The sequence below is a fragment of the Budorcas taxicolor genome, chromosome 22 (assembly GCF_023091745.1).
Source record: "Budorcas taxicolor isolate Tak-1 chromosome 22, Takin1.1, whole genome shotgun sequence".
Classification (NCBI taxonomy): domain Eukaryota; kingdom Metazoa; phylum Chordata; class Mammalia; order Artiodactyla; family Bovidae; genus Budorcas; species Budorcas taxicolor.
In genome coordinates this window covers 50729372-50872515 of record NC_068931.1, presented here as the reverse complement: position 1 = coordinate 50872515, position 143144 = coordinate 50729372, and the positions used below count along the sequence as shown (strand labels likewise).

Sequence of the window (143144 nt, the reverse complement as noted above, 5' to 3'; positions counted from 1 at the left end):
TTTTTTCCATACTTTTTGGAAGCCCTAAAGTTAATTTTCAAGTAGATAAAAATCGACAATTCTTCATTCCTATTTCCTTTAAAATTTCCAATTAACTAATTTAAAAATCTCCTTGATTTCAGAAACACATATACGGAGGAGTGTGAGTCTCCCTCTATTTACCCTCTGGCTACAAAGTTCCCACGTTTCAGAGCACGTCTCCTGAATGTGCCCTGGGGCTTCCACATTTGGAACCACTCCTGGTTGACAAAACCTATATTGATGGCAGTTGTAAAGTCGTCGTGGATTAGAGACACCCTGCTCTGTTCTACATTCAGCAAGTGGTGCTGCTTTTGAGTTTTGCGTCTTTAAGATGGAAGAGGATTGAAGCCTGGATGTGGAGGGAGGAAGGAGGAAACACAGATTACAGAGAGCATTAGCTGAGATCTTCCAAGAAAGACAGGCATTCCCATTCAGTATTCTGAATTTGCTGGCCTGAACTATATTAGCAAAATTAAACTGCACTATATAGTCACCGCATGAAGACAAACGTCTCCTCCGGCAGGCCCTTGGTGTACGGCAACAGCAAGAAGAGGGAAGGACTACTCTTGAGGCCAGTGATTGGGCACATTCAGGATGGATTTCACAAAAGCTCAGGTGGGATCAGTACCGAAATAATTGTGATAGATCAAATGCCACTGGATAGAGCGAATGCCATTAGTAAAAACTATGCCAAGGGTGACAGCCCACTAACTCCTCCAGGACATCGTCTCTTTTTTTAAACTTTTTATTTTATATTGGAGTACAGCTGATTAATAATGTGACAGTTTCAGGTGGACAGCAAAGGGACTCAGCCGTACATATGCATGTATCCGTTATTCCCCAAACTCCCCTCCCATTCAGGCTGCCGTATAACATTCAGCAGAGTTCCCTCTGCTATACAGTAGGTCTACGTTTGCTATCCACTTTAAACATAGCACATGAAGGGCACCATCTTGAGAAGCACTGTAGCTCGTGTGCTTAGATGACCATCTGTGCGTGTGTGTGGTGTTTCCTACAATGAGGGAGTGGTGTGCCTTAGCAATACATAGAAAACGCTGCTTGTAAAATTGGCTGCATCCAATTCTATTCCACAACACATTATATCATCACCAGGAAAGAGAAGATCTTGCAATTGTTGCCCAATTTGAAGAGGGTCACCAGGGTGATTCTTTATTAGAAGCCATTCAGTAGTAGCCCCTAGACCTTCACCCAGTAGCCATCTCTTACACCATAAATAGAAAGCCTATTTTGTCCTAACCAATTTACTCCCTCCCTGCCACACAGAGGAAATTAGTGCTGAACAAAATGTTCATTTACTTAATCTGTTGTTGCATTTATTTAGCTGCTAGAAAAAAAAACATTTTTTTCTTTTCTAGCAAGCTAACTTCTTACAATTGCTTTATTGCTTCTGTAGAATTAAATTCAAGTGCTGGGAATGCCTTAGATCAATGTTTGCTTTCGTTAAAGCAAAAAGAAACCCTAAAAATGTGCTGAAGATTGTAAAGAATCAGATAAATAAAGGAGTCATTTGCTAAAACTCTGGTTTACAGGACTGACTGTTTGGGTTTCTCCCTAAATCCTTAGGAGAAGGCAATGGTACCCCACTCCAGTACTCTTGCCTGGAAAATCCCATGGATAGAGGAGCCTGGAAGGCTGCAGTCCATGGGGTCGCTGAGGGTCTGGCATGACTGAGCGACTTCACTTTCACTTTTCACTTTCATGCATTGGAGAAGCAAATGGCAACCTACTCCAGTGTTCTTGCCTGGAGAATCCCAGGGACGGGGGAGCCTGGTGGGCTGCCATCTATGGGGTTGCACAGAGTCAGATCCGACTGAAGTGACTTAGCAGCAGCTAAATCCTTATGTTGAAACTTAGTTCCCAGTGTGATGGTATTTGGAGGTGTGGCCTTTGCGAGGTGACTGGGTTAAGAGAGCAGAGCCCTCAGGAAAGGGGTTGGTGCGCTTATGAAGGAGAGCTCAGAGAGAACTTGCTTCTGTGTGAAAACACAAAAAGAAGACAGCCAGCCATCTGCCAACCAGGAGGCCAGCCCTCACCAGCCGCTGCTGCTGCTGGCACCTTGGGCTTCACTGCCTCCTGTGAACTGTGAGAACTGTGAGAAGTACAGGTGTCTGTCGTTAAGCCACCTGGTCAGTGGCATCTGTTATAGCAGCCTGAGTGGACTAAGACACACACCTGTGGAAAGCAGTGCGCTGGGTCCCGAAGGTCTGCAGTGAGGTCTGCAGAGACTGGAACACAAGCCTTGCTTTCCATGAGCACCTGACCCCAGGTTGCGGAGAGAGTTTCCTAGGTGATAATTTGGATACAAATGGGCTGCTGTTAGTCTTGTAATAACCTATAATGAAAAAAAATCTGAAAAAGAATATTCTTTCTCAGATTCTCTCTCGATATATTTACTATACATACACTATATATATCGTCGTGTCCAACTCTCTGCGACCCTGTGGACTGTAGCCCACCAGGCTTCTCCATCCATGGGATTCTCCAGGCGAGAATACTGGAGTGGGTTGCCATGCCCTCCTCCAGGGGATCTTCCCAACCCAGGGACTGAACCTGTCTCCCGTCTTCTGTCTCCTGCATTGGCAGTTTGGATTCTTTACCACTAGCACCCCCTGGAAAGCCCATATATACAGTGCAGAACTCAGATCTCGCAAGCTGCGGCATGGCCAAAATAAAAAAGAACCCCAAACAAACAAAACCCTATACTTCAATTAAAAATAATTTTTTTTTCAGGGAAAATGAAAGACTTATTACTTACAACAAGGCTGAAGCTGGGAAAGATTGAAGGCAAAAAGAGAAGGGGGTGGCAGAACATGAGATGGTTAGATAGCATCATCGACCCAATGGACATGAATGTGAACAAACTCCAGGAGATGGTCAAGGACAGGCAAGCGTGGCGTGCTGCAGTCCACGGGGGCACAGAGAGTCAGACACGACTGAGTGACTGAACAACAACAAGTAAGGAGAAGACCAGGGGTCTCTCCCAAGGCAGTGTCTCCAAAACAATTAAAATTATTTTTTTAAAAGTTGGCTGGTGATAAAGGCCATTGCAGGAATGCAAATGAGTGGGGAGAAACTGACCAGGCTCTTAGGCCTGGGAAGGACGTTCAAGGTGGGGTTTGAACAAGGCCTGGAAGAAGTGGTTAAACAAAGGATGGTTACTGGGAGGGTAACCTGGGCGTGACAAACAGACACCGAGTGTAGATGCTTGGGGGGAGTGACTGAGATAAGCATGAGTGTGTCAGTGAACAGAGAGAAGGGCAGCAGACAGGAGGAAAAGGCCACGTAGGGAGCTCAGGCAGCCAGGGGATGCCCTCTGCCTTCGCTCACCCCTGGGAGTGAGCGGCTCCTAGAATTTTGTCCTACTGTGTATGTTGGCCTTACTTCAGTCCTGGCCCGAAATGCACAGGAAAAAACATCCACACGGGCGTTGGATGAAAGAGCCTGTAGCCTGCCAGCCTGTGACCTCTTAGCGGGTGGGGATCATGTCTGTTTATTTATATATTTATCTTCATCTTCCCTATACCCTCGTGTTAAGCAGACAGTCTGGCACGGAGGAGACTCTCAATAAATGTTTATTGAATGAACAAATATTTGTTTAATGACACAGTCGGGGGACACACAGGGCAAACGTGGTCAGCAAATAAATAGTGGGCTCTAAATAATGTCTCCAAACAGAAATTCAGCAAAGTAGAAAGAGTATTTGTTACATTAATGGGTTGAGGGAAGGCCTTGCCCTGGAGTTCAGTATTCAAAACTTACTTTCCAATGTGTAGAATGTGTGTAACTTGTAATCAAAATTGAGGTCTGATACCCTTAACCCCGGAACAAATGCGTGATTCACGATACAAAACTCCAAAGTAGAAAAATGTTCTGTAAAAATTATTGCATTCAGTGTGCTCTTCTCCTACATCCCGGAGAGACTTTTAAAAGAAATACAAATAGTTCTTTCTTAAAAAAAGAAAAAGAAATGTCACTTCATTGTTAGAGTTGAGGTTGCTATGTTACTTAATGATATTCAATGTCACTTCTGCTCACCCAAGAACAATCATTCTTTTCCTTCTCTTTTTCTTTTTGGAATTATGTATCCGAAGCCTAAATAAATATTCATTTGGGAAGAGTGAACTCAGCACAAAATTTGTAATAATGAATTCAGTTTGTTTTTTTTTTCCTTCTAGCAAAGTTTTAAATTCAGGAACAAATAGAGAGGAACAATTAGGATTCTCTTTTTTCCAGAGATCAAAGGGAGAAAGACAGCTCATCTGATTCTTCTACGCCTACTTTGTACTATAAAGTGAAATGACATACAGTTATCGGCTTTCTACCAGGTCCCTCGGTTTTAAATGACAGGCAACTCAGGAAGCACTGAAGTTACACCCAACAAGAACTGAATTAATAAAGCGAGATTAATGATGCTCTTGTTCTATGATTAAAGGTCTTTGTGGTCTAACAGATACATGAGTTTAGTCTCTGTTTTCAGAGGCATGAAGTGAGAGGTGAAAATGCCCTAAGAGGTGCAGAGGGTTCTGTCTTCCCTTTCCTCCGCCAGCTTCCTACCCACGCCCACTCCTCAGCCCCGCTGCTACAAGAGACAACGCAAATCACTGGAGGCGGAGGGGTACATCTATGCCCTTGACAAAGATAACCGGGGTGGAATGCTGAATTTTATCAAAAAACATTTACCACGTGAAGCAAATCCGTTAAGTAGATTGAATATGCCAAATTTAGATGGAGTTTGCATACTAGCTAAATCTTCGTGCTGGGCTTTGTTCTCTTTTTTACTATGTATTTCTCAAGTGACCTTAAATATTTATAAATTGAACTTCTTTTACTAAAAAAAATCTAACAACAATATTTACAAACTAAAAAAACCCGTAGTTTATTTTTTACATGTATTCTATGGGAGGATGTGCACAGCAATTAAAAAAAGTTTCTTAGATATTTTTATGCTCAAAAGCGCAAGAATTAAAAAAGATCTGTAAGGACTTCCCTGGTGGTCCAGTGATGAAGACTCCAGCGCCCAGTGCTGGGGGCTCCGGTCGCATCCCTGGTCAGGGAGTGAGGACTCACGGGCTGCAGCTGAGGATCCCATGTATGCAACTAAGACCCAGTGTAGCCAAATAAATAAACAAACTTTTTAAAAAAATAAATAAAAAATTTAAAGGACCTATAACTTTCTGTTCTGATTACCCCTGTTGATTTTTTTTAAATTGAAAGCAATAAATACATTTGGTAAGAAAAATTCAAACTACACATAAAGGTATACATTTGAACTAAAAGCTTCCTTCTTCCCCCAGTTACTCTCATCCAAAGAGACTCTGATTAATGATTTCTTGAGTGTCTTGGAAGAAAAAAAGGGCTATATCAGATTTCTTTTAAAAATTTTATAACATTGAGTTATAATATATTCTCCTCTGAACCTTGCTTTTTTTTACTTAGTAATATATCTTGAAGAGCAGAGACATTGAAAAGCAGAGGCATTACTTTGCCAACAAAGGTCCGTCTAGTCAAGGCTATGTCTTTTCCACTGGTCATGTATGGATGTGAGAGTTGGACTGTGAAGAAAGCTGAGCGCCAAAGAATTGATGCTTTTGAACTGTGGTGTTGGAGAAGACTCTTGAGAGTCCCTTGGACTGCAAGGAGATCCAACCAGTCCATTCTGAAGGAGATCAGCCATGGGATTTCTTTGGAAGGAATAATGCTGAAGCTGAAACTCCAGTACTTTGGCCACCTCATGAGAAGAGTTGACTCATTGGAAAAGACTGTGATGCTGGGAGGGATTGAGGGCAGGAGGAGAAGGGGACGACAGAGGATGAGATGGCTGGATGGCATCACGGACTCGATGGACGTGAGTCTGAGTGAACTCTGGGAGTTGGTGATGGACAGGGAGGCCTGGCGTGCTGCGATTCATGGGGTCACAAAGGGTCAGACATGACTGAGTGACTGAACTGAACTGAACTGATATCCTGAACATTTCTTTATATCAGCACATTTAGATCTACAGTGGCCAGGACTTGAAAAGGTCAGTTTTCATTCCAATTCCAAAGAAAGGCAATGCCAAAGAATGCTCAAACTACTGCACAATTGCTCATCTCACACGCTAGCAAAGTAATGCTCAAAATTCTCCAAGCCAGACTTCAACACTACGTGAACCGTGAACTTCCAGATGTTCAAGATGGTTTTAGTAAAGGCAGAGGAACCAGAGATCAAATTGCCAACATCCGCTGGATCATGGAAAAAGTGAGAGTTCCAGAAAAACATCTATATCTGCTTTATTGACTGTGCCAAAGCCTTTGACTGTGTGGATCACCACAAACTGTGGAAAATTCTTAAAGAGATGAGAATACTGGGCCACCTGACCTGCTTCTTGAGAAATCTGTATGCAGGTCAGGAAGCAACAGTTAGAAGTGGACATGGAACAACAGATTGGTTCCAAATAGGAAAAGGAGTATGTCAAGGCTGTATATTATCACTCTGCTTATTTAACTTATATGTAGAGTACATCATGAGTAACACTGGGTTGAATGAAGCACAAGCTGGAATCAAGATTGCTGGGAGAGGTATCAATCACCTTAGATATGCAGATGACACCACCCTTATGGCAGAAAGTGAAGAAGAACTAAAGAGCCTCTTGATGAAGGTGAAAGAGGAGAGTGAAAAAGTTGACTTAAAGCTCAACATTCAGAAAATGAAGATCATGGCATCCAGTCTCATCACTTCATGGCAAATAGATGGGGAAACAATGGAAACAATGACAGACTTTATTTGGGGGGGCTCCAGAATCACTGCAGATGGTGATTGCAGCCATGAAATTAAAAGACGCTTACTCCTTGTAAGAAAAGTTATGATCAACTTAGACAGCATATTAAAAAGCAGAGACATTACTTTGCCAACAAAGGTCTGGCTAGTCAAGGCTATGGTTTTTCCAGTAGTCACATATGGATGTGAAAGTTGGACTATATCAAAAGCTGATCACCGAAGAATTGATTCTTTTGAACTGTGGTGCTGGAGAAGAGTCTTGAGAGTCCCTTGGACTGCAAGGAGATACAATCAGTCCATCCTAAAGGAAATCAGTCCTGAATATTCATTGGAAGGACTGGTACTGAAGCTGAAACTCCAATACTTTGGCCACCTCACACATAGAACTGACTCATTGGAAAAGACCTTGATGCTGGGAAAGATTGAAGGTGGGAGGAGAAGGGGACGACAGAGGATGAGATGGTTGGATGGCATCGCCGACTCAATGCACATGAGTTTGAGTAAACTCCAAGAGTTGGTGATAGACAGGGAGGCCTGGTATGCTGCAGTCCATGGGGTTGCAAAGGCTCAGACACAACTGATCGACTGAACTGAACTGATAAATCTCTTTTTTTCCCCGTAAGGTTTCCTAGAATTCCATTATATGAACGTGCCCCAAATTTTTATTTAAACTGTTCCCTACTGATGGACATCGCAACAGTCCTTTTGTTATTACAAAAACAATTTCTATCAACACTTTTTAACATACATCCTGATGTTGTCCTTCGCATGTATTTATAAGATAAGCAGGGTTAATGTGAGCTTCCCAGGTGGCACTAGTGGTAAGGATCCAAGGATCAGGAAGATCCCCTGGAGGAGGGCATAGCAACCCACTTCAGTATTCTTGCCTGGAGAATCCCCATGGACAGAGGAACCTGACAGGCTACAGTCCATGCAATCACAAAGAGTTGGACACGACTGAAGCCACTGAGCATGCATTCAGGCAAGGGTAACGTATACAGCTGTATAGCTTGTACTCTACACAAAGTGATTCCTTTGTATGGTCACCAATCACTTTGTAGACATCATAACTTTAGTTTTTTAATTTTTCATTTTATTTAAAATTTTTTTATTGGCATATAGTTGATTTACAATGTTGTGTTAGTTTCAGGTGGATGTCACAACTGTAAATACTTATTATTATAATTTTCTGGCAGATAAACATAAAACGACTTGAGGAAGAAATTCTTTTTTTCTAATTTACAAAAAATCATCTCTTCCCTGGGTGAACAACGATCAACAGAATTGCTAAATCAAAGGGCACATGGGGGCTTCCCTGGTGGCTCAGTGGGAAAGAATCTGCCTGCCAGTACAGGAAACAGGGGTTTGATCCCTGGTCTGGGAAGAATCTCCCATGCCTCGGAGCAACTAAGACTGTGGGCCATAACAGCTGAGCCTGCACTCTAGAGGCCGTGAGCTGCAACTACTGAAGCCTGCGTGCCCTAGGGCCCGTGCTCCGCAACAAGAGAAGCCACAGCAATGAGAAGCCCATGGACCGCTAACTAGGGAGTAGCCCCTGCTCCCCACAACTAGAGAAGGCCCGAGTGCAGCAGTGAAGACCCAGCACAGCCAAAAAAAAAGCAGGGCACATGGACTTTTAGTCGATATTGTCAACTTTCCCTCCCAAACTTAAGAGCTACCAAAAAAAAAAAAAATCCTAAGGGGTGAAACTGGGTGATTTGCTCGTTACCTCCTTTTCCCTTCCTTCCAGAGGACCATCTAATGTATCGTTTCTCAAAGGAGCAGAGACCAGCAGGAAAGAGAAGCAGCCGCTCTAGAACCTAAAGCCTACAGACTTGATTCCTAAACAGATGTGTGTTGATCAGATTGACTTCTTTTGTTCTTTTCTGGAGGGATTAAATGAACAATATCAGGAAAGGTGCAGGAATACTGTGATGGAGCTATGGTGGGAGGTCGGTGTTGTGGGATCAAAGATGGAGTTGTTGAAATGCATCTGTTGCGGCCTATTACAAACAGCGCTCTACTGCTGTCATTTTCTCCAGTCTCTCAAGGAAGGGTCAACCATCCCGGTCATAGCCTGCATCTCTTTCTTTCTGCCTTTTTTTTTTTTTTTTTTTAAATTTTTGACCCCATCCCATGACACGCGGGCTCTTCATTCCCCTGACCAGTATCACCAGTATTGAACTTGCAGTGGCAGGCAGAGTCTTAACCCCTGGGCTGCCGGGAAAGTCCCGCAGCCTAGGTTTTCTAATCCAGCCCACCTTATAGAGCACTTCTTCCCTGATGGCTCAGACGGTAAAGTGTCTGTCTACAATGTGGGAGACCTGGGTTCGAGCCCTGGGTTGGGAAGATGCCCTGGAGAAGGGAGCGGCAATCCACTCCAGGCCTATTGCCTGGAAAATCCCACGGACAGAGGAGCCTGGTAGGCTACAGGCCATGGGGTCGCAAAGAGTCGGACATGACTGAGCGACTTCACTTTCTTTCTGAATGTGGATGTATTGTTCTGATGGTCAAACTGTGACTGAGGTCTCTCTCTTTGTCATCAAATGCCTACACACTTGTCAGTTGGGAATTCTACCAGATTCTACTGTAAATGCAACATTGAAGGGAAAGTAAACACAATCCGAAAACCAAGTCATTGAGGAGGAAGGAGCCTGTGAAGCAATGCCCACAGCAAACTGAAGACAAGGACAAGAGAGGTGGGGAGGGGAGGAGAGACCGAGGTGGGGAAGGTCAAGGGTGAGAGGAGGGAAGACCTCAGAGAGTGGGAACGGCCTGTAGAGGTGAGTGGCCGAACCCTCCAACAGCTGTGCCTGCTCAAAGCAGGAGAGGTAGCCCAGTCCCACCAACCAACTTGGGGTCTTGCCAGCCCCTCAGCCTCCCTGCTGTCGAAGAGGCCTGAGAATGATCCCCTTCCTAGGACTGCGGGAGACTACACGGCAAAGAGCATGAGAACGCCTGAGGATGCAAAGAGCGGGGAGAGTGTGACCTGTGGTCCTGCTGGTGGGCTTGATCTGACTCTCGCGCTATCTATTGTTTCAATTCTCTGCCACAGTGAGGCTCCTGGGGCTCTCTCCCGAGGCCCTTGCAGAAACAGGAAACAAACACAAAAATTTTCAAAGTTTGCAAAATAGCATGGCCTGTAATGAATCTCTAGCAACTATCAGGGACAGATAGCCTAAAAAGGCCTTATTATGCATTTCCCACCCGTGATAAAATGCCAATCTGCCCTATGTTTCATCTTCAAGGACAAAAATGCAACTGACGGCCAGCCCGAGCTTGTTTAAAAGACTGCGATGTTCCTGGGAGTAATCACTTCGTCTTTCACCAGATGAGTTCCGAGGAGGAGGCCTCATCACCCAGCTCAGGTAAGACAGCACGGAATATTTTCTGGATTCAACCGATTCTATTCAACACTGTTGCTACAACACAGTTCACTGGTTGCTATAGATTGAACCATTTGGGCTGGGAAATGTTAACATATTTTTATGGTTATTTTTGCAAGTAGTAGGGGTTTTGGTGATGCTGTGGGGGTACTGGTGATGGTGTAGGTAATTAATGTCTCACATAGGAAAGATGTTTAAACTTGAACTTCTTAAAAAAGAAAAAAGAAGAATCAGCCTGCTAATGCAGAAGACTCAGGTTCAATCGCTGGGTCTGGAAGATCCCCTAAAGAAGGAAATGGCAACCCGCTCCAGTATTCTTGCCTGGGAAATCCCATGCATAGACACAGGAGTCTGTCCATGGGGTCATAAACAAACAAACAAAAACTTGAACTTCTTTTTTTACTTTTATTTGCACTTACTTTATGCTGAATTTATTCCTGCGCCATAAGGTTTTGCTTCTTCAGTTTCTTCTGGGGCATCGTTTTCCTCTGTGCAGCCATCTGCCCTTTTTCAGTAAGGCTCACTGAACAGTGGTAGCAGTTCGTGGGGGTTAATCCAACCATGAGTTCTGTAAACCCAGAGGCATACTCTGGGGCTTTGCTCACCTGGATGAGCTCAATGCCCAGTGAGAAGTGACATCAGATTAGTTCAGGATCGCTCTCTGCATGTTAAAGCGTTTGCGGCAAACACGCAGCACTCTTTAGGGTCCACCAACCCTGTGCCAGCCCTCTCGGCCTGGGCGTTCAGCCACTGGGACAACGGAGGGGCACACATTGCTTCTGCAAAGTGACATCTTTCAGAGACTTGCCAGCTTTTCAGATACACACACTTCAATGGTCCGGGCAGTGAACATGAAGATTTGAACCTCTCGATTTGCATGACTTTGTGGCTTTTCTGGGTTGGGTAGCAAACTGTTTCCTGAGATCATCTCAGGCTACTTAACAGAAAAGTTGGAACATATTCTTGCTTTCAGTATTGACAATGACTGTCAAGTGATATAGTCAGGAAAACAGACCGCAGGGCAGCCAGATGGCGGGCTGCACAAGGAAACAGCTGAGAGCAGCTTCTTGCTCATAGTTGGTAGAACTGGAGAGACTTTGCAGGTAGGCTCCTGCCTCCCTATGCCTGAGGGTATTTGAAGAGGGATATACCCTGTGCTTCTCCTTGTGCTGTCTATTGTATTCAAAGATTTGAAATGAAAAGACTGTTGCTTTTATATTAAAATAAACCAGATATGTAGGAGAAAGTGAAAAGTGAAAATCGCTCACTTGTGTCCAACACTTTGTGACCTCATGGACTCCACTGTCCGTGGAATTCTCTAGGCCAGTATACTAGAGTGGGTAGCCTTTCCCTTCTCCAGGGGATCTTCCCAACCCAGGGATCAAACCCAGGTCGCCCACATTGTGGGCAGATTCTTTACCAGCTGAGCCACAAGGGAAGCCACTGGGAGGCACATGGTGGAGGGTGATGGTTGAGAAGAGTTTCCCAAGGGATTACTGCTTGTGGTGGCAGCTCTGGGCTTCCACGGGTGCGGGGTGGGGGTGGGGGGGTCTTGTGGAAGAGTCTGGGGAGCACAAGGTTCCCTGACTCATCCAGCGTCCTCCAGCTGGGACCCCGCACCCTGGAGCACCTTAGCCTTTCTTCTGTGCCTTTCCCTGCTAAACTGCTTCCTGTAAGCCCAGGTGCTGAGGTGCATTCCTTTACGAAGGCTAGCCTGAGGGAACTGCTCTTTGTCACCTCCTCTCCTGGGCCCTCAACGACATCTACAGACACAGAAGACCCTGTCTTCCCTCTGCCCTTTACGGTCTCCAGAGGGCACAGTGCCACCTGGGAGCACTCTGCCTTGTTGAAACTAGGAGCTCCATAAGCAACTGAAGAGCAAGGAAAAAATGAACGAGGAACTGGCATTCCTAATTTGTGGCTGAGCAGGCAGCTGATTAGATTTCTTTTTAGAAGTGAAAATCAAGGGAGAGTTTGGCCTCACCTGGAGGTATTTCTTGTAAGATGAGAGGGAAGAAACTCAAAACTCGCCATCCCTTTTAGGCAAGTTTCCTGCTGAGACCACACACAAGTACAGAAGGAGGGTCTTCTGAACATCCTGACCCTAAAGAGGAAACCGTGTTGATCGCTGCCAGGCATTTGTCCTCATGTGCCAAGTCTAAGTCGGCAGTGAATTGCTGACCAATTTAGTTCTGCCTGTTGTTTTCATCAGTTAACAGCAGACTCAGTAATTACCCTCTTTGATTTTTCCAGAGGCATCAGCCCCTGAACTTCCTACAATAAGGAAATATTAATTGAGAGAGTGAACATAGAGTTGTTAAACAATAAAATGAAATAATTACAGTATGTGAAGGATGCTGTGTCATAAGTACATTAACTCTGTTGCAATCGAATTATCAAAGAGGCTTCTCATTCCCAGAAGAGCTGCGCTGTGTCCCCAGGCCATGTTAGGTGAACCTTTGTTCCTTGGGCCTTATGTCCCGGTCTGGATGCTTCCTAGCTTTGTGCTGTGTCTGGCACTTTCTGGGGTCATTAGCTGTGTCCGGGACTCTCTGGGGTCATTAGCTGTGTCCATGCTCTTTGCGGGAAGTATTGAATGGAGCAGAATTTGGATCAGCAAGGCTCCTGAGTACCAATTCTGGTTGTGCCCAGATTTTCTCTGTGACTTGATTGAAGCCAAACAGGGAAACTTGTCTGCCCTTTTGTTTTCCCGTTTGGCAAATGAGGAACACATTAGTTCTCTGCCAAATGTCTCAACACCTGAATACAAAGAAACTTTAGACCTGAGGGGTTATTAATAGTCTATCTGTTGTATTTCTGTCCATGGGGGTTGGGGGGGGCAGGTATATTTCAGTCCTGAGTCACCCATGAGACTTGGCAGAGAATCCTGACACTTGCTGCATAGATTTTATTTCTTCAGCTGCTTCTGTGGCCGGGTTTAATTTTATCTGCTTTTTGGTCATCCTAAGCACTGCATAGATTAGTTAAGTGCAAGGATATGACCTCCCCAATCTTATTCCCACTCTTGGCAGATAATCCAACTCTGGTCTTCCTGAGAAGAGAGAGGCTGACTTGGATGAATTTAACTTGCTCATTCTTCTCATTTTCACGTTGATGTATCTCCATCTCTGCGGTTGTCTCCCAGTTTCAGATAAAAAAATGAGGAGTGGGGATCAGAGGGGTCCGCTCTCCACCCCCCCCAAGCTAACTCTCTTGCCTGTCCCCTTGATCCCTTCCTTCAGCAGCTCCTATCTTACTATTCACTGCTTGCACCACCTACCTCTTAAGTCTCCTTTGCAACTGTTTTGAAACACTTCCAAGCTGTATTCTATTTTAAAATCACACAGCAACACCGGAGTGCCTTTCTTGACCTTGCTGTCTCCTCTCGTCTCTTTATTGCCTTCCTTTTGCAGTAAGATGCCTGCATTCTCTCTCTCCACATAGTTCCCCAGCTCTGTAGTCTAGCTTCTTTCCCCTGTTGAAATTGCATTTTCAGAGGTCACCTGGGTGCCCGTGTATGCCCAAAGAGGGTTTTATTTTAGCCTCATTCTTATTTTCTCAAGGCATCCGTTTTCTCTCCCTCTGCTTTGTCTTCCAAACTTCCACTCTGATATACTTCAGTTTACATTTGTCCACCTGTCTCCCAGTTAGATCTCCCAAACTTGCCCACTGCCCAGTTATCGTGGCTAACCGTCGAAGTTCTGACATGAGCCCACCTGTGGTTGAATTATAACTCTGCCACTAATTAACCATGTGACCTTGAGCAAGGTCATCTCTGTGCCTCAATTTCCCCATTATGAAAATGAGGATCATAACTAAGAGTACTAACCTAAGAATCAAACAAGATAGCCTACGCACCATCTACCCCAATGTTTGGCACTCAGAAATATTCAATAAATATTACCTATTAGCATAACCATAAGCTCCTAGACCTTAAAAAAAAAATAGAACTCTTTCCTTTTTCTCACACATTGCCCAAGTTACCCAACACACACCCAGACAGTCAATAACTATCAACAAACAGATTTATGCACTTGGGTGGAGAGTCCAGGGAAGAAAGAATGATGAAAGGGAGGCTCTTTAATTGCTCGAGTACTTTTTATACACAGGCTTTTTTGTTTGGCTTGGTTTTCCCAATAAATCATTTACATTATTGAAAGTTCAAATCAGTCCTTTCAGGACCTGTTTGCTGGGCAGGAAGGGGCATCAACGGTCAACGCTCCGGCTGGTGGTGCAGCAATCAGTCACAATGAAGCCGCTTGGCCGGGAACACAGTGTCCCGTCCTGAGATTGAAAACTGCTCCAACTGGGTTAGGGAGGGAAGCGCCGCAGCGGCGGCCGTGAGCGGGGGCTCCCTGGAACCGGTCCACTGAGTGATGCCGCCATCTAGTGACCGCCCTCGGGATCGCGGCTGGGCAGGGCCCTCTCCGCGCAGGCGAAGGAGCCTCAGAATTGCAGTCCTCTCTTTAGAAACTGGGGGTGGGACTCGGAGTGAGAAGCGAATAAGGGGCGAACACAGCACAGAGAGGTGGGAAAACACCTCATCCCAGTCTGGGGAAGGAAAGGGTACAAGGGGGCTTGTGTCCACAGAGGTCGGTCCCCTCCCCCACTTCAATCCCATCTAAACTTTGATTTGTTTTGGTTTTCCTCGTACGAGTCTCACTTTCCAGCACTCTGCGCTGACCCGTTATCCTGAACAGACCCTGCTTCTCGTTTCCTTTCTTCTATGTTAGGAATTCAGGGCTGGGAAAATTGAGCCGAGTCATCCCATCTGGCGGCTACCCCGGGAACGGCAGCTCTGCGCGGTGACCCGGGCTCCGGCCGCACCTGCCGCATCGCCACGTGACCGCAGGTAAGGGCCGGCTGCGGGCTGGGACCACCTGGGCGGCGGCTGGAAGAGGCCACCGTGTGCTTGCATCCCCAGACCTTTCTGAAATGTCACTTGGGTCACCGTATCAGAGAGTTGATACTCCCCAAAACGGTAGTAGGCGATTTGATGAAGACTTTTTTCTTTTCTTTTCACCAACTATGCCAATCTATCTATAACCAATAGATTATAGATGATTATATTAAGATCATTGTATTAAGAGCTTTAGATGGGGGTGGGGCTGAAAAGATACTGATGCTTCAAACTCAAGTGTCCCTGTGGTGTGTCCTTACCTGACCAGCACTCAGAACATCGTCTAGGAGCTGGATGCAGGCTTAGAACACAGTCATGGGAAGTGTAGTTTTGGTGTCTTAAACTCCTCTCTGCTAGGAGCTATTTTACTTTGAATTGTTTATGGTCTTCCCCGGTGGCTTAGTGGTCAAGAATCCACCCGCCATGCAGGAGGTTCAGGAGACGCAGGTTCGATCCCTGGGTGGGGAAGATCCTCTGGAGGAGGAAATAGCAACCCATTCCAGTACCCTTTCCTGGAGAATCCCATTAACAGAGGAGCCTGGCGGGCTATAGTCCATAGGGTTGCAAAGTCCGACATGACTGAAGTGACTAAGCCTGCACACATAGACATAGGTTGTTTATATTACTCTAAACCTCAGTTTCGCCTCTAAAATGGGCGTAAGTAAACCTGTCAAGATTATTGTAAAGGTTAAATGAAATAAAACAAAGGCTTCTTATTTGAGAGATTGGGAAAGGATTTTAGAGAGCTTATGGTTGAAGGAGTGAATTATTGATATAAAACATGACATCAAATATTTTACCTTAAAAGGTAGAATTTCCCAGTTTTTAATGTGGGGCCATGGCCTTTTCTTTGAACATAGAATCCTCCAGGGGGTGTTTTTTGAGCTTTTTTGCATAAGCCACATGCATAACACTGCATCTGTGAGGTCTAGGTTGGGTTTCTTTCAATGTAGTGAGAACTTGAAGACATCTGGGAAGACTCAGGTAAAACCACTTTCTGTACTAACATCCCAATTCCAGTAAATCACTCCAGATTATTAACACTGTTTTCAAACTTCTGTCCACCCACACAAATCTTAATTGGACAGCTTTTTTTTTTTTTAGCCGCTTCCCCATTGTTGAAACCTCCCAAAATATTCCCTTTTGCTTTCACAGAAACAACTCCCTTTCTCATATTTCATCAGTTTCTATCATAGTTAAAATTCACAGTTACAGTAACAAGTACAGCTGTTATAAACTGATTCTTGGTAAGCATATGAGGACTAACGCAGCAGAAATTAACAGTGAGTACGATGAGCCGCAAGCACTGGTAGGTACCATTCACAGAGGGCCTGCAGAATGTGGTTAACCTGGCAGGCTGGTTCAGTAGAGGTCAACTAAACAGCCTCACCTGCAGTGTATACAAAGTGCTAACTATAGTGCCTAGCATAATAAGTGTCCAGTAGTGGTAGCTACTAATATTATTGTTATCATTAATAACTTCACTGTTGGAAGGATTGTTGCAAACCTAACAGTTTCTTTCCCTCATTTAACAGATAAGAATTTTGGTCTTCATAATATAGCTTTTAGTTTTAGTGAGTTAAAAGATTATTGATTATAAACCTAACATTTTCAGTCAGAAGGAATTAAACTTCCAAAGGCATTTGGGAGTCAGCCTAAAAGGCAAAATTCATCTAAGTCACCCCAAATCCATGACTGTTCAGGAAAACCAGGTAAGAACACAACAGGGCCATGAAGACAAGCTTCAGGGTCGCTGTGATGGTGAAACTGTCCCCATCGGGGGCAGGTCATCAGCACAGAGGGAAGGACTTTCCAGAGAGGGAAGAATTTGTTGAAGAACATGCACAGGGGTGAACAAAACTGCAAGCAGAGCCTGGCCTTAGGCTTAAGGCGTCCAGGTGTCCTCCGGGCTGAGCGGACTCAGTCATGCTAGACCAGGCATCAAGTCACCCAGCAGAAGAGCCCAACTCATAGCGAAGAACGGCTGTTTGGGGGCCAGTGAGCTTATGGGTGGGGTTATGGACACCTAAGTCTTCAAATCCATACACTGTTTCTTCACAGTTTGTTTATAACATTCCTCTTGGAGATCCTGTCTTGCAGCAGGTGGAGTTAATCCTTTTGTTTGATTGGTTTGGGTTGAAAGGACTTAATTTTCGGGGAGGAGGAGGGAGGCAGGCAGCGAGGCAGGTGGGTGGAGGCAAGCCTTTGAGAGGCCACAAGCTTGGGAGACAAAACTCAGGTGAAGGGCCCAGCAGCCTCAAAGTAATTTTTAGATTTGTTGTATATTTTAAAGCAAACCTTTAATTTAAGAATAGTATCGAAGAGTGTGCCCAAATCATAGCCTGTACAACTTGGCCTGATTTTAATTTTATTTTGAAAGAGAAATTCAGTGTACAGCCTTAGGTGAGTGGAGTTTGCCACTTCTGGAGGTGGTTAATTTCCTCCTGAATATTCTGGAGGTTCTATGCCAGCAGTGTGGTCCCGTCACCAGGCATCCTGTAAATGCCATCAGGCCCTCCACTCCCTGGGACTCGGATCCTGTAATTATGGAGCGGGCCTGGCACTTCTAACAAGCACTCTGGGGCATTCCGACATAGGAGGCCCAGCCAACACGGTGAGAAATGCTTTGCTTTCCCAGCCCCAAAGATGAAGATGAGCCCTGATACCTCGAGACTGTATGCAGGTCAGGAAGCAACAGTTAGAACTGGACATGGAACAACAGACTGGTTCCAAATAGGAAAAGGAGTACGTCAAGGCTGTATATTGTCACCTTGTTTATTTAACTTATATGCAGAGTACATCATGAGAAACGCTGGACTGGAAGAAACACAAGCTGGAATCAAGATTGCCGGGAGAAATATCAATAACCTCAGATATGCAGATGACACCATCCTTACGGCAGAAAGTGAAGAGGAGCTAAAAAGCCTCTTGATGAAAGTGAAAGAGGAGAGTGAAACAGTTGGCTTAAAGCTCAACATTCAGAAAACGAAAATCATGGCATCCAGTCCCATTACTTCATGGGAAATAGATGGGGAAACAGTGGAAACAGTGTCAGACTTTATTTTTTGGGGCTCCAAAATCACTACAGATGGTGATTGCACCCATGAAATTAAAAGACGCTTACTCCTTCGAAGAAAACTTATGACCAACCTAGACAGTATATTCAAAAGCAGAGACATTACTTTGCCCACTAAGGTCCGTCTAGTCAAGGCTATGGTTTTTCCTGTGGTCATGTATGGATGTGAGAGTTGGACTGTGAAGAAGGCTGAGCGCTGAAGAATTGAAGCGTTTGAACTGTGGTGTTGGAGAAGACTCTTGAGAGTCCCTTGGACTGCAAGGAGATCCAACCAGTCCATTTGAAGGAGATCAACCCCGGGATTTCTTTGGAAGGAATGATGCTAAAGCTGAAGCTCCAGTCCTTTGGACACCTCATGCGAAGAGTTGACTCATTGGAAAAGACTCTGATGCTGGGAGGGATTGAGGGCAGGAGGAGAAGGGGACGACAGAGGATGAGATGGCTGGATGGCATCACAGACTCGATGGACGTGAGTCTGAGTGAACTCTGGGAGTTGGTGATGGACAGGGAGGCCTGGCGTGCTGCGATTCATGAGGTCACAAAGAGTCGGACACGACTGAGCGACTGAACTGAACTGAACTGAACCTCGAGACTAAACGAGATCACAGTTTTTCTCTTGTGCTGGGGAGGTGGGCATTGGTGAGCTACTGCGGGGCCCTGTGTTTTTCTAAACACAACTGAATCCTCCAAGCAGGGTGCTCAACCTCACGTACTTTGCTCTGCTTGAGAGCCTTCCATGGCCTTAAATTCTATTAGATGTGACTCTTAAGACATGACAAGGCTGGGACTTCCCTGGTGGTCCAGTGGCTACGAGTCTGCCTTCCAGTGCAGGGGAAATGGGTTCGATCCCTGGTCCGGGAGAATCCCACATACCATGGGGCAACTAAGCCTGTGTGCCACAACTATTGAGCTTGTGCGCTGTGCTCTAAAGCCTGGGAATCAAAACTACTGAAGCCCATGCACCCTAGGGCCCTCAAGCCACAACTGGAGAGTAGGCTCTGCTCGCTGCAACTGGAGAAAACCTGCCTGCAACAACAAAGACCCAGTGTAGCCAGAAATAAATAAAAAATAAAATTTTTAAAAAGAGGTGAGGCCTTTCCCTCCTGAGGCCTGGAGAAGCGGCCTGGGTGGTTAAAGCCCTCGGCTGTGCTGTGCTAATCCTGCAGGAGAGGCCAGAATGGAGACCTGGGAAGCGGGTTGGCTTTCCTTCCTTCAGGCATGATGGGGAGAAGCTTCAGGCATGATTTTCTTATGCTGCAGATCAGGGACACCAGCTGTTTATTACTGAGGCCTGTGCCCTCCTTGGGGAGTGACCATCAAGGGAACTTTCTTCTTCTAAGCTCTGCATACCCACGGCTCAGCGCCCGTCAGCTCTGATCCAGAGCATTCAGCCTGAGGAGTGGCAGGTTCCTTTGATACAAAGGGTTGTGTCCAGAAATTCCCCAGAAAGGAGCAATCAAGCGTGTTTGGGGTTTTTTTTTTTTTTTTGCCTCAGTGTAAAGTTTTAAATCCCTTCATTCTGGAAGGGGATGACATAGTAATACTGTGGTTTCTTTTTTTAAAAGGCCCTGGATCTCAAAGTGTGGTGGTGCCTGGACTGGGAACATTCCAGCATCGCTTGAGAGCTCGTTACAAATGCAGACTGATGGGTCCTGTTTCAGGCGTACAGCATCGGAACCCTGGGGGCGGGCTCTGGGAATCTGTGTTTTAACAGATTCTCCAGGTGATTCGGATGTGCACTTGGGTGTGAGAACCACTGGCTCAGTGCGAACTGTATGGGAACACCTTTATTCAAGCAACAAAAACCATCTTGCTAGAGGACTTCCCTGCTGGTCCAGTGGTTAAGACTCCACTCTTCCAATGCAAGGGGTGTGGGTTTGATCCCTGGTCGGGGAACTAAGATCCCACATGCCACATTGTAGTAAAAAAAAAAAAATCTTGCTAGTTGGTGGGAGTGCAGTGTTCTGGGGGGTTTGGGGGTCCCTCATTGTTGTGGTGAGGGGAGGTGTGCTGTCCAGGGATGAAGAAGCAACAGAGACAGGGGTTACAGGGTGAAGAGGTGTTTTCGTGGGTCTCCTGAGTGTCTTCTGACTAAGAGAGCATTTCTGAAACCGGCTTGGGTTGGGCAAAGATGATGAAGAAGCCAAATCCCCGTGTACCTCCAGGTCATAGAGTCAAATTTTCCGAAGCACGGCTGTTTAACAGGACTGGGTTCTAGCAGTCACCTGCATTAAATAAATTCAAAACTCCAGCAAAATCAGCAGGGCCAACTTGTCCTGGCTTGCCCAGGACTTTTCGGCTCTTAGCTCTGAAAGTCACATGTCCCAGGAGACCCATCAGGGCCAAGCCCCAGTGTGATTATTTTTGCACACCACCAATCTATTCTCCAGCTCCTCGGTGGGCACTGACTGGGCGCCCCACAATGCACTTCCATTTAGTTCAGTTCAGTTCAACTCAGACACTATCTACGTGGAGACAGCATCAGATCCTGCAGGTTAAGGGCTCAGGCCCCATACTTCAGAGGCCAATCCCAAGTCCAGGTTGTCACCAGCACATGTGGCCAGCCAGCTGTAGACTGAAGGTTCCCACAGCCCACTCCTTGGGTTCGATTAATTTGCTAGAGCAGCTCATAAAACTCAGAGGAACATTTTACTTCCTAAATAATGGGTTTATTATAAAAGGATATAACTAAGAAAGAGCCAGATGGAAGAGATGCACAGGGCAACACGTGGAGAAAGGGCAAGGAGCTTCCCTGCTTCTCCAAGTACACAACCCGCCCCAAAGCTCCTTGTGGTCACCGATCTGGAAGCTCTCCATCCTTTGGGGGGTTTTGTGGAGGCCTCTTTACCTACACACAGTTGATCAAATCATTCACCCTTGGTTACTGAACTCAATCTCTAGCCCTTCTCTCCTCACAAGAGAAGAAGAGGTGAAACTGAAAATTCCAGCCCTCTGATCACTGGATTGTTTCCCCTGACAACCAGCCCCACCTTCAGATGACTTAGGACCACCTCATTAGCATAAGAGAAGTTGCTTTTATGGTTCCAATCACTTGGGGAATTCCAAGGGTTTTAGGACCTCTGTGCCAGGAATGGGGACAAGACCAAATATATGTTTCTTCTTATTAATCACAATATCACCAGGGCAAAACAAGATGTTTGGCTACTAGTCTATTCAGTAACTGCATATTGGAATTACTTGGTGAGTTTTAAAAAAATACTGGTTCCCAGGCCCGCCTCCAGAGGTGATGGTAGACTTGGTCTGGGGTGTAGACAGGGAGTTAAATGTTTCAAAGTTCCTTAGGTGATTCCAACATAAGTAGGGTTGAGAACCACTGTAGCTACATACCTGTCATTTCTTCTACTAAAAATTTTTTAAAAAACCAAAACAAAGGTTAATGGTTTTGGCGAAGCTAAACCCCTACTGCACACTATACACAAAAATTGACTCAAAATGGATGAACAGCCTAAGAGTTAAAACCATAAAAATCTTAGAAAACATAGGGGTAAATATTTGTGACTAGATTTGATAGTGAATTCTTAGATATAACACTGAAAGCCTGAACAACAATGAAAACAACAAAAATGGATAGACTTTGTTAAAACTAAAAACTACTGTGCATAAAAAACATTGTCAAGGAAATAAAAAGTGTACTGAGTGGGAAAAAGTATTTGTGAATCAAATGTCCAATAAGGGTTTGTGCTGTGCCAAGTCGCTTCAGTCGTGTGTGACACTATGACCCCAGGGACTGTAGCCCCACCAGGCTTCTCTGTCCATGGGATTCTCCAGGCAAGAATACTGGAGGGGGTTGCCATGCCCTTCACTAGAGGATCTTCCCAACCCAGGGATCAAACCCACGTTTCTTAGGTCTCCTACTTTGGCGGGCAGGTTCTTTATCACTAGCACCATCTGGAAAGCCCTTGATCAGTTCAGTTCAGTCGCTCAGTCGTGTCCAACTCTTTGCGACCCCATGAATCGCAGCACACCAGGCCTCCCTGTCCATCACTAACTCCCAGAGTTCACTCAGACTCACGTCCATCAAGTCCGTGATGCCATCCAGCCATCTCATCCTCTGTCGTCCCCTTCTCCTCCTGCCCTCAATCCCTCCCAGCATCAGAGTCTTTTCCAATGAGTCAACTCTTCTCATGAGGTGTCCAAAGGACTGGAGCTTCAGCTTTAGCATCATTCCTTCCAAAGAAATCCCAGGGTTGATCTCCTTCAGAATGGACTAGTTGGATCTCCTTGCAGTCCAAGGGACTCTCAAGAGTCTTCTCCAACACCACAGTTCAAACGCATCAATTCTTCGGCGCTCAGCCTTCTTCACAGTCCAACTCTCACATCCATACATGACCAAGCCCTTGATAAGGGTCTAGTATCCAGAGTATGTGCCCCCCGCCCCGCCGGTGGCTCAGATGGTAAAGAATCCGCCTGCAATGTGGGAGACCGGGGTTCGATCCCTGGGTTGCACAGATCCCCTGGAGGAGGACATGGCAATCCACTCCAGTATGCTTGCCTGGAGAATCCCCATGGACAGAGGCGCCTGGCAGGTTACAGTTCATGGGGTCACAAAGAGTCAGACACGACTGAGCCACTAAGCACACACACACACATCCAGAATGTGTGAAGAACTCTACAAGTGAAAAACAAAAAGAAAGACCAGTGCGCCAGACCCTACTGTCCATGGGGTTCTCCAGGCAAGAATACTGGAGTAGGTTGCCATTTCCTTCTCCGGGGGATCTCCCCGACCCAGGAGTCAAACCCGGGTCTCCCACATTGCTGGTAGATTCTTTATCAATTGAGCTATGAGGGAAGCCCATAATGACTCAGCAATTCCACCCCTAGGTATATACCCAAAGAATTGAAAGCAAACATTCAAACACTTGCACACCATTGCTCATAGAAGCGCTATTCGAAGTACCCAGAAGGTGAAGGCAACCCACTGTCCATCAAAAGATGAATGGCTAAGCAAATGTGGCCTATCCATATCATGAAATATTACCTAGATATGAACAGGAATGAAGTACGAGTATGTGCAACAACGTGGAGAAACCTCAAAAATATCATGCCAAGAGAAAGAAGCTGGACCCAAAAGGCCCCAGTATTGTTTGATTCCATTTATATTAAATATCCAGAATAGGTAAACTTGTAGAGTCAGTAATCCAATTAATGGCTGCCAGGCGGTCAGGGAGGGCAGAATGGTAATTTCTCAATGAGTATGGGATTTTCTTTGATGAAAGCATTTTGGGTTAGGACCAGATAAAGGTGGTGGTTGTACAATGTTATTAAAATAGTTAATTGTATGTTACATGGATTTCATCTAAAAAAAAATCAATGGTTCACTCATATACAAATTAAAACTAAATTAAATTCAATTACATAATTAAGCTAATCAAATTTAATTTAATATTACAATTAAAACTAAACTCTCTAGTCAGTCCTTCATGGCTGGCCTTTAACTACTTCCTGTTGCCATATCTTCTACCACTTCCCTGTTTTAATTGTTATTATCGCCTCTCCCATGTAACTTAGGACATGGAATCGCACTGGAGTCTCGACATGCGCGGCGTGCGCAGCATGCTTCAGCCTCTCCTTTAAAGCCCTCTCACGTGCAGTGGGGCGTCTCTACCAGCACTTCCAAAGCACAGTCTTATCTCCTGTAGCTTCCAACTTTGCATCCTTGCCCTCAAAGCGCAGTACTCGGGATTGGCAGCCTTGATATTACCTGGGAGCTTATAAGAAAGGCAGGAAACCCCATGCCAGACCCACTGAGTCCGAATCTGCATTATAACAAGTTCCTCTGATAACTCACGTCTGAGAAGCACTGGTTTACACCAGTGGGCCTCAAACCATGTTGCAGATCAGAATCACTTGGCAAGCTGTATTTATTTACAATGTATTGGGTTGGCCAAAAAGTTCGGGTTTTTGGCCAACTCGATATACTTTAATAATATATAGATGTGATAAAATTGCAAGCTGTATATAAACAAAGAAGAACAAAGAGCTTGGCTTACCACCAGGTTCTTCAAGGAATAAGCCCTAACCCACTGCAGGCTCTGACTGAGGGTGCACTCCCAGAGGTGGTATCTCATCGTGGTTTTGATCTGTATTTCCCTGAGGATTTGTGATGCCGGTGTTGCTCTTTATCTTCTGATGTGACTGGTCCATCTCCTTGGTGACAGCTTCCCCAGGACAAACCTTAAGGATGCTGCTTCTTTATAGCCCTACCCTGGTGCAGGGCTTTGAGTGTCTGTGCTCATATGATGATTTGTTCTTTTTTTAGTTCCATGGACCAAACACCAAGAAGAATGCTGGGCCAGCCCCCTTCCAGCCCCACCACCCAGCCCAAGAAGAAAAGCACATCAGTGATGTCTTTCTTTTCCAAGGTCTGAGACAAATTATTATGAGCAAATGGCCTGTCTCAGCAGCCAGTTTGTGATACGTGTGCTTGTGGGTTCCTTCCATTCCTTCTACTGAGGTGCCTCTTCTGAAAAAAAGTTTGATGGCAGCTCTTAACACGAATGAAATGTTTATAGGATAACAAGAAGATGAGTTGGGAAGCATTTAGCTTGCTGTGAACTGAATGATAATAATATAGAATGAACTGCAGTGAATATTCAGAAATACTGATGAGTCTTGGTAATCACACAAACACCAAATAGGGCTGTGGGTCTCGTCTCCAGCCCCATCCCACACCCTCTACTAAGGATAATTAGGATCTTGTCTGGATCTTGTCTGGATCTTGCCTGAATCTTGCATTGTCTTGGTTCTGACTCCAACATGTTGCCACATTCTGTGATGCCCAGGACAACACGCCCTTCTTGGTGTCAGGGCTCAAAGCTCTAATATCCCGTCTCTTGCCCTACAGTTACAGTTTAGACCTTGAAGTCCACATTTGTGCATCAGTCACATAGTACTTCCCAATATGCATTATTTATATATTTCTTTTCCTAATCTTCATTGCTCAGATGCTCACATTCTGGGGTAGGACACCTTTCAGGTGCCCTGAAATGCTTGTCGATGTGCTTTGCTAATTGTGTCAAAGGTTCTTGAGAGGTTGAGTGAAATGAACACTGAGAATTGACCCTGGGATTTAGTCATCCTGGGGACAGAGAGTCGGGGAGGGGGTATGGGTGCCATCAGCCTGATGGGAGAAGGTTCAAGAGAGAACGCAGCAGCTGGAGAAAGTGAGTATAGACATGTTTTTCAAGGTTTAGCTATAAGGTGGAGCAGAAAAACAAGGAAGGGCTATAGAAGGAAGAAGGTCAAGGAAACCCTTCTTTGGGACTTGGGGAACACAGGTTCCCCTGTCCTGTTGAAGAGATTGAGCTTCTCAGATCGCATGAACGCTCCTAAAGCCCCGTTGTCTCAGTTTTGTCACAGCCACAGCTGCCCAGGCACCCCTCTCTGTAATCCCCCCAAACCTACCTCAGCATAAGCTCTGCATCATTTTTCTCCACCCCTTTTTCTCTTCCTCCATTCTTTTTCCCAATATGTAGATTAAACAATATATTCCCAGCAAAAGCCAGGTGTCTTTAGGTGGAGAAAGAAGGAGTCAAATCGAGCAGCAAAACAGGTTTTTCTTACAGGAAGGGATTAGGGTTGGTGATGGGTAGGGTGTCACACTGAACACTCCCAAATCAATGTATTTTTGACCCACCACCTAGGTCTCTTGGAATCTGAGGCTCCAGAAGCAGGAACCTCTGAAGAATGTGTTTTTCATCTTGGCAGAGACAGCCCGGGACCCCAGTGTTAAAAAGCGTCATATGGTGATGAGAGGCCTGGGAACCATGGCCTGTGAGACCCCGGACAAGGTAGGAAGGGCAGGGGGCGCTCGGCCAGCCCTCGTGGCCTGGAGTCCCCAGGCCTGGGGGTCCACTGCTGTGCAAAGGATTTCCATGGCCTGGCCTTCATATCTCGCCGTTTCCCTGGGGCAGGAGTCCAGGTACAGTTCAGCTGGGTCCTCTGCCCAGGGGCCCGCAAGGCTGCCAGCAAGGTGTGGGCCAGACTGCATTCCTTTCTGAAGCTTAGGGTCATCTTCCAAGCTTGGGAGCCGTTGGAAGAATTCTGTTCTTTCCGGTGGTAGCACTAACGTCCCTCTTTCCTTGCCGACTGGCCATCCCCAGCTCCTGGAGGCCGCCCTCACACAGCACAGCAGCTTTAGTTCTTCACGGTCAGCAGGAGAGCGTCTCCCGCTCCTGTCTGCCACGGGATCTAAGGGAACCATGGGAATGACATCCATCACCACCGTGACGTTTGAGAGGTCAGAAGCTCTCAAAGTCACTGGCTCCTTCCACCCTCGAGGGCAGGAGACTTACAGAGGCTCATGTGACTCTGTTGGGGTCAGCTCGGGGTCAGCTCAGGTTCAACATTGCTCAGTATCATCAGCCTTGGGATACAGAACCGCAGGCAAGGTTAACACACGGCTGGACATCACCCTCCGGTGAATTTAGTTTTTCTAAGAATTTATGTTTAGTACAAGAATTTAATTTTTCTAAGAATTTATGTTTGTTTAGGAAAAGATGTTTTCCCCACTTCTTCCTTCAGCATCTGTCCACTTCAGTGACCATTTCGTCTCATCCCCTGTCAAAGTCCCCAGTAGGCCGCAGGTCCCTAGGTCACCCAGCCCACCACTCTCCTTAACGTGTCCTCCCCAGCCTCACCCACCCACAGGCCAGGTTGCAGACTGTTCTCTCCATTCTTCCAAGACCGAGCTGGGTTCTTGGGTCAGGTTAGCGAAAGCGTTTGTTATTTTGCCGAGAGTTATTGCATCTTGTGCTGAAGAAAGCCATGACCTCTTAGTCCAAGCCCCAGGTTATTGGATGATTAGAAGTGGAGTTGCTTTCCAACCCATGCGGAGTGACTGCTGTGCTGCTAATGCTTTCCAAACCTTGCTAACAGGTGAGAAAGTATAAGAAGATTATCCTAGACCTGCTGGTGCACGGTCTGTATGACCCGGTGAGTTCGGAAGTCATCCATGAAAGCATGAAAACCCTGACCATCATCCTGGACAAGATGCGGGGGAAAGCCCTGGGCTCCTTCTTCATAGACATCACCCTTCAGACCCGGACTCTGCTCGATGACGTAAGTGACATGACGCGGGAAAATTCCAGGTTCTTAAAGTCAATTGTGAGCCCTGGGCGACGCGTTGCTCAGGAAACAAGGCCGCTGTTATTCGCTAGTTATTAAGAAATTGTGGCTCAGCTGGTAAAGAATCTGCCTGCCATGCTGGAGACCTGGGTTCAACCCCTGGGTTGGGAAGATCCCCTGGAGAAGGGAAAGGCTACTCACTCCAGTATTCCAGCCTGGAGAATTCCATGGACTGTATAGTCCGTGGGATTGCAAAGAGTCAGACATTTCACTTTCAACTTTCTTGTTGAGAGACTGGTACTGTGCTGGGGGTTACAGAAGCTATATAAAGATGTGCAGGATTCCATCACCACCCCTCAAGGAGTGTTCATCGTAATAGACCCGTTGCATATATACACACTTAACGATGATGATGCCCACGTGTGTTCAATGGTTTCTTACAAATGTGATGATCAGCGTAGTCCATGTTTAGTGAGCTCTTACTGTGTGCAGGCATGTCTCCAGGCAGTTTACATGGATTGTCTCACCTTCACGATAACCCGGTGAGGCAGGCGCTATTATCTTCACTTTATAGAGGAGGAAACCAAGGCCTCGAAAGGTTAGGTAACTTGCCCAGGGATCATGGAGTGAGTCAGTGGGTATGAAACTAGGCCCTCTGCCCAGAGCCTGCACTTTTTTTTTTTCTGTTAAAAAAAAATTTTTTTTTTAGTTGAATTCTGTTTTTATTGAGGTATAGTTGATTTACAATACTAGTTTCAGGTACACAGCATAGTGATTCAGTATTTTTATAGTTCATACTCCATTAAAAGTTGCTACAAGATAATGGTTGTAATTCTTGGTACAATATATCCTTGTTGCTTATCTATTTTATTATTTTAATTTTTAAAATTGATTTTTAATTGGCAGATACTTGCTTTACAATCAGGGCCTGCCCTCTTAACTGCTGGGTGACAAGGCAGGCTGAACAAAAAGTACATGGACACAGAATGTGAGGGCTCAGGAGGTGATCAGTTAGCTTACTGTAGTTACACACACACACACACACACACACACACACACACACAGAGCTGATCAGTTAGCTTACCGTAGTTCACACGCACACAGAGCTGATCAGTTAGCTTACCGTAGTTACACACACACACACAGAGCTGATCAGTTAGCTTACCGTAGTTACACACACACACACACACACACAGAGCTGATCAGTTAGCTTATCGTAGTTACACATACACACACACACACACAGCTGATCAGTTAGCCTACTGTAGTTCACACACACACAGCTGATAAGTTAGCTTATCATAGTTACACACACACATACACATACTCTCACACACACAGCTGATCAGTTAGCTTACTGTGGTTACACACACACACAGCTGATCAGTTAGCTTACCATAGTTACACATACACACACACACACAGACACACACACAGCTGATCAGTTAGTTTACCATAGTTCACACACACACACAGCTGATCAGTTAGCAGTTCTCACACACACACACACACACACTCACACACACACACACACACACACTTGCAAGACCTGTAGAGCAGGGAGCAGACCTTGCATTTACTCAGAGAGCATCTTGCATGATCCGCACACCTGATTCCTCAGGAGTAACCCGTGGGAGCCGGGTGCCTGCACCCCACAGGAGGAAGAGAAACCCGCAAAGTATGGAGCTTGAAGCTTATGAGTAGCTGCTGGGACATTTCCCTCCCCTCCTGCTCAGGGAGACAGAGAGGCCTGTGCTCGATGTGAACCAGGGCTCTCTGGGGTGGGGAGGAAGGTCTCCGCTCCACCTCCCTGGAGTATTATGCAGGTATCTCCAGGGAGGTGTCTCTACGTCTCTCTGGAGGTGCCATCTTAATCGCCAGGGCTTGTTTGCCAAGCTATCTTGAGGGGTGGGGGCAGGGGGACCTCTGTTCTAGAATTCCAGGCATGAGAGTCCCTGAAAGGACTCAGGGAAGAAGGGAGGGATTTTTTTAAATAGGACCGGGGATTGGGGCATCAATCCTAATTTATCAGGTCTTGGGAACGTCATTGAACACATGTAGGCATCAGTGTCATCAGTGTGTATATACTCACGGCTCCATTACAGTGAATCCTCCTGGCTGGGGCGGGTGGAGGGTGGGCAGGTGATGGAATCCTATGTGTGTGTACACGGTGGTCAAAGATGGGTCTTGAAAGAGGGAGGATTCTTTGTGCACATCAGCAACCACGGTTCCAGCAAACTGGATTTCCTCCAGAAGAGAGGAGCAGTTAGGCGTTAAGGTCGTGTGTGCGGGGCGGGGGTGGCTGGTGGAGGGGGCGGCGCAGGAGGAGGAGGAGCTGGGAAGGACGTAGATTTCGAGGAGGAGTAGCCGGGGAGGACGAGGACTTCGAGGGGGAGTAGCTCGGGAGGATGAGGACTTCGACCAGGAGGAGCCGGGGAGGACGAGGACTTCGAGGGCCTCGAGGGCCTCAGGGGAAACTCCTGAGTCCCCTTTCCAAGCGCATTTGCTTCGAGGGTACTGCTGCAGACCCTTCCGTGGGGATGTTGTGTAATACATAAAACAAACGCTTAAGGACACCGAATCTGAGAGGTGAAAAATGGAATTCCAAGAAGTTTCTGGCCCCATGTTTCTTGGTTAATGGACTATGAGCTCTTTTTATCAGGTCCATATTGTGACTAAGGAGACCGAGGCTGCAGGGGTCAAGGAACTTGCCCCAGGTCTGGCTTTAATGAGTAAAGAGGTAACCCATTTCCTCATGCAATCATTTTTTAAAGCCAGGTAGACTGTGATTTTTGATCAGAGAGCCCTTGTCAAGGTGAAACCTGGGGATACTTGTGCGGAGCTCTTTCTGACAGTTTGTAACTCTGTCTGAGCATTCTTCCCTGCCTGCCTGTGCTATGTCCCCTTCAGATGACTATCAGACTCCCGGGGGGACAGACAGCCCCTTACCCACCTCTGTGCGTCTCATAGCATTAGGGTAGTGCTTCAGATAGAGTCAGGACTCAGTGAGCGCTGCTGCTACTGCTAAGTCACTTCAGTCGTGTCTGACTCAGTGCGACCCCATAGATGGCAGCCCACCAGGCTTCCCCATCCCTGGGATCTAGCTGACTTGAATTAAACACACACACACTGGGAGAACAGTGGAGAAAGTGCAACACTAAGGCAATTTCTGTGTGTGTCACACATGCTAAACATTGTTTCACAGGAGATCAGTGGTGTCCAGTCTTGCTGAATGTCTGCGGCCCCCCAGTTCTAGGTGAGGAGGCCCGTCCCAGTCCGGTTCCCTCTGGTTCACCTGGAGCTGGTGAGGATCAGGAAACACTGATATAAAAATTCCTTTACCATGAGTCAGGAGACTGGGTTACCACTCTGGTTCTCTGTTCCCTCATCCTGTGATTCTGGGCAAATCCCTGCTGTCTCCCAACCTGGGCAGGGAAATGCTTGGACTAGACAGCTCCCTGGGGAGACAGAGAAAGGCCTGAAGCTGCTGACCTGCAGTCAGGGACACACCAGGCAATCATATCAGAGCTGGAGAGCTGGCAGGATGTCAGGAAAGAACCAATGATTTCTGCTGCATATGGGAGAATTCAGACCAAAGTAGAGAGAGATGGCCTGGCAAAAATGCTGGGAGTGGTAACAAGGAGTGGGTCAAATGAATTATGACACAGCACCATCACCCCACCCCCCGCCCCGCCCAAAACCTCTGTTTGGATTGACATGGGAAAGAGCTCCCAGAGAGACTGATGAAAAATCAAGGTGCCTAACAGTGGAATGGTCCATGTCCATTTGTGTAAAAATGTGGGAAAGGGCTATATAATAGTATATATATTTTATTTTTTCCTTCTTAATTTTCTGAAGGGCTACATACAAAATATATGACTTTGTGGAGAGGGAACTTTGGTGGCAGGTGGAGAAGTGTAGGAAGGAGACTTACTTTTTTTTTTTTTTTTAATAAACCCTTTTGGTTTATTTTGAATTGATCAAACCTGGGTCTCCTGCATTGCAGGCAGATTCTTTACCATCTGAGCCACCAGGGAAGCCCATAATACTTGGTTATTTTGAATTTTGAACCCTGTAAACATCGTCAATCTCCAAAACATTAAATAATGAAGAAAAAATCTGGGGAGCTGGGAGTAGCCACAATGATGCCCGTGTCTGCTGGATGAGAGCCTCAGTGCAGACTCAGGGGGTCTCCTCTCCATCCCCCAGCCCAGCCAGCGAGTGCTGAGATGGGAGGTCAGGGCCCACCTGGAACGTGCAGGGAACAGGGCCGCGCTGTCCTGTGATGCAGCTCTTTGTGGTACTGACTGGGGTTTGTTGTTCTGTTCACGGGGGACCCACAGGAGAATGACAGCCTGAGATACTCGGCCTTTGTCTTGTTTGGGCAACTGGCTGCCCTTGCTGGACGGAAGTGGAGGAGATTCTTCACCCGTCAGGTGAAGCAGACTCAGGACTCCCTCCTGACCCACTTACAGGACAGGAATCCTCAGGTGGCCAAGGTAAGTTTGAGCCTCTCTGGGCAACCGCCTGGAACTGCGGTACTGTCTGTGAAGGCAGCAGGGAGGCAGCCCTGCTGAGTCGGGATGCCACGCCCTTCGCTGCAGCCAGTTCCGTCGTGGAAGCTCAGAGGAGCATCCGTGTGAGTCCTGGAGAAAGTGCCTCTCTGATGGCTACCTGATTCCTCTCTGAGCAGGAGTGTTCTTTTCCACCTGCTCCTGCCCTGCCTGCCTGGTTCCGGCCCCTGTCAATACCAGATACAATCAGGTTAATAGAGAGGGGGCAGGGAGGGGCTGGCTGACTCTCTGGGGCAGCAGCTCTTCTCAGAGGAGATTTGTTCATGCCCAGCTAGATTTTGTCACCGCACCTGGTTCAGATTTCCCACCTGGTTCAGATTTGGCTTCTTAGCTTCCTATGAAAAGTGAGAAGGGTGTTAATCGCTCAGTTGTGTGGGACTCTTTGTGACCCCAGGCTCCTCTGTCCAAGAGATTCTCCAGGCAAGAATATTGGAGTGGGTAGCCTTTCCCTTCTCCAGGGGATCTTCCCAACCCAGGGATTGAACCCGAGTCTTCTGCATTGCAGGCTGATTCTTTACTGTCTGAGCCACGAAACTTTTGTTTCATTGTTGGAGAAAATGTGTCCTAATGGGATTGGCTGGACCTCAGGGCTGATTTAGAGCAAGTGAGAGTTTCAAAACCATCAGGAGCAAGTGAAAGTGAAAGTCGCTCAATTGTGTCTGACTTTTTGTCGGACCCCATAGACTACACAGTCCACGGAATTCTCCAGACCAGAATACTGGAGTGGGTAGCCTATCCCTTCTCCAGGGGATCTTCCCAACCCAGGGATCGAGCCCAGGTCTCCCGCATTGCGGGTGGATTCTTTACCAACTGAGCTATCAGGGAAGCCCAGCAAAGGGTTCACTGATCTTCTTTAAGGCGGTGCATGAGTCAGGGAGAGGGAGAGAGAGAGATTGAGACTGAATTTAGGAATCTAGCACGACTTTTTAAAAGTTTTTTTTTTTAACTTTTTAGTTTGTGTTAGGGTATCGCCGATTAACAAACAACGTTGTGATGGTTTCAGGTGAACAGCGAAGGGACTCAGCCATACACATACGTGTATTTCTTCTCCTCCAAACTCCCCTCCCATCCAGGCTGCCGCATAACATGGAGCAGAGTTCCCTGGGCTCTGCAGTAGGTCCTTGTTGGTTACCCATTTAAATATAGCAACCCAGCACTACTTTTGATGAGACAGGAAGGGTTGTGGTAAACTCTAGCTTTGCCCTTCCCTGCAGGCCCAAGTTATAGACATGGTCATTGCATAAGCATAAATCTTCTCAAAGCTATGTGCCATCCTGGATGAGAGGAATCTGGGGGAGAATGCATACATGTATATGCATGGCTGAGTCCCTTCTCCGTTCATTTGAAACTATCACAACATTGTTCATCAGTCACCCCCCAATACAAAATAAAAAGCTTAAAGTTTGAAAAAATAAAAAACATAAGCAGAAATCCTTTAAGATTCAAATTTTCAAACTTTCTGGAAGTGATGTTCACACTCTCAGTGGTCCCCAGATCACAGATCGGTGCATTCCTCTTCCTTGCTTGGGATTATAAAACTCTCTCACGTTTGTGACCATAAGGTAGTAATATTATTTCTCTCAGGCCTGCAAAACAACTTTTCGAGCCTGTTCTCTGTATCTGAGACAAAGCAAGGACTACAGCTTCCAGAATGAGGAGGATCAAAGGCACTCTAAACTCTGCCGGCAGCTGGTGAGTGAGCGAGGGCAGGAGACATTCTTCCAGTCCCTGCGCAGTCGATGCCGGTGTTAAGGCGGAAGGTGGTCGGCACACCAGGGAGTTGCCCCCATAAGACAACTGTAATTGACCCACAACGCAATGTAAATGGCAAAACGCCCAGAGGACTGTGCACAAAATGCATTGGCAGTTCCTGTTTAGATCTGTGTGTGTGTGTGTTTATCAGGTCGCTTAAGTTGTGTCCAACCCCTTGTGACCCTATGGACTGTAGCCTGCCAGGCTCCTCTATCCATGGGATCCTCCAGGCAAGAGCACTGGAGTGGGCTGCCATGCCCGCCTCCCAGGGACCGTCCTGACCCAGGGATGGAGCCCGCGTTGCATCTCCTGCAGTGGCAGGCGGGTTCTTTACCACTGGCACCACCTGTCTTAGAACTCTGGGTGAATGCCAGTGATGATGCCTTCTCCTCTGAGAACCTGAAAGTTGTTTATCCTCAAGCTCAGCCTTTGATGACGTCTACTCGTTCTAGAGTCGAGGAGGTTTACTGGATCCTTCCCTCATGTGTCCCTTTGCCAATTTCTTTCAGAGCCACTACCATCCTGAGCTCCTGCAGTTCTTCTATGCAAATAAAATCCTGTAGACACAGAGCGGCAGGGAGGTGGGTCCAGTGAGCGCATGGCTGGGGGCTGATAGTCCCCCTCTTTTAACCCTTCGGATGCTCTGTTGCCTCTGGTGATTGCGATAGAAAATGGGATGTTGGGAGAGCAATTGATAGCAAACTTAAGACTGTGGAATTGTATAGTTGCATCGAAAGTAAATTCTAAATAGCGAATGTCTCATTTTCTTCCACACAAGTTTGACGATAAGGTTCGTCCTTTCTTTAAAACATTTAAAGTATATGTGGATTCGGTGCTTCTTTCTCAGCATTTTTCTTCTTAAGGATATCTCTGTCACTAACCTTTCTTTTTAATTTTTAAGGTTTAGGAGAATATTACCTGAAGTTTTTTGTTTTTTTAAAAAAATCTGCTATTGAGCCTTTGCCATTTGCTATTAATACCTTTTTCTGGTGAGACCTATTTAGAGTTGGCCAAGGTACCAAAAAGTTAGTGTGAAGGGCAGTGTCTAGCTGCTCATCATTGTCAACAGCCAGTGTCTCCAAGATATTCCAAACAAGAGTTAATAAAGAGAAAAAAATCGATGAAGCCTGTGTTGAAAAACCTCGAGCTAATGGTAATGTGTGGAATATTAATAATGAATAATGTGTATTGCGCATGTTTATAGTTCACTGGGTACTAAGCACTTTGCAAGTATTATTTAATATTCACAACAAGCTGTGAGAAAGATACTATTAGTACCCTCATTTTATAGGTAAGAAAACTAAACTGAAAGTCACTCTCTTTGCAACCCCATGGACTATAGCCTGCCAGGCTCCTCTGTTCATGGAATTTTCCATGCCAGAATACTGGAGTGGGTAGCCGTTTCCTTCTCTAGGAGATCTTCCCAATCTGGGGACCCAACCCAGGTCTCCCGCATTGCAGGTGGACTTTTACCATCTGAGCCACCAGGGAAGCCCAAGAAAACTAAGGCACAGGGAAATTAACTTGCCCCAGATTACCCAGTAATTAATCGAAGCAGAATTCAAACCCTGACTACGAGAGCCGATGTTCAGTCAGCACACTGCCTTGTTATAGAATAACTGATGGATGGTTAGAAATGTAAAAAAATAAAACTAATTTTAAAAAACCGTCACTGCTGCTCTTCTGTTTGACTCAGTTAACTTTTGGTTTGGTGTGTACTAAGTGTACATTTTTATTAATCATCTCTTGGCTACTATGTCAGTTTTTTGGTGATCAATCCTGGTTATAAGTGGGGTCACATTAATCTTATAATGAGTTTAATTTCACAGTCCCTCTTATAAAAATCCTATAAATCTTATAAAAAGCAAAAAGTCTTATAAATCTTATAAGAAGGAAAATCTCACAGTCCCTCCCACCTTCCCTCCAGCCAAATGACTTCTCAGTCTTCTCCTGGAAATCCTGGTATTTACTGCTGATCTTGGCGTTTGGGCCATACCTGGACCGACTATGTCCAGCCTTGAAACGGGAAAACACAGAAGGCCACAGATGCTGCAGAGGGATCGCAATGCCAGTCTGAGCACCAGGGGCTCAGTTTTCTGTCCTAGCTCTCCAAAGACAGGACCACATAACACAGTCAAGGGGGTGCAATGTGTCCTGGGAGAGACAGGCTGTGGGAGGGGGCAGAAGGGGCGGCTGGAGCCAGGCACCAGTGGGCTTTCTTTCTTCCTGTCTTGACGCTGGGATACTTGACAGCAGGAGCTCTAGGCAGTCTTCCAGACTTGGGACTGAGCTGGTGAGATGATTCTGAGCTGAGCCCTCTTCCTTCTCAGATGGTGGCCTCTTCGAAACTTAGCTGCAAGGTTGGTTCAGAATCTACTGCGGTTCTAGTCAGTGATCAGTGCGTGAGAAATGACTGCATTCAAACAGGTGGGGGTGGAGGGGAGCAGGCAGGTCACCCACCCGGAAGCACAAACATCTGTGCACTTAAGGCCCCTCGGTTGATTAAAGTTGTGGAAGATGCTGTGGAATGCCTGTAAGATTTGTGGTATATCGTTACTTTGGTGTCCTCCAGTGAATCGGGCCTCCTGTCCTTGGGTGACTCTCTGCCCTCAGATCGGGGCTGGCTTTGGGACCTGCTGTAACCACTAGCTGGCAGGGCCACGTGCAGGTTCTAGCTATGCTTTAAGAGCCCCAGCAGCTTCCTGGTTTGCAGTGTGGGTGGAGCCAGCTGCCGCATCAACTGCCGGACTACCAGGAAGGAAGAAGAATGGTTGAAGTCTCCGTTTTGGAAGGAAGACCAAGGTAACTACATGGAGATGCCATGTGGAGGAGAACTGAGGACCCCTATTATGGGGCTCCCCCTCTCAAGAAGGTTGTTCTCTTGCTCTTCGGATATGTCCTGCTTGGCCAGTCCCTGCTTCACTCACATGACTATACAATCCTCTTAATTATAAGGCTTAATTATTCCCTGGTAACTGATGAGGCCACCTGACACCAATTCCCCCCTATAAATGGTAGCCACCTCCTTCCTGGAGTGGAGGAGGGGGCTGCTGGCATGTCCCACCTGCCCTCTGCTGCACACGGTGAGTTGTTGCTCCAGGAGCCTTTGTGTAAGATCCCCAGTCTAAGAAACTGTCAATGTCCCATTGCCATCTCTCAGGTCTTTCTATGCTGTCTCTGGCCTCAAAGCTGGGCAACTGCAAAGCTCACAGGCTTTCAGGGTGCAGGCCACACCAGCCCATGGTGAGTTCTGAGACCCAGACGTATGACACAAGTTGGCTGTTCTAGCCAGACCCTGTTGATCAAGCTACCTCAGCTAGCACCACATGGAAAAGAGATAAGCTGTGTCCATCAAGACCATCCCAAACTGCAGAATTATGAGTAAGAAATCAAGAGAGTGGGGTTTCCCGGGTGGTTGTAGTGGTAAAAAAAAACCCATCTACCAAGGCAGGAGATGTAAGTGAGATGAGTTTGATCCCTGGGTCAGGAAGATCTCCTGGAGGAGGGCATGGCAACCCACACCAGCCTTCTTGCCTGGAGAATCCCATGGGCAGAGGAGCCTGGCAGGCTACAGTCCATGGGGTTGTGAAGAGTCAGATATGACTGAATCAGTTTAGTATGCAATCAAGTGAGTGTTGTTCTTAGTGACTAACTTTTGGGACAGCTTGTCACTCAGCAAAAAAAAGAAAAATTCTTGTCACTAGTGTTGCATTTTGGCTGGTTTTGTTCTGCTCTAGAAAAGTTGTCTTTGAGTTTAAACTATCTTTCTAGAAAGTTAAATCATCATGGAATTCCGTGGTGAGAGCGAGAACCCATGAGTTATTTCTCTGTCTCTATCTGATGGTGTCTATGATAAGGAAACAGGCTTCCCTTGTGGTTCAGCTGGTAAAGAATCCATCCACCTGCAATGCAGAAGACCTGGGTTCGATCCCTGGGCTGGGAAGATCCCCTGGAGAAGGGAAAGGCTGCCCACTCCAGTATTCTGGCCTGGAGAATTCCATGGATGAGTCCATGGGGTCGCAAAGAGTCGGACACGAATGAGCGACTTTCACTTCACTTCACATCATGATAAGGAAACATTTGGTGAATGACGGAGTAGTTCCAGGCTAGTGGGAATGGAGTCCAAACTCTGCCATCCCGGGCTCGCAGCCAGGGGCTTGCGCGCTTCCTTTCCAGCCTCTTCTGTTCCTCTCTCTGCTTCTGCTCAGTTTGGCTCCTCTCTTCCCTGCAGGCTGCCTGGTCTCTAGGGCTCCCTGCCTTTGCCCCGTCTGTTCTTCCTGCTTCGGATCCCCTCCCCCACTCACCCGGGCACACTCACATGCACACCCATGCACGTCTCACGTGTGTCTCTTGTCCGTACTCCAGGACCTGAGTCAGATGCCTGATCCCCTCTCTCAGGGGAGAATTCCCCTCTCTGAATGCCCAGGGCATTCCAGCCACCTTAGGCCACGTAACATGTTTTACCTCATTGAAAACTTTTTTAACCCATAGGTCTGAAACTGCTAAAGGCCACACCCTACCTTGCATATTTCTATGTCTCCAGCGCGGTACTGTGCTCAGGTGCTTCAGTCGTGCCTGACTCTTTGAGACCCCATGGACTGTAGCCCTCCAGGCTCCTCTGCCCATGGGATTCTCCAGGCAAGAACACTAGAGTGGGATGCCATGCCCTTCTCCAGGGGATCTTCCCTGACCCAGGGGCTGAACCTGCAACTTCTGTGTCTCCCGTATTACAGGCAGATTGTTTACCACTGAGCCATCGGGGAAACCCTTTTATCTCCTGTATGACCTCATAGGTGCTCAGTAAATGATTAGAAAATGAATGTGGGCTGTGGGGAGGAAGAGCCTGAAAGTCATCTGAAGTTCTCACTCCTTGGGAGGAGCCTGTTTTGACAAATGAAAGTGATCCTTTCTCTCCTTATAACCCATCTACAGGTTACTTTTATGCTTATGTATTTAAACTTTTTCTTTCCCCAGGCAGTGCCTGTTAATCGGAATGCCAGCCTACGGCCATGATTTGACATTTCTTACTTTTAAACCCTAGACATAGAACTGTTGAATGAATGAGAGCGAAAGGAAAGTTCAAGCGCTGCCAGGCTAAGCCGTCGGGGTGAGGATGGGCATGAAGCTTGGCCCCTGCTTTAGGTCACTCATGAGACGGGGTTTTCTTAAAGGGAGAGGAGAAGGGAGAGAAAAAGACTCAGAAGGAAGTTGAAGACCTAATAAGTGTGGTCAGTACTGGTCATCGGTGTGAACCGAATCCTGGGGAGTAATTGAGAGAATGCTTCACACACTAGAGTGTGTTTTGTTAAAAGAAATGGCAGCCAGTAGGAGAGCCAGCAGATAGTGCTATAAACCAGACAGACATGTATTGGTGCTTTTCTGCGTTTTCCAAGTTTTCTGCAGTAAGCCTATATTACTTTTATAATCATAAAACACATACCAAAATAGTCTTTTAAGGTAAAAATTAAATGCCTATCAGTGTAGAAAGTGATATGCTTTGAAAAGCCTGGGATGGCCATTGTTCACTCTCAGTAAATATGTGTTTACCTTTGTTCTTTGGTGGCATTTTTGTTTTAACTTGTGGATGACATAACCTGTTGATAAGTGAAACTGCTTATGGTTGACTATCGGTGTATTTATATTACAGAATTTACATTCTTCCAGTCTGACCTTAGTATAGTAAGTGTTTTCTGTATTTATGTATGTGTTAAATATTCTTAGAAAAAACTTGGGTCCTAGATAAAGCCAATACATCCCAATTTACTGAGGAGAGATGGTTTGGTATTCAAGGCTCCTATTATTTACCAAGTTAAGCACAGACCTCTAAGCCTGACACATAAAATTCTTCACAGACACCAACCTCTAATTTCCCTTGGCACTTCTTAAATTCCTACCTCCTGAATGTTTCATCCTGCATGTCCTTGCTTCCACCTACCATTCTCTGGGTCAATTCCAGCTGCCCTTCTTCCGAGGGAGGGCAGAGCAGTTGGGAGAATGGGGCCTGGAATTAGGCCCCACAAATGTGAATCTGGCTCAGCCACTCACCCGCGTGACCCTGTAAGTCAGTGCACCACACCTCAGTGTGCAGATCTCTAAAATGGAAACGATAGCACAGAGTTGCTGTTCTACAAGGATTCAGTTAGACAACAGGGAGCACTTCACCCCGTGCTTGGCTCATAGATGGTGCCCTGCAAACACCAGTTAATTTTGCTCCTCACCAGCAACCCACTCTCCAGATATTGTTCCTTCTCTTCCTGGAGGCACCCAGGTGTTCAGCGAGGTCCATTCCGGCCTGCAGCGTGGGGATGTGAGTCTGATCCTGATCCTCCCCAGTGAATGACTGGAATCCCTGGACCAGCTGTGCACCGTGCCCCTCAGCAGGCACCCAAGTCTAACTCTGAGCCTTGGCCTAACAAAGATGGCTGAGTTTATAGAATTGCAAATGCTGGTGCCTCAACAAAGCCTGAATCTGTCACCTTGTAGGCGTTGAAATGGCTTAATGCATTTTAATAAGGAAGAATCATAACTGAATAAGAATAACAAGTTGTTCTTTCCCGCTGGGTCCTTGCTGTGAACACTCAGAGCAGGAGCCAGGCCTTTTCTTGCTCCGGGAATGGCTTCAAGGGCTCTGTTCATTCCATCCTAACATTCCCAACAGCACCGTTAATCATTCTGCGTGAATCTTTGGGGTGATATCATGTTAATAATTAACGCCTCACCTTCTGTTTCCAAATGCAACTGCCGTGATCATGTTCCTTCCAAGCTAATGAGTTTCCTGCAGCGCTTTGCAAATGTTAACCAGGAAATGGCCCGAATGTCTCCCTTCAAGAAGAAATGTTTTTCAGAAGTGTAGATCAGAGAGTTAAAATTGTTTGCTAAGCCTTGCTAGTAGAGACACAGGGCTCTGCCATCGCAAAATATGTGGACAGAAGTCTAAAGCTTTCCACGTGCTCACTCGCACCGACTACGTTGGCAGATACAGCCTCCCTGGAGAAGGGGAGAAGCTTGACTCCCTAGTGTGACATTGTGTGCGCTGGAAGGACACAGGACTCGGCATCTGAAGACCCACACCCTGTCACCTACTGGCTGGCTACCTTCAGCAAGTCGTATAACCTCTCGGAGCCTCAGTTCCTTCACCTGTGAAGTGGGAGAGAAACTCGCCACACAAGATATTCTGATGATCAGATGAAGCAGTCTGTAAATTGCGAGTTGTTATTCCAAGATGAGGTGTTATTTACATATCACGCAGTATTGTAGCCTATTTATCCAAGGGAAAGTGATGGAAAGAATGCACTACAGTATTAACACAGGCTTCTATTTAAAAGGAACAGTCAATATACAAAAATCTTAAAAACAGTAAAATTAGCTATGGTACATGGTTTTACATCAAGATGCTTGCCAGATAACACGTCCCCCTGTTACTCTGTGAAATAGGATTCCGTTTACAAGTTTAACGTGGATCTATTTTGTACAATTTAGTTACACCCAAACCTTTTCTCTATGATAGGAAGAGCTGTGTTCAGAAATCATGGCACTTTTCTTTTAGATCCCTCGAATATTGGGATCAAGTTTAACTCAAAACAGTTATGACTCTGTTAGGGAAAAATAAAAGTTGCAATCTGTTTGGATTTAGAGCTGTTAGAGTGGCAGTTTATTTTTTTAGACCCTCGTAAGCCTGAGAAGAACAATCCAAGGAATTGGAGATTTTCTGACCAGCAGGAAAATCAACACCATGTGCAGAATGCTGGATTAAATTAATTCACTAGTGAGCTCATTTTACAACCATAGCAAACAAATTCAATTCCCTAAACAGAATTTTATGACTTAAGGGAACAAATCCAATTTCCTGTATTAAACACAGTGTACTTGTTTAGATGGTTAACTGGTTTTATTTGTAAGTGTTGTTTCTTATTAATGCTCAGTAAAGAAAGGATATTATCTTGCCAATGGAATATACACAGTAAGTCTGTTTACAGTCAGTCCTCGGTTTATTGAGCTTCACTGTATTGCCTTTCCCACATACTGCATGTTTTACAAATCGAAGGTCTGTGGCAAGCCTGCGTCGAGCACGCTAGGGGTGCCGTTTTTCCATCAGCGTCTGCTCACGTTTTGTCCCTGTGTCACACGTTGGTAATTCTTGCAATATTTCAGACTTTGGCATGATTCTATTTGTTAAGGTGATCTGTGATTGGTGATCTTTGATGTTACTTTTGTAATTGTTTTGGGGGCCACAAACATGCCCATGTAAGAAAGCAGACCTAATCCATAAATGTTGTGTGTGTTCTGACCGCTCCATCATCCAGCTGTCCCCTCATCTTTCCCTCTAGTTGGGCCTCTCTGTGCCCTGAGATGCAACAACATTGAAATTAGGTCAGTTAATAACCCTACAGTGGCTGCTCAGTGTTCAAGTGAAAGGAAGAGAAGCCCATCTCTCATTTTAAGCCTAGTCATTTCTAACTTTTGTTTTAATGAGGAAGGCATGTCAAAAGCAGGGCATCTCAAATGGCACTAGTGGCAAAGAACCCGCCCACCAGTGCAGAAGACTTAAGAGATGAAGTTTCGATCCCTGGGTTGGGAAGATCCCCTGCAGGAGGGCCTGGCAACCCACTCCAGTATTCTTGCCTGGAGAATCCCCATGGACAGAGGAGCCTGGCAAGTTACAGTCCATGGATTGCAAAGAGTCAGCCACGACTGAAGCGACTTAGCACGCACGCACATGCACGCATGTCAAAAGCGCAGACAGGCCAAAATCTAGACCTCTTGTGCCAAGCAGTCAGTGAGCGAGCGAACCACAGGAGAGTGAAAGAGCCTGCTGCTGACATAGAGAAAGCTTTAGTGGTCTGGGTGAGAGGTCAAACCAGTCCCAGCATTCCTTTAATCCAAGGCCAAATCCAGAGCAAGGCCCTTATCTCTCAGTTCTAAGAAGTCTGAGAGAGGAGAGAAAGCCGAGAGAGAAGAAAAGCTAGAAGCCAGGAGAGGTTGGTCAATGAGGTTTAAGGAAAGAAGCCATTTCCATTATGTCAAAGTACAAGGTGAAGCAACAAGTGCTGACGTAGAAGCCACAGCAAATTATCCAGAAAATCCAGGTGAGATAGTTAATGGGAGGAAGTAACTGCAGAGGCGGTGGAAATAGCAAGAGAGCTAGGACTAGAAGTGGAGCCTGAAGATGTGACTGAATTGCTGCAACCTCGTGATAAAACTTTAATGGAGGAGAGGTGGCGTCTTACAGATGGGTAAATAAAGAGGTTTCTCGAGATGGAAGCGACTCCTGGTGAAGATACTGTGAAGACTGCTGCAATGGCAGCAAAAGTTTAGTAAAAGTAAAGGGAAAGTCGCTCCGTCGTGTCCAACTCTTTGTGACCCCATGGACTATAGAGTCCATGGAATTCTCCAGGCTAGAATACTGGAGTGGGTAGCCGTTCCCTTCTCCAGGGGATCTTCCTGACCCAGGAATTGAACAGGGGTCTCCTCATTGCAGGCGTATTCTTTACCAACTGAGGCATCAGGGAAGCCAAGGATTTAGACTATTCCCTAATCTTAGTTGATACAGCAGTGGCAAAGTTTGAGAGAATTGACTCTGCTTTTAAAGAAGTTCTACTGTGGGTAAAATGCTTTCAAGCAGCATTGTATGCTACAGAGAAATAATTCATGAATGGAAGAGGCAATTAGTGTGGCAAACTCTATTGTCTTATTTTAAGCAATTGCCGTCGCCGCCCCAAGGAACCACCACCTTGATCAGTCAGCAGTCATCAATATCAAGCCAAGAATTCCACCAGCAAAAAGATTATGACCCACTGAAGGCTCAGATGATGGTTAGCATTTTTTAGGAATAAAGTATTTTAAAATTAAGTGATGTACGTTGTACGTTGCTTTTTGACAAGTGCTATTGCACGCTTAATAAACTACAGTATAATGGAAACATAACTTCCATACGAACTGGGAAACAAAAAAAAATCATGTGACTTACTTTATTACAGTATTTGCTTGATTGCAGTGGTTTAGACCTGCAATATAACATTTGCTTACTTGGATCTGTGTTGATTTCTAGACTTAACTATGGATGAACCTCCTTGCGCTACTTTTCCCAAGAAAAGTGATGGCTGGCCTAGCATTTTGGACGTCACAAGGCTTTTTATTAAATATGATTTAAACTTACATGTTAATAAATGAAGTCTGCCTGAGGGATCAAAGCCTGTAACTTCTGGTTTCCCTTGTATTGATGCAAAGCTGTTCCCAACTGCCTCCCAGGAAGGCATGTCTCAGACTGTAGCATGGGGAGGTGATGGAGGGGGAATGTGGGTTTATACCTCTTCTAAGGAAGCGTCCAGATCTAACCCTGTGTGCTTCTAAGTATTCCTAGAGTTGGAGCCTGTGGTGTGGCAGGTGGCCTAAGTCCACGGAAGTGGACTGAACCTCAGGGTTTTTTCACTTACAGTGTTTTTTAGAAAGAGCTTTCCTGGTAGCTCAGATGGTAAAGAATCTGCCTGCAATGAAGGCGACTCACATTTGATCCCTGGGCTGGGAAGATCCCCTGGAGAAGGGAATGGTAACCCACTCCAGTGTTCTTGCCTGGAGAATCCCATGGACAGACGAGCCTGGAGGGCTGCAGTCCGTCGGGTTGCGAAGAGCTGGACACGACTTGGCAGCTAACACTTTCACTTTCACTTAGTAAGAGCAGTGAATGGTGATCTCTCAGGAAGTGAAGGCACCAATGAGTTTTCCTCCACGAGTGGGCATGAAACAGCCACCCCAAATGGAAACCCAACTGGCAGCTGCCTTGTCTTTTTCCCGCTCGCTCCTCCCTTCTTCTCTCTCTGACCCTCCCCTGGCTCCCCTGGGCTGAATAAATGCATTTTCTGTGCTGCGTGATGTTTTGCATGAAGATGTGTTGGACAAAATACAAGGGGCTCACTGGAAGTTTCTGGCTGGGTTGGGATTTGCCTGCTGGGTGTGTGGGGTGAGGGGGTGGAAATAATTTCTGGCCTCAAAACTCAATTACTGGGACTTCCCCTGCCACGGGGGTGGGGTGGGGTTGGGGTTGGGGTTGGGGTTTGATCCCTGTGATTCCTGGCTGGAGAACTGAGATCCAGGTTGCTGTACGAACAAAGAAGAAAAGAGACAAACTGCCCCCGCCTACCCGCCAGCTCTGCCTGCCCTGTGGCGAACAGAGCCACCCCCCAAGGGCCCAGCAGGCCCTTTTCCTTGTTTTTTTGAGCACAGCCCTTTCACTTCTGGGTCAGCTCCCTGAGTGACCACTTGATACTCAGTTTGGGCTTCCTACTCTTCTGCTGGTTTATTCACTGTTACTGCAGGTTTGAAGGTTGCCTGGAGATACCCCAGTGCCCCAGTCTGCCCTGGAGATCTCCAAGTACCCCACTCTGCCCTGCCCTCTCTAGGACTATTTAACAGCACAAGCTGAACTAACCACACAGAATCTACAGGGAAGGCAAGCGTGGTCCGTTAGGACTGCTGTCTACCCACCTCCTGTCATTAGGCTGCTATTTCTCACCAAATTTAAGCCTATTCCTTTAATGGTATAACTTCCAGAACTCACTAGGGCATTGTGTGTGTGTGTGTGTGTGTGTGTACAAGATATATGTTTGGGTAACTGCAGAGAGAGAAACTTTCCCAAATATACACTACTTATGGAAGAACCTGTATTTCAAAGAGTGCTGGAAAACTCAGTGGAGTTGCTTTAAAACCACCTCCATCCACTGTAGCAAATAGCCCAATCTAACCGGGCTTGCATTTTTCTCTTCTTTCTTTTTTTTTTTTCCCCCTGAGGCCCTCAGGATATGACAGCCAACTTTTGGGCTCTAAGGGTAAATCCCTTCTCCCATCCATCATTACATTCTTAAGAGTTCAGGGCTCTTGGAGACCAACCAGGACCTTGGCACTTCTTGGAGAAGACTTCTATATTAAGAACTGCTGATCTTTCCCTGGGACCCCATTGGGAAGTGCTGCCTGCAGGATTCTGCCCACGTGGCTGGCCTGGAATGAGCTAAGGTCTTCGTCTTGGCTGCATGGAACATTCCTGGGAAGAGAGGCGCTCTGAGTGGGTAACAGCTAACAGTGATGTCAGGCAGAGGCAGCCTAGCTGGATGGAGTGGAGGCAGGTATGAGGCCCTCCTCATTTCTCTCTGTAGCCTCGCGAGACCCCTTCTCACCTCCTCTTCTGAAAGTCATCACCAGGGGCCCTCAGCTCTGGGTGTAATACCCTTTGCAGCCCCAAAGCCTGCTATCTTAGACCACGGGTCCAGGCACAGAACTTCTGGGGGGAAGTTCTCTGGGGGGAACTTCTGCTCAGATGCAGGTGGCAGGAGCCCCAGGTGAACATCCCTTCTTGGCCTGGCCCTGACTTTTTTTTTCTGCTGCAATTGATAATCAATAATTCCATATTCTATTTCATAAGGGCCCTATTCCTGTGCATTAATCCACGTGCCTCTCTTAGCTGTCAGGGCTGTTTGGGGCCATGCAGGGCTAAGGTCCTCGTCAGGGCTGCATGAATCTGTCAGAGGTTCCCACAGCCTCACCCCTCATTCTGTATAAGGACAGTACAAGAAACTGCATGTCTGCCCTGTAACCTCCCTCCCTAAGTAGGATTATGCTAGAATCTAGACTATCATAGCTAAGTGTGGAAATGGTCATTATCACTATTTTTTTTTTCTGAAACTCAGCTTTCTCTTCTTAAATATTAATAGCAGTATTTCCTATCTTGTTTCCAGCAACTGGTGGGGACAGCGCCCTCTGCAGGTCAATGCTGCAGCTGGGGGCAGTCTGCATGATGGGTTCCCAGCGTCACCGTCAGGGTGGGCTCTGTCAAAGGGTTTCCTGGGTGTTGAGCAGTCACTCAGGGTGTTGCTTAAGATGGTCTGTTCCTGAACATTCTGAACGAGTTGGTCAGAGGTGGGACATGCGAGGCTGGGAGCACCTTGGGTGAATCTGATGTGCAGCCTGGTTTGGGAATAGCGCTCCACCTGGCTGAACATTGAAATCACTTGAAGGGTCTTAAAAACCTAGGTGCCTAGTTGTACCGCAGACCTATGACGTCAGACTTTCTAGGGCTATGACCCAGGTATCAGTAATTTTTTAAAAAGTCCTCTGCTGCTTTCAAAGGTAGAATATTGATGAAGGCACTTCCCTGGTGGTCCAGTGGTTAGTTAAGACTCAACGCTTTCAATGCAGGGGTTGTAGGTTCAGTCCCTGGTTGGGGAAGTAAGACTCCCACATGCTTGATGGCAGAAAAGAAAGAAAGAGGAAAGGAAGGAGGGAAGGAGAAAAGAAACGAAGAAAGAAAAAATATTGATAAAGACCTTATGCAAAGTGTAAGAAGCCGAAGGACAAATTCTATTAGGTTGGTACAAAAGTAATTGTGATTTCAGATCGTGAATTTCAAATCATTTTTTAACTAGACTCAAACACATCTTTATGAATCAAAATAGGAACCATTACAATTAACACATTTTTGCCAATGAGAAATAAGTGTGTTTATTCCTGTAATGTAAAAATCCATGCTTTGAGAACTCTTGGAAAGCATTTTCTGCCTCCTGCTGTTTGTGGAAGCATCTTCCCTGCAAAAGTTTGTCTAGATAGATGCTTGAAGAAGTGGTAGTCAGTTGGTGAGAAGTCACGTAAATGTGACGGATGAGGCGAAACCTCATAGGCCCATTTGTTCAACTTTTGAAGTATTGGTTGTGCGACATGCTGTCGGGCTTTGTCATGGAGAAGAATTGGGCCTTCTCTGTTGACTAATGCCGGCTGCAGGCATTGCAGTTTTCGGTGGAGCTCATCAATTTGTTGAGCATACTTCTCAGATGTAGTGGTTTCGCCAGTATTCAGAAAGCTGTAGTGGATCAGACGGGCAGCAGACCACCAGACAGTGACCTGACCTTTTTTTTTTTGGTGTAAGTGTGGCTTTGGCAAGTGCTTTGGAGCTTCTTCTTGGTCCACCAACTGAGCTGGTCATCACCAGTTGTCATAGAAAATCCACTTTTTGTCACATGTCACACTCTAAATGAGAAATGGTTTATTGTTGTTGCATAGAATAAGAGAAGATGACACTTCAAAACGATGATCTTTTTGATTTTCAGTCAGTTCATGAGGCACCCGCTTATTTTCATCTTTCCAATTTGCTTCAAATGCTGAATGACCGTAGAATGGTTGATGTTGAGTTCTACGGCAACTTCTCGTGCAGTTGTAAGAGGGTCAGCGTCGATGATTGCTCTGAATTGGTTGTTGTCCACTTCTGATGGCTGGCCTGCGTTCCTCGTCTTCAAAGCTCTCATCTCCTTTGAAAACTTGTTCAACCACTACTACGCTGTATGTTCATTGGCAGTTCCTGGGCCAGGTTGTTGATGTTGGGAGTTGTCCCCGCTGCTGTATGACCCATTTTGAATTGGAATAAAAAAAGTAGCTTGAATTTGCTTTTTGTCAATATAATTTCTGTAGTCTAAAATAAATACAAAAAACAGTAAGAAGTCATTAGCAAAAAAACATAGTGAGAAATGCTGATTAAAATGATGTGTAACATAACCACATTTGTTTAAGAATGAATTCCAATATTAAATGGCAGTGTTCAACAATGCAAAACTGCAATTACTTTTATACCAATATATCATGTTATATATTATATATATATTACCAGATATAAACCTAATAAACCATTTCATTTGAAATTGAGGCACCTAGAATAGTCACATTCCTAGGGGTTGCCAGGCTCTGGGGAAGAGGGAAATGGAGAGTTAGTGTTTAATGCATATGAAGTTTCTGTTTGGGAAAATGAAAATATCCTGATGATGGATGGTGGTGATATTTCTCAACAATGTGAATAAACTTAAGAATACACCTACAATGCAGGAGATCCGGGTTCAGTTCCTGGGCTGGAACGATCCCCTGGAGGAGGGCATGGCAACCCACTCCAGTATTCTTGCCTGGGGAGAATCCCATGGAGAGAGGAGCCTGGTGGGCTACAGTTCGTGTGGTCACAAGGAGTCAGACACGACTGAGCGACTAAGCACAGCACACTACTGAAGCGTTCATGTAAAATGGCTTAAATGGTAAGTTTAATTATATAGATGAAGGTCGTGCTGCCTTCACGACCCTGGTTTCTCAGCTTCCCTAACACCTCGAGGAATGGAGCGAGTGCAAACTGCGGTCCCTTTCAGCCAGCGGGTGAGACTCACCTTCATCAGAGGGAGAAAAGCAAAGGCGCTCAGTGACCAGAGGAGGGCGCCAACGCCCTGCCTTTCTTCCGCTCAGAGTCCTCCAGGGAAAAGGGTGGTGCAGGATTTCCAGGGCATACCGGGAGCTCTCAGGGCTGGAAAGGCTTTTCTTCTGCTGCTGCAGGGGGAGGTGGGAGGGGAAGGTACCTACCATGCTTCACCACAAAGGCAGAAAGTTTCGTTTCCAGCCCTTCGATAGAGTTTGTTGAAGCCTTTTGTGCTTGGTTGGCAACTGCGTAAGGATTAGCCTACCTTGTTACCTGAAGACTGCAGGTGCACGTCTGGGCTTTGGAGATGATCCTGCCCTGCGGCTCGCCTTGGCTGGGGGCTGCCCCGACAGAAGCACCTCCCCCTGTTTCCTGGGACTGGCTAATTCCCCTCACTCCATGCCAGCTCCTTCTCCATATGTTTTTTGGTTTGTTTCACTTTTTAAATTTTTTTGGTGATGATACTTCTGTAATAGAAATCTCACTATTTAAATAATTTTAAGTATACTATTCAATGGCATATTGAATATGAAGTATATTCACTGTCTCACATTCATCACCACTCTACAGTTCCAGAGCTTTCTTATCACCCCAAAGGAAAACCCTGTACCCTATAAACACTTCTACTTCTCACCCCGCCTCCCCGCCCCCACCCCAAATCCTTGCACTCTACTTTCTAGGTATTTCTTATAAATGCAGTTGTACAATATATGATCTTTTGAATCTGTCTTCTTTTGTTTAGTGTTTTAAGGTTCATCCCAGTTTAGTGTTGTTATGATACTGTGAAATGAACGGTTGTCAAGTGGAGCTCAGGATGCTGGTCGTGAATCCCCCAGTTCAACAAACCACGCGAGAAACTGAAATAGAGGCGTGCATACTCACAGGTCCTGGTGGAAGTGCATGGCATGCCTCAAGGGGCCACGTGGGCAGGTCAAGACACAGACATAGAGAGGCAGGACCTGGGGCATGTGGCTTTGTGGGCACATGCCTCCCACCTTTGGGACACATGCTTTGTGGGTGGAGCACTTATTGTTTTGTTTTGCCATGGAAGGGTTTTACTATTGCGTGTCATCTTTCCTGAATTCCTTCTTGTTTTCAATTTTATTTTAATTGAAGTGTAGTTAATTTGCAATATTATATTGGTGTCAAGTGTAGAACATAGTGATTCAATGTTTTTAGAGATTATACGAGATTTAAAGTCATTCTAAAACATTGGCTGAATTCCCTGTGTTGTACAATATGTTCTTGGAGCTTATTTATTTTACAGATGTAGTTTGTACTTGTGAATACTCTGCCTTTATCTTGCCCTTCCCCACTGGTAGCCACTAGTTTGTTCTCAATATCTGTGAGTCTGTTTCTGTTTTGTGGTGTTCACTTATCTGTTTCATTTTTCGGAATCTACATATAAATGATAATATATGGTATTTACCTTTCTCTGTCTGGCTTTTCTCCCAAGCATAATATCCTCTACATCCATGCATGTTGTTGCAAATGTCAGAATTTCATTATTTTTATGGCTGAGTAATAGTCCATTGTATACGTGTGTGTATGTATATATGTATACATATACTCACTAAAGGCTTCCCTGGTGGCTCAGCAATGAAGAATCCACCTGCCAGTGCAGGAGACACGGGTTTGATCGCTGGCTCAGGAAGATCCCCTGGATAAGAAAATGGCAAGCCACTCCAGTATTCTTGCCTGGGAAAACCCATGGACAGAGGAGCCTGGTGGGCTACAGTCCATGGGTTCACAAAAGCATAGGACAGGACTTAGCAACTGAACAAATGAATGAATACAGTGTTTGCCAAAGATCCACTCATTTTCTATAAGGGGTTTTAACTATTCATTGTAAGGATCAGACTTCTCAGTTTTTACTTACTTTTCATCTGGAAATTCCTTATGCAACTGGGAAAGTGGGTGCCCGTCGGATGATTGTTCTTTGAGAAGTTGACCTCCTGTCACTTGTATGACCTTGGAGGTCATGACTGTTAAGCTAGATAAAGTCAGAGAGATCTGAAGAATTCAATCAGATGGCATTTTGTTGCATTCAAATGGATTTGTGGATTGTAGGGAGACTATGGCAAGAATTCATGAAACAAAAAGGTACATAGTCACAGGCCATCAAGCGGCTGCCAGTGACTTAGGAACATGATTGTTCAAACTCAAGAATGAGGAAAGGTGTGATGAATTCAAGCAACTTAGCCAGTAGGATCGTCCTGTTAGACTGTGGTGAAGGCAATCATTAGCATCACTCTACTAATAAATGCGCGTTACACATAGACATATCCCTTCAGCTAGGTGTCCAATAATAAGAAAAATAGTTCAGGCCTTTCCTATGAGGTGAGTTCATCTGAGCCAGACAAGTGCTGTCATAGTGAATTAATTTGTCACCAGGATTGTTAGGAAAGAGCAACCTCCTCTGACAAGTGTAGCTTACACCTCCAAGTGAACAAACACCATTTTCTACAGTAAACATCCTCTCAAATGTAGTTACAAAAAACAAACATATTAGTCTTAAGATTATAAGTCAAAATCCTTGGAAATACAAGAATAAAACTTTTAATATGACAGCAAATATCTTTGCACTTTCTAACAAACTAGACAGAATTTCAACTCTGATGACAAGATACAGAATGTGAACAGAATAAGCTTATGTTATTTGTTCACAGGTGTGTAAATATTCACTACTATTTCCTGTTCTACCTAATAAGATTTAACGGCTACCCCAGGACTTATGTCTAGAGAGCACCTGTATCAACAATCTCCCATTTTCTCAGGATTCTTTAACAACGGCTGATTCTTGGGGATCTGCTTCCTCTCCCGTTTTCTAGCTGAAGCTGAATGAAAGGATACGTAGGTTATGATCTCTGTTTCCATAATCCCATTCAGAAGGCGTGGGCTTTTAGACTCACACTGGCACAATGACTATGGAAGATAACTCAGTTTCTTCACATCCTGGAGACCTACAGTTTCTGTTCTTACTTCCTGCCAGAATCTCTGGTCAGTTTGCAAAATGGTCAGCTGAAGGGGAACCTCAAAGTTTTCTTGGAAACCCTCTAGATGATTAGAATTACTTACTTGTTCCCTCCGTGGGTGTTATAAATTGAATTGAAAGATAAATTGAAGCTCTAATTTCCAGTATCTCAGAATGTAATCTTGAATTTCCCTGCTGGTCCTGTGGTTAAGACTTTGAGCTCAATACAGGGGGGCCCTGGGTTCGATCCCTGTCGGGGAAAAAGATCCGCAATGCCACTAAGAGCCCTCATTGTCACAGCAAAGATTCTGAGCGCTGCAACTAAGACCCAGCATAGTCAAAAAAAAAAAAAAAAAAAAAAGAATGTGATCTTATTTGGGAAAAGGGTCTTTGCAGCTTTATCCAAGTTAAGATAAGGTCATTAGGGTGGGCCCTAATTCTGTGAGTGGTATCCTTATAGAAAGGGGAAAATTGGACTCAGACACACACAGAGGGAAGACAATGTGAAGAAATATGGAGAGAACGCCATATGAAAATGGAGGCAGAGTGGACCTGACCGACGAAGCTGTAAGCTGAAGGACTCTAAGGATTGCCCCGCCCCGCCGTTGGAAGCTGGGACAGGTAAGGACGCATTCTACCCAGAGGCTCACAGGGAGGACAGTCCTGAAATCCCCTTAATCTCAGACTTCCAGCCTCCAGAACTATGAGAGAATAAATTTCAGTGGTTTTAAGCCACCCAGTTAGTGAAACCTTTAACCTGGGAGTGACTTAGAATTGACAACAGAGATTATGAGGCAAACCAAATCCATGGTGTCACTATTGTGTGAAGTCTGGTAATAATTTGTACGTACCGGTATTTGTCTTAGCCCGCACACCCCCATCCCACCCACCACCTCACCCCAGGAAGCAGAGCTGCTGTGATGGGATTTGGGCAGGTAATTTGTTTTCATAAGGAAAGCCAGGGAATAGGAGTAACACAATAGAACAGGGTGCATCAGATGGTAAAGAATCTGCCTGCAACACAGGAGATTCGGGTTCGATCCCTGGGTCAGGGCAGATCCCCTGGAGGAGGGCATGGCAACCCACTGCAGTATTCTTGCCTGGAGAATCCCAGGGACAGGGGTGCCTGATGGGCTGCAGTCCTTGGGGTCACAAAGAGTCAGACATGACAGCGACTTCCACTCACTCGCTCTCAACTGAGTTGGTCATTGCAGTGGGTCACTGAGGCCCCATCCTTCCAGCACCTCTGAGGAACCGTGTGGAATACACCAGAGAATGGTCTGCTCAAGGGACAGTAGGGGAGACCACAGGAAGAAACCAATGCTTCTGGATTCTCCTGCATGACCTCAACTCCCTTACGTTTCCGGGTCTGTGCGTGTGTTCAGGAATAGCGGCTCACAGGGGGTCCTTGGCCTTGGAACTGAGAAGCAAGACAAGGGTGAAAAGGGACTGCAGGTAGAGATGCTGTCAGGCCTCGTCTGTGCAAAGCTGGGCCCCAGCAGTGACTAGTGCAAAGGACCTGGAGAATTCGGCTTATTAGAGGAATGTGCATTCATCTAGATTTTAAGCTGAAATGTCCAAGAGAGCTTTAGTCTTTAAACAGCATAGAATATGTAGAAGAGTTTAATCATCATCTTGATAAATTTTATTAGATTTGTAAGAATTTCTTAGGTACTTGGAAAAGTTGTTCAGTTTGCCAGCCATTGACTTACTTTAAAAAGAAAATTGAGTGTGCTGGCTTTATCAGTACAGCTAAAAATATTTAAAGGAATTCAATTAAATTATGAAAGCCTTAAAATCATTTGTGAAAATTTGAAAGATTTAAAAATATAACTTACTTCTAAATTGAACTTAAAAACTTAAAGAAAACCAAGGCTTTGAATGATTCGAGTATTAACTTTAAATACCGAAGTAGCTCCTGAATGTTCTTTTCTGTACAAAAGAGCCACTCCTAAAGACTAAAAAAAATCATGATTACATTTTTCCACCCTATGGAAATCATCATTCTTTTCTACACTGTTGTTCATCTGAAAAGTGAGTTCTTCAAACATGGGATCAAATAGAACATATCCATGTAATTTGCAACTTAGCTTTTGTTTTCTGTTGGGGTTTTCTGGTTGCAAGCAACAGAAAGCAATTTTGGCAAAGCAAAGGGGATTTACTGGAAGGGTTCTGGGGAGTGCAGAGAATCAGTGAAAAAGCTGGGATGTGGTCTCTGAAATGGATCAGCATCAGGTTTGATTGGTAATCTAAGCAGGGTGAGTGGACTCTGTCCCAGGCAGATTCAGTTGCAGGTATCAGACACTGCTCTGGCTTTCATCTACAGAAAAAAAAAAAAGGATTTAATGCTGGGGGCAGCGTGCTTCCAAGATCCGTGGACAGGCCAGAGGAGTGGGCTGTAGATCACCATCAGAAGCCTTGCCTGCCAAGGGAGCGCTAATTTCACCACTGCCAGGACTCGGAGGGTCCTCTGAGCTGTCCCTTCTCCCCCGTAGCCTCGAGCCTCCCAAGTTCCCTGCAGCTCTCTCCTGCTGCTGGGATGACTGGTGCTCAAGCCACTTTCTCCCACCTTGCCCTGGAGAGTCATCCTCAGCACCTGGGGCCAGACCAGTGTGGCCAGTGTCCTTAGTGCAGGCCCGGCTTTGCCAGGATTGATTCACTGCTGCAGAACAACTCTGTTGACACTGTAGGATGTAAAGCAATGACCATGTGATGTCACGGAAACTGGCCGGCGATGCAGACGGGCACAGGGGACAGGCCCTCCTCGGCTCTGTGGTGCCTGGGGAGACGTCCGTGGCTGGGCTCTGGAGGCCAGAAGTCTTCTTGGCTCACCTACCAGGTGTCTCTCTGAAGCATGGGCGTGGTGGGCACTGCCGTCCAGAGCTCGCCACGTGGTTTCTCGGGGATATCATCTTAGGAGAGTGGGATTTCACGCATGGAAGCTCAGTTCTCCAAGGACACAGGTTCCAATGAGCAGAATGGAAGTCCAAGGTCAAGGTGCCACAGGTTGGGTGTCTGGTGAGAACCCACTTCCTCACAGATGGCCATCTTGTCACTGTAACTACACAGCTGGAGGGGCAAGGGGGCTTTCTTAAACCCCTCTACTAGGAACACTGAAACCACTCATGGCTCCACTCTCATGAACGTATCACCTCCCAAAGGCCCCACCTCCTAATACCATCACCTTGGGGGTTAAAATTTCAACATGAATTTTGAGGAGGGGCACAAACCTCCAGCCTATAGCACCCACCTTCCCCAAGGCCTCCCCCCATTACAGGCTACCCTCAAACCTTTGGGCCACCTGGGTGGGCCTCCAACCTTGGAGACCCAATTTCATAGCCCAGTCCAGCCATGAGCAGTTATGGAGCTGTGGACAGAGCACTAAAGCCCCCCATCCTTGGAATTTTCATCTGGAGGTTTCCTCCCTCCCGGGCTGTGTGGGGTCAGACGTGAAGGTCCTCTGCAAGCTTAAGACGGCTCAATAGGGAGGCATAGGTGCTTTTAGTTGAGGGGCTGTAGTATTTCATTTTCCCTGCTCTTGGCCCCAATCTCTGGGATATAGTAGATCCTGACTCTATGCTCATTAATTGAGGGAATAAGTGAAATGATTTAACGTTGTCCTGGTTTTGCAGGCCAGGAAACAGACACTGAAGGAGGAGAGGTCTGACCTGAGCTGAGGGACAGGTGATGCTCCAGATGGACACTTGCTTATCACCTATTATCTCCACCTCCAGATGTCTGCTGCTTTTATTGTCTGGCTTCCCTCCTAGCTCAGTTGGTAAAGCATCCACGTGCAATGCAGGAGACCCCAGTTTGACTCCTGGGTCAGGAAGATCTGCTGCAGAAGGGACAGGCTACCCACTCCAGTATTCCTGGGCTTCCCTTGTGGCTTAGCTGGTAAAGAACCCGCCTGCAATGTGGGAGTCCTGGGTTCGCTCCCTGGGTTGGGAAGATCCCCTGGAGGAGGGAAAGGCTACCCACTCAGGTATTCTGGCCTGGAGAATTCCAAGGACTGTATAGTCCATGGGGTCGCAAGGAGTCGGAATGACTGAGCGACTTTTATTTTCACGTTTATTGTCTGGGTTGGTTGGAACAATGAGGCTCGATGATCATATTCAAACCTCAGCTGCAAGAGCACTGAGGCTTCCTAAACTCAGCATCTCTTTCTCCTCAACTCAGCCGGTTCCTTCTCACTTCATTTCTTCCCTGATTCTGATGGATGTTGGCTCCAGGTGCCAGGTCTGCTGGGCTTCCCAGGTGGCGCTAGTGGTAAAGAATCTGCCTGTCAGTGCAGGAACCGTGAGACCTGGGTTCGATCCCTGGGTTGGGAAGATCCTCTGGAGGAGGGCATGGCAACCCACTCCAGTATTCTTGCCTGGAGAATCCCATGGACAGAGGAGCCTGGCAGTTTATGGTCCATGGGGTCGCACAGAGTCAGACATGACTGGAGCAACTTAACCCGCATGCACATGCATGCCAGGTCTGCGAGCCAGGCTTTTGGAGGCAGAGAGGACATTCCTGGGCAAATCGTGCAGAGAAAAGCAGAGACCCACCTCCTGGGCGTGAGAGGAGATTGCTGTGGATGCCTCTTGCCGGGGTCACCTTCCGAGGGCAGCAGAGACTCCGTCCCGCCTCTTTCTCGTGTCTTCTAGTTTCCCTGCTTGGTGCAGGTGTTCCGCATGTATCCAGATAGATGTCTGTTCTCAGCCTCCAGAGGGCTGGTTGTGAACCAAGGGGGCTTGTGGAAAGAGGGCTGTTAGAGATACCGATCAGAACAAATAGCTTTTGGGGGGAAATACACAAAGACCAAGCTGAGTAACATTCTCATTCATATGAAAACAAGCCCCTGGGTGGCTGATGCCAGATGAGATAAGTGGAAAACATGACGTCATTATCTCTCCTTGGCGCCCCATGCCCTCCCTCTCCTCTGCGTCTCTTTCCGTCGCCTCTTGTGGCCTCCTTCCTTCTCCCACTCTTTTAATCTCGGGGTAAATTCCCGTCCTTGCTCTCTCTTCACCTCTCTTGGGGGCATCTTATCTCCTTCTTCAGGGCCCTTCTGACAAGACCCATGTGGACTATTTCCTTTCCTTTCAGATAAACTCCTCCGTAACAGGGAGGTACCAGCGACTGATAGTATGAAATCTGTTGATTTCCGACTTCCGAGGGTGCTAAATTGGCCTTTTGACAGATGACAAACATCTCGGAGCCTCCTCCCCAGAGGAGAAGGGGTCTCTGACAGTGGAACTTCCTTCCCTACCCTAGGAATGGGGGTTGCTTTCTGTGTTTGGGTTTATTTTGGAGTCCTTGCCATGCTATAGTCCTATAGACCCTGCTCACGAGGCTGGCAAATTCACGCTTCAGCTGAGTAGAAGCATTTGGGGAGGTGGGAAAGGAAGGGACGCTTCCTTCTGGCTAACTCTCTGTGGGGCTGCCCACCGCCCCTTTCGCCTGGAGCAGGTGGTCAGCAGACCCCGGACAGGAGCCCGGTTCTGTCTGTTCCTTTGCCTTGGCTCGGTCCAGTCAGATCTCATTTGCCTCTCCTCCAGGCCTTCGCAGCAGCTGCTGGCTGCTTTTTTGCAGCAATTTTCCCCTCCCTGCCTGCTGCCCATGCTTCTCCCTCCCCCTCCCCCCCACCCCGCCAGCACCCCCTGTCCTCCTTGCCCTTCCTAGTAATTCCATCACCAGGCGTTTGATCCAATTTGGGGTGCACAGCCTCCCAGGAGTGGCAGATGGAAGGCACCAGAGTCCGCTGGAGCTGCTCAAAGCCTAGGAGCAGCCATGGTGCATCAGTTTCCAGCTTCCTGTGCCTGGCCCGGAGGTCCTTCAGTTGGGAGTTTTGTGCATCCTGCAGCTCAGCTCTGAGAACCACAGGGGTGCTTCATCTGCTGTGTTTAACCCTGTCCCGTCCTGCCTGGGGCTCTTGTTGCCACGGAGATTTGCACAGAGCAAACCTCTTGTGGCCCTAGAGCCGTCCATCCAGGTGTGTGTCTACCTTAGCTCTGTCTTATGAAGCAGTCATCTTTCCCACGATGCGTGTGTGCAGGACTATGTAAGAGGATGTGCTTCTGGACTCATCACATGTGCGGTGAACACAGGACAGGGTTCACACCCGAAGTTGGGCAGGTGAGGAACCCAGGACTCCTCTCTCCTGGCCCCAAGGTCTTCTCGCTACCATACATACATGTGCCCTCAGCCTTCTTGACATTTCTGCTTCCCTGCAGCCCACTTCACGGGAGATGAATCCATTCTCTGCCCTCTGTCTACTGGCCTCACCAGGTTTAAACCCGGGCTTTCTTCCTGGTGGCTCAGAGGTTAAAGCGTCTGCCTCCAATGCGGGAGACCTGGGTTCGATCCCTGGGTCAGGAAGATCCCCTGGAGAAGGAAATGGCAACCCACTCCAGTATTCTTGCCTGGAGAATCCCATGGATGGAGGAGCCTAGTAGGCTACAGTCCATGGTGTTGCAAAGAGTTGGACACGACTGAGCGACTTCACTTCACCTCACCTCACCTCACCTTTGTAGCCTAGTCCAGAACCTCACAGCCCAAGCCCTGCTTCCCTTCCTCGGCCGTTCAATTTCACACACGCTGCCCAGAGCACAGCTCTGACTCAGCCAGCTCCCCTGCTTCTGTCCTCACATCTGCCTAGGCACAGGGAGGCCCTCCCCTGGCCCCGACCCTTAACTGGACCTTTCACTGACTCTTAACTGGACTCTTTCCTTAACTCCCCCCACACCACCCCTCACATTTGACACTGGTTCTGTGGGTATTTTTCAGCAAGTTCTTAGCTTTTTGAGAGATCTAAAAATAATCCACCTCCTCCCCCTATTTCAAACTATTAACCTCTCTGCTCAGTGTGTGAGGTTTGCATTTCAAAGCCCTGATTAAATTTGCTTAATATTCCTTCATAGCTGACAGCTACCCCACTCCTCCCAGGCTCCGTGGGAACACAGCAGCAGTAAAGGCAGAAACTGTGGTTCCTCTCACTGTGGTCATTATTTCTTGTTTTTCCCTCACTCACCCCCAACACCCAGGGGAAGGGAGCTGGGAGCCACGGGCAAGGGAGGGGATGACAGGCAGGTGGAAGGTGCTCTGGGGAGGAGGGAGAAGGTGCCCCTGGTGCAAGCCCAGAGGGACAGCTCTGCTCGGTGGCTTCATACTGGGGTGGTCGCTGACGACTGCCCCCTCTCAGTCATGAGGCGATCAGAACGCACCGCCCTCCAAAAATATCCACTTCGGCATAAAGATTATTTTGAGCTGAAGGCAATGAAGAATCAAAAGATGGAGAAAGAAACCCTCTGGGGCTGCTTTCCTCATCTGATTAGAAGCAAAAAATTCTGGGAAATAAGGCTGCTATAAATTCCTTCTAAAGGGCAGATTTACCCCGCAGAAGGGAGAACTCGAGTAAAATCCACACCAAATCCCTCCCCTAGGGGGGCTTTGTGGCCTTGGAGGAGATGGAAAGTTTACTCACACTTGTGCTGTGGTGGTGCTCAGCCGTGTCCGACTCTTTGCGACCCCATGGACCTCCAGGCTCACACTTGTATAGACAAATACTATCACAGACTTGATCTCTGGACTGTTCTCCTAGAAACTCTCTTCCTTTTCCCCAAAGCCCATGAAAGCCTTTTCCGCCCCCTCCCTTACCCCTACTAGAGGTATCCTCTGACTTCAGCTGCACTTGACCCTAGAGCAACTCAGGGGTTAATTCATGTATAATTTATTGTTGGACCCCGCCCCCCCCCACCCCCCCACCCCCCCACCCCCCCACCCCCCCCCACCCCCCCGCCATACCCGAGGTTCCTCTGCATCTGTGGATTCAACCAACTCTGGGCCGAGTGGTATTGTAGTATTCACTATTGAAAAAATATCTGGGAGTAAGTGGACCCTCACAGTTCAGATCTGTGCTATTCAAGAGTCCACTGTATTTTGATGCTTTTGAACTGTGGTGTTGGAGAAGACTCTTGAGAGTCCCTGGGACTGCAAGGAGATCCAACCAGTCCATTCTGAAGGAGATCAACCCTGGGATTTCTTTGGAAGGAATGATGCTAAGGCTGAAACTCCAGTACTTTGGCCACCTCATGCAAAGAGATGACTCATTGGAAAAGACTCTGATGCGGGGAGGGATTAGGGGCAGGAGGAGAAGGGGACGACAGAGGATGAGATGGCTGGATGGCATCACTGACTCAATGGATGTGAGTCTGAGTGAACTCCGGGAGTCGGTGATGGACAGGGAGGCCTGGCGTGCTGAGATTCATGGGGTCGCAAAGAGTCAGACACGACTGAGCGACTGAACTGAACTGAAATACAGTTACTTCTTTTCTTGCCCCCACATGTAGGCAAATAAACCTTTCTCTGTGGTCAGTTGAACTCACAGACCCCAGCACAAGAACCTAAGAGGAGAGAGGAAAAGTCTTTCCTCTCCAACAGTGGCAGCCCATGATGTGGACAGTGACAGCCAGCAGCCTAGACTCTGGACCCAGGGTGAGATCCTTGGTCGGCAGTGAGGGTCCTTTCAGGGACCACCCCCCCATCTTCCCGTGGGAACCCCATTCAGCTTCTCTGGAATACTGCAGAGAATTTTAACTTAGAAGGCACAATTTTCTGCTGCCCATTACCCCAGTCCCCAAAGTGAACATGTTAAGCCTTCATCTGAGGTGGTTTACAGAGGGGGACTGATATAATAATCATAATAATAAACAACTTTTTGCTTCACAGTCTTTACACACAACAATCCATACTCATCACTTTTCACAGCACCCTTGACCTGGAAGTACAGCTGTTAAAATCAAAAGGAAAGTGTCAGTGGCTCAGTCATGTCTGACTCTTTGAGACCCCATGGACTGTAGCCCACCTGGCTTCTCTTGTCCATGGAAATCTCCAGGCAAGAATATCGGAGTGGGTTGCCACGCCCTCCTCCAGGGGATCTTCCCAACCCAAGGATCTATCCAGCACTGCAGGTGGATTCTTTGCCGTAACCTCCAGCAAATGAGTTTGTCACCGAGTCACCGTCTTATCAATTGCTTGCTTCTCATTAAAACTTTGTAGAGCTTCGAGCCATGTAAACAGACAGTTACAACGAAGCATCACACTTCCAGGGAAGGTCAAGGCCTGGCCCCAAGGAGTAATTATGTCCTTGGGGAGGGGAGATGCTGGGGACAGCTGGCTTCCAGCTCCTTCCTCTCTTGCCATCGCTCTCGCCTTTGGTTCCAGGAAGACCATTTGCTGTCCTGAGAAGGGGCCAGGGAGGTGGAACTGCCTTGGGGTTACTCCAGGGCTGGTTATCTAATAAATAAATTTCCTCGAATGGAAACCCCTTCAGGGTGCCTGGATTCTCAGTCACTCCTATGGTATCTGTCCTTGGTCCTTTCCCTCCTTGTAAGCCGTCACTAAGTCAGATGGTGGAAGCTCTGGTCCCTGGGGCACGTCACCCTATCTGGGTACTAGCGGAGGTGTGAAGGTGGGGCTGAGCCCTGTTGGACAGACCATAGGATCAAGCTGGTGATTAGAGCAGGGAATTCTGAGCTTGATTCTGATCTGTCAGCCTGGCCTCCCCAGGAATCCTCCTCCTAGAGGGGTCCATTCCTGAGATTCCAGGTCATGCATGTTGATGACCAATCTGTCCTCCCATTGGTTTGTGCCAAGGAAACGTCTCTCTCAGGCTGGACAGCAGCAGGTGAGGGAATAAGTGATGGGGAGGCTCTGAAGCGATTGATCTGGGCCAGCAGCCTCCACAGAGGGCGTGACAAGAGAAAGGAAAACAAAAGTTATACAGAGCTCCTAGGAGGTTTTCCCTTGCACCTGGCTGGAGGTGTTAACAGTGAGATTCTTTGCTCCAAACTGCTCTGGGCTTGGAGGCCCGGCTCCTGCCTTGCCTCTCCAGGCAGAGGGGCGTGGGGGGAACCTGAGGAAGGTGGGAACAGCTGGGAACAGCTGGCAGGCTGTGAGATGATGGCCACCCCACGTACAATCCAACCCCGGGGTCCTAAACTTAAATGGTGACTTCACAAAGTCCAATGCCACAACCTAGCAGGATGTCCCCCTCCCTCTTTGAAGCCAGTAGGTATTTTTTCTAGAAGAGAAGAGCCAAAGAAGTGACCCACTTCTCACCTGCACGACAGGGACACTGGCCTGAGCCCCAGAGCGCAGACGGGCCTGGCCCAATCAGAGGCGGGTGGGGAGGCCCTGCTGGGGTCGGTTTACCTTAGGGGGCTGAGCTTCCCCCTCCCTCTGTCCGAGCGAGGGGAGCCCTGAAGCAGCAGGAAGAGGCAGGAAAAGACAGAATGGAATCATGAGAGGCTCTGGCTTCCGTGGAAAGGGACCCTGAGGAGGGCTTCACGTAGCTTCCCTGTACCTACTGCCTCAATGACGTGAGTCCCAGGGGCCTCCCAGGAAATATGGCCTCTCAGAGCCTGAGCTGAGGGGGCAACGTGGTAGGTTGCCCTCACGGGGCAGCTGAGGGGGCTTCTTCAGGGCACAGAAGAGACTGGCTAAGGCTGGGAGTCCTGCAGGATCCAGCCAGAGAAGAGACGAGAAGCGCCACCCCAGCACTGTTGCTGCCACAGGCCGGCTGAGCTGTCTGACTACTCGGCCTGGGGAACATGGCAGTTATCATCTCTCAGAGGAGAAACGGTCTGCTTGGGCTTCACTACCATGGAGAGACCCACTACAGGGCTTCAGGGTAGTAAGCAGGCCAGCCCAGAAGGCAGCATTTGAAATGCTGAAGGCTCCCAATGTGGAAGGAGAGGAGGCCAAGTACTGGGGCCCCACGTTTCCAGGGCTTTCTGATCTGAGAGCTCCTCCTCCGAAATCCCCATCTTGTCAGTCTGTCCGGGTCTGACCTGGCTCACCCTCTTCTGTGACAGATTTTGGAGACTTTGTCCAGAAAAACTTCCCCCAGAGGCTCTTACCTCTGCTGGTGGAAATTCCCCCTCATTCTCAGCCCAGCTCAGCCTTCATCATCAGGTGCCCATTCTTCCTTCTGGTTTCCATCTTTCTTCCCTTGAACAGAGGTCTTGTAGGAGGGGCTAAACTTCACCTCTAAGCATCTTAGGTTTACATTTGGGACTCTAATAAAAGACTAACAGGAGAAAAACTGTTAATTAACATGCAGTGCACATCACATGAGAGAAACCCAAAATGATGATTCAACTGTGAAGAACTACGCAGAGATTCCTTAAAAAGCTGGGACTAGAACTGCCATATGACCCAGCAATCCCACTGCTGGCGCACACCCCGAGGAAACCAGAATTGAAAGAGCCACATGCACCCTAATGTTCTTTGCAGCACTATTTACAATAGCTGGGACATGAAAGCAAAACCTAGATGCCCATTGGCAGATGAATGGATAAGGAAGTTGTGGTACATATACACAATGGGATATTACTCAGCTATAAAAAGGAATGCATTCAAGTCAGTTCTAATGAGGTGGATGAACCTGGAGCCTATTATACAGAGTGAAGTAAGTCAGAAAGAGAAAGACAAATATTGTACATTAACGCATATATATGAAAATTAGATGATACCGATGATCCTACATACAGGGCAGCAAAGGAGACAGAGACGCAAAGAACAGACTTTTGAACTCAGCGGGAGAAGGTGAGGGTGGGATGATTTGAGAGAATAGCATTGAAATATGTACATTACCATATGTGAAACAGACGACCAGCGCAAGTTCGATGCATGAAGCCAGGCACCCAAAACTGCTGCTCTAGGACAACCCAGAGGGATAGGGTGGGGAGGGAGTAGGGGCGGGGGTTCAGGATGTGGGAGGAACACATGTATACCTGTGGCCGATTCATGCTGGTGTGTGGCAAAAATCATCACAATACGGCAATCACCCTCCGATTAAAATAAATAGATCAATTGGAAAAAATGGTGGCTCAGATCTCTGATTTATATAGCATCTTCAACAGACAACAACGCGTTTTAGAGAAATAACAGTCAGAGGAAGCAGTTTCAGGCTTCCAAGGGTGGCAAGTGGCAGGAAGGTAAACGAATGGGAGGAAATAGAGTGAGGTTTGTTTGTAGAATCCTCTGGTGCCTTCTCTGGGCTGTTAAGAGTCTGTCTCCAATAAAGGGAAAATTTACATCTTCTCTCTAGGTAGAAAGAGGACAGATAGGGAGATCTTTCTTACACTTGCTGCTTCTTAATTGCCTTCAGTTCAATATAATTTTGAGGCCAATGTGGCTTATTTTGGCATGGTATATTCTGTTACCCTTCATTCCATCAGAGGCTGAGACTTTTCTGCTCATCTCACCCAAACTGCTCAGACCTCTCTCCCTTTCTCTTGGGCTTTGCTCTCAATCTAGCTGGCAAATGTGTTTCACCAGCTAGTGGTGAATTTAGCTGGTGCAACGTGTTTCTCCTCCCAGGTAACGTGGTGCATGGGAGAACACAAGGACTGAGATGGGAGATGTTGGCTCTGGGACAGGCTGGAGTAGCAGGGTCAGTGAGGGGGGTTCTTCACTGCGGGGCTTTGTTCAGTCTATTTGGGGAACATTTGGCACGCTAGTGAGAGGTCTAGCCTTGACCACCTTTTATGTATGACCAGGTCCCATTAGGGTTTTAAGGGATGACTTTTTGTTTCTATAGTCTTCGACATATGCAGATCTTCGTAATAAAGAGCTATCTTAATGAGTTCCCTCCCCTTTTGACCTAATTTTGCAAGCTCCTTGATGGCAAGGAGGTTCGCCCCCCCCCCCCCCCCATTACTTGGCACGTGGATGTGCCAAGTAGCTATCCTTGGCACAGTGCCTTCTGTTTTCTGATTCAGACTGAAATTTCCTCTGCATGCACAAGGCAGACTCATCTCATTGTCAAGTCTAATAAATAAATCACAGCTCAGAGTGACGGGATCCAAATGTAAAATGCAGTGTCTGGCACCACTGGAGATAAAATAAATTACCTGTAATCTGGTAAGCAGGTCATCTTGATCCTCTGCTTTGTTCTGGTGACTTCCGTGATTGATTTTGCTAAACTCAGAAGAAGCAGAAAGACATTCAGATTCAGGACTTTGAGTGAAATGAAAGTGGTTGGGCCAAGAGATGAGATAATAACACTTTTGCAAAGGGAAGTGGAGAGAGAAGAGCTTTGATTCTCAGCTGCTTCAGGGCTTCTGTCTAGTCCTTCCTGAGGCTCAACTCTGCTTCCGGCCTTCAGATTTTGAGAAACACTATTGTACCTGTTTTTGCTGTTGTTCAGTCATGAAGTTGTGTCCGACTCTGCAACCCCATGAACCGCAGCACGCCAGGCGATAAATGCTATTGTTGTCTGTTTGTTTGTTTAGGGCAGTTTAAGTGGGTTTGCAAACAATCTTTAAGAGGCCAACACTTTTATAATTTGATTTGATTTGAAAGAGACCTGCCCCACACAGACTGAATGGTGTTTGGAGTTCTGCTAGGAGGGTCACTTTTTTTAGTTTGAAAAGAGGAAGACCTCACTGAAATGAAATATTATTGTAAAAGAATTAAGGCCATAATCAGCTCATAGCATTCTAGAACTGTGCTGTCCAACAGAAGTATCTAATTGAAAACTTTTGCATTAGCCAGCTACTTTAAAAGAAGTAAAAAGAGAGGTGAAATTAGTTTAATATATTTTATTTAGTATGATTTCAAAATGTTATACTTTTAACATGTCATCAATAGAAATAGTTATGAATGAGATAGTCTACATTCTTTTGAAGGAGATACTAAGTCTTGGAGACCTGGTGTGTATTTGACACTTACAGCAGAGTCCCCAGCCTTTCTGGGACCAGGGACCGGTTTTGTGGAAGGCAATCTTTCCACAGATGGCTGGAGGAGATGGTTTTGGGATGATTCAAGCACATTACATTTATTTCTATTATTATTACATCAGCTCAGATCATCAAGCATTAGATCCTGGAGGCTGGGGAACCCTGACTCACAGCACATGGCAGCTAGGATGAGCTACATTTTAAGGGCTCAGTAGCCACATGTGGCCAGTGTCTACTGAATTGGATAGTGGCTGGAAATCATGCAGGAATAGGGCTTGCAGATGGGCGCTTCTCTGGATCGAAGTCTGTTTTCTCCCAGGAAGAGTAAAGGTGATTGTGCAAAGGAGATAGGAGCAGATATGAAACCTGGGGGTCGGGGGGGAGGTCTAGTAAAGAGGGGACTGCAGGTATTTCTGAGAGCAGCTAACGAGTCCAGTAAACATCTCAGGAAATAAGTTAGAGGGACAGGATGACTAGAAAACTACAAGTTAAGAACACAATAAATAATGCAAGAAGGTTTCCCAGGGTGGCAGGAGTGGGTGAGGGTAATATATGGCTGTATCTACAAGAAAGCCCAAACTCTGCGGTTTGAAACTTTTGCTTGTATGTTCTAGGAAAAGTCAGATTCTTTGCAATAAAAGGCATAACCTTGAACAGAAATATGCCGCTGGGATCAGCCAAGAGTTTGTCAAGCTACAGCAGCCCAGACTGAAACAGTGACAGGAATGAAGCAGAATACGATAGTGGAGGAATTAGGGACCTTCAAACAAGGCTTTATTCATTGGGATGCGTTCAGCGTCCACTGGGTGGATTCTAAGTCTTGTAACTGAAAACTAATTGGCTTAATCATAAGGATATTGTTTCCTGAACAAAAAGTCTGAAAGCAGGCAGTTCTAGGGCTGGTTCGGTAACCTAATGACATCATTATGAACTTGGGCTCTTTCTATTCCTCTTTTTCACCTCTACAGTCTGTTTGATCTTTTGTCCTTGGGTTTGTTGCCTCATGATCTTAAGATGGCTGTGGCAGCTCCAGGACTGCATCCAAAAAGCAAAAAATAGGAAGCAGAGGTAAAAGGTTTTTGTCTCATATGTATTGAGAAGGTTCTCAAGAAATACCCTTTTATATCTCATTGACCAGCACTGGGTCAAATGGCCATGGATTGCTTCCAGGAAGGTTGGAAGAGCAAAGTTCTCTGCTTCTAGGGACAGAGACAAAAGAAAAGGGTTTTGGAAGTGACTGTTGGATAGCCAACAGTGAATGCCTCAAGCCCCAAGATAAGGCACCATGCTCTAGAAGGAAGAGCAATGGATTATGAGCCAGGAGCCACCATCTTGCTATATGACCTTCCTCTGGTCAGCTGGCCTCTCTCAACCTACAACTTTATCTCTAGAGTAAGATTCAATAGATGGTCTCTTTCTGCCCTGACGCTATTGATTTTATTAAAACTCCTGGAGGGCCTTGAATGGGCTACTCAGTGCTAATGTAATTAATTTAATGAGATCCATTTGGTGAAAAACAGCTGTGGCTCTTTTCCTTCTTATGATCAGAGGACATTTGTTGGCTGGATAAACTCTCATGCTCACAGATTTTGATGGAACTTTAATTATAACAACATCTTAGTGTCCTTGATCTCTTAAAGTTTGTTCCCGATGAGAGTGTCAGAGAATGCTGTTCAACAGAAGTAAAATGTAGGGCACTTATGCAGTTTAAGACTTTTGTATTAGCCTAGTCAAGTTTTTTCTTTTCTTTTTTTTAACAAAGGAGATAGATGAAGTTAGTTTTAATGTATTTTATTTAATACAACATCAAAAATGTTACGGGGGCTTCCCAGGTGGCTCAGTGGGTAAAGAATCCACCTGCCAATGGAGGAGATACAGAAGATGCGGGCTTGGTCCCTGGGTTGGGAAGATCCCCAGGAGGAGGGCATGGCCACTCACTCCAGTATTCTTCCTTGGAGAATCCCATGGACAGAGGAGACTGGGGGGCTACAGTCCATAGGGTCGCAAAGAGTCAGACGTGACTGAAGCGACTGAACATGCATTCACGCACACAAAAAACTGTTATGACTTTCCCTCTCACCTGAAAGTCTATAGAGTTTCCTACCTTTTGAGCAAAGCACTGCTCACAGGAGGCTGCTGTAATGAGCTTCCTGTGCCAAAACGTGAATGCATACTGGGGGGACAAGGCTCCCCCACATTCAGGTCAGGTGTGGAGGTTCAGCACGGGGCTTGGACAGGAAGGCAGCTGAGTCAAGGCTTCTCAGCTGTGAGAGTCCACTCAAGGGAGATGCACATAAAGGGGTGTTATTCTCAGGTCATGGGGTAACCTAAGGGGACCAGGGACCGGAGGGGAGTCAGGGCCCCGAGAGCGACTGAAACGGGCAGAAACCAGCACTAGGGCAGTTCAGTTTCTCTCTCCCTCCCTCCTCTATTACTGCTGCTCTGTTCCTCTCCTTCTGTGATTAAAGACTCACGGTGAACTTGGTCATCTCACAGTTTTGAGGTTGCTTTGTTCTCAGTTCAAGCCACTCTGACAAAATGTCTCTGTATCTTAAATCTACATTCCCAGGAGAGAGAACACGGTTGGTCCAGTTTGGTTTGGGGGTGTGTACCCTGGTCCAGTCACCAGGACGGGGGTGGGAAGGGAGAGGGCGGAAGGTCACCATAGCTCCAACTTGAACGGAACAGCCTCTCCTGTGAATGGGGGAGCGGGGGTACACTTCTCAGAGAAGGGAGGTTGTGGGCTGAGCAAATACTTCAAAGGGTGGGGTTTCGAGGCTGATTTTTGTTTTTAATGGAGATGTGGATTTTCTACCTGTTTAATGTAGAGCAATGTAAAAATCCCAGAGAACAAAGAAAATTGAAAGTATCATTTATTAGGTGCAAATTTTGGACCTGCCATTTAATAATCTTGTTTCTTTTAATTTACTCACCAAACACATATAAAACACTTTCGACATGTCAAACGCTGTATTGTACAAACACTAAGTGCTTTACATATTTTAACATCTTAAATGTTTTCAATGATTCTATGAGACAGGTATTATGATTATCCCATTTTACAGATTAGGAAATGGAGGCATAGAAAGATGAACTTGAGTAAGTGATGAAAATGAAAAGATGAAAGTGAGTAAGTGATAGTGCTGGAATTCCAGCCCAGGCCGTCTGGCTCAACTATTCCTGGCTGAAATCCTTTGTTACACTGACCTTGGGTAAGTTACTTAACTTCTCTGCCCCTTGGTCTCCACACTTGTAAAATGGGTTTGATGACATCTGCCTCCTCAGTTGTGGTGAGGATTAAAGTTGATGGTGCCTGTCAAGCCCTGTGCATTCACTAGTCAGGGCTCTCCAGAGAAACAGGCCAATAAGATCTGTGTTTGGGGGGGAGTGTGGGTGCGTGGGCTTGGGGACCCCCAACACAGTCCCTTGGCTGAGAGTTCCATGGTAGGAGGTGGTGGTGGAGAGGGAGCGTTTAGGCAAGTGAACAGCAGAAAGTTAATAATGAAAGGGCTGGACCTAGGCCTTGGTGTGCCCACCAGGTGGGGAACTTGGAAGTTCTCTTATTTGCACCTCAGAGGGTTTATATGTTTGCCCCACTTATCCACTCAAACCATAAAAATCTGCTGGGCCGGCCCCTTTCTGCCTCCTTATTCTCTCCAGCACCTAGCGGAGGGCTCTGTGATGCAGATGGGACCCTGCCCAGACCCCCTTCAGCAGGCAGTCTGCCCACGGTCCCATGGCTGTGGGTTTGACCGCTGAGTGGCTCACAGCTGCTCCTAGAACTTCTTGATGAGTAGGTCCTGCCCTTCACCACCCATCCCCACAGCCTGCAACCAAAGACTGGCTGACATGGAGGCACAAAAGGCTGTCCTCTCCTCTTCAAGGTGGGGCCAATTCCACGGTGCAATCTGCACTGCAGAGCTCTCCGTGGGGTCAAGCTGAAGCTGGTTTCTCGCCTGGACCGTGTACTTGCTGAGTACTCGCCCCCAACCCTCCTCTGTGTCCCATACCCTCCATCATCTTCAGGTATCTCCTCCATCAATCACTTGCTAAGGAATCCCCATCTTAAGATTCCCGAGAACGAAGCCAGGACAGTAGTGACCAAACTCTGATGGCCACTGGGACCCCCACAACCATATTTTTACACATCTCTGCACAGCTCGCGGTGTCTTTGTGTCTGCAAAGGAATTTCTCAGTCATTTAAAGCTCTATCTTAGTACTGAGCCCATGAATTAAAGTGGAGAAGATGTTAAGTCTTGCTTTGGTCCAGAGTTCTGGAAGACAGGATGGAACAACAGTTGAATATGCGGTTTGGCTCTCAGACACAAACTTCTCATTCACATGTTTGTTTTCTCCCACAGCAGAGCCTATTTTCGACAAGGCTGTCAACTAAGCTTGATGGAAGAGACTGGGGTGGGGTAGGTGCTCCGAGGGCCAATCTGATCCCACAGTAAGGACCTTGAGACTGATAATCACTCTAATGCTGTGAGTAGAAACAAAGCCAATCGCTATTCATGAAACAGAATGACCCAGAATATAGCTGAGTTGCCCAGCCAAAGCACTGTACCAAGGAGACTGCACCGGCAGGTGTCTGGTGGGCTGGGCTCTGTTTCCTGACCACGATTGTACTCAGAACCCTGCCATATTTCATTTCCGCGGGAATTAGCCACTGGGTGCTAAAAGGTGTCAACGTGTAAAGAGTGTTAACATACCTGTTAGTCAAGAACGTGCAGAGCAAGAAAGAGACATCAGCGGAAACTAAGGAACTTGAACTTTGAATGTTTTTCATGATCTTCGTGAAGTTCTTAGCAAAATTCACATCTCAAGGGTCAAAGCGGCCCTACACACAACTCTTGCACGGACACCATAGGCTCTGCCAGTAGGGTCTGACACAAGGACTCCCACTGGTCTGACACTGAAACTTCTCAACAGTGACAGGGATTGCTGATCCCAGAGTTGGATTAGTGGGACTCGTGGCGGGGACACAGATGCTGGGCTTGGGGTGTTTAGGAGATTGAAATGAAAAGCCATGGGTAGCTTAGGTAGCAGTCACCTTAGTACCTCCAGCTTCTTTCACCTCGACGTACTGGAGTTTTACCTGCAGCTTCCTGCCCTGTGACTGGTTTTAATTCTTGGAGGCAGTCAAGAGGGGATAGGAGGGGTTGAGAAACCCGGAGTGTATTGCCAACACTAACAGGTGTTGTGAACCCTCTTAGTGTTAAATCCGGCTGCTGACGCCTGCGCGTGTTGGTGCTTTACCGAGATCTGCTTGGTCCTTGTCTTTCTGCGCGTGTCACCCCAACTTTCCCCTGCCAGCACCTGTGTCCTTGTGTCTGTGGCCTTTCTTTGGCTGCTGGAACCGGTTCTGCTGCAGTGCAGGACAGGCCAGAAGTGCTGGGAAGTAACAGTCCAAGAATGTGGTTGTCCTCCAAGGGTGCACAGGGTGGCGAGGTGGATGTTCCTCTCTAATCGAGCGCCCCACCGGGATCGAGCTGCTTTGCCCACAGTGGTGGCATGCACACTTATTGGCTTCTTTTCTCTCCCCATCACTTCCCTATCACCTATCTGTGTCTCCTGAAGTCATTTCTCCCGCCCCTTAATTACTTGCACTTGACTCTTTGTCTCTGAGTTTGCTTTTGAAGGAAACTAAGCCAGTGCTTCACCTAGGAGGAAGCTGTGGGACCACAAACCAACCTCGGTCAGAAGATTTGGAGTTGGCTCCAAGAGATGGTTTGAAACATACAAGGTGGACACTGGGCCTGACCCAGGTGATTGTGGAATGTCTTCCCCTTTTACCAATCTTTGTAGATTCTCTCCTCACCTCCCCTTCAACTTGCAACCCCTCAAAACACCTTGCCTTCACAGGTACAGGGAGAATCCATCCACGTTCCAATGACTCAACTGCTGCTGTTAAAGACGGGATCAGATAACGTGCAAATGAATAAGAGTAAGTAGACGAACAAATGAATCTATGTTCCAATAAAACTTTATTTGCCCCATCCTGATCAAGTTTAATAATGTTTAATAGATATTTTTAAAACATGAGTAATAGCAATTCCTCTGTAATAACAATTATATATGAACTCCTTGTCAAGATCAGCAGCTTGTTCCTTTACCAAAAAAGTAAAGCCGCCCTCTGAGGACAAATGGCACGTGAGAGCGGAGAACGTCTCCTTTTCTTAAAAAAAAAAAAGAAACCCCAACACTTCATATTTACATATTTCCCAGGTAAAAATCGGTCAGTTCGGTTAATTGTTTTTAAATACAAGTTTCTAATGCGCTGCAGGTTTCAATGTACAGATCCTAGTTAGCTGATTAGACTTAAGGTGCTGTTGAGGTGAGGGTGAACACAGCCTACGATCAACACTGGGGGATCCTCTGTTTACAGATCGGCTCCTATGGGCATCTCTGGGGGGAGCTGAACGCTGGTGGTGGAAACGGAAGAGCGTTTGCCGGGGACCGGACTCCATGCCTCTGCAGAGGGCCTGCCATGCTACACACTGTCCCCTGAGGCTTTGTGAACGCGTGCACATCTGGTTTGCTAAGTTACTTCAGTTGTGTCCGACTCTGTGCGACCCCATAGACGGCAATCCACCAGGCTCCCCCGTCCCTGGGATTCTCCAGGCAAGAACACTGGAGTGGGTTGCCATTTCCTTCTCCAATGCATGAAAGTGAAAAGTGAAAAGTGAAATTGAAGTCACTCAGTCGTGTCTGACTCTTCACGACCCCATGGACTGCAGCCTACCAGGCTCCTCCGTCCTTGGGGTTTTCCAAGCAAGAGGACTGGAGTGGGGTGCCATCGCCTTCTCCGGCACCTTTGGTTTGGTATGCTCCAAGTTCATCCTGGCCTAAGCTAGGGAGGACATGGTGGTCTCGAGTCCTTTCTTTTGTCATGGGGTCCCCATGCTGGTACCTGACCCCTGCGGACCCTTGATGTCAGCACCCCACTTTTCAGACCTTCCTGCCTTTCTGGATTCCTTGTCCCCAAGGCCCCTCGCTCTCCAGTACATTTCTTCAGGGCCTGCTGTTTGCTGGGGCTAAATGGATGATCAAACCAAGGGCAGAATTAATGAAGGTCAATGGGTCCTGTGTGAGAGCTTCTCTCCCAGTACATCAGCTCCATTGCAGGTGCTTCACTGCTTTCCTCCAAAGGGGCAATTTGGGCTGAGAAAACAAGCTCCCAAGGTAGGCTTGGAGTGGGGCTGTGTGTACTAGGGGTGCGGGGCAGGCTGCAGGGATTCTTGGAATTGCTGTCTTCAAACTCACCAGTGTACGGCATTCCCTGGGGAACAAGAGCTGTCACTGTGTCTGTGCGTGTGTCAGGAAAGTGCATAGGAAGTTCTGGAAAAGGTGTGTGCACAGGCCTGGGAGGATGGGTGATTTTACCCACAGATCCCAAACTGGTCTGATCTGAAGCCGAGAGTTCAGATCACACTGGGGTGAGGCAAATGGGAATATTCAGTACTTGAGGAGCCAGGGAAAAAAAATACGCTTATTGACAAGGGGAAAGAAGCTGGCTCAATGTCCAGTTTCAGAATTCACAGGACACGGCTCTGAGTAAAAGCACACAGAATGGGTAAGCTGGTAATGGACAGGGAAGAAACATCTTGAACCAAGTTTTCTGAGAAAAAGGCCAGAGTGACCCCAGCAGAGGAAGACATTGTTTAGTGGACAGATGGACAGACACTGGCCTGGGGGCCAGGAGACTGGGATTCAAGGCTTGCCCTGACACCGACTAGGCCCCAATCCTATTAGCAAGTCACTTGGCTTCTCTGGACTTCACTGTGTTTCTCATCTGTCAGCTGAGGCTGCTTGGACTAGAGAGTTCCAACCCTCTCTGCCAGGTTCCTCTCCAGACAGCCACCCAGGTGGGGCCTGTTGACTGCTAAGACCTTTCTGCCCTGCGCACCACCACTGATAAAAACACAAGGGCCTCCTCTTTGCTGGGAAAGTGATCAACCCCGCCCCCCCCAACAAAAAAAAACTAGACTCCTGTTCAAACACACTCCCAGAGGTTAAAGGCTAGTTATTAAGGCAGTTTAAGAAATGGACATTCCTCTCGCTCCTCGGATCCTTCCTGTTCCGCTAACCCCAGGGCAGCAGAGATGGGGTGGAAGGGCTGGTGGAGGTGCCAGGGGGGCGGTCCCCTCCGGCCAGGGCTGGCTTTCCCCGGATGGTTTCCGGGGGCACGGCCTGGAGCGACCCTCCACCCTCACCACCTTTCTTTGGAGAAGGCCTCGGTCTGCACGAGGTCGCCGGGGTGCTCGGAGATGCACGCGCCGTTGAGGTCGCCCAGTTTATTGTCCGGCAGGTCCTCGGGCTTGGTGCAGAGCTTCAGGGCGCGGGAGATGAACACGTCCAGGTCGAACTGCGGGCTGGCGCCCCCGTCGATGGGGGCCGGGCGGCCAGGTGGGGACAGGCGGCGTTCCGGGCCGTCGGGGGGCGGGCTGGCGCCGCGCTCGGGGCCGCCCTGCGTGCTCTTGACCCACTGCGCGATCTCCAGGAAGAGGCTGGCCGGCTCGTCGTCGCGCGGCCCGGGGTCCGCGGTCACCGCGGCCACCCCGGCGGCGGGGGGCGCGCCGGCGGCCTGCTTCCAGTGCGACAGGTCCAAGATGAGCTTGGGCTCCGAGTAGTGGTGCGGCTTGCTGTCGCGCCACAGCAGCTTGTCCAGGTAGGACGGCGAGCCCACCTTGTAGTCGCAGGAGCGCCCGTAGTCGGCCTCGAAGGCGCGCTCCATGGACGAGTGCGACTGCTCCAGGAAGCGCTCCGAGCTGCTCTGCGAGTCCTTGCGGGGGTCCACCTGCACATCCTCCACAAGCGGCGCCGACCCCGCGCGCGGGTCGCGCTGCCCCTCGCTCGCGTCCTGGCCCCGGTCGGGCCGCCACTCCAGGTCCGACGACAGGCTCACGGGGTACCTGCAGGGTAAGATGGGATGGCCGTTGGACACCCCCCTCTTCCCCGCCCCTCCAGCCGGGGTGGCTTTGCGGAGGGAGCCACCTCCTCATCACTGTCTGCCCCCCAGCAGCCAGGCTTTCCATTCCTTCCCAGCTCCCCACCCCTACCCGGCCCGGCAGCTCCTGCTGTCCCCCACCTCCAAGGTGGCAGGGACATGGGACAAAGGAACAGTAATGGTGAGCCCCCAGAGCGCAGGTGGAGGGACTGATTGTTTCCTCTTGTATTCAAGGGGCTTCCCTCAGAGCTCAGTTGGTAAAGAATCCGCCTGCAGGAGAGCCCAGTTCGATTCCTGGGTTGGGAAGATCCGCTGGAGAAGAGATAGGCTACCCACTCCAGTATTCTTGGGCTTCCCTTGTAGCTCAGCTGGTAAACAATCTGCCCTCAATGTGGGAGACCTAGGTGCGATCCTTGGGTTGGGAAGATCCCCTGGAGAAGGGAAAGGCTACCCATTTCAGTATTCTGGCCTGGAGAATTTCATGGAATATATGTATTCATTCATTGTGTGTGCGTGGTGAGTCACTTCATTCGTGTCCCACTGCTTGTGACCCTATGGACTGTAGCCCACCAGGCTCCTCTGTCCATGGGATTCTCCAGGCAAGAAGACTGGAGTGGGTTGCCATGCCCTCCTCCAGGGGCTCTTCTTGATCCAGGGATCAAACCTGCATTATCAGGCCCTTTACCACTGGGGCCTCTTTGGAAGCCAATTCATTCAATACCCTATAAATATTTCTTGAGCACCTCCCCTGTGCCAGGTGCTGTACTGGGCATTACCAGACACAGCAGGGAACAAAATCCTTGTCACCTTGGAATGCATTTTCTAGTGGATCCACCCATGTAGTGCTCCTCAAACTGTGATGTTCTCACAAATCACCTGGGGACCTTGTAGAACACAGATCTTGATCCAGTAGATGAGGTGGGATCTGAGAATCTGCGTGTCTAACAGGCTCCCAGGTGACGTGATGCTGCTGGTCCACGGCCCACACTTTGAGTAGCAGGGCTCAGATTAGAATCACTTGTGTGTGTGTGTGTGTCTGTGCATGTGTATGTGTGCACGCGTGTGTGTCGGGGGGGGGGGGGATTAAAAATAAAGTTCCATGCCTGCCCTGTACCTCCAATGATGATTCAGTATGTCTAGGGAAAGGCCCTGCAGCTTTGTGTTCGTCAGACCTCTCCCGGTGTTTCTAAGTTCCAACCAGAGCTAAGAACCCTGCCCTAGTGGTTCTGGTTGGAGGCTCTGCAGGACTTTGTGCAGATGTGAGCAGGTGGGGCATACCAAAAGATTATAGGCACCCTCAAGAGAGGCCAAGGATCCTTGGAATTCTGCCCTCTGTTGACTGTCCTGGGGCCTTGGAGAGCAGCTACCCAGTGAAGGGCAGGTGGGCAGGCCATCAGCTTGGGCTGAGCCCTCTCCATGTCAGGTGTTCTATGCGGAATTTAGGGGACGGGCAGGCAGGGAGCCTAGAGGAAGCCTCTTGGAAAAGGAGGCCGAGTTCTCACACAGGAAAAACCAAGGGCAGGCTGGTTTGGCTGTGTAACCGGGCAGGCAGGCAGCTGTGGTCCATGCCTTGTGGTTTGTGAAGCACAGGAAGGTACCAGTTCTGCCTGTTGATGCCATCAGGGCAGGAGTCACTCCTCGAGGTGAACACTGTCCCCTCCCATGACGGTTCTTGAAACGGCAGAGATTTCAGGAGGAAGAACTTGTGAAGAGCATCACTTTTGGACGCTCTGTTAGTTCTATTAGAAAGAAAGTTCTATTAGTTTGAGGTTTCAGAACTCCCTCAAACCAGGACCAGTATCTTAGTAAGGGTTAGGCTGGGACCCTGGTCAGAGTATGAGTGTGTGCAGAGGATTCAGAGCTTCAGTGAACCGTGAGTGCTCCAGCTGCGTAACTCTCTGAACTGTCTTGCCAGTTTCTACACTGGCTGGACTGGGCATAATTCAAAAAGGAAAAGCTCATATTCATCCCATTCTTCTGAAGCTCTGTGATAGCATTTAATAACACCCCAATGGGATGTCGTCCGCTTTTGGCTGCTACATTGCTAAGGGCCAAGTGTATTGGGTTGGCCAAAAAATTTGTTCGGGCTTGGAAATGGAAAGCCCTAACAAACTTTTCAGCCAACCCAATAAGTTGTCTGCAGTCTCCAGAGCAACCCCGTGGAGTATTATCACCTCCTCCATAGGTGAGGACACGAGCGTTCAGAAGTCAACAGCTTGCCCAAAGCAGCAGGGCCTGTGGGGAGGGGTTTGTCACCGCCTTCGTCATCCGCCTTCATCATGCAGGTGTGATGGGGAAAGTCAGAGCAGAGGCGCCCCAGGTTTAGAAGTGGTTAGAGTTGATGGGCAGGGGTCAAAGAAACCCTGCTATGGTTTTCCTGGCGCCAGCCTCAGGCCATAGCCGTGCTGAGCATGGATGAACCCTGCCACGCAATGCGCTGTGCCCTAGACCCTGTGGAGTGGAGGCGGTGGGGCTGCAGGGAGCACAGTCAAGGGCAGGCCTAGCATGGGAGCAGCAGAGAGGGTCTTCGTTAATCTCTGTTTGCTGGCAACACTTGATAACAACCATCGACAACAACCAGCCTGTCCTAAAATAGCAAGGTGGCCCTGACCCTCCATTGGAGCCTCCTTAATCTGAAACCCATCATCTGTCAAATGACCAAAAAGGAGACACTGCTCATCTGTCACTTCTGTAACCAGCTGTCACTTTCTCGCAGCAGCAGGGCTCCCACTTCAGCCCCCTCGGAGTCCTAGCTGCTAAGCCCTCGAGTTCTGTTTCTAAACGGAGCAGCCACCATCGCTTCCCTCCCAGAATTAGCAGGTGGTGATGCCTAAACGTTTAGCTGCCTAATCTAGAACATCAGAACGGGAAGGGCCCTGAGAGATCACTGTGTGCTTATGTGGAGTTTGTAAAACAAAAAACAAAAAAACAAAAAAACGTATCTCCTCCCCAGCTGTGACTCATTGGTAGTGACTTCTGGGCACACTGGGTTGAGAAGGATTCTGAGGCCCGGCCCAGCTTAGGAGAGAAGAGTTCTGCGAGTGTTAGCGGTGTCTGACATGAGACAGGGGACTGCCCCTCATGGCCAGGTGTTAGCCCTGTGACACGACACCAGTCTCTAACCTCTCTGAGCTGTGGCTTCCTCGTGTATCAGTGGGCACTAATGATAATGGTGCCTCCTTTACTGGCTTTGCAGGAGACGCAAAGGATGTGAAGAGCAGGAAGGTGGTGTGTGATGGTGAACTGCACCTTGTTTTCTTGCATTGCTGTGCTTTGCTTTTCTGGGGCAAATTCCCAGCCTGCAAGACGTGAGCTCCGGCCGTGGGTACGCATGAAATGCTTGCCCGACTCTGTGTTGAACCCAGGGTGTGCGGTGCACCTGGGGTGGGGAGAGAGGGTGGCGGTGGCTGGGTGGCACAAAGGCAGGCCCTGACCACACGTGCAGGACGCAGCTGTTCATCTACAGCGAGCATCTAGGGACAAGGAGAGAAGGGCGGGAAGCCGAGCTGGGGAAAGCGCCCCATGGACTTTAGAACTCGGGAGACAGAAGGAGAGGTCACGGAGGATCAGAGGCAGGTAGAAATGGGAGGATGAGGTCGTGGGCCCCAACCTCCAGGGCCGGGGCCCCTGGAGCCGCACCTGTCCCAGTTGGAGAGCTGGCTCTGGCTGGCAGCCATCAGCAGGATGTCGTCAATCTCATCCTCGATGCGGAAGGGGTGCTGTGAGGTGGGCTCGTCCTCCGGGCAAGAGTACGGGCTCATGTAGGGGTGCTGCAGCCCCATCTCGGCGGTCAGGCGATCCATGGGGTTAAAGGTCAGGATCTTCTCCAGAAAGTCGATGGCTGTGGGGAGCAGAGCAGGATGGGATGGTCATTGGTGCCCTTGGCACAGTGAGAATGAGACTCCTCAGCCTGGGGATGCCCCCGAGTGTCTATACTTTTCCATTTGTGAAAGGGCTTCTTACCCGTTCCCTTTCTCATGACCCTCACCACAGTCTAGGGATAAATTCAGAGCAGATGCTGCTTTCTGACTCCACAAAAGAATTAACGGAGGTCCCGAGGGCTTACCCTGGTAGCTGAGCTGGTAAAGAATCCACCTGTAGTGCAGGAGACCCTGGTTTGATCCCTGGGTTGGGAAGATCCCCTGGAGAAGGGATAGGCTACCCACTCCAGTATTCTGATCTGGAGAATTCCATGGGCTGTATAGTCCATGGGGTCGCAGAGGGTCGGGCATGACTGAGAGACTTTCACTTTCAGAGGGGTTACGGTCTTCCCAGGGGGTGCTTGTGGTAAAGAATCTGCCTGCCCATGCAGGGGATGCAAAAGATGTGGGCTCGATCCCTGGGTCAGGAAAATCCCCTGGAGCAGGAAATGGCAACCCACTCCAATATTCCTGCCTGGAAAATTCCATGGACAAGAGGAGCCTGGCGGGTTACAGTCCATGAGGTCGCAAAGAGTTGGACATGACTGAGTGCCCACATACATACAATACACACAGAGGGATTGCAGTGACTTGTAAGATAAGGTCACCGTTGGTTACTGGAGGTCAGGGCTAGAACTTTGCCTTTGGCTGGATTTCTGCAGAGACAAGGAATGGGGTGGAGGCACTTTATGTGGCAGCGACCCCAGGAAGCACTGGTGGGGGGTGGGGGCGAAGCCAGCCAAGGACGTGCCAGCGAGCAGTTCCTGCTGAAGGCACTTGGGGCTCCATTCCACTGGGTCCTCCAAGAGACAGCATGGGACGCGTCTCAGAGGTGGTCCCATCTGGAGAGGGGAAGCGGGGACATCTCCACCCCCACCGTCAGGTGTCGTGAGTTGAGTGCAGCTGTGGGGGGAGCTGGTGGAGGACCCTCCTCCTATAGGACTCAGCAGTAGAAAGCCTGAGTGAGAGCGGTCACCGTGGAGGAGGGCGGGGGGACAGAGCCTGCCAGCCCGGGGATCCTGGGTCCAGAGCTCTTTCTCCCACAAGTTGCCCCTGGAGGTTTGGCAGATCAAGGCCACCTTCTTCAAAACCTCCTGCACGTGTGCCTGCTCTCTTTCCCGCCTCTGGCTTCAGCTGGAAGTTGGTGCCCGGGGGAGCCTTGGAAGCTCTGATTGAAGATGGCAGAAGGCCCGTGTCGTGGGCAGAAGCCCCCCTCTGTCTGGACTTGAGTTGATCGGTGCCTACATCGCTAGCAGGTAGGCCATGGAGATTTTTAGGTCTATTGGCTACAGCACCGGCTTCCCCTTAACTCATAACCACCACCCTCACTCCCCAACTCTTTCTTCTTCTGCAAGTTCAACCTCCCACATGTTTTTGTGGGGTTTTTTGGTGCTTCTGATATACTGAGGCTTCTGTGCAATCATGTGACTTTTATGTGGCCCCACTGGATTCCCAGCTGGGCTTCTCAGACCCCCAGGGTTTCTGGAAGGATTCTCAGGGAGGGGTATCTCTGGTGATTGAGAGGCGGGGCGGGGACAGGGCCCCTCACCCGTGCTGCACCCAGAGCGCTCCTCTCCCTGTTTTGGGTAGAGGCTTCCTCATCGGCTCTGTCCCCCACAGTGTAGCTGCTTCTTGTCAGTGGAGCTCAGGACTGAACGCCCTGTGGGTGAGGTCTCGGGCCTGCTCCCCTGTCCTGCAGCCGTGCAGTGGTGGCTGCTTGGGGGACACAGTCCACCCAGACTGTGTCCTTTGTGCCTCCGAGGGGGATAGCTAGAGAGACAGCCTCTTCTCAGGCCTGCAGGCCCTCAGAGGGACAGCCCCAGGTGAGCTGAGGGACAGCAGCTGGCTCTTCGGGGCAGGCGGGTGTGACACCCTTTCCCTACTGAAGTTTCGTTTCAACCGTACCTCTCTCCCCTGAGGCCAGGCTGACTGGGGTCACTTTTCAAGCCCAGAGACGGATGAGAGAACTGTGGTTGAAGCCGGCACACTGGGAGGGTGAAGCCAGCCCGGCTTTCATGAACCTCTGTTTGGCTCCACGATCCAGTCCACATACGTCGCCTGGGCATTCAGGGCCTTGTGGCCTCTTGGCCTCGCTCACCCCTCCGGCTTCCCTTCAGACAATCAGATCCTGCTGATCCCAGCCCTCACCAGCTCTTCGGGTCGGCTCTCTGTCCCTCTCTGTGCCCAGTGGCTCTCGCTGACTCCTTAGGATGTGTTCCTTCATCTGCTCATCTCTGACAGGTGTCCGTCTTCCCGGGGAGACCACCTATCGTGTCTCTGGTTTCTCTGAGGCAGGCCCACAGTGTTCAGAGGGGCTGCTGTGTGTGTGGTGGTTTGGGAAGAGACATGGATGACTCATCCCTGATCCAGAATTCCTGAGAATTCTGAACCTCCTGTCACATGGCAGGATTTCTACAGAGGCCCGAGAATCAAAGAAAATGTGGACGGGCTGAGACTTAATTTGTGGGGAATCAAATTGCCTCTCTCCCTTGATGACGAGGAAGCGAAGACACTTTATTGATTGACAGGGGATCAGGGCCAAAGACACTGTTAGTCCAAGTTCTTGGTTTCTCGATGGGGAGGAGCGTGGCAGAGACAGTAGCTGGTACCCATGTCTGTTCTCTTCTTCCATAGTAATGGACGTGGACACACAGTGGCAGTGGGGTAAGTTTCCATTTCATAGCCTCACTGCAGTGAGGTGGGGCCAGGTGGCTTATGCTCTGGCCAACAGGACATGAATGGAGGTGAGGTGCCCAAATCCTGGCTCGTGACATTAAAGGCAAGGGGCTGCCCTCCTCCCCCACCTTCCTCCAAGGGGTGAGGGCAACACCCTCAGGTGGCAGAGGTATAAGACAGAAGGGGCTTGGACCCCTGGGTGACTGCAGACCAGGTCTACCTCAGTGGCCCTGGACTGTCCGCTCTAGATTCTTCTATGAGAGAAATACACTCTTTTTTTTCTTAAAGAAGAAATAAATGTTATTTAAGTTGTTGAGAATCTGGGTTTCTCCTACAATTGGCCAAACCTATATCCTGTCTGATATAGGAATTTCCTCAAGCAGAGGATGAGATGGTTAGATAGCATCACTGACTCACTGGACATGAATCTGAGTAAACCCTGGGGGAAAGTGGAGGACAGAGGAGCCTGGCGTTACTGCAGTCCAGGGGGTGGCAAAGAGTCAGACACAACTTAGCAACTGAAGAGCAACAAGGAAGCCTCTAGCAAGTATGAGACTGGTGATATTCTAACATCTCAGATAATGGAGAAACTATCCGATGTCACGGACTTTACAAACTCTATTTTATGAACTCGTCACAATGACCCTATGTGGCATGTATTATTATATCCGTTTTACAGTTAGGGAAACTGAGATGCAGAGAAGTTAAGAAGCTTGCGCAACGCCAAACAGCTAGTCACTGGTGGAACGGGGAGCTGAGCCTGGATCAGACTTCGAAGCTGATGAAACCGTACCATGCCTTCCAGAGGGGAAAAAGTAAAGGGAGGTGGAGGAGAGGGAGGGAGGCAAGTGAGAAAGAAGGAAAAGGAAGCAAAATCAGGGTTGAGTGTGGAGGACCAGCAGTGACTGCCTTGAGGGTGGCCTGACGGCTGAACTCGGTCTGGAAGGAGTGAGGGCAAAGACCCGCTGCCAGGGGGTCCCCCGTTTCTGTGTCTAGGGACTCTGGTCCTTTCGGAAAAGACTGCCTGCCCCCCGGGCCCCAGGGTGAAGCCAGGGCGCAGAGCGCAGCCTCCAGACGCCAGCCGGGCAGTCAGGTGGCGGTACCTTCACTGTTCACTTCCGGGAGCAGCTTGCGCAGCGGCCGCTTCACCTCCCAGGTACTGTTGACGAAGGAAGGCATCACCTTGAGCAGCTCGTCCTTGTCCTCCTCCCGGATCACGGGGACGGTCTCCAGGATGAGCTGCATCTGCTCCAGCTCATGAGCCCCTGGGGAGGCAAATGCCAGATGGTTACGCGTGCCACCCACCGGGCTGGTGGATGTGGAAACGCCAGCGCCTAGGAAAGTGGGAGCCCGGGGACTTCGGTTCATTCTGCTGCTAATTGCTGGGTGACTGTGGGCAAGTTGCTTGCCATCTCTGGGGCTTGGTCAAATGCAGAAAGAAGGGGTAGTCTCTGGGGCCCCATCCATTCTCGTAGCATTCTGTGCCTCTGGAATGGTCCAGCCTCATACAGCCTGAGTCAGCCCGTGCTAAAATGATGGGAGCAGCCCGAGCCGAGGCTTTCCAAGCGTTCCTTCCTATGCACCTCTGTGCATTTCCTTTACCAGGCTGGGGGAGGAAGAGATTTTAAGGCTAAAAATGAGTCTTACCTTTTGGGTTCCCATTAGGAGGGGAACAAAAAAATCAGGAATAGCAAATTAAGTTTGGGACATGTCATGAGTGTGCTGACTGGTGATCCTCCAGGCAGAGGGAAGAAGACAGGGCTGCCAGGTCTGTGGGACAGGGCGGAATGGCTCATTCAAGCACTCATTCACTCACTCATTCGTTCATTCAACAAAGATTTATGGAGTGTCCTCTCCCTGCCAAGGATCATGCTAGATGCTGGGAATGAATAGCATCTTCACCCATAAGAAGCTTCAGGCTTCTGGTTCTCGGAAACTCAAGTCCCCTTCCACACCCAGGCCATCGCTGATGCTGTTTCAGAGCTTTGATGCTGCTGGGATGGGTCAGGTCTGAATCTTTGCTGCCCTCTCTGGTGTCTGGGCCATCCTATTCCTTTTGTTTTCCCTTTTTGCATGAGTAGCCTTGCCATTCACCTCTACTGGGTTGAATCCAACCCAGCCTGGTCTTCCTTCCTGACTCATCCAGCTGCACAGAGCAACCCCCGCCATCACTGAGTCCCGTGGGGTCCCAGTCTTCCAGAAGCTGGAGGCCAAGGGCAGGGCTCTCCCGTGTCCCCCTGACGATGCCCTGTATGGCACTAAGCTCATGCGAATGCTGTGAATGCTGACCCAGAAAGTGCCGAAGCATCAGTGTCTGCTCTGAAGGAGTCACTTGGCTTCTCCCTGCAGTGGACTCAGGCAGGGTCAGTTCAGGGGCTCTGGGAGCCTGGTGGGGTCCCCTCTCTGAATGAGCACTCCCGATTGACCTCTCACAGTGGCAGGGAGAGGGGAGAAAGGAGCTGAAAAGGTAGGATGGGTGTTTTCATGGGTTAATCTCCAGGTGTTTGAAGAGACATGATTTCTTGATTTTTGGAAGTTTAGTGCTCAAGAAGTTTTTTTTCTTTTTTTTTTGCCTCTCCAGAATTTTGCCTGAAATAGTTGATAACTAGGTGCCTCCAAGTAGTGCTGTCAAAGTCAGAGGCAACCTCAAGGAGGAGGATAGCAGGTTTTGTGATTAGCGTGTTCCCCACCCCCCTTTTATTGAGCTGCAGCAGAGGGGCAGAAGGGTGGCCCAGGTAGCAGCTTACCAGCAAAGAGCATCCTGCCCGTGAGCATCTCAGCCAGGATACAGCCGGCAGCCCACATGTCGATGGCTTTGGTGTAGTTGTTAGGGGAGAGGAGTAGGCGTGGTGAGCGGTACCACTTCGTTACCAGCCCTTCTGACAGGTAACCCTGGAAGACAAAACCCCAGCTTCCAATGATCAGTCATTTATGGACACCCTCCCTCCCACAGAGCTTCCCTGGTGACTCAGCTGGTAAAGAATCACCTGTAGTGCAGGAGACCTGGGTTCGATCCCTGGGTTGGGAAGATTGCCTGGAGAAGGGAAAGGCTACCCACTCCAGTATTCTGGCCTGGAGAATTCCATGGACTGGTCCATGGGATCTCAAAGAGTCTGACATGACTGAGCATCACTCCCTCCCATACCTTTCTTCTTCTCCCTTTTCAGGGAGAAAAGACCTCTTTCACTCTCCATCCTTCCTATTGATCACCTGTTTAGAGGGGTTCAGGCAGGTTTGAGGGGCTCAAAGAGTTTGGTGGGGGAATCTTATGAGGCCCTGGAGTTCTGTTCTGTCGAATGGGATCCAGGTTGCCACTATTTAAGGAGCAACGCTTTCCTAGCCCATCTTGATGTAACAACACATAACACTCTACCCTCATCTAGTAAGAAGATGGATAAACAGGAGCCGTACTCGAGTTCATTATCACCATCAACAGAGTAATGATGAGAAACTGGAATTTCATTTATTCAGTGGGATGAATCTCAGAAATAGCTGGAAAATTGAAATCAAGCCAGTTGCTTTGGTGCTGATGATTAAATTATTTCTGCTACAATGCCAGACACCAGTCTTCTGCTGGGAATGGACGAAGCCAGCTTTATCATGGGTATGGGTGAAGGGCTTTGGGGAGCAGCCCTAAAAGGCAGACTGGACACAGCTTTGGTTGGCCCAGAGGGTTCTGGGAATTCTACAGAGTGTGGGGTGGGTGTTCTAGCTGATTTCAGCCACTGCTCAGTGTGTGGCCTGGGGTGGAAGCCCTTCCTATGGGAAATAATGACGTCATGGGTGCTTTAGGGAAATATAGCCAGGCCATGTGGAAATTGTTCTCTATGTAATTCAGAAAGCATGTGCAACAGTGAAATCTGCAAAATGTCTATTTGCGTTACCTGGAACAGTCTCTCTAAAGTGAAAAAAACAGACCTATTTGGTGGTTGAGTTCAGACAGCACCAGGGGTATCCAGTCAGGGAGTCTAGGGAACATTTTGTTATTTGCTGTTGTAATTTCCAATTTGGCATCTAGTTTTCCTTTTTTGCTGAAGTAGAAAGTATCACAGACCCAGGTTAAAACAGAGGAAAAGTTAGGAAGCGCAAGTCCCCAGGAGCTTTTAATCAGTTAATCTGAAATCTCTTCACTTGTTGAGCAAAGATTTATTGTGTTTAAAACCCGAGAGCCCTCCGTTATGGCCGTTTTCTCTCCTTGGTAACACATGTTTCTTCAGAGCGGGACCTCAAACTGGCGGAAGAAAGGAAGAAAAGACTAGAGCACCCCCATTCCCCAGCCTCAAGGCTCCCAAATGAGCTCTTCGTAATTTTTAAAACATGCCTGCTTTCTCTGTCCTTTGGGCCTTTGCGTGTGTACCTTCCAGGGATGGGTGTCTTCACACCCGCTGTCCTTCCTGGCTAACTTACTCAGGCCTGCTTCCTCTCAGAAGCTCCCCAGCTCCCTGGGGTGAAGTTGAATGCCCCCTCCCAGGAGCTCCACCATCCCTGTTTTGTCACTGTTTCTTTACTCCTCTGGGGCTTCCCTGGTGGCTCAGTGGTAAAAGACTGCCTGCAATTCAGGGGATGTGGGTTTGATTTCTGGTTAGGGAATATCCCTTGGAGGAGGAAGTAGCAACCCACTCCAGTATTCTTGCCTGGAAAATCCCATGGACAGGGGAGTCTGGGGGGGGGGAGGTGCTGCAGTCCCTGGGGTGGCAAAGAGTGGGACACAACTGAGCACTTTACTTCTCTGCAGTTCCCATCCCACCTGCCTCACCCATCCAACCCCCGGGACCACTGGACGATTCTCCCTTCATGGGCAGAGGCTGTATCTTGTTTCACAGCCGTTTCTGCCTTGCTCGTTTCTGTCCCAGGTCTGCCTCCTAGGAAATGTCCAGTGAACACTGTTGAGTGGATGGATGGATGAATGAGTAAGCAGAGTCTTGCATGGTCTGAGCCCTTTCAAAATGGGGCACCTACTGGAGGAACCGCTGATCCCTTTCTTTAACAGACCTGATTTTACAGGCAGATCCAGTTCCCACTTTCAGCAGTGGGTGAGGAGTTTACAAAAGTTGATGGCTTTTGGCTTACGCTTTGCCTTGTTCCAGAAAGGATTGGCAAGTGTAGTTTTTTTAAAAGCCAGGTTTATTGATGTATAATTTATAAACAGTAAAATTCACTTTTTAGTGTATAGTTCCATGAGTTTTGACAAAGTATAGAATTGTGTAACCACCGTCACAATCAAGATGTCTAACAATTCTATTATCTCACACAATTCCTTTCTGCCAGTTTCGGGTCACCCCCCAGCCCCAGTTCCTTAGAGAGCACTCTTTTCCATCCCATTAGTTTTGCCTTGTACAGAATGCATATAAATGGAGTCACAGTGTGTGGCCTTTTGAGTTGAAATTCCTTTGCTTAGCCTAATGCACCTGGACTCATCCCTGTGGTTATATGGAGAGTAGTTCGTGGGGAGTTTAAGTCTGAGTCTCAAAATAAAAGACAAGCCCAACTGCAGGTGTGCACATCTGGGCGGGTGGGTTATAAATAAAGAATGGCCCAATGTTATTCTCCAGCCAGAAGGTAAGAGTGTCAGAGGAAGGCTAAAGCAGAGTGCTCATTGGGGAAGCTACTGAGGGGCGTTTACTCTGATGTGTCGGTGAGCAGGCTGTTATGGAATTCCCTATAATTAACACCTGTCTATCCACAGATTCTGGGGCTGAAGTGGATGCAGGGGGACTTCCTTCTGAAGCACCTGCCCTGAACGTAAAAGATGTTTGCAGAGGCAAGGCTGCCCCTGATGTGTTTTAGGAGCCGTGGGACAGAGGTAAAGAATCTGCCTGCAATGCAGGACATGTGGGTTTGATTCCTGGGACAGGAAGATGCCCTGGAGAAGGGAATGGCTACCCACTCCAGCATTTCTGCCTAGGAAATCTCGTGGAGAGAGGAGTCTGGCGGGCTACCGTCCATGGGGTGGCAAAGAGCTGGACATGACTAAGCGACTAACTCACTTTCTTTTGGTGGCTTCTGCCAGGCTCTGGAGCAAAAGGAGCCGTGGGGAAGGAGGGATGGGAACAGAGGGGTGCGGGCACTTCTGGGTCAGGGCAGACCTGGGGGTGAGGTTGGGGAGGGAGAGAAGGGGGGTAGGACAGGGATTTCTGTGGAAGGTCCTGGGGAGGCCGGTGCCTGTGGTAGGGTTCCTGCAGACTCACTAGAGGGAGGGCCGTTCGTGGAGCCCTGGCAGTGGCTGCAGGAAGCCTGGAGAGGCTTGCAGCTCGGGTGCTCTCTGCGTAGCCGGGGGTTAACAGGTTCAGGAAGGCCCCTGGGCACCACGCTTCCCTGGAAGAGGGGAGGAATGCACACATGGATCCCGTCTGGTCTAGAAGAAACTGGGTCAAGGGAAAGAGTTGTCAGGCTACAGAGAAGTAAGAACTTTTGAGCTTGAGGGGGTCAACAGGGCTGTGGCACAGATGCTGTGATTTTGTGGAGGCGCAAGTTCTCAGAAGAGCTCCTGGCGGATGCGCTGTGGAAATCAAAGGCAAGTCACCCAAGGAATGGGAAAGACGGGGCGCTTAGAGCCTGGGGAACATTGCAGAGGGCATGAGAGCTGCCTGTGGACATACACAGGGCTGTCATACGGATGGGGAGTTAAGCTTGTTCTCTGAGGCTCTAGGGACAGACGGGAGCCATGGCATGAGGCAGAAAATCCAGGCAGTATAATAATAGCTCACGCTTACTGAGATAGTCGAACTGCTCTCATGCTTCCTAGGGATTAACTCTTTTAATCCCTGTGACAACCCCATGAGTTAGGGACTCTTATGAGAGTCATTTGACAGGGAGGAATCGGAGGCACAGAGAGGGTAAGCAACCTATCCATGGTCATCCAGGCTGCAAGCAGCACAGCTGGGATGCAACGCCAGTTTGGGACGATGTAGTCCCTGTGATCCCAATAGATGGCTGAACTGCCTTTCGAAGAAAGAGAGCCCTCGAATCCACCAGGCTGTCCCAGGATGGGGCTGGGCTCCTAGGCAGACAGGGATGGACAAGCTCATGGGAGATGAGCCAGCAGCAACCTGCGGGCCGCAGATCCTCAGACTCTGGCTCACATTTGAATTCTTGGGGACCTGGGCTGAACGTGCAGATTTCATTTCATCAGGCCAACAAAGTGGTACTGATGCTGCAGGTTGGAGGACCGCATTTGGACCAGCAAAACCCTGGATGATCTTTAATATCCTGCCCTGCCCAAGGGATTAGTGCCTTGCTCACAGGCCAGGCAGATTTCTCTAACTGAGCAGCACACTGACCTGTAATAGGGGTTAATTCTTTGTGTTACCAGCACTCATCAAAAGATCATTTAGGAAAACACCACCTTCTCAGAGGCCCAGTTGAAGCAGAAACACACGGCCTCCCTCTCCATAGCCTCCTTCCTCCAAAGGTATAATTCTTATTTGTGCCAATATCCATATCAGGCATGTTAGAGGCCTTTTAAAACAGAAAGAACACCACAGTGGGATCGCCTTTCTTCTTGCTGACTCCAAACTCACTCTGTTAAAACTCATTTCCATTAAGATATGCAGCAGGGACTCTCTCAAGCTGAGGGAAGGAACGCACAGTCTTACAAGCCCAGTGTACAACACAATCATTGGCACGTCACTGGGTACGTTCTGTTTACAGCTTCCCTGGTGGTCCAGCGGTGGAGAATCTGCCTGCTAATGCAGGAGACGTGGGTTCCACCTCTGGATTTGGAAGATCCCCTGGAGAAGGAAGTGGCAGCCCACTCCAGTGTTCTTGCCTGGAAAATTCCATGGACAGAGAAGCCTGGTGGGCTACAGCCCATGGGGTTGCAAACAGCTGGACACCACTGAGCGGCTGAGCATGCATGCACATTCTGTTTATGCAGCTGAAATACACACAGTGAACAGTGTGGTTAAATCAGCTGCCCTGAGTTTTCATTAACTTCTCAAGTGAAAGCGTTAGTCGCTCAGTCGTGTCCGACTCTTTGTGACCCCATGGACTGTAGCCCGCCAGGCTCCTCTGTCCATGGGATTCTTCAGGCAAGAATATTGGAGTGGGTAAGCCATCACTTTCTGCAGGGGATCTTTCCAACCCAGGGATTGAACCTGTGTCTCCTGCATTGCGGGCAGATTCTTTACCGTCCAAGCCATCATTAACCTCTAAAGTGGATGCCCCTTAAGTGCTGATCTGATGCCCTCCTTTCTCAGGGCTGCCCCCTCCCCACTCCCTGCTTTGGATCCTCTCCAGTGAAATTCATCTCTCCCCCGGTTTCCATGGAAATAACCAAAGGCCCAGTTAAGTTCCTATAGGCCTGCAGCCCCCATGTGGTCCCTTCCTTTTACACACACACAAAAAATCAGAATTGCTTTAAAAAATGACTTATTTTTGCGTGGTAAAATACACATAAAATTCACCGTTTTAACTGTTTTTAAGCACAAAATTCAGAGTATTAAGTACATTCATATTGTTGTCCCAGCATCACCACCATGTGCAAAACCAAGTCATGCATATTAAACAACAGCTCTCCATACTCCAGCCCCCAAAGCCCCCATTGACCAGCACTCTTTCTGGCACTATTGAATGTGACTATTCATATAAGCGGGATCATACAGTATCTGTCTGTCTGTGACTGGCTTCTTTCACTCAGCATAATGTACTTCTCCCTGCTTGAAACAGCAGGAAGGTGGGAGCAATGGAGCTGAGCTTCTTTTTAAAAACCACTTTCTCAAAATGTGGTTGTCTTCTCACTCAACTAGAGCTCGCGTCACAGATAAAAGCTTTGCATGTTATCCCTCTGGGATCCTAATCATCAGCTCTGAGTTCTGTTACAGTGCAAGACATGACAAAATGTTTCGTTTGTTTCGATCGCCAGTTCTAATACTGCCATCCTTGCCAGGACCAGGGCTGGACTGGGTGGACGAAGGCTTGGTGCAGCTGCTCCAGCCTCAGTTTCCCCATTTGCTTGTGCTGCTGGCCTCCAGGATTTCCTCTGTGGGGCACTAGAATCCTAGAAATCTGCACTGCAGTCACTAGCAATCTCTAAGTGAGGGGACCCTGCAGGGCCAAAGTGATTAATTTTTAATGGGCTGGACTGTGAGCAAATGGCCCCTTTTAGGAAGATGCATTAACCAGGAGGCCATAATTAGACACTTGTCTCTTGCTGACTTTCAAGGGGGAGATCTGGCAGCAGTCTGGAGCAGTGGCTCTCAAACCTGATACACATTAGAAGCATTGGGCAACTTAAGACAAATCCCGATGCTTAGGCCACCAACCATGCTGATGACATTAGAGTCTCTGGCGGAGCACCCAGGCATCAGTCATTTTTAAAACTCTCCAGGTGACCCCAGTGTGCAGCCATATTTGAGAACCAGCATCCTAGGGATCCCTGGCTCATTGGCTTTGGAAAGGTAAGCAGTATTTTCACGGTTCCCCAATTAGCACAGGCTTCTATTTCTGGCTCTACTCGAGATGAATTCCTGAGTGGCCACAGCAGTCTTCTCCAGACAGCTGACCCACAGGAAAGAAAATTTTACTGGAAAATAACCAATAATAACTACATCTGCCATTTATTGAGAACTTAGCATGTGCTCGGCACTGTGCCAAGTGCTGCTTTATTATCAGTGCATTTAATCATCAAAATGACCCTATGAAGACAGCACAGAGAAGGAAATAGCTTGACCAAGGCCAAATTAGGTCCGAACTGGCAATGCTGAGATTCTATCCTGGCAGGGAGCAAAACAAAATCCTTGTAGACATGCATTTGGTAGGAAAGACAGCTGAGGGAGTGTAAGGAATAAAAAAGCAGAGTGAGGAGATACAGTGAGGGACGGGGTGGGTGGTCTAGGAAGGCCTCTGTGACCAGGGGACAAGTGAACAGGGATCAGAGTGAATCAAGGAGTGGCCCCAAGGCCTCCCTTTCTGTCTCCCCATCCTGTCCCCAAACAGAAACACTCTCACCTTCACCCTCCCACCCAGCAAGCCCTCTTCTCAGGCCCTCGTTAACCCCAGGTGTAAACCACTGACAACAGGTTAGGAGGAGAAGGGAACGAATGTTTGCTGAGGCCCCGTTGGGCACAAGGGAGTTTGGCAGTATTAACTCAGCTGACCTCCTGACAACCCTGGAAGGTATTTACTTTTTTCATTTTTTCTCTGGGGAAATTCTTGCAGGTCCCTCCCCTCTGCTTGGCTTAGCTGGTAAGCCTTTGTGATCCTGGACCTCTTTATCTCCAGATCACAACTCCATGGAAGGGAAGGCCCTGAAGGCTGTTTTTTCTAGGGTAGATGCTCACTTTCAACGCGATGACTGAAAATCTAAGCCAAAGGAATGATTGATACGCCTGTGGTAGAATTTCAGACACTGATCACCAGTCAAGGGGAGATTATTTTGAAGTTTGTGGGCCATGTTTGAATTGCTGGACAAAGGTAGCTGCCACGTTCAAGTCCAGCCCCCTGAAATCTAGGGGCTCCCTCAGATGGGAGGTGTGGCTGTGGATTTCTGTTTGATGTGACCTTGATGCTGGGAGCTGGGCCCTTGGGGGCCAACCTAGAGGTCAGATTCAGGGCTTTAGTGCAGTCCCTTCTAATTCACTCTCAAAAAAGAAAGAGAATATTCACCCCCCAAAGCACTACTGAGTGATGCAGACAATAATCATGTTTGCCAGGAGCTGACCACGTCCTAGGTCCTAGGTCCCACCTGAGCGCTGCGTCCTTTCATTTGATTATCAGTTTCATAATGGGGGGGCTTCCCAGGTGGTGTTAGTTGACAGGCGCCCCTGCCTGCCAACGCAGGAGACATGAGAGACGCGGTTTCATCCCCGGGCCGGGAAGATCCCCCAGAGGAGGAAATGGCACCCTACTCCAGTATTCTTGCCTGGAAAATCCCCATGGACAGAGGAGCCTGGCGGGCTACTGTCCATAGGGTCACACAGAGTCGGAGATGACCGAAGCAGCTTAGCACACACGTATACTCACAAGGTGGGTGTTGTTACTGTTCCTGATGGGAGGGGGTGGGAAGCTGGGGCAGAAGGTCGGTGACACAGGGCCAGGGTCACCAAGTCCCCCAGGGGACAGTTCAGTCTCCGAAGTCCCTCTCCTGCTCCCAGCCTCACCCCTGAAACCTCATTTCTGCTCACTCATCCCCTCATGGAAGGTTAAAATTCCCCCTTGTTCATCTTGCGGGGAAAGCATACTCAGAAGAATGAAAGGCACTTCGTTGGGCAACTCCCCTTCTCTGAAGGCTCTGGGGTGTAAACCACCACCTTTATTGCAGGTAACAAAGATGGAGTCAACCAGCTAAGAAAAGGAAGAGAGAGCCCTCGTGGTCTTGCTTGTTTCCATCCAGGATCAGGTGGAACTTAGAAGGCAGATTTGAGAGCATCTAGGTGGCTTCATTTCACAGATGACAGTGGGAGGGGTCAGGCCTTGGGCTGCAGGTGTTAGAAATCCTTCTCTCCTGGGTCCTGAGAAGGGGAGGAGTCGGGGGGAGGAGGTGGTGGTGGTCATTCAGGGCTCCTGATGCAGGAAGGCCCCTGACCAGGGGAAGGAAGCCTGTGTGTCAGAAGGAAGTCGCTGCTGGTAGAAGTTGGCAGAAGGAGCCAGGAATGCCCCACGACTGCTGAATTTGACTGCCTGCCTGTCCTGGTGAGTCTCACCCACAGTTGCTGCTTGTAGTAAAGGCAGTATTTCCCCAGATGGGTCCACATCCCAGAGAGGCTACTAGGGGCAGGTAAGGCGTGTGGACAAACACCCTGGGACAGGTTGGCAGCGGCTAGGAAGTTTTTTTTACCGTCTCAGGGGCTAAGGATGCAGTCTTTGGCACTTCTCTTTGTCCACGTAACCACTGCTCTTTTCTAGGTGCATCTTAGGGACCAATCATTCGCAGGATGTGCTGTGGGAAGTCCCAGGTAAGGTCCTTGTTAATGCGTTTACCTGGGAGAGGAAACACACTGGCCCATCTGCTGTCTTCTAGGGTTGCCGTGGCCGCTGCTGAGTGTGCTGTGTGTGGATGGAAACGCACTTCCTCCCCCGCTTATCTCTGAGCCTCTGAGGGCCGGGGCCATTGGACTTGCTGAGCCAAGGCAAGGGGGCTGCCTGTTACAAAAGCCAGCAGAGGTGTGGGGAGTGCAGGCACTGAGCCAGCCCACTGCCCAGGGCACGCACAGCCTGCAGGGTGGAGGGGAGGTCGCAGACTCCAGCTCTTCTCCGCTGTTGCTTCTGGCAGGGTCTGAATGCAGGCTCAGTAACCCTGCCCAACCCTGACCTCGAGAAGGGTCTTCTCTCCTTGCCGACCAGGCAACCAGCTGGCTCATGTTATCCATCAGGGGCCACATCCTCTCTGCGGAAACCCTTCTCTTCCTACAAAAGCTGCAGGTCCCCGGCATGGGCCTTCTTTAGAAGTGTCACAACGCTGAGAGGCTGCCCGGGTCACCTGCGCCAGGGAACACCGGTCCCATTTCAGACAGGTATTTTGACAGCATTGCTTCAGTGTTTCTGGTGGTGCTGGTCCTGGGCGTGATGCTCTAAGTTAGGGGACTATCCTCAAGGAGCTTACAGCCCAATTCTAGACAGCGAGTTTGCTGGCTTAACCGCAAAGACAGTCATTTAAACCAGCAACAAGTCAACGCTGGGTGGGAGGGAGAGGGGAGGAGGCAGTCACCGAGTGAAGAATGGAGCAGAAAGGGGGCAGGTGGATCCATGCTCGGGGGTTGGTCCTTAGAAATTATGAACACAAAACTGGGTATGGAAGTGAATATTTTTGAATCAGAAAAGTGCAGCAAATTAACAATTCTGAAAAGCTGGCAAATAGCACAAACATCACAACTTTCATAAAAATAACATTTTTACTAATTAGCTGCTTGGCAAACTGCAGGTAGCAAACACGTGAATGGATTTCATAATCTCTGATCTTGTCTATGACAGTTTTGTAATATTTTTTACAGGCAGAATTTAAAGCTAATTCAGTGTTTGAAAGATAATTGAAAAGATAACTCAGTCTTTCCTCTAATACAGTCGATTCTTTAGTTGGGTTGATAGTCTAGAAGTTTCTTTTACCTTCAAAATTAGTTATCAGCAATGTCATATAAATTTTCAAGATTATTGTCAAATTTGGGAAAAACCTTACTTAGATATTCTTTTGCTTATGAGCTGTAAGATTTGGGGGGCATTTCCAGTTTTCTTACATGGTGACTAAACATCTATTCTTCGAATCCATGACGCTCGTCAACCCAGCTGTCCGTGATGTCCTACTGTTGTCATGTACTATGAGCTATAGGGTGGGCCCTGCTGTGCATGAGTTGATTTGGTGAGCCACAGAGGTATTCCTAGAAGTTATTCCTGCACCAAGATGCTGGCACTCACTTAACTCTATGTAGAAGTAGCTGCAAACCATGTAAACATATCCACAGTTAAAACCCTGGACACTGAAAGTTAAGTAAGTGTCCCTGGTTGGTGACACACATCAATTGGCCGAGAGGCTGACCAAGAAGCTTCACATTTGGGACCCTCCTAGACCTTGCCCCAGAGAAGGCAATGGCACCCCACTCCAGTACTCTTGCCTGACAAATTCCATGGACAGAGGAGCCTGGTAGGCTGCAGTCCATGGGGTCCCTAGGAGTCGGACACGACTGAGCGACTTCACTTTCACTTTTCACTTTCATGCATTGGAGAAGGAAATGGCAACCCACTCCAGTGTACTTGCCTGGAGAATCCCAGGGACGGGGAGCCTCGTGGGCTGCCGTCTATGGAGTCGCACAGAGGCGGACACGACTGAAGCGACTTGGCAGCAGCAGACCTTGCCCCAAGGTACTCGTCTTTTGGCTGGTTGTGGTCTATATCTGAAGTTTATTGGATTAGCTTTAAAAAGTCCTATTTTAAGTATAGGGCTTTCCCGAGTTTTGTGAATTGTTCAAGCGAGGGGGTATGGGAGTCCTCAAATTTGTAGCTAGTTGGTTATTTTTGCAAGTGGCCTGGGAAACCTTGAGTTTGTGGTTGAAGTGTAGGTAGTTCTGAGGGGGGAATGCCCTTAACCTGTGAGGTTTGTTCTAACTCCGGGTACAAACTGAATCACCAAGTTACCACATATGGTTTGATTGCTATATATATAATGCTATAATTAATATAGCAATTATATAATTGCTGTATATAATATATATACCATATGTATATATAATTATATATAATATAATGGTATATTATTTAAGATTATGTTTTCTGACTTCCCTGGTGGCTCAGACGATAAAGCCATCTGCCTACAATGCAGGAGACCCGGGTTCAATCCCTGGGTCGGGAAGGTCACTTGGAGAAGGAAATGGCAACCTGCTCCAGTATTCTTGCCTGGAAAATCCAATGGGTGGAGGAATTTGGTAGGCTACAGTCCATGGCGTTGCAAAGAGTCGGACATGACTGAGCGACTTCACTTTCTGCTTTCAGCCAGTGTATAGAAATGAAGTTGAATTTTATATATTGATTTTATATTCAGTAACACTACTAAAGTCTTTTTATTAAATCTATTAATTTGGCTGTAGATTGAGGCTTTATTTACACAGTCAAATCATCTGTGAATAATAACAGTTTTGCCTTATTTTGCTTGCCAGGACTAGTGCAATGAGGAGAAGTAAGTGACAACCTTAGCATGTTCCTACCTTTTAAAAAAGGTTTTTTAACATTTCATTGTTAAATAAAACATTGTTGAGATTTTTGGTAGAAACTATTTTTCAGTGAAGGAAATAATTTTCTTCCTAGTTAGTATGAATTTTTATCATTCACAGATACTGTATCTTTTAGAATGTTTCTCGTATCTGTAGAAATGATCACGTGATCTTTTTTTAGTCTCTTAATTTGTTTCTGACTTTGGTAGCAAGGTTTAAATGTAGCAGGGTATTTCCTCTTTTTACTTTCTCTGTAAGAGTTTGATAAAACTTATGTTATTTGAAAGTTTGCCTGTAAACTATAAGGCCTGAGGTTTTTGTTGTGAGCTTTTTAACTCCTGATTTAGTTTCTTTAATGGTTATTGCATTGTCGAGGTGTTCTTTTTGAGTCAAATTTTTATGAAATTATATTTTTCTAAGAACTTATTCACTTCATATTACTATTTAATAAGTATATGTATTTAATAAATGAACATTTATGGGCATAGGGTTCATAGTATACTCTTAATTTAGAATCTGTGGTTATATTCTTTGCTATTTAGGGCTGTTGGGATGGTCTGACCCTGGAGGCCACTGGCCACTCTGTGGAAGGCTGACACTGAAACTTGCCAACTTGTTGCCCAATTTGATTTTATTTCCTGTTGATCTGAGATGTGCCACCCACAGGGGTGTCTGTGGGCAAGGCCCAGGAATGTAACCTAGGCCCTGACTAGGTTTCTGCCTTCAGGAGAATGAAACCATGATCAGCTGTCATTTTGATTCCCAGAGGGAAAGAGCATTATTGTCCTTTAAGGAGCTCTTGCTGTGGTTTAGCACTTTGTTGTGGTCTTGCTGTGGTTAGCACTTTTCAGGGTGACAGAGGAATATGGACGAGCTCCTGTAACTAAGTTAATTGGCCCGGACAAGCCCATCCCACAAAGCAGCTCTGAGAAACTGCTCACTGGGCAGGGCCCATGAACGCTGTGCCTGTGGGCTGTCTGCCAATAGGGGGCCTCCCGTCGAGGAGTTAGGACCCAGACTCATCTGGAAACCTCCAAGCTACTCGGGGGCCCTTGAGAACTCTCTAGATGGCTGAGTTATGCTCTGTACTTGCTGGGCCCAAGACCCAGAGGTGACCAACGTTGTCCTGTTTCCTTCTGTTCCCCTCTGTGGATGAAATGGCAGCCTACCAACCTCCTTTCTCCTCCGCATTTAGAGATTTTGGTGCACAGTTAGAACCCTCAGAGGCTGTGGACCTGATCCTTTGACTCCTCTCTAAAAGGGATGATGTAGGTCATTTCAACCAAGCCTCTCATTTTGCAGAAGGGGAACTCCTAACCATCACCATCATCTGTGCCTATAACCCGCACGATCATGAAGCACTTACTAGATGCCTGCCAAGCGTTGCATCAATACTTTACGTGTGGAACTTCAACGAATACCTCACCACAGTCATGTTGCATCACCAGCGTAGCAACTATCTACTGAGCTGTTATGTTTCAGCTCTGAGTCCTGGGGCAGAGCAGCGAACAAGGCAGAGAAGTTCCCACCTCTGCGGTCCACTTGCTGCGCCCGTAGGGGAGGTGTTTTTATTCCTATTTTATAAATAAGTAAACTATGGCTTGGGCTTCCCTGGTGGCTCAGGGGTAAAGAATCCACCTGTGATGAAGAAGATACAGGAGATCTGGGTTTGATCCCTGGGTCGGGAAGATCCCCTGGAAGAGGGCATGGTAATCCACTCGAGTATACTTGCCTGGGGAATCCCATGGACAGAGAAGCCTGGCAGGGACTACAGTCCATAGGGTCGCAAAGAGTCAGACAGGACTAAAGCGTCTAAACATGCACAAAGTAAGGCTTTGATAAAGACACGGTGACCCAGCTAGTTAAGTGCTGAAGCTGTGAATGAGCCCTGTCTGGTTTTGAACAGCTTCGCGATGCTCTACATCAGCAATTCTCAAACTGAAGCAGGTATCAGAATCACCTGGAGGGCTTGTTAAACTCAGAGTCCTGGCTCCACCCTCAGAGTTTCAGAGTCAGTGAGTCTGCAGCAGGGCCAGAGGATGTGCCTGTCTAAAAAGTTCCCAGGTGATGCTGACACTATTGGTCTGGGGGCCAGCCTTTGAGAACCACTGTTCTGTATACAGAACCAGAACTCTTGAGTTTCTCGTTGGTTCTTCCACACCCCACTTCTTCTCACCACACCTCTCTTCCAAGCATGTGCCAGGGCTCCACGCCAGGCTGATTGCCTACACGTTCCCAGGACCTCAGCCTCATTGCGGCCAGCCAGTGCTGCCGTCACTGTCTGTGTCTATGTGGATAATCACCCCAATTAAACATGTTCTCGGTTACACTCCATGTAAACAAGTTACACTGGGAAAAGGGGCTGTTCCTGCCCCTGACTTCCTAGGCTGCGTTACGGGCAACACACAGCTCACGGCAGCTGATGCTGGCTGCTCTGGCCCTCGGCCAAATGGGGAGGAGGGTCCCTGGACCCAGAAGAGACCACAGATTGGAACCTCATAGTCTTTCCCAGGGTGTACGGCTAGGCCACTTGAGATGCCTGTTCTCTTGCACGCCCTGCTCGGCCAGTCCCTGCTTCATGCGCATGACCGTCTGGTCCTCTTAATTATAAGGCTTAATAATCGCCCTCGGTAACTGACCAGCCCACCTGACATCACTTCCCCCTATAAATGGTAGCCTCCTTCTCCCTGGAGTAGTCACGACGGCTACCATGCCCTGCTCCTCACACGGTGCTGTGTTGCTCCGGGACCCTTTGCCTCTGACTTGTAAGATCCGCGGTCTCTGTCTCTGTCACTGTCTCTGGGCTCCTTCTTTGGTCTTGAGACCGGGCAACTACAAGGCCTGCAGGCCCACATGGTACAGCCCAACATACAATGAGTGCAGGAAGCCACAGTATAACCCAACATGCTGCTCTCTCGGACCTGCAGTTTCTGCAGGATGACTGTTGCTGCTCTCCCAGGGAAGCCCACAATGGCCCCGCACAGACTTTGAGGTCGGACTGTGGGGTTCAACGCCAGGGCGCGCTGTCTCATGCTATCCTCTTGACTCAAGTACCCAAGCCTCGTCCCACCGCAAGGCCAGGACTTCATGGTCTGTTCTCGCCACACTGCTCCGCTCGTGGGGTCCCCCAGGCCAGGAAGAGAGTTATAGAGGCCCTTAGGGCTGATCTAGCCTGGTGCTCCTTTCCTGTAGGTAATTCAACTAAAATCTACAGAAACTATAAATGTAGGAAGCCTGTTGTAGGGTGAATTGTTTTCTCCAAGATTTGCATCTTGAAGTCCCAACCTCCAGCACCTCAAAGGTGACCTTATTTGGAAATCAGGTCACTGCGGATTAACTAGTTAAGGTGACATCATTACGGGGTCTTAATCCAATATAGGAATATAGGTCTTCCCTGGTGGTTCAGACAGTCAAGAATGTGCCTGCAATGCAGGAGACCTGGGTTTGATCCCTGGATCAGGAAGATCCCCTGGAGAAGGTAATGGCAACCCACTCCAGTATTCTTTCATGGAGAATTCCATGAACAGAGCCTGGCAGGCTACAGTCTATGGGATTGCACAGAGTCAGACATGACTGAGAGACTACCACTTTCAGTAATCCAATACAGCCAGTCTTTCTACAAAGGGGAAATCTGGACATGCATGCATGCAGGGAGAAGATAAAGGCAGATGTCGGGGTGATGCTCCCACAAGCCAAGGAATGCCAGAGATCGCCAGCAACTAGAGGAGGGGCAGAGGGCAGATTCTCCTTCACAGCGCTAGGAGAACCAAACCAAAGCTCCTTGATCTTGGACTTCCAGCCTCCAGGACTGTGAGACATTAGATTTCTGTCGTTCAAACTTGTGATGCTTCATTGCAGCAGGCCTAGCAAACTAATACAGTGTCTAGTGAAGTTGCTCAGTCATGTCTGACTGTGATCCCGCAGACTGTAGCCTACCAGGCTCCTCCATCCATGGAATTTTCCAGGCAAGAGTACTGGACTGGGTTGCCATTTCCTTCCCCAGGGGATCTTCCCAACCCGGGGATCGAACCCAGGTCTCCCGCATTGCAGGCAGACGCTTTACCATCTGAGCTACCAAGGAAGCCCAATACACTGTCCAACAAGGGTCTAATTTTCTTCCCACAATGATGACTTCAATTTTTTTTTTTTGCTTGTTGTTTTTAATAGCAAAAGTAAAATTCCTTACAAATCCTCCTCGGTGTTTCTGCCCTGCTGGGGCCCTGACTCTTGCACTGAAGTATCTTTGGGCTTTCTTAGCAGGAGGACCTGACTCCTCATCCAGGGCAGCCCGCACTGCCCCTCCAGACAAAGATTTCTGCAATGCTGGGTATCTGTGTTGAGAATGTGAGCCTGGGTTCAAATCTCAGGCCAGTGATGTACTTGCTGGTGATTCGCAGTAACTTTCTTAACCTCTCTGAGCTACAGATTCCTCATCTGCAAGACAGAGCTCACACTTGACCAGGTTGCTGTCAGGGCTCAACAGGAACACTGCAGAAGCTCCTCAGCTTTCCCTCTGTCAGTCTCCGTGGTGAGAGAGACTTTAAAGGGTCTTTTTCTCTTGTGTTGTCTTCATACTCTGTCAGCGTGCTTGGGTTCTTCCTGCCCTTCCCCTAGTCTCTCTACACCCCTGGAAAGTCTCCTCCCTCCCTTCCTATTTACATCCTAACAACCCATAGGGCTCACTTCACACCTTACCCCCACCTCAAAACACCCTCTTTGACCCCTTCAGTTCTAAGTTCAGTTCAGTTGCTCAGTCGTGTCTGACTCTTTGTGACCCCATGGACTATAGCACGCCAGGCCTCCCTGTCCATCGATAATTTCTGGAGCTTACTCAAACTCATGTCCATTGAGTTTGTGATGCCATCCAACCATCGCATCCTCTGTCCTCCCCTTCTCTTCCCACCTTCAATCTTTCCCAGCATCAGGGTCTTTTCAAATGAGTCAGCTCTTCACATCAGGTGGCCAAAGTATTGGAGTTTCAGCATCAGTCCTTCCAATGAATATTCAGGACTGATTTCCTTTAGAATGGACTGGTTGGATCTCCTTGCTGTCCAAGGGACTCTCAAGAGTCTTCTCCAACACCACAGTTCAAAAATGTCAATTCTTTGATGCTCAGCTTTCTTTATCGGAGAAGGCGATGGCACCCCACTCGAGTACTCTTGCCTGGAAAATCCCATGGACAGAGGAGCCTAGTAGGCTGCAGTCCATGGGGTCGTGAAGAGTCGGACACAACTGAGCAACTTCCCTTTCACTTTTCACTTTCATGCATTGGAGAAGGAAATGGCAACCCACTCCAGTGTTCTTGCCTGGAGAATCCTAGAGATGGGGGAGCCTGGTGGGCTGCCATCTATGGAGTCGCACAGAGTTGGACATGACTGAAGCGACTTAGCAGCAGCAGCAGCAGCAGCAGCTTTCTTTATAGTCCAACTCTCTTCATCCATACATTTTCTTCTGATACATTTCCGAACCCAGGGATCGAACCCAGGTCTCCCGCATTGCAAGCGGATTCTTTACCAGTTGAGTCACCAGGGAAGCCCTTCAGCTCCAAAATGACCTCTAATTGGTGGGGGGGGAAATGGGGCCAGAAAGGGAGGCGGGGAAAGGAAAGTTTTTGACAAAGGATGCCATCTGTGTCACTTCCTCCACACTGGCTAGATGCCACCTTGTCTGTTTTGCTAAGATTTTAGTCTGTGTTGTTTTTCCCCTTGGATCGTCGGCTCTAGTCATAGTCCACACTGCTATATATCAAGCACTTACAATTCAGACCAATTTCTGAGAGCGGCCAGGTGCAGGAGGAGTCATGTAATTTCCCTCTTAAAACACCCAGCCCAGACTGTCCGCATTCAGCAAGTGTCTGCCTGTGGTCACGGTGGTGACACCGGAATGACTAACATCTGGGTGTCTCTCACGCTCATTCCTCCTCTTGGTGAGGTGGCTGTGGGTGCAGAGTGACAAAGTGAGCTGGGCCAGCTCTTCCCAGGTGATTTAGTGGCCACCGGTATGGTGTCACAGAAGCCCTCTCTCTGCAGATAATGCTCCCAGGGACCTGTCGTGGGGCCCAATCGTCTTACCCTCAGATAAATGACATGACACGGTGGTACTCTGGGGGACGTGAGGCCACTGTTAACACACAGAAAGATAACTGTCATTCATTCAACAAGTACTACTGCTAAGCCGCTTCAGTCGTGTCCAACTCTATGCGACCCCATAGATAGCAGGCCACCAGGCTCCCCCATCCCTGGGATTCTCCAGGCAAGAACACTGGAGTGGGTTGCCATTTCCTTCTCCAATGCGTGAAAGTGAAAAATGAAAGTGAAGTTGCTCAGTCGTGTCCGACTCTTAGCGATCCCATGGACTGCAGCCTACCAGGCTCCTCTGTCCATGGAATTTGCTAGGCAAGAGTACTGGTGTGGGGTGCCATAGCCTTCTCCTCAACAAGTACTAAGTTGTTGAAATACAACAGGCATGAGCCCCTGTGAAAGAATTTAGGAGTGGCTTTGTTGGGCAGAGAGGACACCACGTGAAGTGATGGTGCTGGGTCAGCTGAGTATCATTGAGGTATTTGCCAGATGTCGCCTTGAGGTGGGGAGAAAGAACTCGTGTGGCCCATGAGAGGGACTGTAAAGATCCATGATGGCCCTGGGTGGCCTGGGGACCCTGTGTGCACGCGTAGGGGATGGAGGAGGGGCGTGGAGAGTGCAGGCTGAGATCTCTCCATCTAAGGTCAGCGGCTGAGCCCACCTGGGTCAGCCCTCAGGGAACCTGCCTCCAGCAGGACTGGACATCCCCAGAAGAAGCCCTTCTGGCTGGCTGAGATTTCTGGAGAGCTGCAGGTACCCCCTGTGTGCACACAGCCCTGTGACTTTCTTTTGATTTTAATTGGATAGAAATGTTCCCCAAATATTTTTGGCAGCATTTCACAGTTTTTCTTTCTTCCATTCTTTTTCTCCCCCAGGCAGCAGGATCGTTTTAAATTTTTCCTCATCTAAAGACTCCTGCAGACAAATTCTGAGCAGTCCTCATTGCATCAAGGTGGGAAGACACAGCCCTGCGGGGGAGGGGGCACAGTGCCCCTGCATCTGCCTCTGGGCAGAACCCTGGGATTCCCAGGAACACAGTCTGAAAGCATCCACGTGGTGGAAACCGCACTGAACTGCAAGTCGGAAGTCCTGGGGGAAGCCCAGCTCTAGTACACACTAGTCACATGCGTCGAGGCCCGTCTCTCAGCCACCCTAAGGCTTTGTTTTGCCCTCTGTCAAATGGGAGATGATAGCATGAGTCCTGCCTTTCCCCCAGGATTATCATGGGAATGAAATGATAATGAAATCTGGGGACAGCCCACGCACACTTGAACCTCTCCGCCCTCCAAGGTTCTACTGTCCTTCACGTTATACACACTGCTGGCTGCTTAACATGTACTGACTGTAACTGAACATCCTTCTGCAGGGTCAAGAAATTGGACATCATAATTCTGAATTCTGAGCCATCACACACCACAGCACTCAGAAATCAAAGGTAGGCAGACACTCTCCCAGAGCCTGATGGCTGTGACTCCTTGTTAATTCTAATGTCTGTCTTTCTAGTTTTCTGTCTCCTTCCTTGGCAGACTCCCAGCTGTCACTTCTCTCTGCCCTTCCGGTGCCTGTCTCACCCCTAGTTTGTTGCCTCTCATCCATGGTGGCCTTGACAACCAGACAATGAATTTTGTGAGAACCACGTGTAAAGGGAAGGCACACAGGCTCAGGTAAAGTGTACGATAGACGTCATGCACCAGCTATGTACCATCTACTCAGCAGCTAACAATCCTTTTAGCTTCTATCTTGCCTGTGCCTCAGATGAGAGAGGCTACATAACAGAAGGACTGCCGTCCTGAGCTCTCCTTACTTACAAGCCATCATTTCCAATCTTGTGCTGGGCTTGGGAGCCACCAGCCAACCCTCATGCATACTCTCTCGCTGCACAACCCATAGGAGGCCCTGGATCAAAGCAGTTGACAGCAATAGGTGTCCTTGTGCCAAGTTCTCTGACCCTGGGGGCAGAGAACCCAAGTTCTCGCCACCTGTGGGATTTTTGGTTTTCTTTCCTCCCCTGTGCCTAGCTTTGTTCCACCAAGTAAGCACTCAGATTTCCTGAGGGCTTCTGGCCTGCCAGGCCTCGTGCCGAGCACTTTGCCTTCTTGATCACAATCCATCCTTAATACAACATATGAAAAGAGAAGCCATTATGTCCTTCTTCCAGGTAAGAAAACTGAGCTGGGAGAGAATGACTAGCCTGCTCAGGGTCACACAACTTTTTAAATTAATTAATTTGGCTGTGTTGGGTCTTAGTTGCGGCATGCAGGGTCTTTCGCTGCAGCACGTGGACTCTAGTTCTGGCGTGCGGGCTTAGTGGTTCTGTGGCACGTGGGATTTCAGCTCTCCGACCAGGGATCGAACCCACGTCCCCTGCATTTCAAGGCGGGTTCTTAACCACTGCACCACCAGGGAAGTCCCAAGGTCACACAGTGCTCTTCAGAGTTCCCTCTCCTGGGCTCTCAACAGTGAATCCCAGGCCCTGCTGGATCCTAGGTGTCCAGATTCTTTCCTACAAAAGGTGAGTGGTCTGAGCCAGAGACCTGACATGCACCATTTAGAGAAAAATGAACAATGTGGAGAAAAATGAAAAGTATCCTCTGGAGAGCAGAGGGGGCCCCCGAGGACTGGGGGAGGCCCTGTACTGAGCCTCTGGGCAGGAAGACCCAAGACTGAGGCAGCAGTCAGGTGGTGTGCTTTCTGGAGAAGGCACTGGCACCCCACTCCAGTACTCTTGCCTGGAAAATCCCATGGACAGAGGAGCCTGGTGGGCTGCCATCCATGGGGTCGCACAGAGTCGGACACGACTGAAGCGACTTAGCAGCAGCAGTAGCAGCAGAAAGGTTGCTTGAAAAATACTGCCTCCACCTGCTAGCTGTTGCCTGGAAATTCCTTTCCCTGGGATTCAACCTTCCATTTCACAGTCAAGAGTAAAACTTAAGATATAAAGACCTCCTGCTTCTCTGGCCATATGTTAACATTCATACTAAAATGTCAATGACTGATACCAGCCCCCTTTAAGATCCGTGGAGGGTTTCCAGAGAAGGAAGAAGCACCCAGCGGTGCTCCTGTGGGTATAAGGAAGGATGGGAAAGGAGATGGGGCATCGCAAAGTGGGGAGGGAAGCTCTAATGTGAGTCAAGGGGTGCAGAGAAGACACTAAGAGATACAGACCCTACTAGCTCTGCAGTTTTGGCTAAAACTAGTCCTGGTTCCACATACTCACTCTCTGAGACCGTCAGAGGTGTTCTCTGCACAAAGGTACATGGGGCAAGAGCCTCAATTTGAAAACTTTCAGTAGTAAATCCTGAGAGTGATAAACCCAATTGTGAAAAAAAAAAAAAATTAGCCAGGCTTAATCTTTTTTAATGCTTTGACCTGAAGATTGGTTTCGGAAAACTGCCTCTACTGAATGCCACATGGGCATTTAAATGACCATGTGTGGGTGGGCAGGAAGCCCCATACATACATAGAGGAGGCTCGTACACAGAATATGCTCCAGGATGTGTCAAGTTCGATAACACAGGCCTCCATCAGAAGGCAGAAAAAATGTTAAATTTCAACTGACCACGAATCCTCTCTTTACAAGTGAGAGTCAAATTCTCGCTCCTTCCTACCTCTCAGTTGCCCTGCCCTTCCTGAAGATGCTTTGCCTTCTTGGCAGATTCATTTCTGGAGTTTCCATTTTGCTGTCTTGCAAGACAGATTTTTGTTTTATTCTTTAATCACAAATTGGTATAGATTCACTTTAAAAATCTCAGCCACTAAAGAAATAATCTTTCAAAGTGAGTTATTCCTTGATTCTCAAGGTACCACCCCCCAACCCCATTCCCTAAAGGGAACCACTGCTGCTGCTAAGTCACTTCAGTCATGTCCGACTCTATGCGACCCCACCAGGCTCCTCTGTCCCTGGGATTCTCCAGGCAAGAACACTGGAGTTCGTTGCCATTTCCTTTTCCAATGCATGAAAGTGGAAAGTGAAGTCACTCAGTCATGTCCAACTCTTCATGACCCCATGGACTGCAGCCCACCAGGCTCCTCCATCCATAGGAGTTTCCAGGCAAGAGTACTGGAGTGGGTTGCTAGCATAATTCTCATTTTTTCCTTTCCTCTCTCCATCCACACACATATATACTTTCTTTTCAGAAATGAAATTATTATACTTTCCCTTCGCCTGATTTCTTCACCTCAATTACAGATGACTTCTCTTTAGGATAAAAGGAGCTTTTTAAGTGGTTACATAGTGAGTGCCAAATTCTTCTGTCATTTACAATCTCTATTCAGAGCTCTTTAAATTTTTGTTCTGAATGTCTTGTTCTCATTGTGCATTTGGGTGCTCTGTAATATGTCAGTGAGGTTAACTCACTGTGTCAAGCGTTGTTAGCAGCAAGATGCTTTTCTGGAAGGAAATGAGGATAATTTATATATCAACTCACACCTGGATCTAAAAGAGTAGGAGTGGGAGAGGCTTGGAAATGTGAAAGCCCAACCTGAACAGTATCACTTTAAAACAGGAGTTCAGCGATTACTTTCCTTCTCTACTGCCTATTATTAAGGGGCCCTGGAGAGAAGCGAGGTCACAGCTGCCCGGTTGCATAGGTCACTGTAATGACCTGAAACAGAAAGGCAGGCGAAGCAGAAGAGTTAGCTTGGGAGAAATGAGCCTTCAGGGGCTCTGACTCAGGCCTTGCATCCCTCCTTTCTGGGCTTTCCCAGTCTAGGCTTTGTGGAGAAGGCTGGGGGCTAGGGGGTCCTGAGTCTAAGGTGGGTTTGCCAGGGATCTCACATCATCCTGTCTGGCTTCCTTGGTCTCACTGCTCAAAATCTGTGACCTCAGTCCTGATTCTGCTCCTCTCTCCTCCAGTCAACCAGACTGGAGTTGACAAAAGCAGTACCCCTTTCTGGGATGGCTGTGGGCACCCACATCGCCAAACAACTGAGAAAGATGTCAAGGAAATCTCGTTGCACAGAGCAGACGTGTCCCAGAAAACTTGGGCCCACGCTGGCTGCAGGAAGGCCTCTACCTGCTTACCATGTACAAGCTTAAAGGGAAGCATGTTTGCAAAATGGACTTTGGGTTTGGAGTATGAACAAACACGCCTTGCATTAGCTCTCCAACAGCAGAGTAGAGTGGTCTGGTTTGCGTAAATCAGGAGCCACTTCTGAGAAGAAAATCCATTGTTCAGGAAGGAAGCAGAGTGTTGAAGAACATCGTGCAGAAGTTTCAGTGCTTTTGTGGAGATGATTTGGTGTTCTGGCTAAAAGAGAGTTAAGCAGAAAAGGCTTTTTGTTTCAACCTCGGTGTCTGGAAATATCTCTGAAATGTCCCCATTCGGTTTCCAGCCTCAGTGCCTAGCACCTAGGGAACAGAATTCCATTTTTGATGACTCAGTGACATTCTTCGCTTCTGGGTCTTTCTGAATTTTCGTTCATTATGGCATCAGGCACCAGAGAGAAGCGTAGAAAATGTGGAAGACATATGGCATTTGGTCTACAGAGTATTCAGACTCGGAACCAATGGGAAGTTGATGGTCCAAAGGGTAAGGGAACTCGTGATGCAACTTGCATTTGTTTTGTGGTTATCTGCTCTTCAGAGTCAAGTCTAGACTTTACCATCATCTCAGGCAAGACACTTGTGGGAGGGCCTCCCTGCGCAGTAAGAGGAGCTGAAATCTAGGCTCTTACGTGGCCCTCACGTCTGTGTCCCTGAGAACCACGCCACTCTGGTTGCTAGAGCATTCCTGTTAATTGCTATTTTGCTGAGTGCTGCCTGCCCCGAGCTGGTTGGGAAATTCGTCAAGCGTGGACACGCTGGCTCCAGCGGCAGGACTCGCCGTGAAAGCAGTAGCAGTACATCACTGTAACAACAGAGCCCACGATGGGGCTGGACACGCTGAGGGTCATCGTCTGGCACCCCTCAGGATGATGACAGTCTTTAAACCCAGCTGCTTCTCCCGAACACAGTCTGGGGGTGATGTGAACACAACTGACCTTCCTGGAGGAGCAGGGCAGAGACCCGATGATCAGGGATGAAGGTTGCTTTGATCCCACACAGTCTCGCGGTTAGAATTCTGGGGTCTTTGTCTTGAGATGGACTGAGGGTAAGGCCCTGGGAAGGGTGGGGGAGTCCTTGACTGCCTTGATCATCAGTCTCGCCGCTGGCTCTCTGTGGTCGCTGTGCCTCCTCATTCACACGTGGCATGTCCGCGTCTCTGAGTGTGTCCTCCTCTTTGAACTCTAATCTTCCCCACGGCAGTGTGTGGGAAGCAGGGACGCTCTGTCATTTGACAGCGAGGAGGCTGAGCCCCGTGGGGTGGGGTAACTTGCTCAGGGTCACACTGGTAACGTGGGGAGGCTGGGCTGGGACTGGGGACCCCGACGCCTGTCCCTTGGTCTTTCTTCTGGTCCCTGAAAGCAGCCCACATTGCTTTCAATTCTAATTGTGCCTTTGTGTCCTCCGAAGAGTGGTCACTGTTCCCGTTTCCAGATGGGGAAACCAGTGCTATTTGCTCCTGGTCACTTGGTGAGCTGGGAGTGAAAGGAAGCCTAGAAACCAGATTGTCTGAATCTCAGGCCAGGGTTTTGCTCCCAAGTGAGCAACTTCCTTAGTCCTGTGCATTCCTGATGGGCTGTGGGATGCCCACCGCGAGCGTCCTGAGCAAGGAGCCTCCACAAAGGAATCCAGAAGGTGTGATGGGGAGGGGACCCACCGGTGAGCACAGGTGGGCTGGGACCACCTCCAGGGAGCCATGCCTGCACATGTGACGACCCCTGTGGGTTACCACTCACAGTGGTCCTGTCCCGTTGTCCCCAGTCCTGCCCAGAACCTGCTTCTCGATCCCTGCAACAGCCTCCACCCTATTCAGCTTCCTCCCAGGACCTCTCTGCTGATGGTCTCTAGAGCCCCCGGGGTGGGGGGTCCTCCTCGGGACAGACCTTCCTCTCCTGCGTGGCCACTCTGAGGACATGGAGCTGCTCTAAGGAACTGATCCAGCCCTACCTGGTGAGGGCAGAGAGTTGTTCCCCCTCCACGCCTCGTCTCCAGCTCTCCCAAAGACAGAGGCCACCCAAAGGAATGACGGGACTCAGAGCTTGTCTGAGTCGCAATGACAGAGCCAGTGAAAGGAGTTTAAGCAAAAAGAGAGGCTCCTCCAAGGGTGTTTGATGGAGGTTAGGGTGAGGAGAAGGTTCCCCAAAGACAGGAGGGACCAGCAGACCTAACCCCCTTCCTGCTGGTCAGGGTAGGAGCATGTATGGTGACCCAGAGGCCTAAAGGGGAACCCCCCGAGAGAAGGGAGAAAATCCAACCATAGTTCTTCCGGGGCTAAAGCCCAGCTCCATGCAGCCCTGTATCCAGCCCTCCTGCACTTCTGGGAGGGAGGGGATGACTCCACCTGGGGCTGAAAGGATTGTGTGGCTGAACTCAGGGACTATTATGCAATAGCTAGTCTACCTAAGCTTCACACTTAAATATAAACTCCATGAAGGCAGAGCCCTTGTCTACAGTCTTGTGTTTCAGTTTTGTATCCCTAGCACCCAGCCCATGGTTAGCATTCAAATATTTGTTGATAGTTGATACATAAGTTACAGGTATGTAACAGTGATTCACAATTTTTAAAGGTTATACTCCATTTGTAGTTATTATAAAATGTTGGTTATATTCCCCCTGTTGTACAATACATCCTCGTAGTTTATTTTATACGCAGTGGTTTGTACCTCTTAGTCACCTGCCTCTATCTTGCCCCTTGCTCCTTCCCTCTCCACACTCAACCACTAGCTTTTTCTCCATACCTGTGAGTCTGTTTTCTTTTGTTGTTATGTTCACTAGTTTTATGGTTTAGAGTCCATGTGTAAGTGATGTCATATAGTACGTGTCTTTCTGTGACCTGTTTCACTTAGCATAATACACTCCAAGTCTGTTCATGTTGTTGCAAATGGCAAAATGTCATTCTTTTTATGGCTGAGTAGTATTCCAATAGTATTCTTCTTTATTCATCTGTTGATAGATGCTTAGATTGCTTCCATATCTTGGCTATTGTAAATAATGCTTCCATGAACACTTGGGTGCGTGTACCTTATCGAATTAGTATTTTCATTTTTTCTGGAGATATAGCCAGGAGTGGGATTGCTGGGTCAGGTGGTAGTTCTGTTTTTAATTTGTTGAGAAACTTCCATGCTATTTTCCACAGTGACTGCACCAGTTTCCTTTCCCACCAACAGTGTACGGGATTCCCTTTTTTCCACATTTTGCCAACACTTTTTATTTGTGGTCTTGTTGATGACATTCTGATAGGTGTTCCTCTGATAATTAACGATGTTGCATATCTTTTCATGTGCCTCTTGACTATCTATATATGTCTTCTCTGGAAAAATAGAAAAGACTTTTCTATTCAAGTCTTTGGTCCATTTTTAAATTGCATTTTTTTTCCCGATGTTGAGTTGTATGAGCCATTTATATATTTTGGATATTAATCCCTTATTGGTCATATCATTTGCAAATATTTTCTCCCATTCAGTAGGTTGTCTTTTCACAAGGGTTTACTTGGGTGTGCAATAGCTTTTAAGTAATTAGGCCCCATTTGTTTATTTTTGCTTTGTTTCCTTTGCCTTAGGAAACAGATTCAAAAAAATATTGCCACATTTATGTCAAGGTGTGTTTGGCCATGTTTTCTTCTAGGAGTTTTATAGTTTCCTGTCTAACATTCAGATTTTTAATAATTTTGAGTTTATTTCTGCATATGGTGTTAGAAAATACTTTAATTTCATTTTTTTGCATGTAGCTGTCCAGTTTCCCTGGCACTGTTTAATGAAGAGAATGTCTCTTCTCTATTGTATATTCTTGCCTCTTTTGTTACACATTGACCTTAAGGGTGTGGGTCTATTTCTGGGTTCTCTAGTGTGTTCCATTGATCTATATGTCTGTTTTTGTGCTAACACCATTAATATTTTGATTATTATAGCTTGGTAGTATAGTCTAAAGGCAGGGAGCATGATACCTTCAGCTATGTTTTTTCTCAAGATTGTTTTGGCTATTTGTGGGCTTTTGTGTTTCCATATAAATTTAAAAATTATTTGTCCTGTTTCTGTGGAAAATGCCTTTGGTATTTTGATAGGGGTTACATTGAACCTGGAGATTGCTTTGGGTAAGTATGGTCATTTTAACAATATTGACTCTTAGTTCAAACACAGCGTATCTTTCCATCTACCTTATCTTCAGTTTCTTTCATCAGTGTCTTAAGAGTTTGCTGAGTTCAGCTCTTTTATTTTCTTAGGTAGGCATATTCCTAGGTATTTTATTGTTCTTGATGCAGTGGTAAATGGGATTGTTTGCTTAATTTCTATGATAGCTTGTTAGTATATAGAAATGCAACAGATTTCTGTATATTAATTCTGTATTCTGAAACTTTACCAGATTCATTGATGAGCTCCAGTAGTTTTCTGGTGGTGACTTTAGGATTTACTATGTATGTTATCACGTCATCTGCAAACAGAGGCAGCTTTACTTCTTCCTTTCCAATTTGGATTCATTTATTGTTTGATTTTGGGGGCTACGACTTCCGGTATTATGTTGAATAAAAGTGGTGACAGTGGACATCCAGTTCTTATTTCTGACTGTAGGCTTTTCACCATTTAGTAAGATGTTAGCTGTAGGTTTGCCATATATGGCCTCTGTTATGTTGAGGTTCAGTTCAGTTCAGTTCAGCCGCTCAGTCGTGTCCAACTCTGCGATCCCATGAATCGCAGCACGCCAGGCCTCCCTGTCCATCACCAACTCCCAGAGTTCACTCAGACTCACGTCCGTCGAGTCCGTGATGCCATCCAGCCATCTCATCCTCTGTCGTCCCCTTCTCCTCCTGCCCCCAATCCCTCCCAGCATCAGAGTCTTTTCCAATGAGTCAACTCTTCGCATGAGGTGGCCAAAGTACTGGAGTTTCAGCTTTAGCATCATTCCTTCCAAAGAAATCCCAGGGCTGATCTCCTTCAGAATTGACTGGTTGGATCTCCTTGCAGTCCAAAGGACTCTCAAGAGTCTTCTCCAACACCACAGTTCCAAAGCATCAATTCTTCAGCACTCAGCCTTCTTCACAGTCCAACTCTCACATCCATACATGACCACAGGAAAAACCATAGCCTTGACTAGACGGACCTTAGTCGGCAAAGTAAGGTCTCTGCTTTTGAATATACTATCTAGGTTGGTCATAACTTTTCTTGCAAGGAGTAAGCGTCTTTTAATTTCATGGCTGCAGTCACCATCTGCAGTGATTTTGGAGCCCAAAACATAAAGTCTGACTCTCTTTCCACTGTTTCCCCATCTATTTCCCATGAAGTGATGGGACCGGATGCCATGATCTTCGTTTTCTGAATGTTGAGCTTTAGGCCAACTTTTTCACTCTCCACTTTCACTTTCATCAAGAGGCTTTTTAGTTCCTCTTCACTTTCTGCCATCAGGGTGGTGTCATCTGCATATCTGAGGTGATTGATATTTCTCCTGGCAATCTTGATTCCAGCTTGTGTTTCTTCCAGTCCAGCACTTCTCATGATGTACTCTGCATATAAGTCAAATAAGCAGGGTAACAATATACAGCCTTGACGTTCTCCTTTTCCTATTTGGAACAAGTCTGTTGTTCCATGTCCAGTTCTAACTGCTGCTTCCTGGCCTGCATACAGATTTCTCAAGTAGGTTCCCTCTATACCCACTTTCTGGAGAGGTTTTTTTTTTTTTATCATAAATGGATATTGATTTTATCAAAACCTTTTTCTAAACTTAGGTAATCATATGCTTTTTATTCTTCAGTTTGTTAATATGGGGCCTCCGAGATGGCACAGTGATAAAGGATCTGCCTGCCAATGCAGGAGACATAGAAGATGTGGGTTTGATCCTTGGGTCGGGAAGATGCCCTGGAGGAGGAAATGACAACCCGGTTTTCTTGCCTGTAGAATCCCACAGACAGGGCAGCCTGGCAGGCTACAGTCTGTGGGGTCGCAAAGAGCTGGACACGGCTGATGACTGAGCATGCATGCACTTGTTAATGTGGCATGTCACATTAATTTTGCAGATATTGAAAAATCCTTACACCTCTGAGATAAATCCCACTTGATCATGGCGTATGATCCTTTTTATGTATAATTGCATTTGGTTTGCCAATATTTTGTTGAGAATTTTTGCGTCTTTGTTCATCAATGATATTGGCCTGTAATTTTTTTTTGTGGTATCTATGTCTGATCAGAATGATGCAGGCCTTGTAGAATGAGTTTGGAAGCACTTCTTTGGTGCTTTTTTTGGGGGGGATAGTTTGAGAAGAAGCCATGTTAACTCTTCTAAATGTTTAGTAGAATTCACCTGTGTAGTCATTTGGTTGTGGACTTTCGTTTGTTGGGAGTTCATTTTTTTTTTTAAATCACTGATTCAATTTCATTACTGATAACTGGTCTGTTCATAGTTTCTCTTTCTTTCTGATTCAGTGTTGGGAAGCTACACATTTCTAAGAATTTGTTCCTTTCTTCTAGGTTGTCCATTTTATTGGCCTATAGTTGTCTGTGGTAGTCTTTTACAATCTTTTATATTTTGTTGCTATCAATTGTAACTTCTCCTTTTACATTTCTGGTTTGATCGATTTGGGTCCTCTCTCTTTTTTTTCCTTTTGATCTCTCCAGCAAATCTGAATGAGAACCTTGCTCTCATTCAGGTAGAATTCTACTCAGGTAGAATATTCTTGGTTGTAGGTTTTTCTTTCATTTGCTGAAATATATCATGCCATTCCCTTCTGGCCTACAGAATTTCTGCTGAAAAGTCAGCTGATAGCCTTATGGGAGTTCCCTCATATGTTATTTGTTGTTTTTCCCTTGTTGCTTTTAATACTCTATTTTTTGCCATTTACAGTGAGTCTTGTGTTTCTCTTTGCGTTAATTCGGTTTGGGACTCTTTTCTTCTGGACTTGGCTGTGTGTTTTCTTTCCCAGGTTAGGGAAGGTTTGCAGCTATTATGTCTTCAAGCATGTTCTCAGCTCCTCCCTCTCTCCCCTCCCTCTGGGACCCCTGTACCATGAATGTTAGTGTGCTTGATGATGTTGCCGAGCTGTCTCACACTGTCCTCATGTCTCTTCTGTTTTCTGTCCAGGTTTGGTGATTTCCACTACTGTGTTCCAGCTTGCGAATCCATTCTCCTATATCATTTGGTTTACTACTAATTCTTTCTAGTATATTTTTCGTTTCAGTTACTATATTCTTCATCTCTGTTTGTTCTTTATATTTTCTCTTTGTTTAAATCTTCTAATTTCTTGCTCTGTACATCAATTCTCTTGAGTTCCTTCATCATCTTTACGATCCTTACCCTGAACTCCTCCTTGGGTAGATTGTGTATCTCTACTTCACTTGGTTATTTTTCTGGGCTTTAAAAAAATCTTATTTCTTAATCTGGAACATGTTCTTCCGCTGCCTAATTTCACCTAAATTGCTGGGTTTTTTTTATTGTTTATTTTTATATATATGGTAGGGTGGGATCTTTCTTGACCATGGAGAAGTGGCCTTTTGTAGAAGGTATCCTACGATCTCAGCAGTGCAGCCCCCCTCTGGTTACCCTATGAAGGCTGAATAGGACCCAGTTTGTTCACATGGATGTTGATGGATCTGGGTGGCTTCTAGTTTTTCTCTGTGAAAAGAAAGCTGCTATAAAAATTTATACACAAGTCTTTGTATGCACATATGCTTTCATTTCTCTTGGGTAAATATATAAAAGTGCAATGTCTGAATCATGGTAGATGTAAGTTTAACTTTTAAAGAAACTGCCATATCATTTTCCAAAATGGTTATAACATTGATTTTCAAATATAAAGCCAAACTTGCTTTCCTGAGATAAAACATACTTGACTGATGTGCATTTTCCTTTTTATATGTTGCTAAATTCAATTTGCCAGTTTTGTTTAGAAATTTTCTATCAGTGTTAATGGGAGATATTAATCTGTTGTTTTCCTCTAATGGTTTTATCAGGTTTTTCTTCACAGTAATGCTTAGAATGAATTGGAAAGTAGTCCATTCTCTTCAATAGTTTGAAAGAGCTTATAGAATTGGTACTTACTTCCTTAAATATTTGGTAACATTCACCTATGAAGTTATTTGGGCCTGGGGTTTTCTTTGTGGGGTAGTTTTTAACTACACATTTAATTTCTTTAATAGATACAGTGATATTCAAATAGTCTGTTTAATTTTTTGAGATATAATTCATGTATCATAAAATTCACTATTTAAGAATCCAGTGGTTTTCAGTACATTGGCAAGATTATATAAACATCATTACTACCTAATTCCAGAATGTTTTTGTCACCCCAACATAAAACCTTATTCTTATTGGAAGTCACACTCCATTTTTCCCCAAACTCTAGCCCCTAACACCACAAATTTATTTTCTGTCTCTATGAATTTGCTTATTTTGTATATTTCATATAATGTATATGAAATGGATTCATATATAAATGGATTCATACAGTATGTGGCCTTTTGTAACTGACTGCTTTCACTTAGCATTAACAGTTTCAAGATTCATCCTTATTATAGAACGTATCCTTTTTATGCCCTAAACAGACAAAACAATCTTGAAAAAGAACAATGTTGTCAGACTCACACTCCTGATTTCAAAACTTATGACAAAAATCTCACATCTTATATAAAAGTTAACTCAAAATGCATCAAAGACCCAAACGGAAGAACTAAAACCATAAAACTTTTAAGAAATGATGGGTTAAATCTTCATGAATTTGGATTAGGCAATGGTTTCTTAGTTTTGACACCAAAAGCAAGAGCAAGAAAAGAAAAAGTACATCAACTGGATATCATCAAAAAGAAACACTTTTGCGCTTCAAAGGGTAACACCAAGACAGTAAAAAGAATAACCCAAAGAATGGAAGAAGTTTTTTTTTGCAAACTGCTTATATGATGAGAGACTTGCATCTAGAATATGTAAGGAACTTGTACAATTCTATAAAAAAATTTTAAATGGATGGGCAGAGGATATGAACAGACAGTCCCCCAAAGAAAATATACAAATGGCCAAAACACACATGAAAAGATACTCAACATCATCAGACATCAGGAAAATGGAAATCAAACCCACAAAGACACGCCACTTCACACCCACTGGGATGGCAGAATAAAAACAAAATCTCAAGTGTGTGTGAATATTTAGAGAAACTGAACCCTCATACATTGCTGATGAGAATGTTAAATAGTGCTGCCATTTTGGAAAACATCCTGGTAATTCCTCCAACGGTACCATATGACCCAATAATTCAACTCCTATGTATATAATCGAAGAGAAAGGAAAAGCTCTGTAAACACAAAAACTTGTTCATGAATGTTCATAGCAGTATTAATCCAAAACCCCAAAGTGGAAACAGCTGACATATCCATCAGCTAAGGAATAGATAAGCAAAATGTTGTATATATGGTGGAAGGTAATTCAGCAGTAAAAAGAAGTACTAAAATCTTCCACCATGTGGATGAACCTTGAAAACACTAAGTAAAAGAAGTCAGTCACAAAGAATCACATATTGCACGATTCTATTTATGTGAAATGCCCAGAATAAGCAAATCTATAAAGAAAGTAGATTTCTTGCTTGCCAAGGATGGTGGGGAGGTGTGGAGACTTTGCGGGATGGTGACTAAGGTGGGTGAGATCTTTTTGGAATACGTTTGAGGATGTTTTAAAATTGATTCTGGTGTTTCATGCATGACTCTGAATATGCTAAAAGCCATTGGATTGTACACTTTAAATGGGTGAATTGTTTATTTCAGCCGAATTGTTTTTAAAAGAGTTTAAAGGCAAATATAAGCCAGTATTCTACTGAAAAGGGATATCCTAGCTGGTAGCACTTTTCCAACTGGCTGAATGCTGGGGTAGCGAGCTCTGGTCCCTTGGTGGGAGTCTGTGTTCCCAAGAAGCAGGCCCTGGGCCTCAGTAAGTTTCCAGTGGGGAGAGATGGAAGAAGAGGGCCTGTGGGAGTGCTGGAGGACAGCAGGAGGGATGTGGGAAGGTGGGAAGAGACCTGCAGAGAGGAGGGCGGGCCGAGGACACAGGGACCGTCAGTTCCTGTCTTGGTTCCCTCTCTGCTCACCGTGGGGTGCGGAGGTCACAGAACTGCTCTGTTTGCCTTGTGTCCTCTTGGGAAAGCAGAATCAAGGGCCCCCTGTCTTATGACTCTTCCCTCATCATGGAAGGCAGCAGGGGAGATCTCGAGTTCTGAAGCTGAGCCCAGTTGCATCAGCTGCTCCTCGTCCCTGGAGGCAGGTCTGGTCCACCACTGCTACTTATTAGCAGTGCGTCTTAGATGAACCTCTCAACCCCTGGGGTTCCCTAGTCCTCAGCTGTCAAGTGAGAACAGTAAGTAATGTGACGTGCCTCCCTCAGAGGAAGTGGGAGGATCCTCTGGTGGGAGGATCCAGAGTTATCAAGGATGGTAAAGAACTTCCAGGGTTCACTATTGCGAACTGCAGGAAAATTTTCAGGTTTGAAATGACAATATTGGTCCCCTAGCTATAGTAGCTGGAGAAGGCAATGGCATCCCACTCCAGTACTCTTGCCTGGAAAATCCCATGGATGGAGGAGCCTGGTAGGCTGCAGTCCATGGGGTCGCTAGGAGTTGGACACAACTGAGCGACTTCCCTTTCACTTTTCACTTTCATGCATTGGAGAAGGAAATGGCAACCCACTCCAGTGTTCTTGCCTGGAGAATCCCAGGGACGGGGGAGCCTGGTGGGCTGCCGTCTATGGGGTCGCACAATGACTGAAGCGACTTAGCAGCTGCAGCAGCAGCTATAGTAGCTATCACCTGTTCACTCTCTCATTAGCATCTGACCCACCCACCATATGCAAATTGGTTGGGCTCAGGATTGAAGATTGGTGACCACAGAGCAGAGCTCATATAAAATGTCAAGACAACCAGACTTACAAGCTTATTTTTCTGGCTTCAGACTCCTCTGCCTTCATCACGCAATGTACAGACAACCTCCTTCCTCCAGGGTGCTGGCCTGTGGAGCCAGGCCAGGACGGTCACTCTGGGCTCACTCTCTTACACAGGGAATTGTGACTCCAAATCCAAAATAAACAGTGTAGGGATGTAAAATGGGAAATATTGATCTCCAAGAAGATGAGTCCTGCAGATCACAACTGTTTAACTGAGATCACCTCCAGGAGAACTCATGGTTTCTGCAGATGGCAGCAGTTCTGCGTAGCAGGCGCAACACAGAATAAAATCTTCATGGCCATACTCCAGAGGCCCCGACACCTTGGAAACCTGCCGTCCAGGTCTTCTGGGGACACAGGAGGGGCCAGCGTGGCCCAGCAGGGAGACTAAGGAACAGCTCCCCCATGCCTGCTGTCAGAGGTGTGGTGGAGAGCAGAGGGCAAACATGGTGTCATGGACAAGAGAAGGAAGCAGGAGTGAGAGCACAGGGCAGTTCTGGGACCAGGGCTTGGCTCTTGATTACTGCTCTGCATGCCCAGGTGTGGAGTTGCTGGCAGATATCTAAAGGAGCATCTCTGGGGAGGCAGGGCTCTGCCTTCCAGGCTTTGTAGGGTGAGGTGTGCAGAGGTAGGGATTTGGGTGCTCATAGCAACCAGGATCCATGCTGATTGGTCATTAGGTAAGGTGAAGTCACTCAGTCGTGTCTGACTCTTTGCGACCCCATGGACTGTAACCTACTAGGCTTCTCCGTCCATGGGATTCTCCAGGCAAGAATACTGGAGTGGATTGCCATTTCCTTCTCCAGGGGATCTTCCCGACCCAGGGATCGAACCCGGGTCTCCCGCATTACCTATTTTGATTGGTTGGTCCCAAATCTTAGCAATTAAGTGTTTTGACTATCACTCAGTGTATAACCTCCGTACTAGAATCACTTTGGCTAAATGGCCAAAGTGTCAAAACTAAGGCAGGTGGCTCCCTATTCTCATCCCTCTTTGGGTTAAATACACTTCCCACAGTGCACTGCTTCCTAATCCATCCATTTTGACAAGTTCACTCAAAGGCTTTCTGAACTTTTCCTCTTCTTCACTCCTTCAATTTGTATCTTAGAAGAGAAAATAAAACATGGTCAACTGTCTTAATAAACTTTACTGTTAGTGAAACTGAACAGGACCCTGTGGGGTTCCTGGCAGTGGAAGCCATTCTGTGTCCCCCTTTTCTTATTGGTAGGAAATGGGCTTCAGCCTCCATGGCCTTCTTTGAGTTCTAAAGGGCAGGTTCAAAGAGTTGCTAATAGGGATGGGATGCAGAGACAAGAGAGTTGCAGTCAAGAAACACTAGTGCAGGCTTGGGGCAGGGTCCCAGTTCTGCCTCAAAGGACACACATGATATCTTTGAACTTGTCTACAGAACTGAAACTTCCAACAAGTGGAAGATGTTAACTTGATGAAGCATTCTTCATTCCAGAAAGAAGGTCACAGTTTGATAACCTCAAGAACCAGAGACGTTTATCAGGAGACCACCTGAGGTCAGATTAAAGAAATGCAGTGAAAGTCAAAGTCGCTCAGTCCTGTCTGACTCTTTGCGACCCCATGGACTGTAGCCTGCCAGGCTCTTCTGTCCATGGAATTCTCCAGGCAAGAATACTGGAGTGGGTGGCCGTTCCCTTCTGCAGGGGATCTTCCCAACCCAGGTCTTCTGCACTGCAGGTGGATTATTTACCATCTGAGCCACCAGACCCCACACAAACCCTGATCCTTATTAGCAACCTCCTCCCACCCCAACCACTGCTATAAAACTCCTCACCAAATCCCCCCAGCCTGGGACACACAGATTTGAGAGCGTGAGCCTGCATGTTGCCATTTGCCTGGCAAAGCAATAAAGCTTTTCTACTTCACCTAAAACTCTGAGAATCGATTCGGCACTGGTGCACAGAGGCTGAGTTTTGGCATCATTAGTGGTCAAATTTCAGGTATCTGAATTCCCTCCAATGGTGATTCATAATCACAGTTAAAAAAATAAAAAGCCACTGTTTACTGAGTCCTTCCAAGATAGCTGACACACACATTACACGCATCATCTTCTCGACTCTCGTATGGCCCTGAGAAGTAGAATCGATCATGAGAGGATGGAGCCAGCCATCAGAGGCTTGTGAGGAAGCTGAAGTAACTTGCTCAGGGTTCCATGGCAGCAGTTAGCATCTGGCCACCCTGCCTCTGAGGGGAGAGGTCCTGCTTCCCAGGGGATGGCACACCTAGAAGAGCCTGCCCCATGTTCCCGTGGAGCCAGTGGCCAAGGCGCAGCTGCCACCCTGGGTGGGGAGGTAAGATTTACACACTCGACAGCACAGGCACCTCCAGGCAGAATGCAGCCAAGGGTCAGCACGTCCAGCCTCCTGGGCCGGATGCCACGGTGCTTGACCCGGCTCTCTTAGAGGCCAAGTGATCTCAGTTTACCTATTTTTGCAATAAACATGTTTTTGCAAGCTTAATTTTCCCACCCAGCAAACAAAGAGATCACTGGGACAAAATTATGCATGTTCAGGCTTTCCTGGTGACTCGGTGGTAAAGAATCTGTCTGCCAAGGCAGGAGACACAGGTTCAGTCCCTCGTCCGGGAAGATCCCACGTGCTGCAGAGCTACTAAGCCTGTGCTCTGGAACCTGGGAGCCACCACTGCTGAGCCCTTGCACCACAGTTACAGAGGCCCGCAGGCTCTAGATCCCATGCTCCACAGCGAGAGAAGCCACCGCGGTGAGAAGCCCTCATGCTGCAGCTATCACTGTTGCAGTGAGCCCCTGCTTACTGCTGCTGCTGAGCCACTTCAGGCGTGTCCGACTCTGCAACCCCAGAGACGGCAGCCCACCAGGCTCCCCGTCCCTGGGATTCTCCAAGCAAGAACACTGGAGTGCGTTGCCATTGCCTTCTCCACCCTGCTCACTGCAACTGGAGGAAAGCCCTCGCAGCAACGAAGACCCAGCCCAGCCACAAATAAAGTATTTTTTAAAAGTGTGTGTGTATAAAGTTAAAAAAATAAATAGTTCAATCAAATGAAAAAAAAAGTGTGCGTGTTTACACTGTACTTTTGGAATGACTGGGGAAAAAACACAAAACCGCCATGTATAGTCCAGTGGTTAGCATTTTGGAGTTTTTACTTCTCGTCTGTTTTTTATATATCATTCTTCTCTCTTTGCTTTAAACTGTTACGATCATACCATCCATCCAATTCTGTATCTTCCTTTTAAAACCTAATCCTTATTACATATACAGTTTCTATGTTATTCTAAACGCTTCAAAATTACCATTGAAAATGGTTGTATATCTTTCTATTTAGTGGATGAACATAGTGTACTTAACCATGCCTTAACCTCCAACATAAATTTGTTACGTTTAAATTTTCATGTCTCAGGTTTTCTTTAAGTAAAGAGGTAGTGTTTGCTAAGATCTGAGTTCCATGTATCTAGGAATCATAGTTGGTTATGCAGCTTGAATTGGGATTTTTTACTTGGGGATGAATTTAAAATTGTACTGAGGTAGAATGAGAGGATACTATAGACAATGTCCCTGAATCTCAATAAAGCATTTAACTCAAACTCTCAGGACATCTTTGTGGACAATGAAGAAACATGGGTCAGACCACTAAAAAATTATGTAAATTCACAACTGGTTGGACAGCTAAACCCAAAGAATTCTGGCTTAGGGTCATGTCACCCTGGAAGGAAGTAGCTGGTGACCATGAGACTAAGCCTTTCACCTAATCTCTTCACACATTTTAAAATCAGCGATATGGGTGAAGTCATAGAAAATTGGCTTTCGAATTATGAAGCTGTATGGGATAAGATTATGTGACAGAGCAAAAAGCCGAAAGATCTTGTCAGGCTGAAATATTTGCCGAAAGCCAAGAAGATGAGACTTATTAGGGAGAAGGGTAAAGTTTTGTACTTGGGCTAAAAATCAATGATATGAATGTGAATAAACAAACAAACAAACATGTTGCTTAGTTGTGACTCTTTGCGACCCCATGGACTGTAACCTACCAGGCTCCTCTGTCCATGGGAGTTTCCAGGCAAGAATATTGGAGTGGGTTGCCATTTCCTTCTCCAGGGGATCTTCCCCACCCAGGGATCAAACCCGGGTCTCCCACATTGCAAGCAGACGCTTTACCCTCTAAGCCACCAGGGAAGCCCATGAATGTGAATGAAAGTGAAAGAAAGTGAAGGTGCTCAGTCGTGTCCAACTCTTTGTGACCCCGTGGATTTTAGCCCACCAGGCTCCTCTGTCCATGGGAGTTTCCAGGCAAGAATATTGGAGTGGGTTGCCATTTCCTTCTCCAGGGGATCTTCCCCACCCAGGGATCAAACCCGGGTCTCCCACATTGCAGGCAGACGCTTTACCCTCTAAGCCACCAGGGAAGCCCATGAATGTGAATGAAAGTGAAAGAAAGTGAAGGTGCTCAGTCGTGTCCAACTCTTTGTGACCCCGTGGATTTTAGCCCACCAGGCTCCTCTGTCCATGGGATTCTCCAGGCAAGAATGCTGGAGTGGTTTGCCATTTCCTTCTCCAGGGGATCTTCCCAACCCTGGGATCGAACCCAGGTCTCCTGCATTGCAGGCAGACGCTTTAAACTCTGAGCCACTGGGGAACCCCTGAACGTGAGTAGGGAATACCAAACTTAACAGAAGTTAGTTGGCTATAACCTCAATATGAGCCGATAGAGTAACATGGCTGCCCTGCAAAATATCAGCACAACTACTTCTGCTTCATTGACTAAAGCCTTTGACTGTGCGGATCACAACAAACTGTGGACAATTCTTAAAGAGACGGGGATACCAGACCATCTTACCTGCCTCCTGAGAAACCTGTATGCAGGTCAAGAAGCAACAGTTAGAACCAGACATGGAACGATGGACTGGTTCAAAACTGGGAAAGGAGTACGGCAAGGCTGTATATTGTCACCCTGTTTATTTAGCTTATATGCAGAGTACATCATGCAAAATGCCAGGCTGGAGGAAGAACAAGCTGGAATCAAGATTGCTGGGAGAAATATCAATAACCTCAGATATGCAAATGACACCACTCTAATGGCAGAAAGAGAAGAGGAGCTAAGGAGCCTCTTGGTGAAGGTGAAAGAGGAGAGTAAAGAAGCTGGCTTAAAACTCGACATTCAAAAAACTAAGATCATGGCATCCAGTCCCATCACTTCATGGCAAATAATGGGGAAACAATTGAAACAGTGACAGACTTTATTATTTGGCTCCAAAATAACTTCAGATGCTGACTGCAGCCATGAAATTAAAAGACGCTTGCTCCTTAGAAGAAAAGCTATGACCAACCTAGACAGCATATTACAAAGCAGAGACATTACTTTGCCAACAAAGTTCTGTCTAATCAAAACTATGATTTTTCCAGTAGTCATGTTGGATGTGAGAGCTGGACTATAAAGAAAGCTGAGTGCTGAAGAAATGATGCTTTTTAGACTCTTGAGAGTCCCTTGGACTGCAAGGAGATCCAACCAGTCCTGAAGGAAATCAGTCCTGAATATTCACTGGAAGGACTGATGCTAAAGCTCCAGTACTTTGGCCACCTGATGTGAAGAGCTGACTCACTGGAAAAGACCCTGATTCTGGGAAAGACTGAAGGCCGGAGGAGAAGGGGACAACAGAGGATGAGATGGTTGGATGGCATCACTGACTCGATGGACATGAATTCGAGCCAACTCCAGGAGATGGTGATGGACAGGGAGGCGTGGCATGCTGCAGTCCATGCGGTCGCAGAGTCGGACACGACTGAGCAACGGAACAGCAACAGAATACCAACAACGTGAACGGAGCCATTTATGGAGCAGAGATTCACGCTTCCACTGACTCCACAAGGTATCTGTTCTGGAAGACTTTAGGTCAATCAGTGAAAGGACAGTCAGAATATGTGACCTCTGGAAACACTGTCATCTAGGTATCCAATAAGGCAGTGTGGTCAGTGGATAAAGCATGACCTCTGAAGGCACCAAGAGGTGGTTATTCTATTAGGCTTTGAAACTTTGAACCCCAATTCCGCCATTTACCAGCTGGGGGACCTGGCACAAGTTACTGTCTGTGCCTCACTGTATTCATCTGATGAATGAGATACCCTTTCCTAAGGGCCCTACTATCTATTGGGGTAGAGGCATCATCATAAACATTTTAGATAAATAATCACAATGGCATGGGGTTAACTGTTATGGACAACCAGAGGAAGGTGTGATTAACTCCCTGAAGAGCTTTTCAGAATTGGGGCTTTTGAGTGGAGTTTGCAGGGATAATTAGGTGTGTTTGTGGGAGCAGAAGGAACAGTGTGGGGGACTAGACCCGTCATCAAGTATTTTCCAGCCAATGGTGAGAAGTCAGTGATACAGCACAAGACGATTGGGTGGCAGCAAATGAAGCTACTACAGATAAAGGTGGTTCTCTCCCAGCTCCAAGTGTAGTACTGATCGAGAAGCTACCCATGAAAGTAAGGATAAACATAGCAATCTGATGCTCCCCTTGAGCCTTCTGTTTCTATACTGCTGTCTTTTCAATAGACTACCACGGTAAAGGATGAAGAAAGAAACCACATTTCAGGAGAAAATGAAAAAGGATTTGATCCAATTTTCTAATCCTTCTTCAGTATAAACATAGACATATCTGCCTACAGAATAAGACAGTGTGTCATGTTCCTGAGAAATTTATAACCTTGGAGTCCCTAAGTAGAGAGGCTGGAGTCAGAACTGGAGCAATTGGGATGCTTCCCACCAAGACTGAAGGGACAGAAGATGCTATCTGGAAGGATTTCTCTTCCCAGCACATCTCCTAGGCAAAATGAAGGAGGAACACGTTATTCAACACTGATCTCCCAGATTCTCCATTTCATTATATGTAATAATATTCATTAAGCATGCTACAGGGATGTAGACATAAGTCATCAACACTTCCTCCAAGGTGCTTGTGCGCCAGCATTAAAAGATTCACAGCCACACAGAGCCTTGCATCATTAAATGTCAGGGCTGGCCATTTCTGATCACGATGGAGCAACCAGTGCTGGAGTTGCCCTCCTGCTGAAATCAAGTATAAAACAAAACAAATACACACAGCAGTTTTTAGGGATTCAACAAAAGAGTCCCTTGGACTGCAAGGAGATCCAAACAGTCCATCCTAAAGGAAATTAGTCCTGAATATTCATTGGAAGGACTGATGCTAAAGCTGAAACTTCAATACTTCGACTATCTGATGGGAAGAATGGACTCACTGGAAAAGACCCTGATGCTGGGAAAGGTTGAGGGCAGGAGGAGAGGGGACGACAGAGGATGAGATGGTTGGATGGCATCACCTACTCAATGGACATGAGTTTGAGTAAACTCTAGGAGTTAGTGATGGACAGGGAGGCCTGGCATGCGGCAGTCCATGAGGTCACAGAGACCCAGACACGACTGAGTAACTGAACTAAATAGGCTGTACAGGATCCTTGAGAGAAGGGAAAGAAACACATCAGGTGAGCTTCGTGTTCACCTGGCACTCTGCCTGAGTAGATTTCCAACCACCACACAGGAAGGTGGAACAAAGCAGAGTACGGTTGTCCTACTGAGTTGAGGAATTAGAGGCTGGGGTCTGCAGCTGCAGAAGCACTGGAGCCCTTGGGGCAGGATTCTGGAGAGGAAGGAGCTTCATAGGGTACATGCTCAGGAGTTTGTAGAGGGGGGAGATCCCTCCAGATCTCTGGCGGAAGGCTGGTCTGCACATACACAGGGTGAGATCCAGCAAAGAGTAGTTACTTTGGAACTTACAGCAGAACGCAGATAGCAGAGGTTGCAGAAACCCTGGACACGTAGGCATTTCAATCCAGCCAGAGGGGGAAACTCCTTATTCACATTCCAGACATTCAAGTGAGACAACAGCAAGGTCATACCACAGGAGTAAGGATCACGCTCTGGAGTCAGGTCCACTCTAGGCCTGCCCTGTCGAAGCATGAAAGCAAGCTTCAACAGAATCAAGGATCCTGTAATTTACTACGGGTGAATTAACTCTCCGTCAGAACAAAATTCAACACTTATTAAAGGAAGACAATATAATTCAAGCTCCTTTCAGGGTAGCAACTGTAATACCCACAAACAACCAAAAATTATTAGAAATGTGGAGAAGCAGGAAAAGTCACCCAAATTCAAGGAAAACAAAGTCAATCAGAAACAGATGCCAAGATGTCCCAGATGTTCAAATTAGTAAAGACTTTAAAGCAGGTATTATATGTTCAAGAATGTAAAGAAAAATATCTCAGTGAGTGAAAAGATGGAGAAATCTCAGTATATAAGTGGAAACTATGAAAAAGAACCAAATAGAAATTCTAGGAAAGTGCAGCATCCAAAATGAAAACTTCATCCAATGAGCTTAACAGCAAATTAAAGAAGAAGAGGTCAAGGAAGTTGAAGACAGAGACATAGATATTATCCATTCTGAAAAAGAGGAAAAAGATTGGAGGACAAACTTTTGCAACACACCAGGCTGAGTAACATACATATAATCAGAGCCTGGAAGGAGAAGAGAAAATGGGAACAGGAAAAAATGATTGCCGAAAACATCCCAAATATGATGGGGGAAAAGACACATATCTGAGAAATTCAATCAATTATCTAAATCGGATAAGTACAAAGAAACCCATACCTGGGCACACCACAGTCAAGCTTCTGGAAGTTAAAGATCAAGAAAGAATCTTGAAAGCAGTTAAGAGAGAAAAAGACATTACATATGGAGGAGCAATGATCCATATGAAGACCTTTTCTTGAGAAACATTACGGATAGGAAATAAAGCGTGGACATTTTAAAGTTCTGAAAGAGAAAAACAGATTCAGAGCTTTCTGTCCTGGGAAAACAAACTTTTTAAATGAGAGTGAAATAAAGACACTTTCTAGATAAAAGAATTTGTCCCCAGCAAGCCTGAACTACATAAAATACTAGCCACTCTCTAGCATTCCTAGCAAGAAGGCTGACTTCCTGCTTCTTGAATTCTTCTGAAGCTTTGGAGCTCACCATAGGAGATGGCAGCTCTAATTGTGAGCAGGTGAGTGAGTAGGCTGGTGTTGACAGGAAGGAGGGAGGTGGTGATCTCTGCACTATTTAATCAACCATTCACCTCCAGTGGAGAACTGGACCTACAGGTGTATGGGAAGGACGAACTTTGACATTCAGAGAAAGGCAGAAAAGGGTGACAGGTACGCACTGGTACAGTTAGGCCAGCTGTCAGTAATGAAATACCCGTAGACTGGTTGGGAAGTGATCACCTTGGCCTCATTCCCAGATACTCCCAGAAGTCCCTATGATCAAGCAGTGAAGGGTCAGCTTCTGGCAAGCAGGGCACCTCCAGGACTCTGCCAGCTTCCTTTCAAATTGGTTGGTGCCTGGGCCATGCCAGTTATTAAAGGTTTATAATGTCACCACCGGAGCTAAGTGGGGTTGCTTCCCTGTGTGTAGCGTTCTGGCAGTGGGTAGAGAAGGACCCCAGGAGGCCTAGGGACAGAATGGAGCGGGGTGCAGTAGGAACCAGGGAAGCTCTGAAAGCCACCAAAATGAGCTTTTCCAGGTCAGCCTGAGGGTTCAGGGACACTTGGCTCTAGAACAACCTGTTCTAATCCCCCAGGTCATAGTTTTCCATTTTAAAATGAGATATTTCATAGCCTTTTAAATAAATCTTTTCACCTCCACTGATTGAGAATAATGTTCTTAGCAGCTTAAGAACTTCTAGCTGGGGCCCCAGCAAGTTGTCCTTCAACGAGTCCACTCTCTCATGAAACCTTGGACCTCAGGAGTGGCAGGGCCCCTCCCAGTGCCTGCACTGTGGACCCCAGTCCTTTTCTGGGATGCCAGGCAAGACCCTCCTCCCTTCCTCCGCCTACTTATCTGCATCTTCAAGGTGGAGGCCATACAAAATACAGGCACACAGAACAACAAATGGACAGTCTCTTGATCAGCGACAAAGACTCTTATTTCAGCCACAGAAATGGACATTCCTCCTCCTACGTTCAGGTTCAAAGGAATCTGTGTCTGCCTAGGCAGGCAGAGGAGGGTTATCTTGGCCTAGACAGACAAGAAGCCATCAAAGGCAGGCAGAGTGACCCGGAGGAAGAGGAGGTGGGGTGGGTCAACACAATTTCACCAGCAAAAACACAGCTAATCAAAGCTCTGTGCACAGCCTTTGAAAGCTGGCTGATACATTTTCCATCATGTACCTCTTTGCCTCCTTTGGGACCTTGAACCACAAGTCTTAACAAACTGCAGTAATTTGCTGAGCCCTCAATCAAACAGTCTCACTGAATTGTGAAAGCAATGTCTTGTCTTTAAATAACATCTAGTGAAGTAGTTTACACCAGGATAAAAAGCATGTTTTCTAAAATCATTTCTCGTATCTCCTTATTTCTTTTTTTGCAAGTCTGTCTGACTCTTTGCGACCCTATGGACTGTAGCCAGACAGGCTCCTCTGTCCCTGGGATTTCCCGGGAAAGAATACTGGAGTGTCATACCACTTCCTTCTCTAGGAGATCTTCCTGACCCAAGGATCAAACCCATGTCTCCTGCTTGGCAGGCAGATTCTTTACCATTGAGCCACCTGGGAAGCTCCAGTATCACCTAACGCTCGTTAAAGTCAAACCTAAACAGAACCAGCACTCCTGATAGACTGTGTTTGTGCAGTTTTCCACCAAGGTCAAGGGATGGTGGACCAGGTGGTTTCCAAGTGATGTGACTGAAGCCTTAAAAGTCATCCTGCCTAAAACCATCTTCATAATTCCCGATCACAGTGCCTGATATCACCACCATTAAGTACCCCTTTGGGTTAAGGTACCTACTTCAAACACACCTATGTTACCTGGGAGGAGTTCTTAGCCTTCTTCATTGAGCTCAAGTCTGAGAACCTCAACTGCAAGCATCAGCAGATACACCAGGAGTGTCCACTTTCTGGGGACTTCCTTGGTGGTCCAGTGGTTAAAAATCCACCTTGCAACGGAGGGGACATGGGTTCGATCCCTGGTTGGGGAAATAAGATTGCACGTGCCTCGGAGCAACTAAACTCTCGCATCACAACTACTGAGCTCGAGACCTCAAGTGGAGTCGGTGAAGCGGAACAAAAGACCCCACATGATGCAACGACGGTCCCGCGCCCCAAGCGAGACTCGATGTAACCAAATAAATAGCAAGTATTTAAGAAGAAACTAAAAGGAACGCTCGCAAGATAAAAGCAGCTTGCTCACAGCCTAGCTACTCCACATCTTCAGATCAGTGATGCTTAAAAGTTCACCCACATGAGAATCACCTGGAGGCGTGTTGAATCACAGCTTGCTGGGCCCCCACGCTGAGTTTCTGATCCAGTAGGTCTGAGATGGAAACTGAGAACCTGTATCTCTAACAAGTGCCCAGGTAAGGCTGATGCTGCTGGTCCAGAGCCACGCTTTGAGAACGATGGTACTAGTTGATCTCTGAGGAAATCTTCATGAGATATGGAGGCAGAGTGTGAGAGCATTCCTATCATGAATTGTAAGGTAAGAAGACGGACGGTTCTGAAGTATTGGGTTGGCCTTTGAAAGCCCAGGTTTTTCCATAACATCCTATGGAACTGTCTGGATCTTAAGAACCTTCTGGCCAAACCAACAGAAAGGGGTCAGGACCCAAAGGCAGGCCAGCCTGGCAGAAACCTTGGACTTGCTTGAATGACCCACCAAGACATATGCTGCTGCTGCTGCTAAGTCGCTTCAGTCGTGTCCGACTCTGTGCGACCCCACAGACGGCAGCCCACCGGGCTTCCCCGTCCCTGGGATTCTCCAGGCAAGAACACTGGAGTGGGTTGCCATTTCCTTCTCCAATGCATGAAAATGAAAAGTGAAAGTGAAGTCGCTCAGTTGTGTCCGACTCCTAGCAACCCCAGTGGACTGCAGCCTGCCAGGCTCCTCTGTCCATGGGATTTTCCAGGCAAGAGTGGGTTGCCATTGCCTTCTCTGAGACATATGCTATGGGCCTCTTACTCTGGCTTTCTTTCCTTTGCAGTTTTCTCTGCTTACTGCTCCCAGGAAAGGCAGGTCCGCTGGCAGCCTCCGGCAAGGACAAAAGATGGTTCCCTCTCCCAGGGCCTTGCCTGGAGGGACGTGTTCACACAGCTAATCAGGCTGTCAACGCCCTGTTCAGCCTTCAGCACCCTCCCCTGGGGGCTCCTGACATTTCTCAGAATTTACACAGAACTTAGTGAAGTCTTAAACTACATTTTTTTCCCCTCTTTTGAGCTCATCTACTCCCTAATAGGATAAATTCAAAGGGAAACATGCTCTTCCAGCTGCCTCCTCTTGACACACACACAAGGAACTAATTAGCGGGCTTGCCGAGGAGGCGGGCAGGAAAGGGTTCATGACAAGAACACAGGCCGGCAGCCGCCCGCAGGAGGTGGGGGCTCCTGACTCGCCCTTCGGCCATCACGTCAGGTTATTCAGTGGCTCGGTCATGTCTGACTCTTTGCCACCCCGTGGACTGCAGCATGCCAGGCCCCCCGTCCCTGGGTCCATATGTCGGTGGAGGGGAAACTGACATCCGGGTTTCTGCCTGGTGTTACCACGGCATCTACTGGGCAAGTGGTTGTGTTAGTGATTTAGCCTTTCGCTCATCAGAAAAGCCTTTGACAGCCCTGCTTTCACTGATGCTATCAAGGATCCTATGAAATAAGCAGAAGGGGAATGATGGCCCCATTTGACAGATCAGACAGTTGAGAAGGAGCTCAGAAAAAAACAGCGGACATGGTACTCTAGGCTCAGCCGATCCTTGTATGGTCTTAAACAGATCTCTTTCCTAGGCCTCAGTATTACCATTTGTGAGATGAAAGAAATGGACCAGGTGATTGGGAGGTCTCCTTACAGATCTCTTATTCTGGGAATGACCTACACAATACAGGAATTGAAGTCACATGGTGAATGACAGAGAAACCAGGGGTCCCCCATGCCATGCCTGATGAGTGAGAGCCGCCAGAATACCCCCATAGCTACCCACTGCCACATTCTACGGTCAGTGTAGGTCAACCAGGGCCTCTAGTTGCCCTCTGCCTTGCAAAATCAAAGACCCCTAGGGTGGTGTGGGAGGGGGTCATGTGCCCATAATGTTGGCTGACTGTAACTTGATGCTCCAAAGCTGTCAGATACTGATTAGAGAAGAGGAGGCCTTTTCCTCCATGAGACAAACACAACGGACACCTACCCTGGGCCAGGCCCTGTGCTAGACGAGGGGGATGTGGACGGGAAGGAGACTTGCTGTCCACTCAGGACAAAGTTACAACGAGGACAAGGAGCACCAGCTGGTGCATCCATGTCCAGCTCCTCCCCTCGCCCCCTCCCCCGCCATCAGATCACAAAGCCTGTCCCTGACCCCGGGCACTGGCTGCAGGCCAGATGCGCAAGAGCTTCTTCGGGGCAAGTGTAGGATCCTTGAAGCTTTCAGAGGGGTCAAGTTTAGAGCTGCTCCAGTGAAGGCAATTGTCCTCCAAACACACCGGGGAGAGCAGGTGCATACTTCTGACTTCTGTTGGCTGGAAGAATGCCATGCTGTCTCTCTGAGAGTCAAACCTTCTAAGCACATGGAATCAGTGACCCCAACTAGCTTGCCACCTGCAATGTGGTGGCCCATGACAATGCTTCCATTTGTTCATGACAGTCCACACAATCAGCTGGGCCATATCTCGGGTACAGGATTAGACTCCCTGGAGGAAACCAATGTGAACGTGACACAGCCGTCAAGAACCACGGAGCTCTTAGCCTAACAGAACACAGAAGACAGCGGCAGAAATACCACAAAGCAGACAATGGTGGGTGCTAGAAGATCCAGGTTATGGGGGGCGGGGAATTCGAAGGAAGGAAAGACCCAGACAGCCTCCATGGAGGAAATGGCGCATGGAAAGACCATTCATCAAGATGCTAGAAGGCCAAATTCTTGTGCCCCTTCTGCTGCAGTCAGCCAAGTAATCTTGAGAAAGCCAGTTCTCTCCATCTTAAAATGGACCATTTGCCCAAAGTGCCTCATGGCATTATGAGAATTAAATGAGAACTGATTTAAATGCAATCAGATAAAGGCACCCAATATAAAGCTTTCGTCATCACTTGGGGAAGAGTAGGGAGGAAGCTAAAAGCAGAGAGCATACGAGGGAGGAGGCAGGTGGGGGTGGGGGACGCCTGCCAAACCCAGGGCTGATATAAGCACCTACTGGGCCTGTCACTGGCTCCAGTGATTTTTTTTTCTTTTAAACCTCCCACAGTTAATTTTATTGAAGAGAGTCCACGAAAGTGTAAGTCAGAGCATCTGAATTCCTCTGCATCAGGAAAATCAAAGTCCCGACCAGAGAGACGGTGGCTTCCCACCCCTGAGGGACAGGCGCACAGCCACCGTTGGTGGTCAGTGAACCTGGGGCTCCTCCATGGCCCCCAGCATAGCTCCTGGGCCCCGTGTACTCAGCCAGCACTCTGAACAGGGCGGGGTGGGGGGCTTCCTTACTACTTTCTAAGGGGCTTTGCTTTTATGTTCCATTTTGATTCATAACCATGAGCCGGGGGGCAGGCAGGGCACATACGATCACCATTATCAAAGATGGGGAAATAGAGGCTCCCGGGGGTGACTGTGTCCCAGGCAACATCCCCAGAAGGGAGCCTGGGTCTCCGTCTCCATCACAGCATCACCTCCTCACACCTCCTTCGGAATCACTGCCACAGACACTGCTTGCGCCAACAACCCCCGCCCTCATTTTCCTGAAAGCCCCCACCACGTGCTGTTCTGCACCCGTTCCCATATAGCACTTCACTTGCATCGAAGAAAAGCTCCTTTTATTATTTCCAAACGTCCTGGTTTATTCCAGTTCAGAAGGTGGTTTTGTGCATCCCAGAAATAACAGTGTCACGGATTCTCTGGTCCTTTTACCAAATAAGGGCAGATTTGGGTTAAAATTTTCAGTTCAATTGTTTGGAATCACTGCTCCTTTGAAAAAAAGAGAACCAGCACAGGGAATTAGGAAGACAGAAGGGCACGGGATTTTTTTCTTTTTTTTTTTTTTTACCGTGGACATTCCTTCCTACAGACTTGGCTGTCAGGTTTGACAGATGGTCTGGCTGCAGGAGTGGGGACAGAGGGCAAGCTCATGGTTCAGGCGGCACCAGGCAACAAGAGCCAGCTGGGCTGATGCGAGGTCTGAAATGTGAGCTGGAGCCCAGGTTCCAGCCAGGGAGGGTGGGACAGGGAGCCCTACCCGCTAGCCCCCTCCCCATGCCACCCCACTGCCGCTGCGCCAGGCAGGTTGGCCCCTTTTCTCAGTGTCTGTGACCTTCTGGCTGGAGGCAGATAGGGTGGCAAGGGAGAGCAGAGGAACGGGGCCTCAGAGAGAAGGCTGGAACATGTTCAAGGTCAGAGATGCCCTCCCCACTCATTGCCCACCCCAGCCCTGTGGCTGGTAACAGGGCTGATGCACCCACTTCCTGAGGAATGCACTTATTCTCTTGGGTTGGCCAGAAAGTTCATTTGGGTGTTTCTGTCTGATGTTACAGGAAAATCGGGATGAACTTTTTGGCTAATCCAGTAGTAAAAATTCATGATTGACAAGTTTTGGCAGGAGGCCAGAAGTCACAGCTACCCCACAGCTCTGTTGAGGGGTGCCTGCCTGAGATGCTTAGAGGCTCCCCTAAAGTCAGAGGAACTGGGGTAAGGAGAACAGAACTTCAGAGAACTAGCTCCTGAAGGGCCCAGTGCCTCGAAAACGAGTGTCAGTGTGGCCGGGGCTGCTCTGATCTCTGCAGCTGATCACCATGTGGGGTTTCAGCACCAACCAGACCCTGTGGCTTCAACATCACACTGCAGGCCCAGGGCATCATGGGACCTGGGAGAGCTGAGCCCTTAGCTGGATAAGGTACGACAAGAATGAGTTTATCAGATTCCCCATTCGTGCCTCTGTCCACAGACAGAGAGAATGGAATGCAGAGTGGGGCAACTTTGATGGAAGGAGGAGGCAAGATGAGCCAGAGAGTAAGACTCAAATCCTGGGAGGCCTCCCGGGGAGTCCTGAATAGAGGGTAGGGAGGGGAGGAGGTTAGGCAGACGGCGGGGATAATATGGTGCTAGAGGCAAATTCACCAGCAGCTCATTTTTTTTTTTTTTTTTTTTGGCTGTGCTACACGGCTTATGGGATCCTAGCTCCCCCACCAGGGACTGAACCCAGGCTGTGGCAGTAAAAGCCCGGAATCCTAACCGCTAGACCACCGGGGGAGCTCCCCAGCTGCAGCATCATAAAGCCACGGAGTTTAGAGCTGGATCATCTAATCCAACCGCCTCCTGTAGACCAATCATTGGTCATGGCCACGTGGCAGAGGCAAGACTAAGAACCGGACCACCCCTCTTTCTCGCACCCTCCAGCTTCCCCCTAAATACTGAGCCCAGTCCTCTGATTCCACTGGAGCTAGGAATACTCTCTCGAACACTGAGTGTTCTTGAGGATTCCATGGACTGCCCTTCTCAGCCGTTCCAGCCAGACATACCTTGTGTGAATAATGCTGATCAACGATCCTCGCCAACCCAAAATCCCCAATCTTGAGCACGAGGTCCTCGGTGCTGATGAAGATGTTGGCGGGCTTCAGGTCTCGGTGCAGCACGTTGGCAGAGTGGATGTACTTGAGCCCCCGGAGCAGCTGGTACATGAACAGCTTGGCGTGCTCCTCGGTCAGCGTGCCCTGCTCCAGCAGGCGTGCCAGGTCGGTCTCCATGTACTCCTGGACGATGTAGGCCACGCTGAACTTGAACAGCTCGCCCTGCAGGTCGGTGCCCTGGGGCCCCAGCACCTCGTACACCTTCACGATGTTGTCGTGGTCCAGGCGCTGGATAATCTTGATCTCCCGGAGTGCGTGCTTCCTGCTGCGGGCATCGCTCAAGGTGATCTTCTTCACCGCCACCTTCCGGCAGGCCCTGCTGTCCACGGCCGACAGCACCAGCCCGTTGACGCCAAAACCCAGGGGCTGGAAGTCAACAAAGCGCCCGCCCAGGTCATACCCGTAGACACTGGCGAGGCAGCCGCCCTTCTCGGCCATGGTTGGCTCAGTGGTCAGGCGCTGCCCGTGGAACAGAGGGGCGGTCAGGAAAGACCGAGTCCCAGCTCCGGGTTTCCCCAGCCCTCCTCATTCTGTCAAGTCCCAAGGCTGAAGGATGCCTTTTCTCCTGGTGATGTCACTGTCACTGGCTCTCTGGAGACAAGAGTGGCATCTGTCCACACCCGCTGAGCTGCAGAAGTTGGAGGCTCAGGCTGTCCCCTTAGCCTCGCCCTGGGAAGGCTGTCCACCAACTCCTATATGCTTTGAGCCTCCCTGGAAGCTTAGAATGGCTCATGATTCTTTCAAATACAGTATCTTGGAAAGAAAATCCAGTCCCATTATCTATGTGAATGGAAAGTTTTCTCTCCTGATGGACCACAAAGTAAAGATACAAAAACTCTCCCCTTTAAATCCTGTTATAAGAGGTTACTTCTGGCTTAAATGTGGAGCCGTCGCTGAGCTATGTTCCTTTCCTTTCGATGGTCCAAAGTCTAGTGGTATCGCAGCCTCTGGCAGCCTGGGAGCTGCCCTCCAGGTCCCAAGCAGTATGAAGGGATCCCAACAGTGGATTTGAGAGGCTTGTAGGGACTTCTCTGTACCTCTGCCAGCTTTCCTTTCTACTAGCTCCTCTCAGATTCTGAAGCCCAAACCAGTCTGTTGAATGCTGGTGAAGAAAGCTGGAGAAATTCAAGCACCTTTCATGAGCTCTACACCAAGCTGCACCTGAAGTCCCAGACCTGGGTCTCACCTGCCTGGCCTGGATCCTCCGGAGACTTCAGAGGCGGGCAGCGTCCTCTGTCACCCCCTCATCCACATCACCGCGAAGGAGACTGTGTTCTGCTGGACCCAGAGAGGCTGGCGGAATGCAGCATCTTTCAGACCGAGTCTCCTTCCCTGTCAAAGAGACAATGTTGGGTAAATTTCCACACTTCGGCTTCCAACACCTTCCCACTTGGGTGCCTTTTGTTAACCAGCCCAAGTGTTATTTGATCTGTCCAGCCAGCTGAAACATTGCTTGCTCAGGGGATTCCAGGCTTTGCACTGCCCAAGCCACCCAGCCTGCTGTGTGCAACGCTCCCCTGGAAGAGAGAGAAGATGGATTGATTTGATAAGATCATCAGCTAGTGTGCCTTTAATGTAAATGCCTTCTCCCTGAAGGTTAACATGCACAAGCTGTGGGTGGCAGTGATCAGCTCTGACTTTTGCAGAAATCATTCTTTATGCCCTCCAAACACACAGCAGCAGCGCTAGCGGAGAAGGGTAACAGTAAAAAGAAACTCATTGCAGAGGGAAAATAAGGGACCAATAAATTTGTTTTTCTACTTGGACCCCTTTTCTTCCTTCTTTTGCAAATGTCTTTGAATATTTTGAGAGAATTTGCTAAACACCGATTTAATTATTTGTATCTCTTGCTTTCCATGTAATAGCACAAGAATGCATACACACAAACTATAAGGAGATTTTATTGCCACCCTAGAAAAGGGACTTTCTGCACAGCAAAGCAGGACATAGGCTTCTTAGCAGGAACAGCGGGATTGGCAGATGAATTGTATCCTTTTGATAATGGGGAACTAGCGGAACCAGAGATCAAATTGCCAACATCCACTGGATCATGGAAAAAGCAAGAGAGTTCCAGAAAAACATCTATTTCTGCTTTCTTGACTATGCCAAAGCATTTGACTGTGTGGATCACAATAAACTGTGGAAAATTCTGAGAGAGATGGGAATACCAGACCACCTAACCTGCCTCTTGAGAAATCTGTATGCAGGTCAGGAAGCAACAGTTAGAACTGGACATGGAACAACAGACTGGTTCCAAATAGGAAAAGGAGTACGTCAAGGCTGTATATTGTCACCCTGCTTATTTAACTTCTATGCAGAGTACATCATGAGAAACGCTGGGTTGGAAGAAACACAAGCTGGAATCAAGATTGCAGGGAGAAATATCAGTCACCTCAGATATGCAGATGACACCACCCTTATGGCAGAAAGTGAAGAGGAGCTAAAAAGCCTCTTGATGAAAGTGAAAGAGGAGAGTGAAAAAGTTGGCTTAAAGCTCAACATTCAGAAAATGAAGATCATGGCATCTGGTCCCATCACTTCATGGGAAATAGATGCGGAAACAGTGGAAACAGTGTCAGACTTTATTTTGGGGGGCTCCAAAATCACTGCAGATGGTGACTGCAGACATGAAATTAAAAGACGCTTACTCCTTGGAAGAAAAGTTATGACCAACCTAGATAGCATATTCAAAAGCAGAGACATTACTTTGCCGACTAAGGTCCGTCTAGTCAAGGCTATGGTTTTTCCTGTGGTCATGTATGGATGTGAGAGTTGGACTGTGAAGAAGGCTGAGTGCCGAAGAATTGATGCTTTTGAACTCTGGTGTTGGAGAGACTCTTGAGAGTCCCTTGGACTGCAAGGAGATCAGCCCTGGGCTGTGGTTTCTTTGGAAGGAATGATGCTAAAGCTGAAACTCCAGTATTTGGACACCTCATGTGAAGAGTTGGCTCATTGGAAAAGACTCTGATGCTGGGAGGGATTGGGGGCAGGAGGAGAAGGGGGCGACCGAGGATGAGATGGCTGGATGGCATCACGGACTCGATGGACGCGAGTCTGAGTGAACTCCGGGAGATGGTGATGGACAGGGAGGCCTGGCGTGCTGCGATTCATGGGGGTGCAAAGAGTCGGACACGACTGAGCGACTGAATTGAACTGAACTGAACTGAGCTCTTGAAAGCAATGAGTCAGATCATATCCTGATTGCCCCCTGGTGGTTCCTGACTCAAATTACAGGCAAAGGACTTCAGTGGGGAGAAAAAAGAAATGGCAAAAATAGCAATTCAGATCTCTGTTCAGTTCAGTTCAGTCGCTCAGTTGTGTCTGACTCTTTGCAACCCTATGAATTGCAGCACACCAGGCCTCCCTGTCCATCTCCAACTCCTGGAGTTCACTCAAACTCATGTCCATCGAGTCGATGATGCCATCCAGCCATCTCATCCTCTGTCGTACCTTTTTCCTCCTGCCCCCAATCCCTCCCAAGTAAAGGCAATATTATAGCTTCTTAGGGAGGGACAGATTTCATACATTTGTTAAGTCCGCATATACAGAGAACAAATACTGCATCCTGTGCAGAGGAGTGAATCTAGCCAGCGCTGCTTCTTCATTCTCTTCATATGTAGGGTCCCCTACAGGGCTACGTACACATCTGAACTTTGCAAATGGTAAATGGAGCAAGACAATTGTCAACTCAATGCTCTAAAATTAAGGGGACAAATTAGAGGACACAAGTGATCTGAAATGGGAAACAATCAGATGCTCTCTAAAGACTTCTAATGAAAGGAATTTGCCAAGAATCTGAAACATAATAATTGCTCAACAGGTATTACCTGTTGTTGCTACTCTTAAAAATTCCCTTTGCTTGAATAAGATGTACTTGCTATTCTGATGTTTCATCAACCTTCAGTAATTCTACTGTACATGTTTTTATTGGGCCCAGCCACAAAATAATCAGAATTTCAGATTGGGAAGCAATTGTAGCAAACAAGTCCAGTGGTCCTTAACTGAGGGTGGTCCTGCCTTCTTTGGCTACTCTGACAAGGAGTCACCACAGGCCTTTAATGGGCAGAGCTGGATTTGCTAACCATCCTGACGAGCATCTCCATCAATGAATAATGCCAGCATTTCCACTGAGAGACTGTAATTCTAGTCCAAGTTCCCACTTTGCAGATAAGGGCACTGGGGCTCAAAGAACACCAGCTTAGTGCTTCTAGCACAGACAGGGTCAATAAACACTTGCTGCTGCTGCTGCTGCTGCTAAGTCACTTCAGTCATGTCCGACTGTGTGTGACCCCATAGATGGCAGCCCACCAGGCTTCGCCGTCCCTGGGATTCTCCAGGCAAGGACACTGGAGTGGGTTGCCATTGCCTTCTCCGCAACAAACACTTGAGGAATTGATAAATACCATTCACTTTGAAGATTCCAAGCCAGTTAGAGACAGTGCTGAGACCACCCACTGAGTCAGTCTGTGGCCTATGCAGTGAAGTCCACTTGGTCACCTAATTCAGGGGAACAAAAGAACCACCTGGGGCCCCATTCCATCCCTCCTCCAATTCCTGCTGCCCAAGTCAGGGAATAGAAACTAAACTGGAACTCCTTTCACTTTCCACCCATATACTTGGCCTGGTTCTCAAGGGCACAGCAAACAGAGGCAATTGTATATTTTGCTTTATGAGGGGAGATGCTGAAGGCTTCTTCCCTTTCCGGCTCCCACTGGGCGGTAAACAGAGATGGGAATGAGCACCTAAACAGGGAGATGACATCACCAGCAAGCTGCAGGCGGGATTTGTTCCAGATCAGCTGCAGTGCAGATAATCTGTGGGTAATTAAGAGGAACTTTATTTATTTTTAAAACTCTTTCGTCTTCCTCTCACAGGCAGAGGGGCTACCATGTGTGTGTGTGTGGTTGTGTGTGAGTGGTCTGCTCAACAAACTATTGGCAGGTACCTCTTCACCTTGGGAAGGCTCTATTCCAGCTACTGCCCTGTTCTCATGGCCTGTAAACACACTCTTTTAACTCCTGCCTTGCTTCTCTGCTTGCATCTTCCCTGTTCCCGAAATGTTCTGCTTCCTGCCCACTTGTTGAAACCCTGTCCATCATTCTGAATCCAGATGGAGTCTCACTTCCTCCCTGAAGTTTCTTCATTGACATTCCAATCTTTTCTGAACTCCTGTACATCCGTGTGTATATACTTTATTTGACATTTGCCATATACTAATCTGGGCTGTTATTTAACTTTTTATACATGTCCATCTCTCAACTTGACTTTAAGCTTCAAGTCCAGGACACAAAGCCACACTTAGAACATAATGGTGGATTGGAGTTACCTTCGGTCCATTTGTTACATCTACAAAACCGCAACGGCCAACTTCCCGAGACAGTCTGCCTGCCCCTCCCTTCCGTCGCTGCCCCAATGCAACGTGTTCACTGCAACAGGGCTCTTCACACAAGCCTCAGCTGCTCAGACAAACCAATATTTCTGAACTTAGATGCTGTCTCTCTTAGCATTTCAACACAAACCAGGCAGCCCTCATCTGACCATTTTTCTGTTCCCATTTGAGTTCACTGTGATTCATCCCTTCTCAAACCTCCTATTTTCTAAGTTTTCCCGTATCATTCCCCTATAATTTCTACCATAAACCCTTTGCCTTTCCCGACAGGTGGGCTTATTATGAAACACTGATTACCTAAGAAGTCTCGGATTAGTGGTTCTTTTCTGGCGTGGGCCCATCAGCCCTGGGGAGTCCCAGACCCCACACCTGGATGTGACCTCCTGGGCAGAGGGTGGATGGCAGCTCTCGATGTGATGAAGTGTCTAGAGCAAAGCACAGCTGTTCCCAATTTGGAGGTGGTGGCTCAGAGCTGCTCTGAATCACAGGTGTGATTTGGAACTAGGGAGCTGGCATTCACCTTGAGAGGTGGAAAGGTCATGGCCCAGTTGTGCTCAAATGACACTCAGGGAGAAGAATGCATGTAATTCTTCCAAGGGCAGCAAGGCTCCCATGATTCCATGGGGAACGTTTTAATAAAACACACAAATGGAAATCTCTACCCCCGGACTCTGTCCAGAGGAGCTTCTCCTCTCCACTGATTTCTCACCAACTTTCCACCAATCTCTTATTTGAGGCCAATTAATTATCCTCTCATACATTCAGCTTTTAACATGTAGAGGCAAACCAGAGACGAGCTGGTGCGTGCCAACTGCCCCTTTCGAGGACTCCTGGGGCTCTGGTTTACAAAGTGGCTTTGGAAAGTCTAAATTTAGACTCACCTCCTCTGATCCTCCCCAACCTCACATTGGCAGCTTTCAGCAGAAACTATGGCCCCCAGCGAGGTGCTGACATTTCCCAGACACTGCGTTCTTCCCACTCCTGAGCATCTAAAATCTTACAGGAAAGCCTCCCCCAGCGGGGCTGATGTTTACCATTGAACAGGCTATCCACTGCACAATTCCAGGTGCTATCATTCATATCACAGTCGAGTCTGCCTGACTCAGAATTTGGTGATCCTAACTGCTATAGTCTATGTGAATGAAGTGCCCTAGCAGAGACTGACAATTTTTTTTCCTATAAAAGGTCAAGAATAAATATCTTAGGCTTTATAGCACTGTCCCTGGTACAACTACTCAACCCTGTCTTTGTATCAAAAGAGCAGCCACAGATAATACCTAAATGAATGGCATGGCTGCATTTCAGGAACACTTTATTTACACAAATAGGTGGGGGGGCTGGGTTTGGCCAGGAGGTAAGTTGCTGACCCCTGTTCTGGATCATGTAGGAACATCTTCTAGCTTGTTCCCAAGGAGGCACTGAAGTATGCCACAACCAGGCCCTTCCTACCCTACCTCATTGCCCCTCGGAGGTGCCCTAGGCTCCAAGCCTGCCCTCCCTAGGAGGTTCCCTGGGCTCTGGACTCCATCAGGCTTAGTTCAGCTCATCTATAGGTTGCATGCTCTCAGGACCCAGCTTTCCAACAAACTACCTACCAACCCTTTGATGATTCTACAGTGCTGTTGATGGGCCTCACTCCCAAACCCACATGCACTTTCACAGAGGCTTTCTGGGGAAGTGGCGAAGACAACATGAAGAAGACGGGGTACTTACACACAGGGAGGGTTCACGCTGGGCCAAGGGGCTGACATTAGTTGGTTGGGTCTCACAAGAGCCCCTTGGGATTGATATCATTCTCCCACGAAGCCCCCCGAGGGAAATAATTTTCCCAAAGCCACACGAGCAGCCAGTGGCGAATCTGGGGGCATAAACACGAGTCTGCCTGCCACCAAAGTCCACACTTTTCGTCCCTGAAACATATTAGCTGAGTCCAAGTAAGTGATTCCCACCAAGAACTATCTAGACCCAGTGTGACTTCCCAGAATTAGTGAAGGACAAGTTTGGGGGAGGCACACCTTGTGGTTCTTAAAGCATAAAGCAGCCCCCTTTTCAGCATGTCTTCAGCTCCAATATGGAGATCACAGGTAATCAGTCCACTTGGTAAAAAGAAAAATGGAGAAGTAAAACATTAAAATGAGATTGGGTGAAAGAAAACCAAACCAAACACAAAGCCAAACCAATAAATAAACAAAACTTCTGCTAAGTTCAAACAACCATAACCCTGCCTTCCAACCAGTACCTGACCTCTTCTCTAACTGTAAACCTCAGATGCCAGAGCCCCTGGCTGCAGAGACTGGCCATCCTAGAGGGAAGCTGAGCTGAGCATCCTCCCAGCTGGTCTCATAGCTGCCACTGGCCCCCTGCCCAGGAACCACTCCCACTTCCTCCAGAGGAACAGAGACCAAGTCTGGGTCAGCCACTGAGCGGCTGAGCCCAACTCAGGGATGACCCATGGCTGGATGGGGGTCTACAGCAGAGCTTCTCAACATCAGCACAATTATGATTAAGTCATTCTTGGGGCTTCCCTGAAGGCTCAGAGGGTAAAGAATCTGCCTGCAATGCAGGAGACCCAGGTTCAGTCCCTGGGCTGGGAAGATCCCCTGGAGTAAGGGAATGGCAACCCACTCCCGTATTCTTGCCTGGCAGACCACAGTCGCAAAGAGTCAGACACGACTGAGCAACTAACATTTGCACTTTCATTCTTGGCTGCAGGCCTGGCCTGTGCATTGTAGGATATTTAGCCCCATCCCTGGCCTCTACCCACTAGATACCAGTAGTGCCCCCTAGTTGTTGCAACCAAAATACCTCTAATCATTGAAAACCATCACCAGTGGAGGACGCACAAAATCACATCCAGTAGAGAACCACTGGTCCAAAGCAGCACTTTCTAGCAGAGACAGCATTGTCAATTTCACAGTAGAGTTATTTGTTTCACGGAGCTCGGGGGGCCTCCCAGGTGGTGTCTAGTGGTAAAGAACCTGCCTGCAAATGCAGGAGACATAAGAGATGTGAGTTCAACGCCTGGACCAGGAAGATCCCTTGGAGAAGCACATGGCAACCCACTCCAGTATCCTTGCCTGGGAAATCCCATGGACAGAGGAGCCTGGCAGGCTCACAAAGACACGACTGAAGCAACTTAGTGCAACAACATGGTACAGTATTACCAAAAATTTAGCAACCCTAGCTGTGCCCCACTAAGTGCCAACAGCACTGGTTCCTGTGACAGCCTCACTGCCAAAATCCCAGAGGGTGATGACATCTCCCACACCCATCCCCACCGAGGGCCATAAGTCTAAGTCAATCGTGCTAATTCAACTCCCATTTGACAGTGGGTGGTTTAGAGGTGTCATATGATCTAGTTCTGGAGAATAGCCTTATAGGAAAGATCACTGAAGGGACTTCATTGAAAAAGTTT

The 143144-nt window shown here is 47.7% G+C and overlaps 2 protein-coding genes across 3 annotated transcripts; one reads left to right on the top strand and one right to left on the bottom strand.

Annotated features, from left to right (window-relative positions):
- Positions 1 to 14665: 14665 nt before the first annotated feature.
- On the top strand, positions 14666 to 34197 carry MRO (maestro). Of its 2 annotated transcripts, XM_052660559.1 has the most exons (8): positions 14666 to 14712; positions 14918 to 15036; positions 24441 to 24543; positions 25825 to 25971; positions 27059 to 27241; positions 31591 to 31746; positions 33406 to 33513; positions 34083 to 34197. In XM_052660559.1, exons 3-8 carry the CDS (start codon positions 24445 to 24447, stop codon positions 34134 to 34136), a joined length of 747 nt encoding a protein of 248 aa, XP_052516519.1. In that variant the 5' UTR covers positions 14666 to 14712; positions 14918 to 15036; positions 24441 to 24444; the 3' UTR covers positions 34137 to 34197. The 2 variants fall into 2 exon arrangements, with proteins under 2 accessions (XP_052516519.1, XP_052516518.1); XM_052660558.1 differs by lacking the exon at positions 34083 to 34197 and having other exon boundaries at positions 33406 to 33573.
- Positions 34198 to 73700: 39503 nt separating this feature from the next.
- Positions 73701 to 134778, bottom strand: MAPK4 (mitogen-activated protein kinase 4). Its single transcript, XM_052660522.1, has 5 exons — positions 134233 to 134778; positions 83782 to 83926; positions 82138 to 82299; positions 78078 to 78279; positions 73701 to 74403 (listed from the first exon to the last, which is right to left on the bottom strand). Exons 1-5 carry the CDS (start codon positions 134776 to 134778, stop codon positions 73701 to 73703), a joined length of 1758 nt encoding a protein of 585 aa, XP_052516482.1.
- Positions 134779 to 143144: the final 8366 nt, after the last annotated feature.

What these genes read in the sequence shown, in the direction of transcription:
- MRO (XM_052660558.1), top strand. Translation starts at nt 24,445, where the DNA reads ATGGACCAAACACCAAGAAGAATGCTGGGCCAGCCCCCTTCCAGCCCC. An exon ending in TGATGTCTTTCTTTTCCAAG is followed by an intron (nt 24,544 to 25,824) that starts GTCTGAGACAAA and finishes CCCACCACCTAG; the next exon opens with GTCTCTTGGAATCTGAGGCT. An exon ending in CCCGGACTCTGCTCGATGAC is followed by an intron (nt 27,242 to 31,590) that starts GTAAGTGACATG and finishes GGGGACCCACAG; the next exon opens with GAGAATGACAGCCTGAGATA.
- MAPK4 (XM_052660522.1), bottom strand. Translation starts at nt 134,778, where the DNA reads ATGGCCGAGAAGGGCGGCTGCCTCGCCAGTGTCTACGGGTATGACCTG. An exon ending in ATCAGCATTATTCACACAAG is followed by an intron (nt 83,927 to 134,232) that starts GTATGTCTGGCT and finishes TTTGTCTTCCAG; the next exon opens with GGTTACCTGTCAGAAGGGCT. An exon ending in CAGCTCTCCAACTGGGACAG is followed by an intron (nt 74,404 to 78,077) that starts GTGCGGCTCCAG and finishes CTTACCCTGCAG; the next exon opens with GTACCCCGTGAGCCTGTCGT.